Below are 129728 nucleotides of genomic sequence, written 5' to 3' on the forward strand. Positions count from 1 at the left end.
TTAAATGAGGTCATAGAACAAATGGACCTAACAGATATCTACAGAATATTTCATCCAAATGCTGCAGAATACACATTCTTCAGCAGCACATGGAATACTCCCTAAAATAGACCATATATTAGGACACAAAACAAATCTTAACAAATACAGGAAAACTGAAATAATTTCTTGCACTCTATCTCATCACAATGGGATCAAACTACAAATCAATAGCAAGAAAAGCTATACAGCATACACAAAATCATGGAAACTAATAAACAATAAAAGGCTCAATGATGAATGAGTCAATGAGGATATCAAAATATTCATAGACTCAAATGATAATGATAGCACAACATACCAATACCTTTGGGACACACTAAAAAGGGAAATTTATAGCTTTAAGTGCCTATATTAAAAAATTAGAACTGTGTGTGGTGGTGCACACCTTTAATCTTAGTACTTGGGAGGCAGAGGTTGGGGGATCACTGTGAGTTCAAGGCCACTCTGAGACTACATAGTGAATTCCAGGTCAACCTGGACTAGAGTGAGACCCTCCCTAGAAAAAACAAAAAACAAACAAACAAACAAAATTAGAATGTTCACAAGTACACAACTTATGCTTCTCCTTAAGTCCTTGAGAAAGAAGAAAAGGCAAACCAAAAATCAGTAAATGGGAAGAAATAATAAAGATTAGGGCAGAAATTAATGAAATAGAAACCAAAAAAAAAAAAAATCCAAAGAATCAATGCAACAGAGTTGGTTCTTTGAAAGAATAAACAAGACTTAGCAAATCTGACCAAAAGAAAGAGAGAAGAGGCACAAATTCATAAAATTAGAGATGAAAAAGGCACCATGGCAATAGATACCACAGAAATTCAAAAACTCACAGGGACATACTATAAGAACATATCCTCCACTTAGTTTGAAAATCTGAAAGAAATGGATGATTTCCTTGATGTATATGACTTACCAAAATTAAATCAAGATGAGATTAACCACTTAAATAAACTTAAATAGACAAGTACAGAGATCCAAGCAGATATAAAAAGTCTCCCAAGTAAAAAAAAGTCCAGGCCCAGATGGTGAATTTTACCAGACCTTCATGGAAAAACTAATACCAATGCTTCTCAAACTTTTCCATAAAATAGAAAAAGAGGTAATTCTACCAAACTCCTTCTACGAAGCCAGCATCACCCTAATACCAAAAGCAGACAAAGATAGAAACAAAGAAAAAAAAAGAAGAAAATTACAGCCCAACCTCCCTCATGAACATAGATGCAAAAATTCTCAACAAAACATTGTCAAACAAAATACAAGAATATATCAGAAAGATCACTCAAGCTGGGCATGGACATGGTGGGGCACACCTTTGATCCCAGCACTCAGGAGGCAAGGTAAGAGAGTTACTGTGAGTTGGAGGCCACCCTGAGATTACATAGTGATTTCCAGGTCATCCTGAGCTAGATAGAGTGAGACCCTACCTCAAAAAACCAAAGGAAAAAAAAGCCGGGTGTGGTGGCACAGGCCTTTAATCCCAGCACTCAGGAGGCAGAGGTAGGAGGATTGCCGTGAGTTTGAGGCCACCCTAAGACTCCATAGTAAATTCCAGGTCAGCCTGGGCTAAAGTGAGACCCTACATCAAAAAATAAAACAAACAAAAAAAAAAAGAAAGAAAGAAAGAAAAAAGAAAGATCATTCATCCTGACCAAGAAAGCTTATCCCAGAGATGGAGAGATGGTTCAAGATACCCAAAGGGGTGTGGCATTGGTGGTATAGTGGTGAGCATAGCTGCCTTCAAAAAAAAAAAAAAGATACACAAATGGATAAATGTAATATAAACAGACTTAAGGACAAAAATCACATGATCATTTCATTAGATGCAGAAAAAGCAATATCCAACATGCTTTATGATAAAACTCCTACAGAAACGGAATAAAAGGAACATAATAAAGGCTATTTATGACAACCCTACAGCTATCATAATACTAAATGGAGAAAAAACTTCAAGCTTTTCCACTAAAATCAGGAACAAGACAAGGGTGTCCACTGCTCCCACTTTTAGTTAATATAATACTGGAAGTCTTAGCCATAGCAATAAGGCAAAAGACACACATAAAAGGGATACAAATTGTAAAGGAGGAAATCAAATTATCATTATTTGCAGATGATATGATTCTGTACATAAAGAACCTTAAAGACTACCCACAAACTTTAAGATCTCATAAACACTTATAGCAATGTATCAGGATACAAAATAAACAAAAAAAAAATCAGTAGCCCTTCCATATGCCAATAATAAACACACAGAGGATGAAACCAGAGAATCACTCCCATTCATAATTGCATCAAAAAAAATAAATAAGTTCCTTGGAATATACCTAGCCAAGGAAGTGAAGGATCTCTACAATCAAAATTTTAAAACACTCAAGCGGGAAATTGCAGAATACAATAGAAAATGGAAAGATATCCCATGTTCTTGAATTGGAAGGATCAATATTCACCATATTGGTCTTGGCAAAGACTTTCTGAATATCACCCCGTTTGCTCAGGAAATAAAACCACTGATCAATCATCTGATCTTTGACAAAAATACCAAAAATACTCATTGGAGAAAAGACAGTTTCTTCAGCCAATGGTGCTGGGAAAACTGGATATGTATCTATAGAAGGATGAAAATAGATCCTTATCTCTCTCCATGCAGAAGAATTAAGTTTAAATGGATCAAAGACCTTAATATCAGACTCCAAACTCTGAAACTGCTAGAGAAAAAAGAGGGGGAAACCTTTCAACATATTGGTATTGGCAAAGACTTTCTGAATATAACCCCAGTTGCTCAGAAAATAAAACCACTGATCAATCACTGGGACCTCCTGAAACTACAAAGCTTTAGTACAGCAGAGGACACTGTGAATAGAGCACAGGCAACCTACAGAAAGGGAGAAAATCTTTACAAACTATATATCTGACAGAGGATTAATATCCAGGATATACAAAGAACTCAAAAAGTTAAATAATATGAAATAAAATGACCTAATTAAAAAATGGACTATGGTATTAAATAGAGAGTTCTCAAAAGAAGAAATACAGATGGCATATAAACATCTAAAAAAATTTGTACATCCACCTCACTCCTGTCACAATGGCTATCACCAAGAAAACAAATCACAGGCTGGAGGAATGGCTTAGTGGTTAAGGTGTTTGTCTACGATTTCCCAGGACCCACACTAGCCAGATACACAAGGGGGTGCACGCGTCTGGAGTTCGTTTGCAGTGGTTGGAGGACCTGGCGTGCTCTCTCTCTCTCTCTCCTCTCTCTCTCTCTCATTCACTCACTCACTTTCTCTGTCAAATAAGTAAATAAATAAATAATATTGAAAAAAGTTTTAATAAAAGGAAAAGAAAACAAATCACAATAAATGTTGGTGAGGATGTGGAAAAAGAAGAATCCTTCTACACTGTTGGTGGGAATGCAATCTGGTATATTCATTGTGGAAATCAGTGTGGAGTTTCCTAAGACAGCTAAAAATATATTTACCACATGACCCAGCTGTACCACTCCTAGGCATATATCCTAATGCCTCATCTCACTATCTTAGAGATACTTGCTCAACCATATTTATTGCTGCTCCATTCACAATAGCTTGGAACTGGAACTAGCCTAGATGTCCTTTAACTGATAAGTGAATAATAAAGGTGTGGCACATTTACATGATGGGATTCTACTCAGTGGTAAAGAAAAATGAAATTATGAAATTTGCAGGAAAATAGATGGAACTGCAAAGGATTATACTTAGTGAGGTAACCCAGGCTCAGGAAGCCAAATGTCACATGTTCTCTCTCATATGCGCATCCTAGCTACAAAGGATTAGACTACTATGCTCAGTAGTAGAGGCTAATAAGCTAGAAAGGGAATAGAAAGAGAGGGAGGGGGACTTAATAGGATAGTACTGTGTATATGTTAGTAGAAGAACAGATTAATGGGGTTGGAAAGGCCTAAGTGAGGTCAGGGGAAGAAATTGAGTAAAGGAAAGGTGAGGAGAGGGCTAATCAAAATCTAAGAGGGTATTAATAAGTCATATGGAAACCTACTTTTTGGACAATGGAACACCCAGAAGCCATAGATTGTTAGTAGAAAATTTTTAGTGCCAGGGATGGGATACCTTCCAGTGAGTTGTTGGCCAGGGAGGTAACTTATTCCCCCAAAACATTACAGGTATTACTGAGGCCCTTGGTTTCCCTCCAGGAATAGATGGTAAGACCCTATTGCTGAAGACTCCACATACTTGGGCTATAAGGTGACTGAGAAATCCTGTTGGAGCTGAGCTGAAAACCTCCTCCATGTAGACCAGCTGACAGAAAGCTGGAAAAAGCTACACTGCATACAGTTCAACGGGAAAGAGAGAAATCACCAGTGGAGATACTCAACAGTGGACACTGCAAGCCTTAAATTTGGCCAACGAGGCCAAATGAGCCAAAGGTGCAATAGTGGCATGTCTGCTATGATAGAGACCTGCTCCGTGGGAGGGAATACATGCCTGATATTGAAAACCTATGACAGGGTAGTCATGAGCCCTAGGGTTGTAATTTCTACTGTTGTCTGGCTAAATGTATATACTATGTTCACCAGACTACTGGGAAGCACTTCTCCTAATGTTCCTACCCATATATTAATGCTACTTTCACTGTCAGCTGGAGAAGCTTCTCTTTTCATATGGTGCTGACTTTGGGATGACTCAGTACACACCATAGTGCTGAGAAGATATGACAGAGGAGTGCTCAGCACTGAAATATCTCTATCACACCTTCCAAGGCTCAGAATCCATTGCGGAAGAGGTGGCAGAAGAATGTAAGAGCCAAAGGAAGGGTAGGACTCCATACAACACACTCCTCCAAACACAAAATGCTCTGGATATCCATGACCTCACAGTGCTTGACACTACCTACAGAAGACTATCATAATAGGAGGAAAAGATGATGACATCAAAATATAGGGAGATTGAGAGGGAGAAGGGGTATGTTGGACAGTAGAGTTGCAAAGAGGAAAGTGGAGGTAGGGAGGGAATTATCATGGTTTATTGTCTATAATTATGAAAGTTGTCAATAAAAAAATAAATTAAGCCGGGCGTGGTGGCGCACGCCTTTAATCCCAGCACTCGGGAGGCAGAGGTAGGAGGATCGCCATGAGTTCAAGGCCACCCTGAGATGACAGAGTTAATTCCAGGTCAGCCTGGACCAGAGTGAGACCCTACCTCGAAAAACCAAAAAAATAAATAAATAAATAAATTAAGAAATTAAGAAATTATATGAAATAAGATTGCTGCCAAGCATTGTAGCACATGTATATAATTCCAGCACTTGGGAGGCAGAGGTAAAAGGATCATTGTGAGTTCAAGGCCAGTGTGGGCTAGAGTAAGACCCTCAGAAAAAAATCAAAATTTAAAAAAAAGAAGAAAAAACTCTGAAGACCACAGAGACAGCTGAGAAGGTCCAAAACAACCTCAGGCACTCTCCACAGCCTTCCCTCCTCTCCCCCAACAACTAACATCTGGAACCATTAGATAATTCTGACCATCAAGAGATCTGAGCTACTCCTCAGCCACACATCCAGCACAGCTGATCTGAAGATGAGATCTACTGACCTAACTAGCCTAGCTGAACCCACAGTGCAACAAAGAGGAAACCAGTAGGACACTCAGCATATGTGAGATTTGAAGCTACTCCAAAAGGTATCAAGGCCATTTTACACTAGGGCAAACCTGCCCCAAAAGCCAGGTACATAGTCCTGCACTGGAAGTGTTAATTGAACCTTCCATAGCAGGGTAGAGTATTAAACACAAATCCCAGGGAGGAAAAGAATTCAACCCTAGCTCATTTAAACAAAAATGCTGATGCATTAGAATTGACTGATGTACTTTTGGTCAGCTTTTCCATCCTTAAGTAAGTTGTGTTTTGGAGTGGACTTTGTTACTTTTGATATTTCTTGATTTAATAGAATGCCTTTTTGTCTCTTTTCCTTCTGTCTTTCTTGGGGGCAGGCTCTTACTCTGACCCAGGTTGACCTGGAACCCCCTACAGCCCAGAAATCTCAGCCTCCAAATTGACAGGATTGAGGGTGTAAGTCAACATACCCAGCCAGATTAGGAAATTTGGCTTTGGTAGTTTACCTGTTTGTTTTAATCTCCATTCATGCATAACTACTCCATAATGGCTTTGTTTGTGTGTGTATATACCTAATTTGGATTTTAGAATTGTTCTGTATTTTTCTCCACCCGGCCTACTATTGGAAACTTTCTACAACTTTTCCTACCCACAACTTGTTTACTTTCCCTCTTTTCTCAACCTCTTTTCACATCCGGTCATCCTTTTTGCCTTCTTACTCTCCATAACTACAACCTTCCATAGACTCAACAACTTCCAATGTCTGTGGAAATTTAGAGTACCCAAATTCCCTTGCCCAGATAGCTAAGTGACCTCCATCTTTTTTTAAAGTTAATACTAACCCTCACCATAATCCACCTTACAATGTTCACACAATTAAGTAACCCAAACCCTAGTATCTTACAACCAACATTCTTTTTATTTTATTCACCAGCAATTATTGAAATCAAAAGAAATATTGGTGTCAATTTGATACTAGAATATTTGAATAGCAATCATATTCTAAATCTTGGGCCACTCCTGCTATTACTCTGGTTGTAATTGGCTCCTCCCCTGAAGATATAATGTCTGATTTACACACCTAAGAATTCAGCAGATAATCATAAAACTCAAGCGTTGAATTAAATCAACATGCAAACATCTCTGTATTATAGTATAAGAAACACAAAAGGTCAAGACAATATAATTCCACCAAAAATTATAAATCCAACAAAAATGACCTCCAGTAAGACTGATTTAGATAAAATCCCAGGCAAAGAATGAGTATAAGTGTGTTCAGCTTGGCGTGGTGGCGCATGCCTTTAATCCCAGCACTTGGGAGGCAGAAGTAGGAGGATCGCTGTGATTCGAGGCCACCCTGAGACTCCATAGTGAATTCCAGGTTAGTCTGGGCCAGAGTGAGACCCTACCTTCGAAAACAAAACAAAGTGTGTTCAATGACAAAGGAATCAAAGAAAAAACCATCTCCTGAAGGAATCCCAAGAGAACACATGAAGCTAACATAATGAAAAAATGAGAGTGATACAAGATATGAGTAAGAAAATAGAAACACGAAAGAAGGGCTGGACACCTTGGTTTCCCAAGAGTAACAGATGGTAAGACCCTGTTGTTGAAAACTTCACGTGTGGGCAGCAAGATCACTGAAAAATCAAGTTGGTGCTGAGCTGCAAACCTTCTCCTTATAGACCAGCCCACTGTAAGCTGGAAAAAGCTGCATGGCTTGCAGTCCTGTGAGAGACAGAATCCATCAGTAAGGAAAACAGTGGTCACTGGAAGCCTCAAGTTTGTCCAGACAGGACTAATGACAGAACGGGTGCAATAGTGGCACATCTCCCCTGGGGGAAATCAACTGCTGTCTAATTGGACTGGAGGCCTTCTCTATGGGAGGAAATACATATCTGGTACTAAAACCTAATCAAAAGCCTATAGCAGGGGAGGTCATGAGCCGTAGGGGTATAAAGCCTGCTCTTATCTGGCTAAATGCATACATTATTCTCACCAAACTGCCCTTAATGTTCATATTCATATATTAATGCTACTCTTCCTTTTGGCTAGAGAAGCTTCTCTTTCAGATGACAGTGACCACTGGGATGACTCAAAAGGCAACATAGTGCTGAGAAGAAGGGATAGAGGAATGTTCAGCACTGAAACATCTCTATCACACCCTCCAAGGCTCAGGGTCCATTGCAGAAGATGTGGCAGAAAGAATGTAAGAGCCAAATAAAGGGCACCACTCCTTACAATGCAGTTGCCCAGATAGAAATTGGCCTTGATATTCATGACCTTACAGTGCCTAACAACACCTTCAAAAGACCCTCATTATAGGAGAAAAAGATGATGACATCAAAATAAAAGAGAGACTAATGAGACGGAGGGGATATGATGGAGAGCAGAGTTGTGAAGGGGAATATGAAGAAGGGGAGGGAAATTTCATGGTTTATTGTCTGTAAGTATAGAAGTTGTCAATAAAAAATAAGATGGAAAAAGAAGAAGAGCTGGACAGATGGCTCAGTGGCTAAGATGATTATCTGCAAAGCCTAACAACCTGGGTTTGATTCCCCAGTACCTATTTAAGTACAGTAGCACCATGTGTCTGTAGTTTGTTTGCAGTGGCTGGAGGCCCTTGTGTGCCCATTTTCTCCCCCTTCTATCTCCTGGCAAAAAATTTAAAAAAAAATTTTTAAATACTGAAGAAATACCAATCAGAAATACTAGAAATGAAGAAATACAGTAAGTCAAGTAAAAAACTGTAGAACGTTTCACAAATAGAATGGATCAAGGAGAGGACAGAATATCTAAACTAGAACATTCTAACAAACAGCCAGGCATCATGGTGCACACCTTTAATCCCAGCTGTCAGGAGGCAGGGGTAGGAGGATTGTCATGAGTTTGATGCCAGCCTCAGACTATACAGTAAATTCCAGGCTAGCTTGGGCTAGAGTGAGACACTACCTAGAAAAGCAAAAAGATTGTTGGGGGGGGGGGGGAGGGTATTACCATGGGATATTTTTTATAATCATGGAAAATGTTAATAAAAATTGAGAAAAAAAGAAAGAAAGAAAGAGGGAAAGATGAAACAAAGAGAAAGACAAACTAATAGGAATGTATGGATGGGAATTTCAAGCCATTCAGGACACTATGAGGAGATAAAACTTAAGAAGTCAGGATAGGGCTGCAGAGATGTCTTATGTGTTAAGGAGCTTGCCTGTAAAGCCAAAGGACTCAAGTTTGATTCCCCAGGACCTACATAGCCCATGTGCACAAGGTGGCACATGTGTCTGTAGTTCATCTGCAGTGGCTGGAGGCCCTGGTGTGCCCATTCTATTTCCCCCCCTCCCTCTCTCTCTCTCTCTCTCTCTCTCTCCCTTCCTCCTCCCTCCCTCCCTCCCTCCTTCCCACCCTTTGTTGCTGTCAGGGTCGCATTGCTGGCAGAAATCACCCAAGCAAGAGCAGCTTTTGGGGGAAAAGGGTTTATTTTGGCTTACAGACTCAAGGGGCAGCTTCGTGATTGCAGAGGAAAACGATGGCATGAGCAAAGGGTGGGCATCACCTCCTGGCCCACATAAGGTGGACCATAGCAACAGGAGAGTGTGCCCAACACTAGAAAGAGGACACTGGCTACAATACCCACAAACCCACCCCCAACAATACACTGCTTCCAGGAGACATTAACTCCCAAATCTCCATCAGCTGAAAACCTAGCACCCAAAACACCCAAGTTTATGGGGGACACCTGAATCAAACCACCACAGCCATGCAAGCATAAGGGTCTTATGTGCCCTGAATTTGAATCCCAGCACCCATATAAACATCCTGTAACCCCAATCCTGCAGGAAGCAGAGATGGGAGAGTCACTGAGGCTCATTGGTCAACCAGTCAGACTGGAAAGGACAACTGCAGGTTTAGTGAGTATCTGAAGGAAACATACAGATGTATGATAGAGGAGGACACAAAGCATTCGTCTCTGGCTTGTATACATGAGTGCATGGGGCATGTGCATATGGCACACAGCATATACCACAGCTCATGGTCACATGATAAAAAACAAGTCATTATGAATGAAAGCTTAAAAGTTTTTTTAATTTAATTTATTTTATTTTCCTTTTTACTGACAGCTTCCATAAGCATAGACAATAAAACCATGCTAATTTCCTCCCTCTACTCCCATTCCTTGCTCTCAAATACTCCCTCTATCAAATATCCTCTCCCCCCTACCAATTATTTCTCTTTTATGTTGATGTCATCACTTTCCACCTATTATGAAGTCTTATGTAGGTAGTTTCAGGCACTCTGAGGACATGAATATTAAGGTCATTTTGTGTCTGAAAGATTGTATTGCAAGCAGTCCTACACTTCCTTTGGCTCTTACATTCTTTCATCACCTCTTCTGCAATGGACCATGAGTCTTGGAGGGTATGATAGAGATGTCTCACTCAGTACTGAAACTCCACTATCACTTCCCAGCACTATAGTGAGTTTGAGTAACTCCAGTACTCAGCATCATCTGAAAAGAGATGTTTATCTGACCAAAAGTGAGAGTAGCATCAATATTTGGGTATAAATGTTTTTTAAAAGTGCTTACAGGGCAGTTTGGTGGGCATAATATATGCATTTGGCCAGACAGTAGCAGGTGTTACTTCCCTAGGCCTCATGACCTTTCCAGCCATAGAGTTTGACTAGGTTTTCAGTACCAGGCATGTAGTCCCTCCCATTAAGCAGACATCTAGTCCACTAAGAGTGGTTGTTTTCCCCATAGCGGCCATGCCACTATTGGAACATTTGCCTGGCTGGCCAGTCTTAGGGCTTGCAGGGTCCACTACTATTTAACAATGTTGATGACTTCTCTCTCCCATAGAGCTGTGTTCAGGATAGCTCTTTCCAGCTGACAGCCAATCAACAGGGTGGAGGTTTCTAGCTCAGCTCCAGCTTGATTTCTCAGTGATCTGCAACCCAAGCATGTGGAGTCTTCAGCAGTACAGTCTTACCAAAAAGTCCTGGTGGGCAAGCAAGAGCCTTATCAATGGTTTGTATTTTGAGGGGGAGGTATCAGGGACCTCCTGGCCAACAACTCACTGGAAGATATCCCACCCCTGGCACTGAAATTTTTTTAATAACAATCTATTGTTTCTGAGTACAACATTATCCAAAGAAGTAGGTTTCCATAGGGCTTATTTGTTAACAATTTAAAACCTTTGAGTTTGGGCCAGCTGACCTATACTGGGGCAACAGGAAGAAGGTAGACTCTTTTGAAGGGTCCTGAGTGCTCAAGGAGTGTCCTGTTCTTCAAAGTCTCCTTTATTTCCCCCTGAATTTAAAAATTGGCACCCTACTTGGCATTGTGGAAGATAAGAAATGCAAGAGGGATGGCTTAATGATTAAGGCGTTTGCCTGCATAGCCAAAGGACACAGGTTCGATTCCCTAGGACCCACATTAGCCAGTTGTTCAAGGGGGCACACGTGTCTGGAGTTCGTTTGCAGTGGCTGAAGGCCCTAGAGTGTCCATTCATTCTCTCTCTCCCTCTCTCTCTCTTTCTCCCTCTTTCTCTGTCTAATAAATAAATAAACATAAAATATTTAAGGCTTAGAGAGACTTTATTTAAAAAAAAAGAAAAAGGAAAAGGGGGCTGGAGAGATGGCTTAGCGGTTAAGACACGAGCCTGTGAAGCTCCAGGACCCTGGTTCGAGGCTGGATTCCCCAGGACCCAAGTTAACCAGATGCACAAAGGGGGCACACACATCTGGAGTTCATTTGCAGTGGCTGTAGGCCCTGGCATGCCCATTCTCTCTCTCTCTCTGTCTGCCTTTTCTCTTTCTCTCTGTCACTCTCAAATAAGTAAGTAAATAAAAACGAACATTAATAAAAAAGGAAAAAAGAGCTGGGTGTGGTGGCACATGCCTTTAATCCCAGCACTAGGGAAGACAGAGGTAGGAGAATCACCATGAGTTCGAGGCCACCCTGAGACTACATAGTTAAATCCAGGTCAGCCTGAGCTAGAGTGAAACCTTACCTCAAAAAAAAAAAAAAATGCAGGAAATAGAGGGTCATTAACTTTGCAACACAGTCTTGTGTTTTGGAGACAGCCATGGGCGGTGTGAAGCAGGTTTCCTGGATGCCTGGGTGGAGACCCAATGGAGCTGTGATGATGGACCATAGGTTGCAGTGGAGACCCAGTAGAGATGCCGGGGCCACTGAGTGGCTGCTGAGGAGAGCTGCTGGCCCTGGATGAAGTTTTCCAGGACTGTGACTAGTCCAGCTGGAGGGACAGAATTGGAACACTTGTTGTTACAGAGACTTGTCAGACTTGGAGGCTTGTTACTGGCTAAAGATGTTGGACTTGGAGCTACAGAGTTTGATGTTTGCCCTATTTAAATCTTGTATTGGTTGAATATTTTTTGCCATGCCCAGTGCCATCTTTTGTAGTATGAGTGTCAATTTTGTGCCATTATGTGTTTCTTGGGGATTTTTTGGTATTATGGCTCAGTTGAAAGACCTTGGATTATGGGATGGAGAGATGGCTTAGTGGTTAAGCACTTGCCTGTGAAGCCTAAGGACTCTAGGATTGATTCCCCAGGTACCACGTTAGCCAGATGCACAAGGGGGCACACGCGTCTGGAGTTCATTTGCAGTGGTGGGAGGCCCTGACACGCCCATTCTCTCTCTCAATCTCTCTCTCTCTCTCTCTCTACCTGTTTCTCTTTCTGTCTGTCACTCTCAAATAAATAAATAAAAATAAACAACAACAACAAAAAGACCTTGGATTATGAGGATATTTGAACATCATTAGGATTGATTTTTTAAAATATGGGGACTTTTAAAGCTGAACCGAATGCATTGCATTTTACATCTTGGAGGGTTGTCAGTTTGTGGGGGCCAGGGGCAGAATGTGGTGGCTTGATTCAAGTGTCCCCCATAAACTTGGGTGTTCTGGGTGCTGGGTTCCCAGCTGATGGAGATTTGGGAGTTAGTGCCTCCTGGAGGCAGTGTATTGTTGGGGGTGGGCTTGTGGGTATTGTAGCCAGTGTCCCATTGCTAGTGTTTGGCACACTCTCCTTTTGCTATTGTCCACCTTCTGTTGGCCAGGGGGTGATGACCACCCTTTGCTCATGCAATCGTTTTCTTCTGCCATCAGAGAGTTTCCCCTTGAGTCTGTAAGCCAAAATAAACCCAATTCCCCCAAAAGCTGCTCTTGATTGGGTGATTTCTGCCAGCAATGCAAACCTAACTGTAGCAATAGCTATCTTCCCAGACCCTCATAAGTAGTTCTTTTCCTTTCTGTTTTGTCTTTTGATTTTGTCTGATTAATCCCATCATAAGAAATTCATAGTTGGGGCTGGAGAGATGGATTAGCGGTTAAGGCATTTGCCTGCAAAGCCAAAGGATCCTGGTTTGATTCTCCAGGGCTCACATAAGCCAGATGCACAAGGGGGTGCATGCATCTGGAGTTCATTTGCAGTGGCTGGACGCCCTGGCGTGCCCATTCTCTCTTTCTCTTTGCCTTTTTTTCTCTCTCTCAAATAAATAAATAAATAAAATATATAAAAAAAAGTAATTCGTACTTGTAGACCAAAAGAACAAGAAAGTTGGGGAGGTAATATGATGGAGAATGGAATTTCAAATGGGAAAGTGCGGGAGGAGGGGCTATTATCATGGGATTTTTTTATAATCATGGAAAATGTTAATAAAAATTGTGAAAAGATAAATAAAATAAAATAAAATAAAAAAGAACAAGAAAGTTGTATTCATGACCTCAATTATTTTCATACTGGCAGTAAAGTAAAAGGACAATGGCTTACAGATGACACACTGGGATTTATTTTTCCTTGTTTTGAAGCAGGATCTCACTCTGTAGCCCAGAATGACCTACAACTCAAGACAATCCTCCTACCTCAGCCTCCCAAGAATTAGAATTAAAGATGTGGCCCACCATATCTGGCTTCATAAAGAAGTTTTTACTGGTTTGTGGGAAGATTTAATGTTTTAAAACTTGGACTCAGCCAGGTGTGGTGGTGCATACCTTTAATCCCAGCACTTGGGAGCCAGAGGTAGGAGGATCACAGTGAGTTCAAGACTACCCTGAGACTACATAGTGAATGATCAGCCTGGGCCAGAGTGAGACCGTACCATGAAAATTAAAAAACAAAAACAAAAAACTATCTTTTACTGACTTTCTTTAGTGCCATAGAGTTACTGGTTTAACATCAATATAAGTTGTTTGGTGCTCCCATGTGGGATAAAGGATAGGATAAATACAGAAAGGATCTCAAAATTCTAAAAACAGTGGCTAGAGAGATGGCTCAGAGCCAAAGACACTTGCTTGCCACCCTGGGCTCAATTCCCTAGTCACCCACTTGATAAGCATTTGTTTGCAGTAGCAGGAGATCCTGGAATGGCCATACACACAGACAATTTTTTAATGCTGCAAGCAAAATCAAGTAAAGAAAATGAAGGATGAAGTGTAGTAATAAGAAACAAGGAAGCCAGGTGTGGTGGCACATGCCTTTAATCTCAGCACTTGGAAGGCAGAAGTAGGAAGATTGCCATGAGTTCAAGGCCACACTGAGACTACATAGTGAATTCCAGGTCAGCCTGGGCTAGAGTGAGACCCTACCTCAAAAAAAAAAAAAAAAAGAAAAAAGGAGAAAGAAAGAAAAATGAAAAAAGAAATAATGACCTGCCAGGCCTAGTGACACACACCTTTAATCCCAGCTATCAGGAGGCAGAAGTAGGAGGATTGTTGTGAGTTCAAGGCTGAACTCACCTGGGACCACAAAGTGAGTTTTGGGTCAGCCTGAGTTATACCCTATTTTGAACCCCCCTAAAAAAGGGGGGAAGGGAGAGATAGCCCAGAAGTTAAGGTGCTTGTCTGCAAAGCCTAACAACCTGGGTTCAATTCCCAAGTACTGATCTAAAGTCAGATGCAAAGTGGCACATGTAAGGTTTGGGAGTGACCAAGACCATGCAAATCAATCTGAGGCAAAGATGAAAGCTTTTATTTGGGAAAAGCATGAGTTGCCAGGATTGACTAACAAGAGAGGAGCACAGCTGACCTGAATTTTCAGATAATGGGCTTTATAGTGCTTCTTCAGTTGGGGGAAGGTGAGGAAGGGAAAAGTTGAACAAAAAAAGGTTGTTTTTTTTTTTTTTTTTTTTTGAGGTAGGGTCTAACTCTTGTCCAGGCTGACCTGGAATTAACTATGTAGTCTCACGATGGCCTCGAACTCACAGCAATCCTCCTACCTCTGCCTCCCGAGTGCTGGGATTAAAGGTGTGCGCCACCACTTTAGGGGTGATCTAAGATAGCCAGGGTGTGACATCAGAACAGTGACCAGGTAACTTACAAGATGAGGGGGAAGGAAATCATGACCTGGGGACATTGTTAGGCAAGGAAAGGATAAAAGCTTGGCAGTTTCTTGTGTAATGTGGATAATTCACTTCCTTATGTCTCCATCCTACTGTCCTTAGTGACTCCATTTTGGGAGCCCATCCTGACCTAACATTCCAGCCTTTTGTTAATGATAAAGAGATGGAGGTTAATTTTTACATGTTGACTATAGGGGTGGATGAGTTCTTATCAGAGAGGCTGGATAATGCAGTTGATGGATCTCCCTTCAGGGCAGGTGATGAGGAGGCAGTTCCATGATTGCTAGAAGTGGAAGAGTGGTGAGATCAATGCACCAGTGTAGCATGCTGTTATGACTTGGTCCTGAATGAAACAGAGACTTCTCTTCTCTTGTACCATTGAGCTGTATTGAGCTGGCTTCAGGGTAGTCGCTGGCAACATCTGTTATAGAGAAAGTGAGGGAAATAGGCTCTGTGCACCCCATGAGAGGAAAGAAGGAAGAATTAATTTGTTTGTTACCCTGGTCAACAGCTACAACATCAAAATGCCCAGGCACAAAGGGAGGATGAGCACTCAGAGGTGAGGGATAAGAGGGCTTGGGGCAAAAGACAGGGGGCAGATGGGCATCAGTATATTCAAGAGGAACATTTTGGGATCAAGGAAAGAGTAGGGACATGAGAGAGTTTAGGTTTGAGAGTGCCCCTTGTGGTGGCAGTGTACTTATCCCTGGATGAAGTTGGGTAAGGGCTAAGGAAGGAGAGGCCCAAGGAATAGTTCTGATTCTGGCTAAGGCAAGTGGGAGGAGCTGGGGCCAGAGTAGGTGACATTCAGAAGTAATCAGCGACAGGTGGAGGCAGAAGGCATGAGTTAATGTTCGAGTTTAGTATTGTAAGCCAGCATCAGAGAGGGAAGCATATTAGTCTGAATCTTTGTTTATATCATAGTTATATTTTTCTTACTGGGTGATTAAGACCATGTAGGTTGCCAGAATTAACTATATATTTTGGAGGTCGATAATGGTGCTGTAGGAGAGATTTTAAGGGATCTGTGAGTTCTATGACTCTCAGCATTGTCATTTGCTAGGATAAGTCAAGGCCATGCTGACCAAGTGGTCCTCCCTCTTTTGGGAAGCCTGGAGGACTGATTTATCTCTGATGTGACTCTTCTGTTGCATATATACTGGCTTGGAATTCATTTCTGGGTCTCCACATCCTCTCTGATCAAGAAGACAGGTAACTTACCAGAGGCTACAAGTTAGCAAGTGTCCCATCATCTCCTGTGGCCTTTTGACCTGGGAGCAGGAACCAAAATACTGGTTATTCTTTTAATTCCAATGTTTCCAGTTGATTTTGGCTTTTCCATATGATTATCAATCACTCAGAGACTATACATATCTGATTAGCAAAGCAGATTAGTTAAAAGGGTACAGAACATATCTGGTTAGCAAAGCAGGTCTGGTTTAAAATCATTCTGATTAATATTTAAATTTAGTTGTCAGGTGACAATCTAAGCTATATCTGGGACATAGAAAGCATACACATTCTATCTTTTAAGTATCTGTCAGTTATAAGTATAGACAGAACATTTTAGTAGCCCTGAAAACAATATTTTACCAATTTAAGTCAGTTGATTTAATCTAGAAATTGTATGCCAGGAAAAAGACAAGACAGTAGAAAAACTTGGCATGTATGTTTGAAAACTTCTTTGGCTAGTCCGTATACCAATGTAAGTACCAATTACCCCCCCCCCTCAAATGGAAGCAAAACAGCTATTTAAAAGATTATTTTTTAGGGCAGAAAACATGTCTTAAGCATCAATATCTCTAAAAGCAATGAACTTAAGATACCAGAAATCAGACAATTGATTAAGTGAAACCTTGACAGAGACTGATTATACATATCTCATGAATAAAATAAAAGTGGTCATTGCTGAGTTAAGCAAGCCTGACTTTAACATACATTAGAGACAATATGACAGACACAAAGTAATTTCTTAAATATGTACCTCTTACCATAGAACAATTATAAGGCTTAACTAAATAAAATTTTAAGACTGTTATAGGAAGCTCAGACAAACTATATTAACATTGTGGATTTCCCTAAATACAATGGATTTCCCTAAAACATGGGGAGCTTCCTCAGTTTTCCTAAGAACAAGGTAACAATAAGTCACTTTTTATAAGACTTATATTACAACACCAGTAATAATCATTCAGCAAAACTAGCATGAATAAGACATAACCATCTTAAAATTATAGAGTTTTAGCAAGGCATGGTGATGTATGCTTATTGACAGCCAAACATCCTGGACTTTGTATAAACCAAATTACAATATTCTGATATCTGGAAAAGTCTGATATTAACAAAAAGTAGAGTTTACCTATTTAAGGCGCATGAGGCTACAAAGAAAAAACTATGAACAAAAGATCTGTTAACAGAATTGAAAATAAGCAAGAAATCTATATTATGTAGTAACATTGTTGGCTTAAATATGAAGACATAAAAAATTTTACAATTTTTAAAGCTTATCATAATTGGGATATTTTATATAATATTCGTGTATATATATATGTGTGTGTGTGTGTGTGTGTGTGTGTGTGTGTGTATTATTTTTTAAATGAGGAGATTTATCACTTTTTAAAGCTAAATAAGAGGACTTCTGGTCAAGATGGCGGCATAGGAACCACACCAAAGCAGCCTAGGGAAGAAAAAACCAAAACAAAACCCAACAAATACACTCTTCTAGATGGCTTAGCGGTTAAGGTGTTTGCCTGCAAAGCCAAAGGACCTTGGTTCAATTCCCCAGGACCCACGTAAGCCAGATGCGCAAAAGGGTGCACGCATCTGGAGTTCGTTTGCAGTGGCTGGAGGCCTTGGAGCGCCCGTTCTCTCTCTCTCTCTCGTTCTCTCTCTCTCAAATAAATAAATATATTTTTTTAAAAATACACTCTTATACTAAAAAGGGAAGGTGTATCATAAATTATCAACCACAGCAGATAAATAGGAGAGACTCAGAGTGTCTAGAGCCCACAGAAGCAGGCAGAAGTGGCTCCAGTGACTGCGGCACTGGGTCTATGTGGCCATAGCTGCCAGGCTCAGCCTGAACTGCAAGAAAAGCCAGGTAAAATTTTCTACTCACACTGGCCTCCTCACAAACTCAAGAAACGTGGAAGGGATGACAGCAGGGACCAACAGAGAGGCTCATGAGGAAGAGGATCTAGAGGACCAACAGAACTTCAGACACCATCCACAGCCTCCCCTCCCTTACTGCTAGCACAAGCAGCAGCAAGCACCAGAGACCTGGGGAAGGGAGCTCACCTACACAGCACTGTGCACAGGTGATCAGAGCAGTGACCCAGCCAGCCAACCTGAGCCCACAGCACAGCAAAGAGAGACCCAAGCAGGCATGCAGCATAATTGAGACCAAAGCCATCCCAAAAGGCAACTGGGATTTCACCAGTTCAGTACCTGCCAAATAAGCCTGGTATATGGGCTTCCATTGGAAATGTTGATTGGACCTTCCATGTCAGGGTAAAATATATGTTAAATCTGATGGATGAGCTGAAAACCTCCTCCATGTAGACCAGCTGACAGAAAGCTGAAAAAACCTATACTGCATGCAGTTCAATGGGAGAGAGAGAGAAATCACCAGTGGAGATACTCAACAGTGGACACTGCAAGCCTTAAATTTGGCCAGCATGACCAAATGGAGCCAATGGGTGAAATAGTGGCATGTCTGTTATGGGGAAATCAGCTGCTCTCTAATTGGACTGGAGGCCCTCTCCATGGGAAGGAATACATCCCTGATACTGAAAACCTACAACAGGGGTAGTCATGAGCCCTAGGGGTGTAATGTCTGCTACTGTCTGGCTAAATCTATATACTATGTTCATCAAACTGCCCAGTAAGCACTTCTGTTAATGTTTATACCCATATATTAATGCTATTCTCACTTTTGGTCAGAGAAGCTTCTGTTTTCAGATGGCAATGACCTTGGAATGACTCAGAAGGCACCATGGGGCTGAGAAGTGACAGAGGAGTGCTCAGTACTAAAATATCTCTACCACACCTTCCAAGGCTCAGGGTCCATTGCAGAATAGGTGGCAGAAAGAATGTAAGAGCCAAAGGAAGGGTAGGACTCCTTACAACATCCTCCAGACACCAAATGGCCTGGATATTGTTTACAATTATGGACATTGCCGATTAAAACATTAAATTCAAAAAAGCTAAATAAGATGATGCCTACCCAGTTTACAAATCAGTATCTGAAATTAATTCAACTATATCTCACATACCCAAAAAATAGATGAACTGAACTAAACTGCTATAATCTAATGAAAAAAGGAGACAAGTCCCATGGAAAAAAGAGGGAATGGGTATGCCAGAGCCATTTGCCACTGCAAACAATTTCCAAATACATGTTCCACTATGTGCATCTGGCTTTGTAAACAAGCACCTTTAACTTCTGAGCCTAAAGGGAATATTTTTAAGCCCCTCCAAATCAATTTTATAGAACTATATTGAATTCCAAGTATACGCAAAATTTCATGACACAATCTGTAACTATTTGAACCTTAACTGACTCTATTATTCTGCCTGTGGTACTTAGGTAAACCTGTTCAGTAGTGACGTAAATTAAATTTAAAGTTTTAAGACTGATTGTTGGAGAAATTGAGGAATTACATCTTAAATCACAATATAACTTCATTTAGATTTATTTTTTTACTGCTCACCATGAAGTAAATAGTTTTCAAGTGTAAGATAGATAAATACTATTCAGTGTCTCCAACTGTGGTTTATTTACCTTATAAAATAGGGAGGAAAAGAGTTAATAATTCCTCTGTGAGATTTTTTTTGATGCAGGGTTTTAGATATAATAACCTTAGGAGATAATTAAATATTAATGAGTGAATTTTAACCTTAAGATTTAGTTAAAAGGTTGACAAATAGAGGAACTTAGCTAACTTGGTTGGGTACTCTAAATTCAGTCTTTCATAACCATTATCATGACCAGATTAACATCAATAAATTTAAGTTTGCAGCCTGAATACCATAATAACCTGTTACCAAGCAGAGCCTTCCTTTGTTAGTCTGATGTAAGTCCTAGGCTAATAGCCATTTTATATCTCAATAGGTCCATAATCTCATCAAGTACTTTTGTCTTTAAACTTCTGTTTAAGCTTACTCATACCTTCATCTATATACTTTACTTATACCTTTATCTACATACTTTTACTCCACAATCTATGTTACCACTCTATAACAATCATGTTCATCACTTAACAACTTTTCTCTGCAGCTTTATCTTCTTGAGTCAGTTCATCTTGTAACTACCAACAAAAACTTTTATTGTCCTTACCATAAGACTTTTAATTAAAAGGCTTTTTGAAATAACCTTTTTATAAAAGAGTAGATCTGATTTGACTTATACTATTTATCCAGAATAAACACATAGATTTTATCATTTATTGATTTTGGAACTTTGTCTTTTTATAACTTTCCTGAAACGCATTTTTAAAAAAACATATGAAAGTACATTTGAGTGTTATCAGAAATTTTAGAAATATTTTTTTACAAATTCAGCATTAAGTACGTCTAAATTTAAACATTCCTGACTCTGCAAGGCAGGGAAGCTAAGAAAGCCATTTTTTTTCTTCCTAAATTCCAAGGGGAGTTTTGGACTTTCCTCAGGACTACAAAGCAGTTTTCTGATCTTGTCATTTTACAACTTTTTTTTTTTGTTTGTTTAGTTTTTTGAGGTAGGGTCTCACTCTAGCCCAGGCTGACCTGGAATTCACTATGGAATCTCAGGGTGGTCTTGAACTCACGGTGATCCTCCTACCTCTGCCTCCCGAGTGCTGGGATTAAAGGTGTGTGCCACCATGCCCGGCTCATTTTACAACTTTTTAAAAAAAATTTATTAACATTTTCCATGATTATAAAAAAATATCCCATGGTAATTCCCTCCCCCCACACACACTTTCCCCTTTGAAATTCCATTCTCCATCATATTACCTCCCCATCTCAATCATTGTACTTACATACATGCAATATCAACCTATTAAGTACCCTCCTCCCTTCCCTTGTCTTCCCTTTATATCTCCTTTTTAACTTACTGACCTCTGCTACTAAGTATTTTCCTTCTCACGCAGAACATTTTACAACTTTTTAAGTGTAGGAGAACTGTGTAATTTTTCTTGTCTATGATCTTAATTACTTTCAGTGTTCCTTTTGGGGGATACTCAACAGTAAAAGTTGGTCATGCCGTGTAGTACAGTGGGATGGGCGATTTCTTGAGGAATGTGAATAATTCACTTCCTTATGTCATGTCGCTATCCTGCTGTCCTTGGTGACACCATTTTGGGAGCCCATCCCAACCCAACAGCACTTCCATCTGGAGTTCGTTTACAGTGGTTAGAGGCACTGATGTGCCCACTCTCTCTCTCTCCTTTCTCTCTCTCTCTCTCCCTCTCCCTCTTTCTCTCTCTCTCTGATTGCAAATAAACAGAATAAAGTAAACAACAAAATCCCACCCCACCACCCCCCCAAAAAAGCCAGGCATGATGGCACATGCCTTCAATTCCAGCATTCAGGAGGCAGAGGTAGGAGGATTACTGTGAGTTCAAGGCCAGTCTGAGACTACATAAGTGAATTCCAGGTCAGCCTGGACTGGCATGAGACCTTACCTTGAAAATCTGAAAGGAAAAATAAGAAAGGGAAGAAAGGAAGAAAGGGAGAAATGGAGGAAGGAAGGAAGGAAGGAGAAAAGAGGTGGGCATGTGGCACATGCCTTTAATCCCAGCACTTGAGAGGCAGAGGTAGGAGGATCACTGTTTGAGGCCACATAATGAATTCCAGGTCAGCCTGGGCTAGAGTGAAATCCTATCTTGAAAAACTATAAAAAGCAAGCAAGGAAGGAAGAAAGACAGAAAGAGAGAAAATATTAGGGGAAGCAGTTAAAGGTGCTTGTAGCCAGGTGTGGTTTCACACACCTTTAGTTCTAGCACTTAAGAGGCTGAGGTAGGAGAATCACCATGAGTTCAAGGGCAGTTCGGGGTCAGGTCAGAATGAGATAGAGTGAGATGAGACTCTCTCTCAAAAAGACAAAAAGGTGCTTGCTAGCCCAGGTTCAACTCCTCAACATGTATATAAAACCAGATAGATGAAAAATGACACATGCATGTAGCATATGTTTATGTTTTCTTTTCTTCTTTCTTTTTCTTTTCTTTTCTTTTCTTTTTTTTTTTTCTTTTGTAGGGTCTCACTCTAGCCCAAGCTGACCTGGAATTCACTATGTAATCTCAGGGTGGCCTTGAACTCACAGCAATCCTCCTACCTCTACCTCCTGAGTGCTGGGATTAAAGGTGTGTGCCACCATGCCAGGCTGTAGCATATGTTTTCAATGGCAAGAGACCTTGGTACACACACAGACCATATATGCAATGTTGTCATGTTTTGTTTTTCAAGGCAGGGTCTCGCTGGAGCCCAGGATTGTGGAGAGCTGCGATGTGCCGTGCCCTAAAGGTGGCATCGGCTTCCGCCTTCCGCTAGCCCAATAGCGAGCGCTCTCTGGAATAAACAAGTCCTTATTTGGCTGAGGCTGCTTAACTAATTCTGCTTCCTTAATCGTGGACCTATCTGCATGGGCCACATGGCTCACTAGGATTGGCTAGCGCAAGACTACTTAGCTTGTAGGTCGGCTATCCCCGGGGTCAGAAGATTGTTCAAGGTTCCTGAATAAACTGCTTAAAGAAGAGCTCTCGGGTCGCGTCATTCTTGCTGGTCGAGGTGGTCGCGACACAGGATGACCTGGAATTCACTATATGGTCTCAGGCTAGCCTCAAACTCACAGCAATCCTCCTACCTCTGCCTACAAAGTGCTGGGATTAAAAGTGTGTGCCACCATGCCCAGCTCAAAATGTGAGTGTGTGTGTGTGTGTGTGTGTGTGTGTGTGTGTGTGTGTTAACAAAACAATTTTAGAGACGGGGGAGATGGCTCAGCCATTATAGATATTTGCTTGCAAGCCTGCAGAACCAAGTTCAATCCTCAGCATCCATGGGAATCTGATATAAAGTGGTGTACTTGTCTGTAATCCCAACTCAAAGAATCCAGAAACTCACCAGCAGAAGAAGCAAGAGAGACCCTGCCTCAAAAGAAAGTGGAAGTAGGTGAAAAACACCCCAGTGTTGTTTGCTGACCTCCCCACATTTACTGTAGTGTGTCCATACCCATATACACACATATCTATATATATATATATATACACAAAACAGAAATAACAAAAACAGAAAAAGCTGGGCACGATGGTGCCTTTCATTCCAACATTGAAGAGACAGAAGTAGGAGGATCATTGTGAGTTCAAAGCCAGCCTGATACTACAGTTAATTCCAGGTCAGCCTGGGCTAGAGCAAGACTCTACCTTGAAAAACAAGCAAAACAAAACAAAACAAAAAACAGGTGGAGAACAGTTGAAAGACACCTGACACAAACCTTTGGCCTCCACTTGCAAGGACACACATGTGCACATGCATCCACACATATAACAAATAAGCATATGAACACCACACACACAAAAAGGAAAAGAACACTTTTAGGGACTGGGAATGTAAGTCAATTGGTAGAATGTTTGCCTAGCAAGTACAAAGTCCTGGATTTGATCGCAATATTGTATTGTTTAGGTATGATGGTACAACACTCAGGGAGTGTATAGGCAGGAAAATCAGAAGTTCATGGTCATTTTTGGCTAAATAGTGAGTGTGAGACAAGCCTGGACTACACGAGAACTTGCCTTAAAGAAAAGCATTTTTCTTCCTTCCTTCCTTTCTCCCTTTCTTTCTTTCCTTTTTGAGGTAGGGTCTCACTTCACTATGGAGTCTCAGGATGGCCTCAAACTCACAGCGATCCTCCTACCTCTGCCTCCCAAGTGCTGGGAATAAAGGCGTGCACCACCACTCCCAGCTAGCAGCTGCTGCTGCTTCTTCTTCTTTTTAATGTTGTTGTTTGTTTGTTTGTTTGTTTGTTTCACTTTCAATAAATCATGATAATTCTCTCCCCTCTGTCACTTTCCTCTTCACAAATCCACTCTCTATCATATCCCCTCCCCACTTTCCCCTTACAACTACACTCTCTGTTATACCCCTACCCCCCTCAATCAGTTTATCTTTTATTTTGATGTCATCATCTTTTCCTCCTATTATGAGGATCCTGTGTAGGTAGTACCAGGCACTGAGAGACCATGGATATCCAGGCCATTTTGTGTCTGGAAGATTGCATCATAAGTGGTTCTACTCTTCCTTTGGCTCTTATGTTCTTTCTACCACCTCTTCCACAATGGACCCTGAGCCTTGGCAGGTGTGATAGAGATGTTTCAGTGCTAAGCACTCCTCTGTCACTTCTCAGCACTATTGTGCCCCCCCTGTTTTTTTTTTTTTGTTGTTGTTGTTTTTGGTTTTCTGAGGTAGGGTCTCCCTCTAACCCAGGCTGACCTGGAATTTACTAGGTAGTCTCAGGGTGGCCTCAAACTCATGCTGATCCTCCTATTCCTGCCTCCAAAATTCTGGGATTAAAGCCGTGGGCACCATGCCCAGCTATGGTGCCTTTTGAGTCATCTCAGAGGTCACTGCCATCTGAAAAGAGAAGCTTCTCTAACCAAAAGTGAGAGCAGCATTAACATATGGGTATGACTGCTAAGTAAAGTAAGCATAATATATGCATTTAGCCAGACAACAGCACGCATTACTCCCCTAGGTCTCATGACCTCCCCTGCCATAGGCTTTTGACTAGGTTTTCAGTACCAGATATGAATTTCCTCCTGTGCAGTGGGTCTTCAGTCTAATTAGACAGCGGTTGGTTTCTCCCATAACAGACATGCCACTATTGCACCCATTGGGTCCTTTGGCTTGGCTGGCCAGACTTAAGGCTTGCAGTGTCCACTGTTGTTTAGCACTGCTAGTGACTTCTCTCTCCAATAGGGCTGCATGTAGTGTACCTTTTTCCAGATTTCCGTCAGCTGGTCTACATGGAGGAGGTTTTCAGTCCAAGCTTCTTTTTTAAATATTTCATTTATTTATTTGAGAGAGAGAATGGGTATGCCAGGGTCTTTGGCCACTGCAAACAAACTCCAGACACATGCGCCACCTTGTGCATTTGGCTCATGTGGGTCTGGGAATTGAACCTGGAACCTTTAGCTTCGCAAGGAAGCACCATAAACACTAAGTCATCTCTCCAGTCCAAGCTTTTTTTTTTGTTTGTTTTTGTTTTTGTTTTTGTTTTTTCAAGGTAGGGTCTCACTCTAGCCCAGGCTAACTTGGAATTCACTATGTACTCAGAGGTTGGCCTTGAACTCACTGTAACTCTCCTACCTCTACCCCCTGAGTGCTGGGATTAAAGGCATGCACCACCACACCCAGCCCCATGCTTTTTATTTATTTTATCTTATTTTATTTTATTTTATTTTATTTTATTTTATTTTTGAGGCAGGATTTCACTCTATCTCAGGCTGGCCTCCAACTAATGTTGATCCTTCTGCTTTACCCTCCTCAGGTGTTGGGATTAACCATATAAATCATCATGCCCAGGAGGAGACATTTTTATAATAAAACTTCAGGAAAACAGGCATGGCTATAGATAAAGAAGCTTAATAAAAAGGGGCAATGCAAGTTGAGAAGTTCGGTGTAGTGGTGCATGTCTGCAATCATAGTTCTCAGTTGGCTGAGGCATGAGGATTAGGAGTTTGAGGCCAACTTGGAGCATATAGCCTATCAAGAAAGAAAAGAAAGCCGGGTGTGGTGTGGCATGCCTTTAATCTCAGCACTCAGGAGGCAAAGGTAGGTTCCCACTTCTGGAACTCAGAGGGCTTCCTAAATATGATTTGGCTAGAAACCTGAAGTTGAGTTTTCATAATTCAAGAGTTGTAACCAGCTACACATGGTGACACATGTCTGTAATTCCATCTTGGAAGGCTGAGGCAGCAGGATTACCAGGAATTTGGAGCTAGCCAGGGATATACAATTATTCCAGGCCAGGGCTAGAAAGATGGCTTAGCAATTAAGGTCCTTTCTTGCAAAGCCTGGTGGCTTGGGTTCAAGTCCCCAGTGCCCATGCAAAGCCAGATGCACAAAGTGACATATGCATCTGGAGTTCATTTGTAGTGGCAAGAAGCTTGGCATGCCCATATTCATTCTCTCTCCCTCCTTCTCTTCCCCCTGCTTGCAAATAAATAAATATTTTAAAAAATGACATCTGAGGAAATGGCTCAGTGGATAAAATACTTGTAAAAGCATAAAAACCTGAATTTGGATCCCCAGCAGCCACATAGAAGCTGGACATTGCCACAAGTACATGTAACCCAGTGCTGGGGAAGCAGGGACAGGAGCATCCCTTGGGCTTTCTGGCTAGTTATTCTAGTTGAATTGGTAAGCTGTAGGTTCACTGAGAGGTCATATCTCAGAAATAAGGTGGAGGGCTGGACAGATGGCTTAACAGTTGAGGTGCTTGCCTGAGAAGCTTAAAGACCCAGGTTCAATTCCCCAGTACCCATGTAAGCCAAATGCACATGGTGGCACAGGTGTCTGAAGTTCATTTGTAGTGGCTAGAGGTCCTAGTGCATCCATTCTCTCTTTCTCTCTCTCATAAATAAATAAAAACACAAGAAAGGTAAAAGGCTGGGGATTATGGCCCATGCATTTAATCCCAGCACTTGGGAAGCAAAGATAGGAAGATCATTTTGAGTTCAAATCCAGCCTAAGATTAGAGTGAGTTCCAGGTCAGCCTGGGCTAGAATGAGACCCTAACACACACACACACACACACACACACACACACACACACACACACACAACACAACACATCTACACAGTGGAGTTCTACTCAGTAGTAAAGAAAAATCAAATTATAAAATTTGCAGGAAAATAGTGAGGTAACCCAGGCCCAGAAAGCCAAATGTCACATGTTCTCTCTCATATGTGGGTTCTAACTACAAATGATTGGACTTCTATGTGAGTAGGAATAAAACACAGTAGCGGAGGCCAGTAAGCTAGAAAGAGGGTATAAAGGGAATAGAAATGGAGAGTGAGGAGGACCTAATAGGATAATATTGTATACATGTAAATAGAAGAACAGATTAATGGGGGTGAAAAGGCCTAAGTGAGGTCAGGGGAAGAGATTGAATAAAGGAAAAGTGGATGGAGGGCTAATCAAAATTTAAGAGGATGTAAATAAGTTATATGGAAACCTACATTTTTGGACAATGGAACACTCAGAAGCCATAGACTGTTACTAGAAAAATTTTAGTACCAGGTATGGGATACCTTCCAGTGAGTTGTTGGCCAGGGAAGTCACAATACACCCAAAATATTATAGCTCATTGCCAAGGCTCTTGGTTTCCCACCAGGAATAGATGGTAGGACCCTATTGCTGAAGACTCCACATACTTGGGCTGCAAGGTAACTGAGAAGTCCTGCTGGAGCTGAGCTGAAAACCTCCTCCAGCTGACAGAAAGCTGGAAAAAGCTACACTGCATGCAGTTCGAAGGGAGAGAGAAATCACCAGTGGAGATACGCAACAGTGGACACTGCAAGCCTTAAATTTGGCCAGCCAGGCCAAATAAGCCAATGGGTGCAATAGTGGCATGTCTGTTTTGAGGGAAACCAACCACTCTCTAATTGGACTAGAGGGCCTCTCCATTGGAGGGAATACATCCCTGATACTGAAAACCTACAATGGGGTAGTCATGAGCCCTAGGATTGTAGCATATGCTGGTGTCTGGCTAAATGTATATGCTGTGTCTCACCAAACTGCCCAGTAAGCACTTTTCTTAATGTTCATATCCATATATTAATGCTACTCTCACTTTTGGTTAGAGAAGCTTCTCTTAGCTGGGCGTGGTGGTGCACACCTTTAATCCCAGCACTTGGGAGGCAGAGGTAGGAGGATTGCCATGAGTTCGAGGCCACCCTGAGACTCCATAGTGAATTCCAGGTCAGCCTGGGCTAGAGTGAGACCCTGCCTCAAAAAAAAAAAAAAAAAAAGAGAGAGAGAAAGAGAGAGAGAAGCTTCTCTTTTCAGATGGCAGTGACCTTGGGATGACTCAGAAGGCACCATGATGCTGAGAAGAAGTCACAGAGGAGTGCTCAGCACTGAAATATCTTTATCACATTTTCCAAGGCTCAGGGTCCATTGAGGAAGAGGTGCTAGAAAGAATGTAAGAGCCAAAGGAATGGCAGGACTCCTTACAACGTGCTCCTCCAGGCACAATATGGCCTGGATATCCATGACTTCACAGTGCCTGATACTACCTACACAAGACCATCATAAAAGGAGGAAAAGGTCATGACAGCAAAACAAAAGAGAGCTGGGGAGATGGCTTACCTGTTAAGGCTCTTGTCTACAAAACCAAAGGACCAAGATTTGATTTCCCAGGACGCACGTTAGCCAGATGTACAAAGTGGCACTTGCATCTGGACTTTGCAGTCACTGGAGGCCCTGGCACACCCATTCTCTAAATAAAAACTAACTAAATAAAAGAGAGACTTGAGCCGGGCATGGTGGCGCACGCCTTTAATCCCAGCACTCGGGAGGCAGAGGTAGGAGGATCGCCTTGAGTTCAAGGCCACCCTGAGACTACAGAGTTAATTCCAGGTCAGCCTGGACCAGAGTGAGACCCTACCTCGAAAAACCAAAAAAAAAAAAAGAGAGACTGATGGAGAGTGGCGCTGTGAAGAGTAATGTGGGAGGGGAGGGAATTACCATGCTTTATTGTCTATAATTATGGAAGTTGTCAAGAAAAATAAAATAAATATAAAAACACATAATAAATAAGGTGGCGAGTAACTGAGGAAGACATCCAATATTGACCTCTAGCCTACAAACGCACACACACACACACACACACACACACATGCACACACACGCACACACAAACATATATGCAGGCACATAAAAGATGAATGTAGTGGCACATGCCTATCTAATCCCAGTGCTGAAGAAGGTGGAAGCAGGAGAATCCCTGGGACTAATATAGCTCATCTAGCTGAACCAGTGATCTCTAAGTTCAATGAGAGTCTCAAAAATATTCTTGTCTGCCAGGAGTGCTGGCACACGTCTTTAATCCAAGTACTTAGGAGGTAGAGGTAGGAAGATTTCTATGAGTTCAAAGCCACCCTAAGACTACATAGTGAATTCCAGGTCAGCCTGGGTGGGAGACTCTACCTCAAAAAAAAAAAGTCATGTTATATTTCTTATATGTGAAAGTTGTCAATAAAAATTTTGAAAACTGAACAAATAAACCAGCTGGGCATGGTGGCACATGTCTTTAATCCCAGCACTTAGGAGGCAGAAGTAGGAGGATCACCATGAGTTTAAGGTCACCCTGAGACTACATAGTGAATTCCTGGTCAGCCTGGGCTAGAGAGAGACCCTATCTCAAAAAACAAACAATATTGCTGAAGACTCCACATACTTGGGCTGCAAGGCCACTGAGAAATCCTGCTGGAACTGAACTGATAACCTCCTCCATGTAGACCAGCTGACAGAAAGCTGGAAGAAGCCATTCTGCATGCACTTCAATGGGAGAAAGAGAAATCACCAATGAAGATACTCAACAGTGGACACTGCAAGCCTTATATTTGGCCAGCCAAGCCAAATGAGCCAATGGATGCAATAGTGGCATGTCTGTTATGGGGGAAAACAACTGCCCTCTAATTGGACTGGAGGCCCGCTCCATGGAAGGGAATACATCCCTGATACTGAAAACTTGAAACAGGGGTAGTCATGAGCCCTAGGGGTATAACATCTGCTGTTGTCTGGCTAAATGTATATACTATGCTTATCAAACTGCCCAATAAACACTTCTGTTAATGTTCATACCCTTATATTAATGCTACTCTCACTTTTGGCAGAGAGTCTTCTCTTTCAGATGGCAGTGACCTTGGGACAACTCAGAAGGTATCATGGTGATGGAAAGAAATGACCACAGTGCTCAGTACTGCAATATCTCTATCACACCTTCCAAGGCTCAGGGTCTAATGTGGAAGAGGTGGCGGAAAGAATGTAAGAGCCAAAGGAAGGGTAGGACTACATACAACATGCTCCCTCCAGACACAAAATGGCCTGGATATCCATGGCCTCACAGTGCCTGACATTACCTGTACAAGACCATCATGAGAGGAGGAAAAGATCGTGACATCAAAATTAAAAGAGAGACTGATTGAAATGGGGGGCGGGTATGATGGAGAATTCAAAGGGAAAAGTGGGGGAAGGGAGGGTATATCCATGGAGTATTTTCTATAATCATGGAAGTTGTTAATAAAAATCTGGAAGAAGGGCTGGAGAGATGGCTTAGCAGTTAAACACTTGCCTGTGAAACCTAAGGACCCTGGTTCGAGGCTCTGTTCTCCAGGATCCACGTTAGCCAGATGCACAAGGCGGCGCACGTGTCTGGAGTTCGTTTGCAGTGGCTGGAAGCCCTGGTGTGCCCATTCTCTCTCTCTCTTTCTCTCTCTCTCTCTGCCTCTTTCTCTGTCACTCTCAAATAAATAGAAATGAACAAAAAAAATTTAAAAATTTGGAAGAAAACAAACAAACAAATAAACCCTATGCCCATCTGACTTATCTGAGGTTCTAGACATGGAAGACAGAAAAATGGCAACTTCAGAACCCAATACCCTGCTTTAGCCTCCTGATTGGATCATTCTGGACCTCACTTTCTCTCCTGATTTATCAATTACCATCTGTATGAGTCCTTGATTGCCCTGTGACTTGCTCATCAAACCACTCACAATGCTTCTTTTTGTGTTACATCCACCTGTCCAGAGTCCTGGCTTCCCACCTTCTACTTATGGTGGAAAGGACTTTACAAGGTATGTTGAATCCACCCTGTATTTAATTGGGATTTGGATTCTGTCTCCAAATGCACATCAGCCATGAGATGAAGCCAAGGGTGATGGTGTGTACCTGTAATCAAAGAGACTTTGCAGGAGATAGCAAGGCAACACAGCAAGTTTCTGGCTTTAAAATGGGGGAGGGATGTCGAGCGTGGTGGAATACACCTTTAATCCCAGCACTTGCAAGGCAGAGGTAGGAGGATTACTGTGAGTTCAGGGTCATCTTGAAACTACATAGGGAATTCCAGGTCAGTCTGGGCTAGAGTGAGACCCTACCTCGAAAAATCAAAAAAGAAAGAAAGAAAGAAAGAGAGAGAGAGAGAGAGAGAGAGAGAAAGAAAGAAAGAAAAGGGGGGAAAAGGGGGAGGGACTAGGGGGGACTAGGGATGTAGCTCAGTTGGTAGAGTGCTTACATACGTGAAGCCCTGGGTTTGATCCCCAGCACTGCATAAACCAGGCATGATGGCACACATCTGTAGTCCCTGCACTGAGAAGGTAGAGCCAGGAGGATCAGAAGTTTAAGGCCAGTCCCTGGGGCTGTTGGCGCCGCGAGCCATGGAGCAGACGCTGCCCCCGCTGCCAGGCCCCAGCAAGCCGCATCTGGAGAAGCTGACCCTGGGCGTCACCCGCATCCTAGAGTCTTCCCCAGGTGTGACAGAGGGGACCATTACAGAAAAGCTGCCTGCTGAACGTCATATGATTTCTTCATGGGAACAAAAGAACAACTGTGTGATGCCTGACGATGTGAAGAACTTTTACATGATGACCAATGGCTTCCACATGACATGGAGTGTGAAACTAGATGACAGTGATGACCAACCAGAGAAGCCTCACTTTGACTCTCGCAGTGTGATATTTGAGTTGGATTCCTGCAGTGGGAATGGGAAGGTTTGCCTTGTCTACAAAAGTGGAAAACCAGGACTCCCGCATGACACTGAGATCTGGTTCCTGGACAGAGCATTATACTGGCATTTTCTTACAGATACTTTTACTGCCTATTACCATTTGCTCATAACCCACCTGGACCTGCCTCAGTGGCAGTATGCGTTCACCAGCTATGGCATTAGCCCACAGGCCAAGCAATGGTTCAGTATGTACAAGCCTATCACCTACAATACAAACCTGCTCACTGAAGAGACCGACTCCTTTGTGAACAAGCTGAATCCAAACAAGGTGTTTAAGAACCAAAACAAAACTCCAGACCCCAAAAAGAAAGGACCTGTACAACCTTTAGGTGGTCAGAAAGGGCCTGGATCCTCAGGTCCCTCTACCCCTAAACCTTCCTCGGGCTATGGAAACCCTTTCCATAAATGAGCATTCCTCTGCCCAGCTCTCAGCTAGCCCCACAGCAGTGATTTCCATGCACAAGCGGGCTAAGAAGTGGCCCAACCTCAGATTCTCTATGTGACTCAGCATCTTCCTGAATGACTGACATCATAGGCCTTTACTCTACTCATAGTGAGGAGTTGGAAGGGCATGGTGTGTTCTCTCTAGGAGTCTTTATCTCATGGTGGGTCGTTGCAGTGGAGAAGTTCAGATCGTAAGTGTCCATGTGAGTATATGGAGAATCGTCCTCTTCCTACACCCAGCCCTCAATTCCTCAGCAATAATTAGAGAAAGCCCCCGGAGAAACCCACACTCTAACCCATGAAACCTTAGTGGCTGCTTCATGTATGAAAAATTCATTTCCTCAGTTGCAGTGAGCACACATCAAGCATTGTCATGGCTAGTGGATTCTGGATTGGTGGGCAGGGATGGAGTTACTTCCAAACGTGTCATACTTCAGATGAGTTTATTTGCTGTTAAATCATATTGATGCGTTAACTTCATGTTTCCTGAAAACTCTTAAAGATGCAGTTTTATGTTCTTTACATCCCAGACCACAAACATTTCTTACTTGAGTCATTCATGTTTTTAATGTATTATAAAGTTCACATTCCTGATCAGTTTAAAAAAAAAAAAAAAGAAGTTTAAGGCCAGCCTAGGCTATATAGTGAATTCAGGGCCAGCTTGGGCTACATGAAACAGTGTCAAGAAGAAAAAAAGCTGGGCATGGTGGCGCACGCCTTTAATCCCAGCACTCAGGAGGCAGAGGTGGGAGGATCGCTGTGAGTTTGAGGGCACCCTGACTCTATGCAGTTAAATTCAGGTCAGCCTGAGACAGAGTGAGACCCTACCTCGAAAAACCAAAAAAAAAAAAAAAAAAAAAAACCCAAAAATAAACCCCCCCCCCCCAAAAAAACTGGCTCTTTTTCTCTTCCCTATCTCACTTTTTCATACTCCTAGTTGTGCATCCTGGAGTTACCTTGCCAGATAAATTATTTGTATCTAATTCCTCATCTTTGGGTCTGGGTTTAGAGGAGCCCAAACCATGACAACACCAGGATAGCTCATCCATCCATTATTTATTGAATTCCAACTGTTATTCCAGGCACCATTCCAAGTGCTAGGGATACATCACAGAGCAAAAGACAGAGATGATATAGGCCTTGTACTCTAGTGAACTTAGATTCTGATTTTTTGTTGTTTGTTTTGATATAGGGTCTCATGTATTCCAGTCTGGCCTTGAACTAACTATGTAAGCAAGGGTGACCTTGAATTTCTAACCCTCCTACCTTTACCTCTACCTCCCTAGTGCTGGGATACAGGCATATACCAACCTACCCAGTTTCTGAAATGCTGGGGCTAGAACCCAGGGCTTCAGGTTTTCTGGCCAAGCACTCTGCCAACTGAGCTACAGCCCCAGCCCTGAAGTCAGACTCTTGCACAAGCATAAAAGTGATGTGTATCAGGATGGTTGCTGAGCATATAGTTGTCTACAACCTCCCAGGATATAACATGGAGCTTGTCAGAGAGAGGCAGAAAGACAGCCATTCTCAAATGTTTCCAATCCCCAAGGTCCTCAGGAAACCTGTTTTGCTCCATTTATTATATCCACAGTGCCTGTCCCAAACTAATATTATTTTCTATTTGTTCTTGTGCTTTTTAATTTGTTTTTAATTATTGTGTGTGTGTTGCTGCAAACAAATGCTACTCTGGCTTTGTTGGGCCTTGAGAGGCCTGGGCGTGAGGCCTAGTGGAACTTCCTGAGCCTAGCTAAAGTTTGGTGATCTGCCTCGGACTCAGCAAGATGCCTAATGGCTTCTGGCCTGCTACTTCTGCGCAGGATTTGGAATTATCATTTCAATAATCACAGTTTACTATTGGCCCTTACCTTCCCCCCATCCGAGAATCCCCACCTTCGTTCCCAACATTATATAGGCAACTGCTTGTAACAATAAAGCAAGTTCCTGCTTCGACAAGACTCCTAACTCAGTGTGGGTTTTCTCTGGTGACTAGGAGAGGTTGAGTCGTCTGACGCTCATCCTTCTCCTCAACCCCTTGGGAGGAACCAGAGGGCCTGGTCCCTCCTCAGCACTGCCTACCCACCAGGGCAGAGCCTGGCATGGCTTTTCATGGGTGCCTGTGGAATTGAACCCAGGCTGACAGCTTTTGCAAGCCTTTAATGTTGAGCCATCTTTCTAACCCTGTGCTTTTATAACATTTTTATTTATTTTAAAATTATTTTCACCATACTTATTTAATTAATTTATTTATTTCAGAGAGAGAGAAAGAGGCAGATAGAGAGAGAATGAACATGCCAGGGCCTCCAGCCACTGCAAACAAACTCCAGATGCATGCCCACCTTGTGCATCTGCTTATGTGGATCCTGGGGAATTGAATCTGAGTCCTTTGGCCTTGCAGGCAAGTGCCTTAACCACTAAGCAATCTCTCCAACCCCTGTGTTTTTTTTAATAAGAAGTTTTATATGTGTGTTTGTGTGCAGTATGCATGTATGTATATGTGTATGCATATTTGTGTTGTGTGTGCTTGTGGAGGCGGTAGGTTGATGTTGCTGCCTACATTAGTTTTTTAAAAATTTTTGTTTATTTTTATTTATTTGAGAGCAACAGAAAGAGACAGAAAGAGGCAGAGAGAGAGGATGGGCACACCAGGGCCTCCAGCCACTGCAAACGAACTCCAGATGCCTGTGCCCCCTTGTGCATCTGGCTTACATGGATCCTGGGGAATTGAGCCTCAAGGCTTCACAGGCAAGCACTTAACCGCTAAGCCATTTCTCTAGCTCTATGTTTTGTTTTCTTTTAACATATTTATTACTGAACTGCAGGCCCACTCCACAGGAGGGAATACATGCCTGATACTGAAAATCTATAATGGGAGAAGTCATGAGCTTTAGGAGTGTAACATCTGCTGGTATCTGACTAAATGTATATATTATGCTCACCAAACTGCCTGGTAAGCACTTCTCTTTTTAAAAAACTTTTGTTTGTTTGTTTGTTTTTTGAGGTAGAGTCTCACTCTAGCCCAGGCTGGACATGGAATTCACTATGTAGTCACAGTGTGGCCTTGAACTCACAGTGATCCTCCTCCTACCTCTGCTTCCCAAGTGCTGAGATTAAAGGCATGTACCACCATGCCCTGCAGCATGTCACTTAATGTTCATACCCATATATTAATGCTATACTCACTCACTTTTGGTTAGAGAAGCTTCTATTTTCAGATGGCAGTGAACTTGGAATGACTCCGAAGGCACCATAGTGCTGAGAAGACGTGACAGAAGAGTGCTCAGCACTGAAATACCTCTATTACACCTTCCAAGGCTCAGGGTTCATTGCAGAAGAGGTGGCGGAAAGAATGTAAGAGCCAAAGGAAGGGTAGGTCTCCTTATAATGCACTCTTCCAGACACCAAATGGCCTGGATATCCATGACTTCGCAGTGCCTGACACTACCTACACATGACCATAATAATAGGAAGAAAAGATAATGGCATCAAAATAAAAAAAGGGAAGGAGTATTATGGAGAGTAGAGTTGCAAGGGGAAAATAGAGGGGTGCCTCAGCCTTTTAATTACTGGGATTACAGGTCTTTTTCACCATATTTTATTGTCTATAATTATGGAAGTGGTCAATTAAAAAAAAAGAAAAAGTACATGAAAAAAAGTAATATTTTGTTTGTGAGAGAGAGAGAATATGCCAGGGTCACTTTGCACTTCTGGCTTTAAATGGGTACTAGGGAACTAAACCCCAGACTGGGAGGCTTTGTAATAAGGAAGTGCCTTTAACCGCTATCTCTGTAGACCTTCACCTTATTTTTTGAGACAATTTTTTTCACTGCTTCCCCTCTCCTGCTTTTTTTTTAAATGTATAACTTTTTATTGACAACTTCTATACTTACAGACAATAAACCATGATAATTCCTTCCCCTACCCTACTTTCCCCTTCATAACTCTACTCTTCATTGTATCTCATTAGTCTCTCTTTTATTTTGATGTCATCTTTTATTCCTATTATGAGGGTCTTGTGAAGGTTTTGCTAGGCACTGTGAGGTCATGAATATGGAAGCTAATTTCTGTCTGGACAGTTGCATTGTAAGGAGTGGTACTCTTCCTTTTGTTCTTCTGCCACCTCTTCTGCAATGGACCCAGAGCCTTGGAGGGTGTAATAGAGATGTTTCAGTGCTGGACACTCCTCCATCACTTCTTCTCAGCACTATGGTGCCTGCTGAGTCATCCCAAGGTTACTGCCACCTGAAAAGAGAAGTTTCTCTAACCAAAAGTGAGAGTAGTCTTAATATATGAATATGAACACTAAGTATAGTGCTTACAGGGCAGTTTGGTGAGCATAATATATGCATTTAGCCAGACAAGAGCAGGCTTTACACCCCTAAGGCTCATGACCTCCCCTGCCATATGCTTTTGATTAGGTTTTTAGTAACAGGCATGTATTCCCTCCCATAGAGCAGGCCTCCAATCCAATTAGACAGCAGTTGGTTTCCCCCAAAACAGACATGCCACTATTACACCAATTCAGTCATTTGGCCTGTATGGCCAAACTTGAGGCTTCCAGTGTCCACTATTTTCACCACTGATGACTTCTGTCTCCCATAGGGCTACATGCAGTGCAGTTTTTTCCAGCTTTCAGTTGGCTGGTCTACAGGGAGAAAGTTTTTAGCTCAGCACCAGCCTGATTTCTCAGTGACCTTGCTTCCCAGGCATGTGAATTCTTCAGCAATAGGGTCTTACCATCTATTCTTGGTGGAAAACCTAGGGCCTTGGCAACAGGGACCTCCCTGGCCAACCGCTCACTGGAAGGTATCCCATCCCTGGCACTGAAAATTTTCTAGTAATAATCTATGGCTTCTGGATGTGCCATGTGGTGGTTTGATTCAGGTGTTCCCCATAAACTTAGGTGTTCTGAATGATATATTCCCAGCTGATGGAGATTTGGGAATTAATGCCTCCTGGAAGCAGTGCATTGTTGGGGGCAGGTTTATGGTGTTATAGCCAGTTTCCCCTTGCCAGTGTTTGGCACACTCTCCTGTTGCTGTTGTCCACCTTATGTTGGCCAGGGGGTGATGTCCACCCTCTTCTCATGCCATCGTTTTTCCAGCCATCATGCAGCTTTCCCCTTGAGCCTGTAAGCCAAAATAAACTACTTTTTTCCCACAAGCTGCTCTTGGTTGGGTGATTTCTACCAGCAATGTGACCCTGAGTATAACATGCCATTATCCATAAAAGTAGGCTTTTATATATCTTATTCAGAATATCTTGAATTTCGATTGGCCCTTCCCCTACCCCCATTCTATTGCTCAATTTCTTCCCCTGGCCTCACTTAGGCCATTCTACTCCCTGTAAATCTGTTCTTCTACTCACATATATACAATACCATCCCCTTAAGTCCTTCCCTCTCCTCCCTCCCTTATAGCCTTTTTCTATCTTACTGGCTTCTTACTGATTTTTGGCTCCAGCTCATATACAAGTCTAAACTTTTATAGTTAGGATCCACATGTGAGAGAGAACATACAATGTTTGGCTTTCTGGGTCTGGGTTACCTCACTTAATATAATCCTTCCCAAATCCATTTCCCTGCAAATTTCATTTTTCTCTACTGCTGAATAGAATTCCATTGTGTAGATGTACCACATCTATATTATCCATTCATCTGTGGAGGGACATCTAGGCTGGTTCCATTTTTTATCTATTGTGAATAGAATGGCAATAAACATGGCTGTGCAAGTTTCTCTAAGGTAGTGAGAAAAGTCCTTAGGATATATGCCTAGGAGTGCTTTAGCTGGATCATATAATAAATCTATTTTTAGGTGTTTTGAGACAATTTTTGAGACATGGTCTCTCACTGTATCCAGGGTTCACTGATTTAACTAGATTAGCTACCTCTTCAGTACTGGGATTATAGGTGCATACCACTATACATGGCTTTTACATGGGCCCTGGAGCTCCAAACTAAGGTTCTCATGCTTGTACCACAAATATTTTACCCACTCAACCATCTCTCCAGCCCCATTAGGTTTATTTTTTTTTAGTAAGTTTTATATATATATATATGCTTTTTGAGACATGGTATCACTATGTAGCCCAGGCTAGCTTTAAACCCACTATGTAGTATAGGCTCAAATTTGTAATCCTCTTGCCTCAGCCTTTTAAGTACTGGGATTACAGGTGTTTGTCACCATGTCTGGGTCTCTCTGTGTGCTTAATGTCTGATTAGAAAAGGAAGTCTATGGTTAGAATACTTGTCTAACATGCAGGAAGCCCTGGGTTTGATCCCCAGCACCACATAAACATATAAAACCAGCTGTGGTGGCTCATACCTGTAATCTCAATGCTCAGAAAGTGGAGGTAGGAGGATCATAAATTCCAGGTCATCTTTGCCTACACAGGGAAAGTTTGATGCCAGCCTGAGACGCATGATCCCCTGCCTCCAAGAAAGAAAGAAAAGGTGAGAAAGAATGAAAAAAAGAAAGGCTAGGGATTTACAGGAAATGTATGAATCCTGCACTGTAAAGAGATAAGGAGGGAAAGGCTAAAGCCAGGTAGCACATTCCAGTAATTTAGTACTCAGGAAGGTTGAAGCCAGAGGATTCCACGTTTGAGTCCAGCAGGAGCTACATAGCAAAACTTTGTCTAAAAAAAAAAAAAAAGCAGAGAGGAGAAAGAGAGAGAGGTAGGCTTCTTTCTAGAAGAAGCCAGCAATCCCAGCACCTGAGAAGAGGAAACAAGATGAAGAAGTCAAGGTCATCTTCAGCTACTAGTGAGTTTGAGGTAAACCTGAGATACTTATAGATCATGTTTCAAAACAAGGACCAGGCATGTCTTTAATCCCAGCATTTGGTAGACAGACATGGGGGTGGGGCGTTTCTCTATGAGTTCAAGGCCATCCTGAGACTACATAGTGAATTCCAGGTCAGCCTGAGCTACAGGGAGACCCTACCTCGAAAAACAAAAACAAAAACAAAAAGACAAAAAAGTGAGGCTAGCAACCCGGCTTCTGAAGACTCCGGCCACCTGAGTCTTGGTTGGCCTTGTTTGCCAGGTGGTGATCCCTTAGCGCTCAGGGGTTGAAGGAAGCCCTTCCACACGCTCCTGACCCCCCGCTCAGCAGAAAAGCAGCCACATAACCCCAAGGCATTGTAGGATCCCTTTCCGGACTGCCATCCCTTAGTGCTTCAGGAGTGAGGTCGACTGGGGAACGTCTGAACGAGGCGGAGCCAAGCAATCCCAAGGCGAGGCTAGGCTAGGTTAGGCGGGGCTGGGCGGCACCCAAGCTTCAGGCCCGCCCGCCCTGACTCACTCTCCTTGCTGACCGGGAAACTCTGTAGGAGTCCGGGTCGCTCCACTCTCGGAGACCTAGGAGTTTGGGTCCAGGAGTCCATTTCGGAGCGGTGAGTAGGGGGACCTTAGTAGGTGGAACGGGATGGCTGGGTGGACATGAACGTGGAACAAGGGAATGGCCTGGAGGAGGACCGCTCAGGTGTGGCCTGGGCTGGCCGTCCATACATGCCAGGTGCTGGGGGTGGGGTGGGGAGAGGGGTGTGCAAACAGTAACATGATCCAAAGACGTCTGTCTAGCGAGACAGTCCTGAGCCATGTAAGGGAATGCAGATTAACACACAGGCGCAGTTTACCTTGGGGTCTTGACCTCCATAGCTTAGGTTGGGGGAGGTGATAATTGGAAAATGAACAAGTCATCCCATCGAAACCCCTCAAACCTCGACAGCCCCACCATTTGGGGTTCACAACAACCTGCCTCCTGAAGTTCTTAAACTTCAAGATTTTCCAAACTTGGAAAAGTGTTAGTCTTAGAGTCCACAGGCTAACCTCAAGTTCTAAGGAGTGATTCTCCCCCAACCCTAAACCTCAGTGTCCCCCTTATGAAAATGTAGGGACTTTGTGCTTTTTTTTAGACAGGATGTCATGTAGTCCAGGTAGACCTTGAACTCCATATAGATGTACCGATTGAGGTTAGCTTGAACTTCTGATTCTCTTGCCTCCACCTGCCTAGTGCTGGAATACAGGTGTGTGCTCAAACCTGCCAGGGTTTCATGCATTCATTCCTCCACTGAGCTACATCCCTACACTCAACTTTTTTCTCTTCAATGCTGAAAAATTCCGCTCTTTCTTCCTGGCCCCTTAATATGTGGGCAGTGGGTAGGAAGGTGTACTTGACTGGAAACACCCACTACCTCCACACCTTCATTCTAGACCTCAGGTCTAGCATCAGGAGCTTGAATACATATATAAATTTTATATAGAAAGTTTCTAAACTGGGTGTGGTGGTGCACACCTGTAATCCCAGCACTCAGGAGGCAGAGGCAGGAGGATCGCCATGAGTTCAAGGCCACCCTGAGACTACATAGTGAATTCCAGGCCAGCCTGGGCTAGAGTGAAACCCTACCTCGAAACAAAACATAACAAAAAGTTTCTAGATATATTAGATATATAGATATCTCTCTATTACCTATATAGGTAGATAGAGATAGAGATATATATTAGAAAGTTTCTATGGACATATCATGTGTTGGTACCATCATTTTCTCCTCCTGTCCTCATTCCAGTGAGGGCTCTCCGTAGTGAGATTTCTGGTATTCGCCATAGGATTGTGGGTTATGAGTTGTGAGAGCAGCAGTCAGTCATTGTGGTGGTGGGCAATGCCTCCAGATATTCCTTACCACCCTGTAGCTCTCAAAATCTTTCCGTTCCCTTTTCCACAGAATTCCCTGAGCCTTAGTGAGTTTTTTATTTTTCGTTAATAATTGCAAGCAAGGGGGTAGGGTACACAGAGAATGGGCATTCCAGAGCCTCTAGCCACTGCAAAAGAGCTCCAGCTGCATGTGCCAATCTGTGCATCTGGTTTTACTTGGGACTAGGGAATAGAACCCGAGCTGTTAGGCTTTGCAAGCAAGCACTTTAACCTCTGAACCATCTCTTCAACCCAGTGGGTCTGTTTTAAGTCAACTTTAGTGTTGAGCTCTCAGCTGCTTCTAGATTTCTGCTTTTGTACAATTTGAGTGTTTGTCTCCATCACCTGGGGGCAGGTTGTCAGGCTTGTCATGGTAGAAGTGCTCTTGCTCACCTGAGCTCTAGCTGATGTGTGAGAGTGGTTCATCTCCTGACAGGGAGTCAGCTATCCTTGTCTTGGTAATAGATTTTTGGTTGTCCTCAGTTCTCACTGCCTTCTGATTTCATTCCTGGAGCTCTAGCATGGTTACGAGTCTGCCATCTTGACTGGAAACCACTATTTTGAGAGAATGGACATGGACCTGAGAGGGAAAGCAAGGATGAAGCATAGATGCGGGAGGGTTGTTATAAGATCCCCCTCTCAAGCCTGGCCTTCTAGAGTTCCTCTAAAGTTTTTTGTTTTTATTTTTTCCTTCGCAGTAGGATCTCACTCTAGTCTAGGCTGACTGGGAACTCAATCTGTAGTCCCAGGCTGTCCTTGAACTCACAACAGTCCTGCTGCCTCTGCCTCACAAGTGCTGGGATTAAAAATGTGTGCTACCATGCAGGCCCCACTAGTGATATTTTTTATATGTAGACATTGTGTCTCAGTAGAGAGGTGCTTTCACTCAATGAAGCAGAGTACCATCAAACAGACAGTGGATGGGCCAGGCTCAAATGCTACTTGTAACAGTGAAGTCTTGAACAAGTTAAGTCTGTTCTCCAACTTTGGAAAACAAGAGCCCCTATGCCCATGCTCCCAAAGTTGGTATAAAATTTGGCATTGAGAGGCTCATTGTGGTGGCTGGTACATGCTTTCATCCCAGTACTGGAGAGGCTGAGCTAGGAGAATTACCATAAGTTTGAGGCCAGCTTGGGCTAGAGTCCGACTTTGCATCAAAAAAAATTAGCATTCAGGGTTAGAGAGATGGCTTAGCAGTTGAGGAACTTGCTTGCAAAGCCTAAGGACCCATGTTTGATTCCCCAGTGCCCACATAAGCCAGATGCACAGGGGGTGCATGCATCTGGACTTTTCAGTTTGGAGGCCATGGCGTGCCCACCCTCTCTCTGTCTCTCTCTTTCTCTTTCTATGTCTTTCTCTCACAAATAAATAAATAAAATATTATAAAAGTTACCATTGAGCTGGGTACAGCAGTGTATCCCTGTAATAACAGCCCTCAGCAGACTGAGGCAGCAGGATTGTAAATTTAAAGACAGCCTGGGCTACATAGCAAGACTCTGTCTTAAAAAAAAAAAAAAACTAACTAAATCCAAGCATGGTGGTTTATACCTATAGTTCTAGCACTTGGAAGGCTGAAAGGTAAGAGGCTGAGAGTTCAAGGCCAGCCTGGGGCTACGGAGTGAATTTCAGGTCATCCTGGGCTAGAGAGTAAGACCCTGCCTCTAAAAACCTCACACACAGAGAGACACATACACAAAAACATCACATCAAAATCATGAAATAAAGTACTTTGGGAGAACACCAGTGGCACAACTGGTTAGTGTGTGGTACTTATATATATGAAGTGTAGTATTTTAAGTTTGCTCTCCATTGTAATTTCTCTACTCCTCCCCTGGTTTTGTGATCCCCTCCTCCTGGGCCATCACACCAGCTCTGCTCAGACATGGGGAGGAGGGGGGTTAGGGGGAGGGGTTCAGCCTTGCAGCTGCCTGCCAATATTTAATGGCAGGTTCTGGAAGATCAAGTTTGAGTCATAGAGATAATGATAATCCCCTGCATCCTCCTCCAATTCTGTAAATGTATACACCTCGTCCCCTGGGAGCCACTGGTCTGTCCTTGTGGGACCCTGAGGGCATCCGTCTTCTGACCCATGATTGTACACTCAGAAGGACAGGTAGGTGGGTAGGGTGGTGGAGCTTATACCATTATGAGATGCTTCCTGAAAGCTGCAGACATCCACCAGCTCGCTGAGCTGGAACTTAAGCTGTATGCTACTGCTCACAGGTTCTTCTCAGTATGAATATTTGCATTTTGTGCTATCATGAACAAATGGACATGCTTTGAAATGCACAGGTGTTTCTCTTGGTGACTACCTCATGTCATTATCACTATGTAGTCTCAGGGTGGCTTTAAACTAATCATAGCATTCCTCCTACCTCTGCCTCTCAAGTGTGGGCATGCAGTGCACCACCTTACCAACATCCCAGGGGTCTTTTTGCCTCTCCCTTCCCAACGTTGGGATTACAAACATGCACTTTTACACCTAGCATTTTTACATGGGTTCTGGGAATCAAACTCAGGTCCTCATGCTTGCTAGACAAGCACTTTATTGACTAAGCTATCTTCTGAGTTCTGTTTTGTTGTCTTATATATCCTTGGCTGGCCTCACATTCACAATCCTGTCTTAGCCTCAGTACTGGGATTACAGGGCTGGGCCACATGGCTTGGCTTCCTGAGAACCTGTTTAAGACAGGAGGTGCAAATAAGAAAAGCTTGGATACTGACAAGGTTAGATTTCCCAAAGACCTCCCAACCTTTTCCTTTCGCCTTCAACCTAAGCAAGTGGCTGTCAGTTTAGAAAAATGAAGTCCCAGCTTGTGTCCTACACCTCAGTGTGACTTGGGCCTGGCCTGTCTGCCTCTGCAATAATGATACCTTAATTGAAAAGGAAACCAGAGATAGACAGAGTGGGCTGGCTGCCCTGAAGCATGGCAGCCCTGCCCCATGCAGGTCATTGGTCTCTATTCCTCAACTGTAGATATCACCCTGAGTTTTCCAGTTGGTGGATCCTCCACTCTTCTGACATTCTGATGCTCTCCCTCTCTCTCAGGACTCAGGTTCCCTGTTTCTATGTGGAATTCTGGGCTCTAGTCCCTCTAAACACTCAGGGGTTCTGGCACACCTCCTCCCCCCAGTAGCCTTCAGAGTGGCCACTCCCTAACCCCTGGGGCTGGGTAACCAGAGCAGAGCCACACACTAGCTGGCTTTTCCTGTTGGAGGTGGACGGGTGGAGGTGAGAGCCAGCCCAGCTAGAGTTGGAGGAGCATTGGAATGGGTTGGAGGGAATGTCTAGGGCTGGGCAGAAGACCACATAAGAATCCTGAGCGACAGCTGCTCTGGGTTCCTCCCTTCCTGAACTCCAAGAGGGCAGACAGATTCGGATCAAACTTTGGAGAGCAGAAGAAGCTATGAGATGGGAACAGAGGTGAGCTCTGGGAAAAGGGACAAAGCTCAGAGGGAAGGGGGCAAGTCAGCTTGTGGATCTAGAAAGTTCTAGCAGGGCTAAAAGCAAATCAGGAACATAGGTCTAGGTCTGGCTTTCCTGGGGTTCTTCCTAATAAGAGTCCCTTCCTCATAATTTCTTTTTTTTTTCATTTTTATTTATTTATTTGAGAGTGACAGAGAGAGAAGAGAAAGAGGCAGATGGATAAATGGGCACGCCAGGGCCTCCAGCCACTGCAAATGAACTCCAGACGTGTGCGCCCCCTTGTGAATCTGGCTAACATGGGTCCTGGGGAATCGACCCTTGAACCGGGGTCTTTAGGCTTCACAGGCAAGCGCTTAATCGCTAAGCCATCTCTCCAGCCCCCTCATAATTTCTTAACACCTTCTGTCTTCCCCTTACAGGCAAGATGATCCCAGTAGCCGAATTCAAGCAGTTCACAGAACAGCAGCCTGCATTCAAGGTGCTCAAACCCTGGTGGGATGTGTTAGCTGAGTACCTTACAGTGGCAATGCTCATGATTGGAGTCTTTGGCTGCACCCTCCAGGTGAGTAGGACCATAAAGGGAGGGCCCTGCCCTTGAAGTCCGAAAGTCTTTAGGTCGCCCAAGAGGAGCAGAAGATGGGAGGTAATGGGTGCATGCCTGTAACCTTAGCTACTCTCCAGGTTGAGACAGGATAATCACAAGTTTGAGGCTAGTCTGTGCATCTTAGCAAGATCTTATCTCAAAACTCAAGTCTGGATGAAGTTAAGGCAGGAGGATCATGAGTTACAGGCAGTTGGGCTATATAATGAGACTTTGTCTATAAAATAAAATAAGCCTATGAACTAAAATAAATGGAGATGTAACACAATGGTAGAGTGCTTGCCTGGCATACATGAGGCCCAAGGTTAAATTAGAAAGATCACAAAATAAAAAGGAAAAAGAGGAAGAATGGAGGGAGGAAGGGAGAAAAAAAAAAGCCAAAACCAGAAGCCAGGCATAGACCAGTTCTGACCACTTACCTTCCTCTCCTGCCACCACCATCCCCATGGGCAATGACATTACAGTCCTCAGCAATACTATGACACTCTCTATTTGTTGGGTGCCAGGTACTGGCACACCTTCTAGACCTTCACTGTTCTGCTGAGCCACACACCCTACTCCTTATTGGTAGAATCTAGGCAGGTGCTCTACCACTGAGCCACGTTCCCCAGCCCCTCAGTGGAGAATTCTGGTCCTTTTTATTGAGGCAGTATCTCACTAAGTTGCCCATGCTGGCCTTGCAGTCACTGTATAGTCCATGAGGCCAGTGGACACGAAGATGTCATGAACAAGATGGGCACTTTTTTAAGCCTTTTTTTAAATTGACAACTTCCATAATTAATAGACAATAAGCCATGATAATTCCCTCCCCACCCCCACTTTCCCCTTCACAAATCCACTCTCCATCATAACCCCTCTCCCTCTCAAATAGTTTACCTTTTATTTTGATGTCATCATTTTTTCTTCCTATTATGAGGGTCTTCTGTAGGCAGTGCCAGGCACTGCGAGGTCATGGATTTCAAGGCCAATTTCTGTCTGGAAGGTTGCGTTGTAAGCCATTCTACCCTTCCTTTAGTTCATTCTTTCCACCACCTCTTCCACAATGGACCCTTAGCCTTGGAAGGTGTGATGGAGATATTTCAGTGCTGAATGCTCCTCTGTCACTTCTTAGCACTATGGTGCCTTTTGAGTCATCCCAGTGATCACCACCATCTGAAAAGATAAGCTTCTGTAACCAAAAATAAGAATCACATTGATATATGGCTGTTAATGTTAAGAAAAGTACTTATAGGGAAGTTTGGTGAGCATAATATATGCATTTTCCCAGATAACAGAAGGCATTACTCCCTTAAGGCTCATGACCTCCCCTGTCACAGGTGTGTGTGTGTGTGTGTGTGTGTGTGTGTGTGTGTGTGTGTAGTATTTTGTTTTCGAGGTAGGGCTTCACTCTAGCCCAGGCTGACCTGGAATTCATTATGTAGTCTCAGAGTGGCCTCGAACTCATGGTGATCCTCCTACCTCTGCCTCCCGAGTGCTAGGATTAAAGGCATGCACCACCGTGCCTGGCTCCTGTCATAGATTTTTTGACTAGGTTTTCAGTGCCAGGCATGTATTCCTTCCCCTGGAGCAGGCCTCCAAACCAATTAGACAGCGGTTAGTTTTCCCCATAACAGACATGCCACTATTGTACCTGTTTGGTCATTTGGCCTGACTGACCAAACTTAAGGCTTGCAGTGTCCACTGTTGTTTATCACTGCTGATAACTTCTCTCTCCCATAGGGCTCCAGCTTGATTACTTAGTGACCTTGCAGCTCAAGCATGTGGAGTCTTCAGTATTAGGGACTCACCATCTATTCCTGGAAGGAAACCAAGAGCCTTGGCAAAGGCCTGTAATGTTTTGGGGGCATCAGGGTCCTCCCTAGCCAACAACTTGCCAAAAGATATCCCAGGTGGGCACCTTTGAAGGTCATCAGGAGCTAATACTGCTGCCTTGGCCTCCCAAGTACAGGCCAGCAACCCCAGGCCCAACTGTTTGTTTTGCTTTCTGTTTTTTGTCTTGTTGAGACAGGGTTTCGTGTAGCCTGGGCTGCCCTTGAAGGATGACGTTCAACCCCCAATCCTTCTATCTACACCTACTGAGTAAATGCTGGGACAAGAGGCTTGTGCCATGTGACACAACACTTGGTTTAAGCAGTTCTGGTAATCAAATGCAGAGGATTTTTTATTGTTTATTTTAATATTTTTATTTAGCTGGGCATGGTGGTGCATGCCTTTAACCCCAGCACTTGGGAGGCAGAAATAGGAGGATCGCTGTGAGTTTGAGGCCACCCTGAGACTACATAGTGAATTCTAGGTCAGCCTGAGCTAGTGAGACCCTACCTCAAAAAACAAACAAAGAAACTATATGCATATATGTGTGTGTGTGTGTGTATGCATGTATGTATGTATGTATGTATGTATATATGAGAGAGAGGAGCAGAGAGAGAGAGAAAGAAGCAAATAGAGAATGGGCACACTAGGGCCTCCACCCACTGCAAATGAACTCCAGACATATGCGCCACCTTGTGCATATGGCTTACATGAGTCCTGGGGAATTGAATCTAGGTCCTTTGGCTTTGCCAGCAAGCACCTTATGAGCTAAGCCATTTCTCTAGTCTAAACCCTGAGTTTTGTGCAAGCAAGGCATACATTCTAGTATTGAGCTACATCCCAGCAATACATGTCTCATTCTATAAGGACACATTCCTATGGGATGAATAAAGGTCTCATCTTGATTACCTAAGACCCTATTTCCAAATAAGGAGGATTGGGGGTTGGGAGTTTAACATCATTTTGTGGGGGCATATACATGTGTTCATATGCATGTGGGTGCGTATGTTGGGTGGATGTAGATGCCAGAGGTCAACACTGGGAGTCTTCCTTGGTCACATTTTTTTACTGAAGCAGTGTTTCTGCTGGAGCTCACTGATTTGGATAGCAAGCTAGCCCAGCGGATCTGCTGTCTCTGACTTCTGAGCTTTGACATTATAGGCCAGCTTCTATGCCATACCCACCTGGCATTTTACATGGATGTTAGGTTTCAAACTCCAGTCTTCACACTTGCAAGGCAAGAAGAGCTTTAAACACTGACCTGTCTCCTCGGCTCTCCCTCTCTTTTGTTGAAACATGAAATCATGTAACCCTGAACTCACTAAGTAGCCAAGGATGACCTTGAACTCCTGATTCTCCTGCCTTCACCTCCCAAGTGCCAAGATTGCTGGGATTGCAGGTGTGCACATCATGCCCACCTCCTTGACATCTTTTTTTTTAATTAAATTTCTTTTTTCAAGGCAGGATCTCACTGTAGCCCAGGCTGACCTAGAATTCACTCTGTAGTCTCTGGTGGCCTTGAACTCACAGCAATCCTCCTACCTCTGCCTCCCAAGTGCTGGGACTAAAGGCGTGAACCACCATGCCTGTCTTAAATTTTATTTTTATTTATTTGAGAGAGAGACAGGGAAAGAGAAAGAGAGCGCGTGTGTGTGCAAGCACGCCAGGGGCTGTAGCAAACTCCAGATGCATGAGTCCTGGGGAATCATAACTGGGTCCTTTGGCTTTGCAGGCAAACACCTTAACCATTAAGCCATCACTGCGGCCCATCTGCCTATAAATCTTCAGGCTCTCATGAGCCCTTAGTCCCTAGTACCAGTTATATAACTGCCTGAATATCCTCAGAAGTTTTCAGTTCTTTTTTTTTTTTAATTTATTTGAGAGAGAAAAAGAAAGAGGCAGAGAGACAGACAATGAGAGAGAGAGAATGAGTGCTCCAGGGCCTTTAGCCACTGCAAACAAACTCCAGATAATGCACTGCCTTGTGCATCTGGCTTATGTGGGTCCTGGAGAGTTGAACCGGGCTCCTTTGGCTTTGCAGGTAAACTCCTTAACTGCTAAGAAACACTGTTCAACCCAAATCTTTATTTGTATGCATGGGCACATGTGTTTCCACCTGGTTGGAGACAGTTTCTGATGTTTGCCAGTATGCACACCAGGTTAGCTGGCCCATGAGCTTCTGGATTCTTCTGACTCTGCCTCCCATTGCCATACACACACTGAGATTATAGGTACTCCTTGAATCTGGCTTTATGTGGATGCTGGGGATCTGAACTCTAGTTGTCAGGCTTGCACAACCAGTGCTTTTAACCACTCTACAACCCTCAAATCTTTTGCTTTTTATTTTCATTTAAATAGGGGTAACAATCTGGGGTCAAGGACTCCTACCTCAGCCTATTTCCCTCATAATGCCCCAGCTTCCCTCACTGTCTCTCATTGTCTCCATACCACCAGGTGACACAGGACAAGATCATCTGCCTGCCTAGTCATGAACCCCGGGAGAACTTATCTGATGCCCCCTGCCAACAGCTGTTGCCACGAGGGGTCTCTGAACATATGGGGGACCTCCGAGGGTTAAGTGGCCTCAAGAACAATTTGGACCTGCAGCAGTATAGCTTTATTAACCAGCTGTGCTATGAGACAGCCCTCCACTGGTATGCCAAGTACTTCCCCTACCTTGTTGTCATTCACACACTCATCTTCATGGTGTGCACCAGCTTCTGGTTCAAGTTCCCAGGCACCAGCTCCAAGATTGAGCACTTCATCTCCATCCTAGGCAAGTGTTTCGATTCCCCATGGACCACAAGGGCATTGTCTGAGGTATCTGGAGAGAACCATAAGGGCCCAGCTACTGGACGAGCCACGGCAATTGTGGTGGCCACTGCTGGGACCGGGTCAGGAAAGGCCAGTGAAAGTGAGAAAGAGAAGGTGCTGGTAGAAGCAGAGAAGGTGGTGACTGAGCCTCCAGCTGTCACACTGCTGGACAAGAAGGAGGGTGAGCAGGCTAAAGCCCTATTTGAGAAGGTCAAGAAGTTCCGTGTGCATGTAGAAGAGGGTGACATCCTGTATTCCATGTACATCCGACAGATGGTGCTCAAAGTATGTAAGTTCTTTGCCATCCTGGTTTACAACTTAGTCTACGTGGAGAAGATCAACTTCCTGGTGGCCTGCAGGGTAGAGACTTCAGAGGTCACTGGGTATGCCAGTTTCTGCTGCAACCATACAAAAGCCCACCTTTTCTCCAAGTTGGCCTTTTGCTACATCTCCTTTGTGTGTGTTTATGGCATCACATGCCTGTATACGCTCTACTGGCTTTTCCACCGGCCCCTCAAAGAGTATTCCTTCCGTTCTGTGCGCGAGGAGACTGGCATGAATGACATTCCTGATGTCAAGAATGACTTCGCCTTTATGTTGCACCTCATTGACCAGTATGATTCACTCTACTCTAAGCGCTTTGCTGTCTTCCTCTCTGAGGTCAGCGAAAGCCGCCTGAAGCAACTCAACCTCAACCATGAATGGACCCCTGAGAAGCTGAGGCAAAAGTTGCAGCGAAATGCAAGGGGCAGACTGGAACTGGCCCTCTGCATGCTCCCTGGGCTTCCTGATACTGTCTTTGAGCTCAGTGAGATGGAGGCACTCCGGCTGGAGGCCATTTGTGATATCTCCTTTCCCCCAGGGCTCTCACAGCTGGTAAATCTTCAGGAGCTAAGTCTGCTTCACTCACCAGCCAGACTCCCCTTCTCCTTACAGATCTTCCTGAGGGATCGCCTGAAGGTGATCTGTGTCAAATTTGAGGAACTCCGAGAAGTGCCCCTCTGGGTGTTTGGTTTGCGTGGCTTGGAGGAGCTATACCTGGAAGGACTCTTTCCCCCAGAGCTGGCTCGGGCTGCCACCCTTGAGAGCCTCAGAGAGCTGAAGCAGCTCAAGGTGCTGTCCCTGCGTAGCAATGCTGGGAAGGTGCCAGCCAGTGTGACTGATGTAGCTGGACATCTGCAGAGACTCAGCCTGCACAATGATGGGGCCCGCTTGCTCGCCCTGAACAGCCTCAAAAAACTAGTGGTACTGAGGGAGCTGGAGCTGGTGGCCTGTGGGCTGGAACGCATCCCCCATGCGATCTTCAGCCTGGGCGCTCTGCAGGAACTTGACCTCAAAGACAACCACCTGCGGTCCATTGAGGAGATTCTCAGCTTCCAGCACTGTCGAAAGCTGGTCACACTCAGATTGTGGCATAACCAAATTGCATATGTACCAGAGCATGTGCGGAAGCTGAGGGGCCTTGAGCAACTCTATCTTAGCCACAATAAGCTAGAGACCCTGCCCACCCAGCTGGGCTTGTGTTCTGGTCTCCGTTTGTTAGACGTATCCCACAATGGACTTCGTTCCCTGCCCCCAGAAGTGGGCCTCCTTCAGAACCTTCAGCACCTAGCTCTTTCTTACAATGCTCTGGAGACCTTACCTGATGAGTTGTTTTTCTGCCGCAAGCTTCGGACCTTGCTTCTGGGCTATAACCATCTGAGTCACCTCTCACCCCATGTGGCAGTCCTCCGGGCCCTCAGCCGCCTGGAGCTTAAAGGCAATCAATTGGAGGTACTGCCTGAAGAACTTGGCGATTGCACAGGACTGAAAAAGTCAGGGCTTCTTGTGGAGGACACCCTTTATGAGGGGCTGCCTGCAGAGGTTCGAGAGAAGATGGAAGAGGAATGAAGTCCAGGGGAAGGGAGAGGTGGATACAAAGTCCTTTATGCCAGCATTGTCTTCCATAGGAGAGGAGGAAACAGATGTGTCAGTTTTGTGTGGCCCAGGCAAAATCCTAGGACTGGTCTGTCTGGGGTGGAGGTGGGGGACAGGAGATTGTGTATTTGGGGTGGAGCCCCATAGGGAAGGATTTTCAGACCAAAACCACACCTGTATCTTTGGCAGGCTTTCCTGTCCTTCCTCTGAACATTCCAGTTCAATTAGTATCACCTATGGGAGTGAAGACACATCCCAATGGAATTTTCAACCTAAATCTGGGGTTCTCTCCCAGGGAGGGGACACAGACACAAGGACCCAGCTCCTGATGCCCCTTATTCCAACTTTGATGCCACAGAGACAGGTAGTTTTTAGACAGTGGTTCTTGGGTTTGGTTATGTATCAGAACCAACTGGGAGCTAGGACAAAACAAAACACCCATGTCCCACCCCTAAAAAATGGACCCAGGATTATTGGGTGGGAGGCAGGAACCTGCTCATAAGTAAGTATGCCAACTGATTCTGATGCAAGTGGTGCTGGGGCTGTATCATGTTGACCTGTAATAGATTATTGAGCCATGAATGGTGGTGTATATCTATAATCCCAGCACTCAGAAGGTGGAGGTGGTATGACCACGAGTTTGAAGACAGCTTGGGTGACATAGAGAAGCTTGTGTTGAAAACAAAATGAATGGAAAAGGAACATATATCCAAATGTCTAGACTCTTGAGTTCCTTTTAGGTCCTAAACCCTTTGAAAATTCCATGAAGCTGAGTACCTCCTCCCTCAGGAAATGCTTATATAACATACACATGAAACTGCAAATAAGGTCAGGCAGTCACAGATTCCCCCAAAGAACTATTTTTTCTTAAGTTTTTCATAAGGTTGATAGACTCTAAGTTAGAAACACCTGTTGTGGATTTAAGGAAAGTGTAAGAGAAAAGTAAAAGAAAATACTGGTGGACTTGATCTCTACAGACTGTTTATTTAGAGAAAACAGCGAGGGGCAGCAGTTTTTGCTTGGGAAGGAGGCTGTAGCACTGAGCCAGGCTAGTGTGTAAGTTTATAAGGAAAATCATAAGAAAAACAGACTGTACTAGGTGCAGTTGATAAGAAAAGTGTAGCTGTTTGTGTCCTTGTTAAGCATAGGCTTCTTCAGCCAGGAATGTCTAAGGGAGGATACTCAGATGGTCTCTGGTCCCTCAAGGCCATATAGGCTATAATAAGGGGAGTACCTCAATAAGGGAAGGGTGCCATACTTGATGAGGTCAAATGCCTCTTTGCCTTCTATTGCCCACAAGCTTTAGGGATAGTTATTAACCTTTAGTTCCCTTTAGTTTTCAGGGAAGGCTATAAACCCTTCAGTGGGAACTACATTTTTAAAAAATTTATAATCACAAAGGGGGTCAGGGAATAAATGGGCACAAAAGGGCCTCCTACCACTGCAAATGAACTCCAGATACATGCACCGCTTTATCTGATTTTACTTTGATATTGGGGAATCAAATGGAATCAAACCGGGCCATCAGGGTTTACAAGTGCCTTTAACTCCTGAGCCCTCTCTCCAGCCCTGCTTCCCCCCACCCCCAGCACACATAGAGACTTTCTTTTCGATGTTCCCTATGTAAGGGAACATATACCAGTGAGTACTTAATAAATGAGAAGTATGATTCTGACTTTTCTGTGCATATGGCGGTGTAAGCTTTCTATTTCTGGAACAAGTAGTGATACCTGCTTGCCAGAATCAGGATGTCAAGAAGACACTGAAAGCAACCCCCAAATTAGCAAGGTAGGGAGACTTCACCTCATCAGGAGTAATTGAGTGGTTTTCTGCTTGGCTTTTCTTCTAAAGAAAATTCCATTTTCTGACCAGGCATGGTGGTACATGCCTTTAATCCCAGCACTTGAGAAGTAGAGGTAGAAGGAGCATTGTGATTTCAAGGTCACCCTGAGACTACATAGTGAATTCCCAACCTGGGCTAGAGACCACCCTCGAAAGAAGAAGAAAAAAATACAAGAATTCCATTTTCTGTTCCTCCCCCCTTTTCCTTTTAACTCCACACTTGCGTGTCTGCCAGGAGTCCTGTAAGCCCTTCAACGCCCTTCCCAAGGTGTTCAGACAAGACAGCTTGACATTAGTTTTGTCAGCTGCTGAGTATCTGGCACCAACGAGCAGAGGCAAGCTGCTCTTTAGGGACCCATTGTTCCAGATGATAGACGCCGTTGTCTTTAGACCTGGGGACAGAACAGATGCAGGGAGCGTGTTAAGGCCTCAGGCAGGTCTGGCGAGAAAAATTGGCCTTGACCTTATCGCTATGGAGGTGAGGAATCAAGCCTCTAGATTTCCCAAGCCCTCTCCGGTCCTGCTTCTTTCAACTCTGAGCTTGCTGGGCCTGACTGAAAAAGAAAGGGAACCCCACTCATGCCTTGAATGAGGAGGCGGTGTTGAGCTGTAGCGATAGGTCGGGCAGCAATTAAGCCTAACAGATCCTACTCAACACCTATCTGAGGGGAGGAAGGCAGTTCTGAGAGCGCGGCTGCCAGGGAGAACCGGGTGGGGAAGAAGTCTGAGGACGCACATCTAGACGACTGCAAAAACCCGCCAAGGAACGCTGGGCCAGTAGTGCGCGCGCCCCGAGGAAGCCCAGGGAGGATGGAGAGCTCGTCTCCCCAGCTGTAAGCAAGCGAGCCTTTTCCTCCCTCCGCTCTAAAGAATTGGGTCTTCACACAGTGCCTCAGGAGGGCTGGGGGATTCAGATATGCGTAACAAACGGTAGGCGGTGGATAGGAGTGTTGCACGTTGCTAACTCTAGGTGGCGTAACCCCACGACTGGGACGAAGTACGCACGCGCGAAAGTTTGCACAGGGGCAGGGCGGGTGTGAACTAGGGCATGCGCGGTGTTGGGCACGATGGCGGCTCGGTGGGGTCATTCAAGCGCATGCGCAGTGCGGTGTTTGTCTGCCGGACTGACGGGCAGTCCGGCGGTGAGCGGCGGCGGCGGGGAAGATGGCGGCGTCCTCCTTGGAGCAAAAGCTGTCCCGCCTAGAAGCTAAGCTGAAACAGGAGAACCGCGAAGCCCGGAGGAGGATCGACCTCAACCTGGATATCAGCCCGCAGCGGCCCAGGCCCAGTAAGCCCGGCAGCGTGGGGGAGGGGGCGGGCGGGGCAAGGCGCGCGCCGCAGGAGGCCCCGCCCCCTCCAGGCCCCGCCCTCGCTTCCGGGGTGCTCTAGCTCCTTCCCTTTTCCCCTCCTTGCCGTCGGATTGCGGGAAGAGGGTCACGGTGACCCGGTGTGGGAGGATACATGGGGCTGTCGCACCCCGGGAAGGCCGACGTCTCCCGAGGCGAGGGAGACGCGCTTTCCCACCTTTGGGGCCGAGAGCCTAATTACTGGGTTCACAAGCGAGGCCCTCTGCATCCGATGGCCTGTCCTCATCTCAGTGATCTCAGAACCTTCTCACTTGCACAGAGCCGGCTCCTGGACCCCCTGCATCCGTGACTTCATCCAAGTTACTGTCTACAAACATAATCAAATGTCTTTCGACTCAGTGATTTCACTTCTGCTTGTTAAGTCATCTAGCCTCCCCTGATCTGAGTCACATGTGTATGCACACACCTGCCCTGAGTACATCAGAGATTGCCTAGTGACACATGGAACAATGATCTACATCTAATTTGACCCCTGTGATGACATGATGGTTCCTTTTCCCTACTCAGTAACACCTTGTTATGGGGCTCCGCAGACCATACGCTAGGCCCTTCATATACCTATCTACCTATCTACCTCTCCCCAAAACATACCCATCTCCCAGTCTGTCAACTCCACACCCTCTCAACACCTACCTCAAGGACACCTGAGGACTGTATATATATATGGAGAGAAAGAGAGAGAGAGATATCTACTCTCATCCAGCAAACATAATCACTTTCTGATCCTACCGTCTCTGCTTGTCTCCTTGACATTGTGCAGTCCTGGATCAACAGCCATGCTGCTGCTTCCCTCCACACATACCTTACCTGGTACCACTATAACCATATGTAACCTTACTAAGTCCCACAAACCTATGTGCCCAAGTCTTTTCTTGTTAGAAGGAATTGAATTTTCTCCTTTGCCACTGACCTTGTGACCAGTGGTTCCCCTGGTAACCCTATGCTTATCTCTTTTGACTTAACAGAATGCTTTCTTATGTTCCTGTGATATAATCCTTGGAGTATATGTAGTTTCCTGTGGGATGACCCTAACAAGGGGAAAAGGCTCCCCTCTAGCTAAGAAGTCTATCTATTCCCTGGTCATGGTCACCTAGCCTGACATCCACCCGTCCCTATGTGGATTCATCCATCCCTTCCTCTTCTGGCTTGGAGTCTGCCTGGGTTCCTCCCTGGGGAGTCTTTTGGGGAACCAGAGAAATATCGCAGACTCAGGTGGAAATGCTGTTGCTGCTTGGGACCGGAAATCTAGCCAAGACTTGGAGAGTCCCTGCTGGGCTTTGCAAGGCTATCCTCCCCAGCCTCCGTGGATGAGAACAGGGTTGGGTACGGGTATGTCATAAGGGGTGGCTTTTTCTCAGTGCAGAGCAAGGCCTGGTGAGGCCCATGGCAGGCAGGCCCCAAGGAGCCCCCTGCAGGTGTCTGTGTCTGTCGACTTCATCCCTTCCTCCCATCCTCCCATCTCTCTCAGTTTCCATCCATCTCTGCAATTTGGTGCCCTGTGCCTCTCCCTCCTCTTCATTACAATTTGATTTCTTTTCTGTTGGACAAATCAGTTATTTCTGTTGTGATTTATGGTGGTGTTTTTTTTTTCTTCCTTTTCCCCATCCAGTTATTGTGATCACTCTAAGCCCTGCTCCTGCCCCGTCCCAGCGAGCAGGTACCAGCCTTTTTATCATCACTGCTTGCACGTCTGCAAATTGATCTAACCGCTGCCCTGGCCGCAGAATGCCTTTCCTATCTATGATATGTGTGTGTGTGTGTGTGTGTGTGTGTGTGTGTGTGTGTGTAGTCTCCTTACTCTCCTTCCACTAGAGCAGTATGAGCTTGGCCCAGTGTTTTCTGTCCTCTTACCTCCCCACCACTTCTTTGGCTCAGTTTGGACCCCTTAGAAGAGGAAATAAGCTCCTGCAATGAGCAATACACAATAATGTGTGTGCTTGTGTGTGTGTAAAACAGAGAGGGAGCTAGGGAGATGGCTCCGTGGGAACATGTAATCACAGCACACCTATATTGAGATGGGAAGTGGAGACATGAGAATCCCTGGAAGCTTGCAGGTCAGCCAATCTGGCATACTCAACAGGAAAAAAAAAAAAAAAAAGACCCTGGCTCAAGGTAGAAGGCAAAGACTGAAACGTGAAGTTGTCTTCTGACAACTTGACACTTGTGCTATGGCATGCATATATATGCCTGTACTCACATATCAACACACACAAAGAGTTTTGAGGTTTTTTGTTTTGATTTTTGAGGTAGGGTCTCTCTCTAACCAGGCTGATCTGGAATTCACTATGTAGCCTTAAGGTGGTCTTGAACTCACAATGATCCTCCTACCTCAGCCTCCTGAGTGCTGGGATTAAAGGCATGCACCGCCATGCCCTGCATAAAGATTGATTTTTATTTTGCTCTTTTGAGGTAGGGGCTCTAGCCCAGTCTGACCTGGCACTCACTCTAGTCCTGTGCTGGCCTCAAATTCACTGTGATCCTTCTACCTCTGCTTCTTGAGTGCTGGGATTAAAGGCATGGGCCACCTCAGCCAGCTAATGATTTATTTATTTATTTGCAAGCAGAGAGAGAATGGGCACACCAGGACCTCCAGCCACTGCAAGCAAACTCCAGATACATGTGCCACTTTGTGCATCTGGCTTTACATGGGTTCTGGGAAATAGAACCTGGGTTGTTAGGCTTTACAGGCAAACACCTTAACAGCTGAGCCATCTTTCAAGCCCCAGATTGATCTATCTATCTCCCTCTGTTTCCTTCTTTCTTTCTTTGCTTCTTTATTTCCTTCCTTCCTTCCTTCCTTTTTTCTTTTCTTTCTAGAATATAGTGCCAGGCTAGTGTGTGTAGCTGAGAAGGTCTGGGCTGGTCCACCTTGTGTATTCAATTCATCTCAACTATGGAGTGAATGAGTGGTATCCTTCTGTTTGTACTGTGCCTTTCTTGGCACCAGGGAGATAGCAGTGAGCAGAATAGGCCTAGCTTCTGTCCTGTGGGGCTAAAGCTGAAGTAGGGGCCACCAGTGGACCTTAACCTCATTCTTGGTCTACAAGAACATTCTGATAGAGTGAAGCACTCTGTAGGAAGTCACTTAAGGAGAACCTCTAGAGCAAAGAATTTGAGTGGAGTGTTCTAGGGAGTTTAGCCTCCTACCAGCACACACATAAAGATGCTGCTAGGCATTTAAGCCATGCTGACTCCAAGGTGTGCAGCATCCTGTGTGTGTAGGGAGAGAACATCTATATTGGCACAAGAGGCAAGCTGCTGTCTGGATAAACTGTGTGTTCCCAACCTGTGTGTGTGTGTGTGTGTGTGTGTGTGTGTGTGTGTGTGTGTGTAAGATAGTAGCTCTATCCATGTTACATCAATTGTATGCTTGCCCTGTGTGTTCTTAGTGTGTATGTGTGCTTGCATGTGAGTGTACATGCATATTGGACTGGTAGCCTACACATCCAAGGCTCCTGTCAGTGGTCATGTGTCCCTATGATCTCCATTCATTCATTCATTCTCATCCTCTTCCTTTTTCACACTCTTTATTTTCACTCCTCCTGACCTGTATGACTGTCATACCCTGCTGCCCCTGTAATCTCTGTTCTTAAGACAAGTGTGTATCTTCCTCCATTTTCCACTCTAGCCCCCCTTAGATCCCCGCTGTGTTCCAGAGTCTGGGCCCAGTAGCCTTTTTCCTGGGGGGTTCTGAGACAGCTCAGGAGGGCTTGGTGGACGGTGCAGGGAAGGGGGACCAGTAGGGTGAAGGTGTGGAGGAGGCTTGGGTTATGGTCCTTACCCCAGAGAGAGGAAGGTGCCAGGTATAGGGGTTCAGATACCTCCTTGGGGATGATCCCTGAGCAATTCCTAGAGTTTTGGATGCAAAGACGTTAAGAGCTGGGGAAGAAAGCTAGCATGGGCTCAGGACTGTAATTGGGGCCATGATCAGGGCTGAGGCACAGGAATGGCAACATCATGATACTATTGCTTGGCCAAGAGCTGCAGGAGAGGGTATGAGGAAGTAAGTCCTCTGGACTGGTGGTGAGCACTGTGCCCACTTATATCCACCAAGCTCTTCGTTTGCTTCTGCCAGACTCTGGAAAGACCTGCCCTCATCTTGAGTGTGAGTCAGGATCCTCTGCCTATCTACTCTTGCTGGCTGAGGTCAGGATGCCACCCACCAGGGCTAGGAAAGGGCCTGGATGCCAGCAACTCATGAGCCCATTTGTATTTACCCATTGGCCATGGATCCAAGTCACTGGAAGCCAGCAAGCCATGGGAAGAAGAGGTAGTGAGGCAGGGCGTATGGACAGGAGATATGCTAATGGCTATTAGAGAGTGATCTTTGGAGGGCCCTTGTTAAGGCCCTGAGCTGAGGAAACTATTGCCCTTCCCAGGCATCACAGCCAGGGCCTAGGATCATGGTGGGCAAGGAGTCTGTAGAGGACAAGCATCCCAAAGAGCCACACAGGAGTCCTAGCCCCTGCAGCTAGGCCAAGGAGATCCCTAGCTCTTGAAGAAACTACCTGTTCTGTCTCCCATTCTTTCTGATCTGTTTTTTCAGTGCCTCTTCCAGATAGCTGAGTCTTAAGTCTACACTCTTTTCTGTATGTCTCCTGGCCCTCCTACCACTTTCTAACACTGCCTGCCCATTCTATGGTGCCCGCTGCCTGCCCACTTCCTACCTGTAGCATGCCTGGGCTGTCCGCATGCAGGTTACTGGGAAGTACTGAACTCCCTGCCTGGCCCAGCACCTGCCTCTTCTTACCTAGCCTAGCAACCTCCTAGCTGAGCTATGACATATAGATTCCTGTCAACCATCAAAGAATGCAGGCCTAACCTGGGGGTCCTGCCCCCTCCCCTCCTTTGGCCCCAGCTCTGCAGGCTTGGGTGGGAGGTGCACAAATTAGCCAGCTGGCCAACTGGGGACATTTCTCCTGGCTTAGGAGCAGAATGTGGGGTGAGGTAGCCACAAGTTCAATGCTGGTGGCAAGGCCAGGGCCCATGCTGATCATGTTGGACATTATATCCTTACATGGTCCCATGTGAGTGCTGTGGCCCTAGGTAGGTCTGCTTCCTGGAAGAAGTGGGGACAAAAGAGACATGCCAGGGAGGCCACCCCACTTTATTATTCCACAAGCATATACTTGTGGACAAACCATCAGCCTCTGGGAACCATCCCTGTCTATGCCATTCCATGTCAGGACAGAAGAAGGTATCCTGAGAATAGCTCAGGGAGTGGGGAGGAAGGCCTCAGCCACTGGAGCTGGGAACTATGCCAGTCTGATTCAGGGATATCAGGGAGGGGAAGATGAGGGTTCAACCAGCTTGGTACTAACCCCGTCCCTGCCCCTGGTTCTCAACCCCCTAGCCTTGCAACTCCCACTGGCCAATGATGGGGGCAGCCGCTCACCGTCCTCAGAGAGCTCCCCACAGCACCCTACACCCCCTGCCCGGCCCCGTCACATGCTGGGGCTCCCATCAACCTTGTTCACACCCCGCAGCATGGAGAGGTAAGTTGTTGGATTAGGGCCAGCACAAAGCCCTCTTATGCTGGTCCCAGGGAGGTGGGTGGTGAAGGTTATAGGACTTCTTTCCCCTAACTCCTTTTCTCTGTTCCCCAGCATTGAGATTGACCAGAAGCTTCAGGAGATCATGAAACAAACAGGCTACCTGACCATCGGGGGCCAGGTACTACTCTTTCCTTAGCACCCACAGGGCAGTGACAGGACACAGCCAGGCCTGGGGGAATGGGAACAGAGGCCCTGGGCACCCTCCAGCCCCCTTGCTCTCCTCACAGCGCTACCAGGCAGAAATCAATGACCTGGAGAACCTGGGCGAGATGGGCAGCGGCACCTGTGGTCAGGTGTGGAAGATGCGCTTCCGAAAGACAGGCCATGTCATTGCTGTCAAGGTAAGCCATCACCCCTACTCACTAGGCTGGATTCTAGGCCAGCAGGCTACTTAGTATAAAGATCCCTCCTTTTACATGTATATATATATATTTTTTTTCCTTTTTATTGACAGCTTCCATAGTTACAATAAACCATGATAATTCCTTCCCCTTTCCTCTTTCCCCTTCACAAATCCACTCTATCATATCCCCTTCTTCTCTCCATTAGACTCTCTTTTATTTTGATGTCATCATCTTTTCCTCCTATTATGAGGTTCTTGTGAAGATAGTACTAGGTACTGTGAGGTCATGGATATCAAGGCCAATTTCTGTGTGGTCAGTTGCATTGTAACCAGTACTACCCTTCCTTTGGCCTCTTACATTCTTTCTGCCACCTCTTCCACAATGGACCCTGAACCTTGGAAGGTGTGATAGAGATGTTTCAGTGCTGAACATTCCTCCATCACATCTTCTCAGCATTATGTCACCTTTGGGGTCATTCCAGTGGTCACTGCTATCTGAAGTGAGAAGCTTCTCTTACCAAAAGTGAGAATAGCATTAATGGGTATGAGCATTAAGAAAAGTGCTTACTGAGCAGTTTGGTGAGCATAATACATGCATTAAGCCAGATACCAGCAGGTGTTACACCCCTAGGACTCATGACTTCCCCCATCATAGGACTTCAGTATTCAGGCATGTATTCCCTCCTGTGTAGTGGGCTTCCAGTCCAATTGGAGAGCAGTTGGTTTCCCCCATAACAGACATGCCACTGTTGCACCTATTGGCTCATTTGGCTTGGCTGGCCAAACTTGAGGCTTGCAGTGTCCACTGTTTTCACCACTAATGGCTTCTATCTCCCATAAGGCTGCATGCAGTTTAGCTTTTTCCAGCTTTCTGTTGCTGGTCTACCAGGAGAAGGTTTTCAGCTCAGCCCCAGTTTGATTTCTCGGGGACCTTGCAGCTTAGGCATGTGGAGTCTTCAGCAATAGGGTCTTACCATCTATTCCTGGTGGGAAACCAAGAGACTTGGCAATAGCCTATAATGTTTGGGGGGCATCAGGGACCTCCCTGACCAACAACTCACTGGATGGTATCCTATCCCTGGCACTGAAATTTTTCTAGTTAACAGTCTGTGGCTTATGGCTATGCCTCAGCAAGTCATGGCCTACGCCAATATGTTGAAGGGTTTCTCCTACTTTTTCCTCTAGCAGTTTCAGAGTTTCAGGTCTGATAGTAAGGTCCCTGATTCATTTGGACTTGATTCTTTTTTTTTTTTTTTTTTTTTTTTTTTTTTTTTTGAGGTAGGGTTTCACTCTAGCCCAGGCTGACCTGGAATTCACTATGGAGTCTCAGGGCAGCCTCGAACTCACAGCAATCCTCCTACCTTTGCCTCCTGAGTGCTGGGATTAAAGGTGTGCACCACTATGCCTGGCTGGACTTGATTCTTGTGCCTGGAGAGAGACATGATCTATTTTCATCCTTCTACATACACATGTCCAGTTTTCCCAGCACCACTTGTTGAAGAGGCTGTCTTTTCTCCACTGAATTTTTTTTTTTTTTTTGGCATTTTTGTCAAAAATCAGATGGTTGTAACAGTCTGGATTTACATCTGGACCCTCTGTTCTGTTCCATTGATCTATATGTCTGTCTTTGTGCCACTATACCATGCTGTTTTGTTACTATGGCATTGTAGTATAGCTTAAAATCGAATATGATGATAACACAAGCCGCCGCCTTGTTGCTCAAAATTGTTTTGGATAATCGAGGGGTTTTTGTATTTTTAAATGAATTTTAGGGTTGTTTTTTCTATTTCAATGAAAAATGCCATTGGAAGTTCAATGGGGATTGCATTAAATGTTATAGATTGCTTTTGGTAAGATTGACATTTTCACAATATTGGTTTTACAATCCAGTAACATAGGATATCTTTCTACTTCCTAATGTCTTATGCAGTATCTCCCTTGAGTGTTTTAAAGTTTTCATTGTAGCAATCCTTTACTTCCTTGGTTAGATTTATTCCTAGGTACTTTATTTATTTATTCTGAGGCAATTGTGAATGGGAGTAATTCCCTGATTTCATCCTCTGCATGTTTGTTGTTAGTATATAAAAAAGCTACTGATTTCTGGGCTGGGGAGATGGCTTAGAGGTTAAGGCACATGCCTACAAAGCCTAAGGACCCCGGTTTGATTCTCCGGGTTACACTTAAGCCAGATGCACATGGTGGCATCTGTGTCTGGAGTTCGTTTGCAGTGGCTGGAGGCCCTGGCATGCCCATTTTCCCTCTCTTTCTCTCCCCTCTCTCTGTTTCTAATAAATAATAAAAGTAAAATCTTTTAAGAAAAAAAAGCTACTGATTTCTGCTGTTCCTATTTGCAGCAAATGCGGCGCTCGGGCAACAAGGAGGAGAACAAGCGCATCCTCATGGACCTGGATGTGGTGCTGAAGAGTCATGACTGCCCCTACATTGTCCAGTGCTTTGGCACCTTTATCACTAATGTGAGTGACCTGAGTTGGCACTCACATTAGTCATGGGCTAGGTCCCTCAAGGAAAGGGAGCCTACATGCTACCAGGATGCGACTGGAGTGCACCTGGGCTGGGTGGGAAGACATGGCAAGCCCAAGCTCCATGTGCCACCCTCCTTCCTTTGCAGACTGATGTCTTCATTGCCATGGAGCTCATGGGCACATGTGCAGAGAAGCTGAAGAAGCGGATGCAGGGTCCCATACCTGAGCGGATCCTGGGCAAGATGACTGTGGCGGTGAGGAGCTAAGAGGGGCTTATGCAGCCAGGGGAGCAGCCTTGGTCCCTGTATCCCTCCCATCATAAGTGCCTTCCCCTCTGTACGTACGTAGATTGTGAAGGCGCTCTACTACCTGAAGGAGAAGCATGGTGTCATCCACCGGGATGTCAAGCCCTCCAACATCCTGCTGGACGATCGGGGCCAGATAAAGCTCTGTGACTTTGGCATTAGTGGTCGCCTCGTTGACTCCAAGGCCAAAACACGGAGTGCTGGCTGTGCTGCCTATATGGCTGTGAGTGGGGCCCAGCTGGGCCTGACTGGGGTGGTGGGGGCTGGTCTTACTCTTGGGGTACATCCTCTCTCTCATCCCCTGTAGCCTGAACGCATTGATCCACCGGATCCCACAAAACCTGACTATGACATCCGGGCTGATGTGTGGAGTCTGGGCATCTCATTGGTGAGTTAGGACCCTACTTACGTATTGGGGGTGGGACCTTCTAGGGCAAAGAAGGAAGACAGGGACCCCCTCCTCTGCCATCTCAGCCCTACCTGTCTGCGTCCTAGGTGGAGTTGGCGACTGGACAGTTTCCCTATAAGAATTGCAAGACAGACTTTGAGGTCCTCACCAAAGTCCTCCAGGAAGAGCCCCCACTGCTGCCCAGTCACATGGGCTTCTCAGGGGACTTCCAGTCATTTGTCAAAGACTGGTGAGCACCCTTACCCTGCCCTGCCCCTCCACTCCAGGGTGACTTGGGAAGTCAGGTGTGTCTGCCCAGAGCTGCTTTGGGGCGGAGGGGGGGTTATAGAGGGCTTCAGGTGGGCTACTGGCCAGGGGCTGCACAAAAGAGCCTTGGGAATCACTAGCTGGGGTTTGGACCTAGCCTAAGAAGACAGCTGGCCTTACTGGTACTTGACATAGTAGCCCTAGGGTTTTGCTATGGGAGGTTGTACAGGAAGTCCATGCCTGAGTCTTCCTGGGGAAGCCCCACTCTTCTCTTAGTTGTGAAGTACACATTCTATTTCCAGCTCCCCAAGCCAGGTCCCTCATCATGTCAAATGGCCAGGAGGCTTTGGGGAGGGCCTGGCTGTCAGCAAGTTGTCCTGAGGACATCAGTAGCTGCTTCCCACTGATTTGGAAGACTCTTGGCACTCTGGGGAGGGTTGAGCACAGGAGTGCAACTAAGCCCCTCCTCCTTTGCTCTCACTTCTCTTTCCTCCCTACTCTTCTTCTAGCCTTACTAAAGATCACAGGAAGAGACCAAAGTATAATAAGTTACTTGTGAGTACCTATGCCCAACCCGAACATGTGGGAAGTTCTCCTGGGCCTGGTATGAGGCCAGGACCCTATGTCCTAAACCACCCCTTGGGCCCACAGGAACACAACTTTATCAAGCACTACGAGACACTTGAGGTAGATGTGGCATCCTGGTTCAAGGACGTCATGGCCAAGACCGAGTCACCGAGGACTAGTGGGGTCCTGAGCCAGCACCACCTGCCCTTCTTCAGGTAGCCTCATGGTGGCAGCCAGCCCCAGAGGGGCCCAGGGGCATGGCCACAGGCCCTCCCTTTCCATCTGGCCACCTAGCTGCCACCAGGGGAGACCAGGGACCTGGATGGCCTTTGAGGGCTGAGGACAGAAAGTAGGTGGTGCCCATCCACCTCCACCTCCACCTCCCTGCCCACCAGCTGTGGACAGATGGGCCTGCCTGGCTGTAGCCTTTCCTACCCTGGGGTCAGCTGGCTATGTGCATCCTCCCCGACAGACACTGTGAACAGAAGACAGCCATGAGCAGACCCGCTATTTATTCAGTCATAACCTCTGGGCTGCAGTGGTTCCCAGGGGCCAGGAGAGAGCCCCCATCCTGTACCCCTAAGCTCTGAGCTTCTATCCCTTCCACCCCTTTCCTACACATGCTTGCTTTCTGTCCCCTCCCTCTACTTCTTTCCCTGTTCATCTTTCCCTGTCTCCCTCCTATCCTCTGCTTCTCTCCTGGCCCAGACTTGGGCCAAGCTACCCCTACTTCTCAGTGGAAGCCCCAGGTCCACTAAGGCCTCCTCAAGTCCTTGCCCCAGTATGGCCGCCATGTGGGTATTGTGACTGCAGCCATATGGGGCTGCTCCTTCCCTCCGTCGCTCTATCTCTCTTTGATCTCAGGGGGTCCTTTTTGGAGTTTATTGTATTTTATTGTACTTGGTGGGGTGTTTGGGGGGAGTGGGGAGGAGAGCTTGTTCTCATGGGGAGTGCCAGTACCTTCAGAAACTTTTACCAAAGTCATGTTTAGCTGCTTGTGGTGCCCCCCCTCAGACACTGGGGGCCTGGACCGCTGCTCCTTGTCAGCCTTGGCCTAGGAGATGCCCTAGGCCCAGGAGAGACAAGGCACAAACTTGGGCTCTGGGGGCTCCTTTTCCCTTGGGTCTGGGGACTGGCTACAGCTTGGGGGTAAGTTGAAGAGCTCAGGTGGCACAGAGGGAGCTCAAGGAGCCTTAGCCAAACAGATGGCCTTCAGGGACGGTGGAAAAGGGGGACCATACGGAGGTGACCCTAGGGGATCTATAACAGAGTAGGGCCAGGTGGCCAAGGGAAAGGTATTGTCTGAAGAGTGATTGAAGGTGAAGGGAGTGGATTGGAAGGTTGGAGCATGTGTGACAGGGATAGGCATGAATGCAAGAGGAGGCCAGACTGGGGCACAATAGTGTGAGGTGACTACCCCTACCGTTCCCGAGTTATCCCCTCAGCTCACCCAGAGCTGGCCAAACCCAGCCCTCCTTGAGGCTTGGGACTGGGAAGGACCAGGTGTCCATTCCAGGCCCCAGGCTCTGGTGCCCCACTGGAACCTCCTCATCCACCAGAGTAGGATGGGGTGTTTCCTTTTTGTTGGTCATGCATGCAAATCAAGTGGACAAGAGAACAATATAATGAAAAAAGAAAAAAAAAAAGCAAACAAAACCCAACCAACACCAAAGGTGTGAGGAGCCTCGCTGGATGTAGCTGAAGCAGCATAGGCTTAGGTGTCACTATGGCCTCTTAACTGTCATAGTGACTCAATATATTCATAAATGCCGCATGTTTAAAATGTAATAGAAGTCGTCATCTTTGCCCCCCACCCAAGAGTGGGCAGCCACCCTCTTTTGCCCCTCTTCTCCTGTTGGAGGTGTTAGGAATGGGGCAGGGAGGCTAACAGACCAGGCCCCCACCCAGCCACCAGCATAGGAGGTGGCCTTTGTGAGTAGCTGGAAAGTCACTTGGCTGGTTCCCAGAGCCAGCACAGGCCCAAAGGCCAGGCTGCCTGGTTTTATTTTTATTTAACTTTATTTCTGTTTTGAGTGTGTCCTCTTACCCCCTCCTCTTCAGTGTTAAGCAAGAGCCCCAGGGGAGCTTCCTTACATCCCCAACCTCTTCCCAAGATCTCTCTGCCACCAGCCATCCCTCTGGCCTAAGCAGAGGGGTCCGGGCAGGCAGGGGCCCTGGGGTGGCCTGGTTCAGCCCACCAGCCAGCCCATGGCCTCCTTAGGCTGCCAGTGTTGCCCTGTTCCTTTTTAAAACAAAATGCCCTTGTTTGTAAATCCTTAGATGCTTGAGAATAAAACCTCTCCTTTTTCTTCTGAGTTTGTGGTGTTTCCCAAGTCTTGTAGTATGGAGATGTGGGAAGGGATTTGGGATACTATATGGTGGATGAGGAGTGAATACTGAGGGGAAACAGACTGGGCTTGGGGCTGGGTGGGAGGTGTTTAGAGTGACTTGCTCGGTATCAAGCAGCTTGTGTTAGGGACCCTTTCTCTCTAGTAAACTCGGGTGGAGCAGGAGAGGAAACTTTAATCTATGCAGGCCTTGAACACATGCTGTGATGTCAGCACCTCATTTCCCCACCCCTGCTCCCAGCTTTCCTCTGATGGCTGCCCCACTTAAGGCCAGGGTCTGGGTGCAGCTTAACCAGGTGTGTCTGCTGCTGACCCAAAGTACTCCAGCCTTAGCCTTGGCATTATGCTGGGCATCACAGCTCCTACTGGCCCTGCTCACTGGGACTTCCACCTTGCCCAGTGCATCATTTGGTATGTACAGGCTGGGCTAATACACTCCAATCTGCTATTCTTAACCAGCTTCGCCTTTTGCTGTACCTGGGAGTAGGTGGGGGAAGGGTCTTTTCATTCCTGTCACTGGACTGGCTCCTATTCAAACTTCCTCAGAGTCCCCAGCATCCAAGTGAGGACAAGGGCTGTGGGAGTGGGGCCAGCTATGCAGGTTCTGCTTGACAAGAACCTCAGTTGAACACTTGTTGGAGGTGGTCTTAAACCTGTAGTCTGTGTGCTCTTGCCTTGGAGCTCCATGAGGGGAGAACAGAGACCCTTTCACACTCCTGCCACTGTCCTTCATCTTAGAGTGTGAAACTCGCTAAATTTCAGACCCTAGTGGCTTGGATAGACTAAGACTGTGCCCTCCATGTTCCCGTTCACCACTGATAACAGCACCTACCTTCCCTCAGAAAGCAGATAGCTCTACTCAGTCTCTTAAGTAGACTTCTCAGGACAAAGACTTCCGACTTCTTCAATCTGACCCTCCATCATCCGGTTCTCTCAACCACTTCTGTCACAGGATTCTCTACTATGCAAGAGGAAAAAGCCAGGAAAGGGAAAGACACCCCCGTGGCCCCACATAGGGAGAACGATGGCCTATCAGAAGTGTAGTCGTTTACTAGAGGGCCTAGGGGAGCACATCCTCCTTCCTCTGTGCTCCTTTATAGTGCCCAGGTTCCCCAGTGCACTTGGCCCCTGGCTGAGTAGACCCCTTTTTAATCTGGAGCTGTCAAACACAGAAGATGCTTTTACGTGCCACGCGGGGCCGCTTGGAAGTCCCTGAAGACAGTCGTGTCTTTGTGCTGGGAGCACCAATGGTGGGTGGGGGACCTGTGGGGAACAGGATGATCCTGGTGGCACCTCCGTTCCCTAGGTGGCTCTGTCCCGTCTATCCTCGCCCTAGTTCCTGGCCCTGCATCTCTGCTCAGTAACACAGTCCACACCCGACCCTGGGGCTGCTGCGCGGGGGCTGCCCAGCTCACACTTGGGTCACCTTCCCGCCATCACTGCACCCGGATGCTGCTCACCCAGCACATGCCAGCTTCCGTCTGCATCCAGTCTTCAACGCCTCCGTGCAGTTTTTGCACTGCCAATTGAGCTGCTGCCACCGCCACAGCCACCATCACCGGCACCACGGGTGCGCTTGTGCAGAGACGGAAATCTGGTCGCTGAAGACTTCTCTGTACAGCTGGACACAAGCTGGGGGAGGGCTGCTTTGGTATCTGGGTCTCAGGCTGAGATCTGGGTGTAGGGATGCACCAGGGGACTCTTGGGGCTCTGAGCAAGGATTCCTTCAAAGACTGGACATGGACACCAGATTTCCTCTACCACAAGGCTCTGAGGCCCTTTAAGTGGATATCAGATTTCCCCAGGGTCTGAAGACAGGATGCCAAAGCCTGTAATGGCCACACTTTATTTTGGGCTTCCCAGGCTAGGTGCAAAGAGCAGAGCCATGTGATATAAAGGGATTATTCAGAGTCTTCTAGGGCTGGGCTCTCAGGGCCCCTTTAGTGGTCCAATTTCCAGGAGGCCTATTGGAGGCTTCCTAGTTGAGATGCAAAGCTGGGCCTTCAGGTTTATCTTAGGAATCCTGGTGATCAGACCCGGAATCGCCAGACTCTGACGTCTCCATCTCTTCCCCTCAGTGCCTGCCTCAGGATGAGGCACGGGCTGGCCCCAGTGGCGGGAGCGACGAGAGCCCCCACCTGCACACCTTGACACAGCCTATTGTGGTTACAGTACCGAGGCCGCTCCGGCGTAAGATCGCATCTTTGGGCTAGGGTGGAAAGGATAACTTGGTCTTGGGCCCAGTCTCAGCGTTGCACACCCCACAGGGCCATCCAAGAGCGTCGCCGTTGGAGCTGTACGACCCGAGCCTGCTGCTCAGCTGCGCTAGAGCCTGCGCCAGTAGTGGCGCTAGTATTGCCGCCTTCGTGCTGGGCGCTGCTTTGGCAGCCGGGCTCGGCTTAGTCTGCGCACACTCAGGTACCGACCTCTGCTCTGCTGGACCAGCATCCTACTCCAACGCATCCAGGCCCGGGCTCATCAGGATCCCAAGCCTGCAAGGGGCCTGACATCCCTAGACCAAGGTCTGCTACAACTGCAGCCGCTTCAGCCAGGGGGCGCGCTACCGTGGCCAGCGTGCAGCAACCCCTACTCCAGCCAGCTTTTTCTACCAGCGCTTTCGCACCACCGTCAATCCTATAGAGCATCGCCCAACAGCCTTGGGCTCCGGAGGCCCCAGTGAGGCAGGGAAGTACGGGAGGGGAGATCAGAAGCAAGAGCTGGACAAGGAAGGTAATGATAGCGATCCTTCATAGTGCTTATTTGTGCATGGACATAGTTCCAAATGTTTTACATATTTCATCCTAACAACCTTCACGTAGATACTATTATAATCCCCATTAGAGACGAGAAAAACGAGGCACTCTGAGTTCAGTAACTTGTCAGAGATTGTATCATTTGGGATCGAACTCAGTTGTAGCTGGGATTGAACTCAGGGAATGGGGGCACCTGCGGCGGATTGTGGACGCTAAATAGTGAGAGGTCCTTAAACTTTGGGCAGCCTGGACAGGCACTAGGCGAGGAGAATTGGCATTTAAACTGATGGAAGGTGCCAATACCTACCCACAAGAACAGATTGGCCCGTCTACTGTTCCTTCTCTCAGCTTGTGCCACCCCTCCACAGGGATGGTATGACCCAGCGAGCTCCTGAGATGCACCTAGACTTGGTTTCAGGAGGGACCGAGACCTACCAACTTGGACACGATCCTTTGGGGCTACGACTTCTGCGCTTCTTCCCTCCTCTTTGCTCACCCCCCCCCCCAAAAAAAAAACCTGGTCTCAAGCTCTGCTGACTTGCTGAGTTCTGGAGGATGCAGTGTATACGCAAGGTACGCGGGAGAGGGGCGAGGGACAAGGGGCAGGCGGTACAGGGAACCAGAATTTAGTGAGATTCTGGACAGGTGATCCAGACTGGAGGGGTGGGACTCGAGTGTGGTACTCCAATGCCTATGTACAAGTATGCCAAGAGAGACTCAAACAAAGTGACAACCGACTTTGCCAGATTCCATTTCAACACCAGCCCCACCCGCCTCCTTTTATCTTCCCCAGGCCAAGCCTTCTCTGATCGCCACTCCCAGGGCCCAGACCCTGCCATGGCTCAGGTCTCTTCTTGCTGGTCAAGACTGCATCGCATATTTTGTCACCTCAGTCTTGAGCTCTTTAAATCCCTGTTACCCAGCTCCTTCCTCCATGCATAGGCACAATGAAACTACTAGGCAGTTTGCAGACAAGGAAACAGGCTCAGCAAAAGATGAATCACTTGTCCAAGGTCTTCAGGGTTCCCAAAGATTTGGATTAGAGGCGTTCACCAGCCTGGAAAGCCAAGGCTTTTGAAAGGACAGCTGTCCACCTTTGAGAAAAGCAAAGCACATAGTTGGGGTTTCATGAGTTTGTTCAAGGATGTAGGGAGGGCACATGACGTGTTGGCTCTAGCTCATGAGTAAGGTGAAACGCAAACATTAAAAAAAATCGTTCAGAAAACAAAAATCATTTGGGGGCTGGAGACATGGCTCATGGTTAAGCGCTTGCCTGTGAAGCCTAAGGACCCCCGTTGGAGCCTCAATTCCCCAGAATCCAGGTAGGCCAGATACACAAGGTGACACATGCATCTGGAGTTTGTTTGCAGTGGCTGGAGGCCCTGGCGCTCCTATTTTCTCTCTCCCCCTCTCTCTCTCTTTCTCTCTCTCTCTGTCGCTCTCAAATAAATAAATAAAAATAAAATGTTCGGGGCTGGAGAGATTGCTCAGTGGTTAAGGCACTTGTCTGCAAAGCCTAATAACCCAAGTTCAATTCCTCAGCCACATAAAGCCAGATGCACAAGGTGACACATGCATCGAATTTGTTTGCAGTGGCTGGAGGCCCTTGTCTGCCCATTCTCTCTGTCTCTTTCACTCTCTTTCTCGAAGAAGTAAAATATATAGTTTTAAAAATATAGGAAGCAGGGCTGGAGCGATGGCTTAGTGGTTAAGCGCTTGCCTAGACTGGAGGCACCGGGCTGGTGGTGCACACCTTTAATCCCAGCACTGGTGAGGCAGAGGTTGGAGGACTGACGAGAATTCAAGGCCACCCTGAGACTACCGAGTGAATTCCAGGTCAGCCAGGGCTACAGTGAAACCCTTCCTCAAACAAACAACAAAAAAGACAGGAAGGAAACCGGGCGTGGTGGCGCACGTCTTTAATCCCAGCACTCGGGAGGCAGAGGTAGGAAGATTGCTGGGAGACTCCATAGTGAATTCCAGGTCAGCCTGGGCTACAGTGAAAACCTACCTCAAACAAACAACAAAAAGATAGGAAGGAAACCGGGCATGGTGGCGCACACCTTTAATCCCAGCACTCGGGAGGCAGAGGTAGGAAGATTGCCGGGAGACTCCATAGTGAATTCCAGGTCAGCCTGGGCTACAATGAAACCCTACCTCAAACAAACAACAAAAAGACAGGAAGGAAACCGGGCGTGGTGGTGCACGTCTTTAATCTCAGCACTCGGGAGGCAGAGGTAGGAAGATTGCCATTGAGTTCGAGGCCATCCTGAGACTCCATAACGAATTCCAGGTCAGCCTGGGCTATAGTGAGACCCTACCTCGGAAAAAAAAAAAAAAAAGACAGGAAGGAAAGGGAACAAAAAAGAGAAAGTTTGAAGCTAACCTGGGCTTCTGTACAAGACTCTGTCTCAAGTTTTCTTTTTCTGTAATAAAAACATGGAATCTGGGCTGGAGAGATGGCTTAGTGGTTAAGCGCTTGCCTGTGAAGCCTAAGGACCGAAGATCAAGGCTCGATTCCCCAGTACCCATGTAAGCGAGATGCACAAGGGGGCGCACGCGTCTGGAGTTCGTTTGCAGTGGCTGGAGGCTCTGGCGCCCCCATTCTCTATCTGCCTCTTTCTCTCTCTCTCGCTTTCAAATAAATAAATAAAAATAAACGGAAAAAAAAAGAGGCTCGATCCTGCCACAATAGCGCTACCATTTCTACCAAAGCGGTTTTCTCAGAACTGCAAATACGAGCCACGGCCCCTCTTCAGTTTTTTGGTGGTTTCAGGCCTCTGCGGCCACCGTAGCCACGCCCACAAGGAAGCGGCCTTTAGAGTGCCAGTTCCTCTCTGACGCACAACATGAAGCCACCGCAGCGACGGCGTACGGTCCCGGCACGTTACCTGGGTGAGGTGACTGGCCCTGCAGCTTGGAGTCCCCGCGAGAAGCGGCAGCTACTGAGACTACTTCAAAGCCGGCGTGGCCAGCCGGAGCCAGACGCCGCGGAGCTGGCCACCGAGCTGCAGGGCCGCAGTGAAGCTGAGGTCAGGGGCTGTTAACCCCTGCGAGACTGAGGGCGGGGCGTACTCGTGTGTGGGTGGGACGAGAGAGGAACCACCAGTGAGTCCTCTGGTAAACTTAGGGGTGGAGCCGCGTTGATATTTGTGGGCGGGGCCGCTGGTAGACCGGAGGGCTGGGCCGGGTAGAATGCTCCGGAGCTGTGGTGTAAGTGGAGTAAAAGTGAGCAGAAACGGACTTAACAAAAAGTGAAGTTGGAAGTAAGGATGAAGCGAGAGGAAGTGAGGTGGAGTGGACATGAATTGGGTAGTTCACAGCATAGGTGCCTCTGGAAGAAGGTGGAGCAGGCCTGGGCTTTACATCTTCATTAGATATCTGGTCACACATACTGAGGCCTTGCGTGAGTATCAAATCTTGACAGTTTCTGGGATTCATGACACCAGGTTAGCCCAGCATAGGGAACAGTTGGTGTCCATGGAGCAAGCAAAGCAGTTGACTTTTGCCTATTCAGCCTCCCCATCTCTCCACCTCAGGTCCGGCATTTCATTCAGCAGCTCAAAGGCCGAGTGGTTCGGGAGGCCATTCGGAAAGTGCATCCAGGTCCAAGGCACTGCGAAGCACAACTTCCAGCCCCCATAGAGGTGAGGCAGATAGACAAAGCAAGGATGCTCTGGACTGGCACTTGAAAGGGTCATAACCTTGTCAGGGAAACCCCGGGAGAGGCAGGGCTTGGCAGAGCCAGGGTGCTGATCTTAGGATTGACCATGTGCCTTCTGACTCCACCTAGGTATGGACAGATTTAGCTGAGAAACTAACAGGCCCACTGGAGGAAGCCCTGACTACAGCTTTCTCCCAGGTATACCTATCACCTAGACGAATCATTGGTCCCCAGGGGACAGGGTCCAAAGAAAATAGGACTGGGGTGGGTATGACTCAGTGGTAAAGAGCCTCATATATACAGTGTTCTAGGTCTAGTCAAATATGGGAGCACTTGTGGGGCAAGAGGCAGGAAGATTGCCAGGGCACATGGTGAGTTCTAGTGAGACACTGTCTCAAAGAGGATCTGGTGGCTGGGGCAATGGCTCAGTCTGTATAGCATTGGCCATGCAAGTGTTAGTCCCTGAATTCAGACCTCCACACCCACATAAATACTGGGTGGGTGTGGTGGCCCACCTGTGACCTCAGTGCTTGGAAGGTGGAGATAGGGTTCCTGGGGGCAAGCTGGTCAGCTAGACTACTGGAATCAAGTGAGCTCTGGGCTCAAGTGAGAGACCCTGTTTCACTAAATAAGGTGGAAAGTGATAGAGGAAGACACTTGAGGTTAACATCTGGCCTCCACTTGCATGCATGCCCACTTACGTGCATTTTTATAAATACAAATATACATACACATGCACACCACACAGGAAGGGAGCTAGGAAGGGAAGAGGAAGAAGTTGTTGTCTCTGAAGCCATCATTTATGTGTACTACCTTCCTCAGCATGGTGGCAGGGAGGATTTGGGAAATGGGGAGAGGTGGAGGACACAGCCTAAGCCCAACAGGGCAGTCAGTGAAAGATGAAACACTTTCTGTTTCCATGATGGCTCTTGCCTTTTAGGTGCTCACTATTGCTGCAGCGGAACCCATCAGCCTCTTGCACTCTAAACCCCCCAAACCCACAAAGGCCTGTGGAAAGCCACTGCTGTTCATCACCCACTCAGGGTGGGACCCCAGTGCCCCTAAGACCTCTAGCCAGTCTCCTGAGGCCTCTTGCCACACCCCAGAGTCATCTGACCCTGCCCCAGATGCCCCAGTGGAATCACTGGATGGAACCTCAGCAGAGGGATATTTCAGCGTGGACTTTGAAAAGATCTACAAGTACCTGTCCCTCTCTTCCAGAAGTGGCCATGGCCTTGAGCTCTCAGCAGCTGGTGAGAGGAGTTGAGAACAGGGGCTATACTGTGGAGGAGGTGGGGGTAAGGAGATGCTCAGGCCCTGGCCCCACCCTTGTCCCTCCCTCTTCTCTCCAACATCAGAGTCAGCCGTGGTTCTTGATCTACTCATGTCACTTCCTGAGGAGCTGTCTCTACTGCCATGCACAGCTCTGGTGGAACATATGAACAAAACATATGCTCACTTGATGACTCCTCAACCCAATGCCCCTGGTAGACGAAGCCCAAGGCTCGGGGCTGAAGATGGTGAGACTGGCTCCAATGAGCCAGAAGAGCATAACCAGGCAAATCCTCAAGCTCCTGAGTCTAGAGAATTGAGACTGGCCTGGCAAGCATCTGGGATCTGCCCCCTAAACCCATTCCTGGTGCCCCTGGAGCTCCTGGGCCGGGCAACTACTCCTGCAAGGTGAGGAGTTTTGCAAGCAGTGGACACACTGACTTCCCCTGGGATCCCAGGCTTGTGCCCCTGGTGTTGGGTTGTCATGAGGATTGTTCAGGAAGGTTCCTGCCATGGTACTCAGGGTCTCAGAAGTGGAAGCACAGTTGCCATGGAGAGTGGAGACAGGACTGTACACACAGGCAATATAAATACCTGAACAGGAAAATGGGGCTGGCTTCTACAGCTCAGCTATATCTGGTTCTGTGCTAGGGGTACCAGTGTCACTCACACTGTAACCCATTTCACTCACGTGCCCTTTGTTTAGGAGTCCATTTGTAGTCTTTCAGTCTGGAGTCCAACACTTTCCCAGGCCTTACCTGACACTGTCCTTGCTCCTTCCTGGGGTGGTTTGTGACCTCCAATAAAGTGCTCATCTACCCACTTTGCTTTATTTTTCCTATGACTTAAAGAAAGATGAGAATGAAAGGCTGGAGAGATGGCTCAGTCAGTAAAGTGCTTGCCAGGTAAGCATGAGGACTTGAGTTCAATTTCCAGAACCCACGTAAAAATGCTGGGTATGCCAGGTGTGGTGGTGCATGCCTTTAATCCCATCACTGGGGAGGCAGAGGTAGGAGGATCCCTGTAAATTTGAGACTATCCTGAGACTGTATAGTAAATTGCAGGTCAGCCTGAGCTACAGTGAAACCTCACCTCAAAAAAATTAAAAAATTTAAAAAAAGAAAGAAAAACATGAGATGATATTTAAAGGGCCAGGCATGGTGTCAGATGTCTTTATTCCCAGCACTTGAGAGGCAGAGGTGGTAGGTTCACTGTGAGCTCCAGACCACCGTAAGACTACATAGTGAATTCCAGGTCAGCCTGGGCTAGAGTGAAACCCTATCTTGAAAAAAAAAAAAAAAAAATGCTGGGTATAAACTGGATGTGATGGCACATGCCTTTAGTTCTAGCACTTAGGGGGCTGAAGTAGGAGGTTCACCATGAGTTTGAGGCAAGTCTGAGGCTACAGAGTGAGTTCCAGGTCATCCTGGGCTAGAGTGAGACCCTACCTTGAAAAAAAAAAAAAAATCTATCATCTACCTATCCAATCTATCTATAACATAATGCTGGATATATATGCTTGTAATTCCAAAGATTGGGGAGGTGGCGACAAGTTAATTCCTTGGGGCCAGATCAGCCTGGGCTAGAGTAAAACTCTACCTCTTTAAAAAAAAAAAAAAAGAGCAGTGCCTGAGGAACACCATCAAAAGTTGTTCTCTGGCTTCCATATGCATTCATTCACATACCTACACACGCAAAGGTGAAATTGGCTGGAGTCGTGGCTGATCCCTAAGACCTCACTCCTGGGAGTGCTGCTGGGAGGACTAGGGAACTTCTTGGGGAGGCAGGTGTTCCCCCACAGCAGCACTTCCCCCAAGCCATCATCTGAGAGTGGGTACATTTTCAGTTTGCAGGGCAGTACTTCACACGATTTTCCTTTTATAGAAAGGCTTAATTCTCCCCACACACATTGCACACGGCTCCCCGGGGGCTCACAACACATCTCTTCCAGGCAAACTATGGAGCTGAGCCAGCCCACTTCATATTCACAGTCCCACAAAGCCAGACGCACTGGTTCCAAGGTTCACAAAATGATGCACAGGAGGGAGCAAGCTCAGGAGATTTAGAGCTGCAGGTATGGTTGAATACAATCTCCAGTGCTAGTTCATGGTCTCCAGCACCTCCTTGGGTCAAAGGAAAAGTAGTGCATGTGTGCGTGTGGTGGGGGTGGAGATGGTTATGTCAGCTACACAAAGGTAGGGAAAATGTGTGTGGATTTGAGTGTCTGTAGGACAGGGCAGCAGTTAGAAGAATACAAATGTCAGAACTGGGTTCCACTTTCAGCCCAATTGAACACTAGGCACGTAGCTAGTCGTTCTAGCAGCTTGGAGCTCAGTTATTTGTTCTGGAGAATGAAGATGCTAAGGTTCCTAGCTCTTCACCATTCCCAAGGGCAAACCGTCTAAGAACGGAAGGGGCTAATTCAGTCAGCTGCTTGGCATGCTGTAAGCCTCAACAATAGCTTTTATTATCTTCATCACTCAGAAGCAGGGAAGAGTCAAATGTATGGGGGAGAGGGTGAGGGGATGAGGAACAAGAAATGGGGAGGAGGAAGGACACGCTGACCTGGGCTGGAGAGGGGATGAGCCAGGCTTGTGCTCTTCCTCCATGGAAAGCTCCACGCATCCTCGACACAGCCGCCATGGTGGGTTTCCTGGTTTATGTCTGGGACTGGCTGTGCAGTGCATTATTGGTATGCAGCTTCCACTGTGGGCTGGAGCGAGCTTGCCTTGCAGGGCCCAAGTTCAAGGAGAGGATCAACATTCAATCATGGCAAAATTGGGATCATTAGGAGGGGAGTAGAGGACAAAGGCGTCTGCACCCCCAGGAAAGATTGTGACACTCATACCTGACAGCAGGACAGTAGCAGAGCCACATACATTGGGGAAAGACGGGGTTATTGGTAAGGGACTCCTCCCACTTTAGATTGTAGGGGACTAGCTGAGTAGCAGAGAGGAAGGGACTGGGTAGACAAAGGCACAAGTAGGGGCTCTTGCTGGATTAAGAGGGGAAATGAGTGGGGCCTAAGGGGAGATGGCCTGGACTTCTCTTAAACACCCTCAACCCCGGGCCTAGGGACGAGCAATTCTGAGCGCAGTTCATGCGGGTGTAGCCCCACCGGGCTGGCCCTTGGAGACTAGCCGAGAGCCTGCCCTGGACGCCAGCCTCCTCACACCAACGCGTAGTCGAACTGCCCGCGTTCAAGCGCCTCCTTGTGGTCGGTCCAGGATGAGGCGGGCATGCGGCTGTAGGGGTCGAGCAGTATGCGCACGCAGCGCACCATCAGCAGCACCAACACCAGGAGCAAGCAGAGCACGAAGGCGAACACCGTACGCTGCTCCGCGTCTAGACCTGCGCCCACCGGGGGCCCAGTCGACGGCGGCAGCGGCTCGGGTGACAGCGTCCACGTCGCGCTCATGGCTCACATCGCCGCGCGCCCTGCGAAAAAGGGGCCCGAACGAGGCGCGGGGATGAGGCTACGCACTCCTGTACCTCCACGTCGCCCCTTCTGTCATCGCCCCTTGGTCGCGCCCCGCAGGGTTCCCAGTCCGCGCCGCTGTCCCGGGCTACGCCCATGTCCTGCCTTCAAGCTCGCCGCTACCACCACGAGGAGACCCAACTCCGGTCTTGAGCACAGGTGGGGGCGCTGGCAGCGGAGACAGGCAGCCCCAGCCCGGTCCCGCCCGCGCACAACAGGTGCGAACCCGTGGTCCGCGACCCGGACAACGAGACTACTACGAGTCCCCACTCCCTCTCCTCTCTCCCTTTGTTCTCGGCCTCCCGGGGACGCCTTCCCCACCACTGCCCCCATCCTGGAGCGCCCCTCACCCTTGGCCTTGACCCAGACGGGGACGGGCAGCCTGGCGTCCTTGCTCTTTTCCGGGACGCACGCGCCGACCCTGTTCTTGGTCTCTCCCAGGCGGCGGCAGCAACACGCGCAGCCCCTGGCTCAGCTCAGCCCACCCCACCCGCCCCTGAAGCGGTGCAGAGACCAAGGAAGGAAAGCCGCGCGCCAGCCAACAGTAGCGGCTGTTCCCATGGTGACGGGGGCGGGGCCACCACGGGAGGCGGAGCGACGAGGGCGGAGGCTGCACAAGGTGCCTTGCGCAGGCCTACGACCCCGCCCCAGCTGGACCCCTATCCCTGACAGCTGCGGAGGATCCGAGAGTTGTGAAGCTCCAGGACTACCCAGGATCTGGACAGGGAGTGGGTAGCTGCCACACTTCACCCACAGCATCACAGACACTCCTGCCCGGCCTAGTGCCTGCATCCCCATTCTTAGACCCCTTACTCCTGACTCCATTTAAGGAGGCCTTAATAGCCCTTAACGTTACTCATGGGCCTTTGACACTTCTATCCTGGGGACCCAACTCCAGAGACCCCAGGCAGCTGTGGTGGAGTTTTGTTTTGTTTTGTTTTGTTTTTTTCTTACTAGTCTCCCCACAAGTAGGAAGGGCCCTGACCAGACAAGGAGGTCCCCTTTAGGGCTGCAGCTTTCACTGACCTTGACTGCCTGTGCATGACCATCTGGCCAGCTCCCACTGCCTGCCTCCCCTTTGCCCCAGAGACTCACACCTTAGACCATGCAAGCTGCTCTTACATACTTTGGTGTTTATTATTACCAATTCTCAGGCTTATGTATAGGAAGAAAGAGCAGTGATAAAATTAAAAAACAGACTTAATGTAACCTGACTGGAATGTCCATTAGGCCACTTGGAGAAGCAGGCTGGGCCTCACCTTTCTTCCCCCTTCACACTGTGTGGCTGGCATGCACCAGCCAGCAACAGCCCCACATCTCATTCTGGGGAGTGTTCCCCTAAAGACAGTGGGCCCTTTCTTATATAGCTGGTTTTGCAACTGCCATGGAGTCTTGTCTCTGAGTGCCAAGTTGCCTGGTGCTGCCTGTATGTCTGACGCATGATGTCCAGCCCTGAGGCTCCCTGGTCGCTGGTGCACCCTCAGAGGATCTGCTCTGTGCTAGAGGCAGAGATATCCAGGAGGCGCCAAGCTGCGTAGGGGTTGAGCTCGTCCTGGTCTCGGCAGAGTGCCCACACGTACAGCATTCGCAGCACCTTATCCTGAAGAGATCAGCAAGAATGAGGGGCCTGGACCATATGTGCACAATGAAGAAGGCTATTGAGGGAGACAGGGAAGGCTCTAGAAGGGACCAGGAAGAGGTACCACAAGCCAGAGTCACTACTCAGACAGGATGGTGGGTGGCTCCCCTGACCTCTACCAGGCCCCAACTCCCCACCAGGTCATAGAACCTCCTGGCTCCAAGCTAGTGTGTGTCAGGCAGAAACACCCCAGGCCCTGATTAGGGAAGTTTGTCCCCCTTGCCCACTCCCTTGCTCTTCCACTCACCGGGTCACCCTCGACCACCTCGCCTTTGGGGTTCCTGATGATCATTACCAGCTGGGCCTGAAAGGTGATGATCAGCACTGGGCCCTGCTCCATCATCTTGCCCATGGCCAGCTACCAAAAGCAGAGAGGGGATATAGACCTCAGAACAGCAAAGTCCCACTCCTGCTCCTTAGAGGTGACAAGCCCCTTGTGCTTTGTCCTACCAGGAGGCTGGACATCTTGTCCTGCTGAGGGTACCCTGCTGCCTCATCCTGAGGCTCTGCATCTCACACTAGGGCTGTCTCACTTTGGAGATGGGTAGTTTCCCATTTCATGGGACCTTTCCTGTGGCCAAGTCCAGGCTTTCTTTTTTATTTTTTTAATTTTTTTTAATTTTTATTTATTTGAGAGTGGCAAACAGAAAGAGAAAGAGGCAGTTGCAGAGAGAGAAAGAGAATGAGTGCACCAGGGCTCCAGCCACTGCACATGAACTCCAGATGCATATGGCCCCTTGTGCATCTAGCTTATGTGGGTCCCGGGGAATCAAGCCTCAAACCAGGGTTCTTAGACTTTACAAGCAAGCGCTTAACCACTAAGCCATCTCTCCAGCCCCAGGCTTGCTTTATTTTGTGGGGTTTCTCTATCCTCAGGTTGGGGGTCACAGAGGTACATACAGGCTGTTGGAGAAGAGGGGACAGGAAACTGACTCTTGCCTCCCCATAAATCCCCTCAGGGAAGGATACTAAAGTATTGGGGCTGAGCTACCCACTGGGGACCCACACCGTCATAACGAAGTCCTTGTCCTTGCCTGCAAAGATACAGAAGCACTAGCGCCTATGTGCTCATGGATAGTGGAGGCTGGGGCCATGCCCACCATCTGCTCAACACAGGAACTCCTGTGTTTATGATGAGTTGTATTTTGATATACCCAGCTGGAAATGTTATTGAAAATGTATCAAGGAGCTGGGGAGATGGATCAGTAGTTAAAGGTGTTTGCTTGCAAAGCCTGCCTGGGTCCAATTCCCTAGCACTCATAAAGCTGGATGCAAAGTGGCAAATGCATCTGTTATCCAAAAGCCTGGAGATTGAACCTAGGGTTGTCACACATACTAGGCAAGGGCTCACTAAGAGCTATAACCGTAGCCCTCTTTTCACTTTTATTTATTTATTTATTTTGGTTTTTTGAGGTAGGATCCCACTCTAGTCCAGGCTGACCTGGAATTTACTACGTAGTCTCAGGGTGGCCTTGAACTCATGGCGCCGCTCCTACCTCTGTCTCTCAAGTGTTGGGACTAAAGGCATGCACCACCACTGTCCGGCTTTCACATTTTATTTTGAAGTCTGGCCTTGAACTCACTCTGCAGACCAGGCAGGCAGGTAAGCCTTCCTCATCTTACAGTGTAGCAGGGATTATAGGCCTGCCCCAGGAGGCCTAGTTTCATTTAATCTTATGTGCAGCTGGTGCTAAGCTGACTGTCCCCCTCCCCCGCTCCCCCCCCCCCCGGCCCCTTGGGGTTGATCCTTACAGGCACTTACATCGACATTGTTGATGTCCAGGATGCGAGAGTGGAATTGGAGGCCCAGAGCCTTGGCCTGCTGAATAGGGTGGGCCAGCTGGCTATAGGTCTGCAACAAAAGGCCAACAGACTCATGAGGATAGCTACTGGGGGCAGATCACACCTCCAGCTTCACTTGGAGCTGATGTGCACTCACCTAAATGCCTGGGTATGTGTCAACTGACACCAAGAGTGGCAGAAGCTGGTGAAAGCACAGATCCAGGCAGGAGGCAGGTGCCACTCTTTGCTGGTCTGAACCACAAGCTTGCCTCTCATTATGGAAAGAGGCAGGCTCCCAAATGAAAGCAGTGTTAATCAGTAAATTGGGTAGGTAATTCTGGAACATCATCCCAAGTATATTCTCAGGATAAGTGGATGGATCCTTGGCTGATCTTTAACATTCTTCATATCCACCTCCACTTACAATATTGGTCTGGAACCAAATTTCTTTTCTAGGATTTATCCTAAACCTGTGCGCTGCTTTGGAACCTGTTGCCCAGCTAGCCTCTCTCATCAACTAGCCCCTCATGCCACCCTCCACTGCCCTGAGTCTAATCCAAAAGGCAGCTCCTGAGACATGCAGCTACAAATATATTGCTAGCAGCTTCTATGGGCTTTGGCAGGCACCTAGAATGGAAGATGCTTTGAAGGCATCTACTTTTTATGGACACAAACCATCTGCTGAGAAAAGACGAAATAGTGCCAACCTTGCTTGGTGGGTTCCCTTTTTTGTTTTTGTTTTGAGACAGATTGTCTTGTAACTAAGGCTAGCTTCAACCACTGAGTGAGCTAAGGATGACTTTGAACTCCTGATCCTCCTGCTTCCACCTCCTCAGTGCTGGGATGACAAGTATACATCTCCATGCTCACTTGGTGTATGCAACACTGTGAATGGAACCCAAGGCTTCATGCATGTCAGGCAAATGCTCTATCCACTGAGCTATATCCAGTTTCATGCGTTACACCTCATAGGAACAGCTGGAGACTTCCACTGTCTCCAGGGGTGCTAGCTGCTCTCTGGCAGAAGATAGGCCACAGCTTCATGGTTTCAAAGTTAAGGAAAAAAAAAAAAACCTCACAAATGCCTGCTGGATTAGTCACCATGCAGGGGAGTATTATTTAAAAAGAAAATCTGACAGAATCCTTTCCTCTGCTTTTTCCAAGTTGTTTGTGAGCAGGGTGCAGAACAGTACAAGCAAAAAAAAAAAAAAAAATCTGGATTGCTTCATACAAAGAAGCTGGTAGGGGTAGGGGGATAAAATGCTTGAAAAGGCAGAGTTGGGAGCCAGCAGGGTGAGGTGAGGTGGCCTGATCAGACAGATGCCAGGAGTCCCACAGGGACAGAGAGGCTGCCAGGAGTGGAGTAGACAGTGTGTACTTTTGGGGACACTGTTGGTCTCTCCACTGCCTGCTCTGACAGTGGCCCCAGGACCCTAAGGTACTCCTGGAAGTAGTGAGGAGCCTTATCAGGACAAGTTGCTCCTCCAGGAACGGCAAGTCTATCGACACTTTGTTTTGATTTGTATTTTGGCATCTTGTGAGGGTAACCACTAACAGACCTGCTGGGCACTTGGCTCCTATATTCACAATTTAACTTCATAACCTTCACATAAGGTGGGTCAAGGGACAGAGAGTAGGGGTGGGGCACCCATAATTACCAATGCATAGGACTTAGAAGGGCCAAGGTAATCAGACATTCAGTGACCTTTTCTACCCTCTCTCCCTGACCCCTGTGGCCCTAGCCTAAATGCATCCCAGGCATTTCACCACAGGGTTCTATTCATGGCCACCTGAACTGGGGTGGTCATAATCAGTTTATGGGGGCTGAGGATATAAGAATCAGTGGGTTAATCATGGGTTAAGCACCCATGTTAAAGCTGGGTATGGTCACAGAAGCATGTAACCCTTATGTTAAGGACATAGTGGGGTAGAAACAGGAGAATCACTGGGTTCTCTGGTCAGCTAGGAGAAAAACAGCTTCAGGTTCGGTGACAGACTGTTTCAGGAAAATAAGGTGAAAGAGCAATAGAGGACACCCAATGTTCTCTCTGATCTCGGTATACTTGTGCACATGGTGTGGGCTCATCTGCATACTTCTGGTAAAGGACTGAGTGACCACAAATGTGTCACAAGATGAGGAAGGGAGAGCCGGGAGTGGTGGCACATGCTTTTAATCCCAGCACTCAGGAGGCAGAGGTAGGAGGATCACCATGAGTATTCCAGGTCAGCCTGGGCTGGACTGAAACCCTACCTTGAAAAACCAAAAAAACGACAAGGAAGGGACACATGGATAGACTCTCTGGGTCTCTGTGGGAACCAAATATATCAGACACAAAGACTTGTCTCCCCCCTGTCCTGCCTCTTTCTATAAAGCCACCCAAGCAGACCTTCTCCATATGTTATTTATTTCTGCACTGCTAGGGATAGAACCCAGGATTCTGTGCATGCTAGGCAAACACTCTACCCTCTACTCTGAGACACACTCCAGCCCTTCTGTGATTTTTCTGTTTTCTTTTTAGTTGGTCTGGCTGAAAGAGGTGGGGGAAAAGTACTCACAGCTTCATAGCACCAGTCTTTGAGAATATCAAGCTCTCCAGAAATCATGGCCTAAAAAAGGAAAGGAGAAAAATAAGTACAAGAAGGTGAGTGGGCTCTTGCAACAGAACTATGAGAACATTCTTTGGTGGAACCTTTCCAAGACCCCTAGCTGGCTGGTGGGCTTAGGTCTGAGGAATGGAGGGCTGACTATGGGTGTCCAACACATGTCTGAGGACCTGTGGAAAGGAAAGGAAGGTGGCTGTGTGTCTGACTCTGATCTATGAGGAGTTGCCTTCCAGTTCTGCCTCCCAGACAGCCAGGATCACCCCTAGGATGGTTGGCTCCTAAAGGTAGGAACAGCTAGAAGTGGGACAGGCTGCAGGAGGGGGAAGCTCCTGAGGTGGAACATATAACAACAGGAACCTGAGGACAGATCTGGCAAGGAGGAAAGTGCTCCAAGAGGAGAGAAGTGCAGGAAGTAGTCAGCTGTTCAGGAGTAAAACTGTGGCCTCTGTGACCCAGGAGAAGCTACCTTGGTTCCAGCTATTGTTCTTGGCCATTGCCCCTTTCCCATCTCCTTCTAGCCCTACTCAGAGGCAGAAGGATGTAATAAGCTGAAGATAAGGACCCCACGGAGGAGGTATATAAGGATATAGGTGGCAAGAGGAAGGCCCATGGAGGGGCTCTTTTTGGTTCTATGAAGGGTCTGAGGGTGACCTGGCCTAACTAGGGGGCTGCTGAGGGTTTCAGAGAGGAAGAGACTGGCAACAGCCTCCAGGCAGTCAGACTGCAATACATCTTGAGCAAGATATTTCAAACCAAAGGGACAAGAGGATTTGAATATGGATGCTGAGATGGCCTAATACAGTGGCCCAAACCTCCTTGGCCATGGTCTGTCCAGGGCACCCTGGGTCTGAATGAGTGTAGAGATTGCCTGCTTCTCCCTGATGCATAAAAAGGCTTTGACCCCTGAGAGACAAACACCAGGACACCAGCAGCAGATGCTCCCAGCAATGGACTCAGAGAAACTGTACCAGGAGACAAGAAGGAAGGGTGAATGACTGACTGCAAAGAGGAAGAGAAACCCATTCTGGGAACCATCATGACCATGAGCAAGGCAAGAACCCTCCACAGTCACCTTCTGCTGAAACCTGTCTGGATGGGGGAGCTCCAGGAGCCTGGAAGGTGATATATTTGTGCTCAGAAAACAGTCTTAGCATCCAGATTCTTTCAAGATAATTCTGGACTTGGACTTGGGCTTGCAAGGATGGAGGAGGAGGTATGGCAGGTCAGGGCACCACCCTGAACCAGAACAACTGTTGCACTGAGGCTGACTGAGGATCCTGCTAGGGCTTGTACCTCTAGGATGTTAGGGATGATGTCATTCTCGCACTGCTGCAGAAAGCGGTCCTTGTCAAAGGCAGGGTCCACCCGTAAGATCTCTGTAAGCACCTCTGACATTTCTGTCTTTGAGAACAGGCCCCCTGCAGGATGTGGAGGAGCCCTGAGTGAGTTCAGGGTCAAGATTCCATGCTCACTGTCCAGGAAGGTAAATAAGATGGTCCTGGGGATAAATACTCACCCAGCATATCCGTGACTTTGTCTGTCAGAGCACGGGATGCCCGGATGAGCACATTGTCACTCTCATCATACTTCATCTTCATCTCAAAGAACCCTGCAGGAGATGGTGATAGGAGCTGGAGGGAGAGCCCCTTTTGATAAGACACTCCTACTCCACAGTTCCATGGAGGCACTCCCTATGAGCCCCATCCTCAATACCAGTTAGGTCTGGGAGAGGGGTCTACAATCTGCTTCTTCATCTCAGCATAAAGAGGATTCTATTCATCCACCTACCTATGAGGCTGCGCAGACCCTCAGCTGTACCCCAGAGGGATAGCACCATAAATGGGGTGCCACCCACACTGGCTGGGGCCTCCAATACAAAGAAAATAAGGGTCTCAAGTGGTCCTCACAGGAGAAGGGACAGGAACATGCAGTTGATGGCTCCTGCTCAGCCCCTGGAAAATCCTATGCCCAGATGAAAGTGATTACCATCCCCAGAACCTTGACACAGCCTTCATCAACCCCAGGGTTCTGGGGTTCCTACCCCTCTAAGGGAGCCATTATCTAGTGTCTGAGTAACAGAACCTATCACCAGAAGAGCACGTGGACCTTAAGAGAGGAGTGGCCCTCACCCACGGTCTGCCCAGGATCTGGCAGGCTGGTCACACTCACGGTTAAACACTATGTTGTTATCTTTGAAGTCCTTCCACTGCTGGTACCATTTTGAGTCCTTATGCAACACAACCCCCAGTGCTTCCCTGAGGAAGAAGACAATAGATGGCATGAACTGTATAGCCCCAGGGCCATTATCCCAAGGCCCTACACCCTCCCACCAACCATGGAAAAGGCAACAGGAGAAGATGGTTCCAATGACCTGCTCTCACCTTCAGCCTTTCCCCCTCCTTTTTTCCCTACTCTGCTCATGTCCCTCAGGTCCAAAGCAGGAGCCAGAAATAGCATGACTTGAGAAGCCACCCATGGGTCCCAAGAACAGACACCAGGGAAGTAGTGAGGGCCAGCCAGGGTACAGATTGGTACCTACTCATTAGGTTCAAACACTTTGTCTTCCTTGAACTGCTCTCCAGCAAACTCCGTCCTTTTCCGAAGCCTCTCGGGCCGGCGGTAGGGCCCTCTTTGCCCCAGTACACTCTCATCAATTTCCTTCTTCACTGTCTCCACGCCCTGCAGGTTAATAGCCGGCCCATGAGTACTGACCAGCACCTTTTGGGGCCCCTATTCCCATCTTCCCTTGTCTGGCTCAGTCTGGTCTCACCTGGGAGATGGCTTTAAAGGCTGCAGTTCTGCCCAGCTTCTCTCCGCCCTTGGACACCGACTCTGCCGACTGCTTGGCTGTTCTGGCAGCCTCTTCCATACCCTCCTTGATTTTGCGACCAAGGTCACTCTTGCTAACTTCATCAAGACTCTACTGAGACAGAGACAGAGGAGGGGCTCTCATTCAGTTCGGCTCCAGGTTAAGGAGCCAAGAGAGGCCTGTGGCAAACTCTTGGGATATTGAACACCAGCTCCAGGCCAAACAATGCCATTAGCTGGCATCTTCCTGGAATTCCCAGCCATGGGATTCCAAGAGAGCTGTGGGCAGGGGTAAGAAGAGTAAGGAGGAGGCATCCAACCTTGCATAGACTGCTGTCCCTCTGAGGGTTCTGTACCCACCTCCAACACTTCCTGAAGTGGGGCATCCCTTCCTCTTCTATTTTTTCAGCCAGGAAGAACAAAAATCCTCACTTTACCCTTTATTTATTTATTTATTTGGGGGGTGGGATTGAGGTAGGATTTTACTCTAGCTCTAGCTCAGGCTGACCTGCAATTCACTATGTAGTCTCAGGGTGGCCTCAAACTCATGGTGATCCTCCTTCCTCTGCCTCCTGAGTGCTGGGATTAAAGGTGTGTGCCACCACGCCCAGCTACCCTTTTATTTTTGTTGTCACATGAAGCTGATTTAAAGGGTCATTGACCTAAGAGACAGCCAACATGGTTTTGCTGCCTGTATACCAGGGACACTTCCTGTGGGGTTCCAGAGATCCTACTCATTACCTCTTTCACTGTCCCAGTTAACTCTCCCAACTTCTTCTTTATTGCCTCACTGGTGCGCACTGTCTCCGACTCGATGGTTTTCTAGGGACAAGAACATTGTCTCTTTGTATTTTGATACAACGGTGAGCTTGATCTTACCACCAAAGGTCCCCAGAAGCATTTTCTCCACAGCTCAAACCTCACGGTCTGTACCCAATACCACCCTGAGGTGACTTCCTCCTGTCAGTCCACATGGCAGAAGACTAGCAACTTCAAGCTCTTTGGCAGTCACCACCAGAACACCTGGTCCCCTGACTCTGGGTCTTTCTCTGCCACCCATTCATCAGCAATGCCATCTCGAGAGGAGGGAGGGCAGCTCTCGACATGATCCTAATCTTGCTCTGTTATCCATCCAGCCTCAATCTTGGGCTCCAGATAACTCCTTCCTTAATGACAAAGCAAGGCCATCCTCCATTTGGAGTGTCATCCAAGTGGCATAGGAATACACAGAAGACAAAGGCCTTTGTTATAACGTGGTGGTGACCTACAGAACAAAATGCTGAGGGACCCAGGGCACTCAGTGGTAAAGGGGGATGATGCTGGCTTCCCTGCAGGGCCCTTCCGTGGTATAAAGACACCAAGCCCAGGCCCATGATCACTGAGATCAGGAGTGACACCAGCACCATGACCAATTCCCTACTACCACAATCAAGAGCACTCAGGAGCAGTGTGGCTCCAAGCTTTTCTGCTGTGGTCATTAGTATAGATGCCCACACAGCTGGTGGGGTGGTGCATGTCTGTAGTTAGATCCTTAGAAGACTGAAGCAGGAGGATCACTTGAGTCCAGGAGTTCCGGGCTATAGTGTGTTACGCTGATTGGATGTCTGTAATAAGTTTGGCATCGATATGGTGACCTCTGGGTGGGGCATAGGAGGGTACCAAACTTCCTAAGGAGGGGTGAACTGGCCCAGGTCAGAAATGGAGCAGTCAAAACTCCTATGCTGATCAGATGCCCACCCAATAGGATAGGACTCTGCCTAGTACACATGCAGAGGCAGAAAGCTTCACAACCCTATTCTGTCCTTTCTTTCCCATTAGGTAGGGATCTTGCCTTGCTCTGAGAATAAAGGTATGGGACAAAGACACTCACATATTTCCTTCTGGCTTCCTGGAGTGCATCTGACTCTTCCAGCTTCTTTGCCTCATCTCGAAACTTTTTTATACTTTCTTTCATTTCTTTGTTTTTGGCTAATTCTTGTTTGATGTTATCTAGCAAGCCAGATAAAAAACCTTTTCTGCTCCCAGAGGAATATGATTTGGACTAAATGTTAAGAGAAAAAAAAAAACGTTAAAGACTGTAAGAGTATATAGGGAAGTATCTGGTTACCACTGAGCCTATAGGGGAATCTAAAACTTTCTCTACAGAAACAACTACTAATAAACTGATACAGTAAGCTCTACATATCTATACTACTGACATTAATAAAATACAGTTCAAAAATTTAAAAATAGCCGGGCATTGTGGCACACGCCTTTAATCCCAGCCCTCGGGAGGCAGAGGTAGGAGGATCTTTGAGAGTTCGAGGCCACCCTGAGACTACATAGTGAATTCCAGGTCAACCTGAGCCAGAGTGAGACCCTACCTCGAAAAACCAAAAAAAAAAAAAAAAAAAAAAAATTAAAAATAGGCCAGCGAAGTGCTCCCCCAGACAGTGCTTGACACGAGACCATCATACTTACATGAGACCATCATAATAGGAGGAAAAGATCATGATATCAAAATAAGAGACAGACTGATTGAGAGGGGGAGGGGATATGATAGAGAATACAGTTTCAAAGGGGAAAATGGGGAGAGGGAGGGCATTACCATGGGATATTGTTTATAATCATGGATGCTGTTAATAAGTCCAAATGGATTAAAGACCTTAACATCAGACCTGAAACTATGAAACTGCTAGAGGAAAAAGTAGAGGAAACCCTTCAACATATTGGTCTTGGCAAAGACTTTCTGAATGTAACCCCAATTGCTCAGGCAATAAAACTACAGATTAACCACTGGAAACTCATGAAATTATAAAGATTTTGTACGGCAAATGACACTGTGAAATAAAGCAAAGAGGCAATGAACAGAATGGGAAAAAAATCTTTGCCAGCTATACATCTGATAGAGGATTAATATCTAGGATATACAAAGAACTCAAAATATTAAATAATAAATCAAACAAGCCAATTAAAAAATGGGCTATGAAACTAAATAGAGAGTTCTCAAAAGAAGAAATACAGATGACATATAAACATCTAAAAAAAAAGTTCTACATCCCTAGTCATCAGGGAAATGCAAATTAAAACTACAATGAGAGTCCATCTCCTGTCAGATTGGCTACCATCATGAAAACAAATGAACATAAATGCTGGCAAAGCTGTGGAAAAAGAGGAACCCTTCTACACTGTTGGTGGGAATGCAATCTGGTCCAGCCATTGTGGAAATCAGTGTGGAGGTTCCTAAAACAGCTAAAGATTGATCTGCCATATAACCCAGCTATAGCACTCCTAGGCATATATCCTAAGGACTCATCTCACTACCTTAGAAATACTTGCTCAACCATGTTTATTATCCGTTTAATTCACAATAGCTGGGAAATGGAACCAGCCTAGATGTCCCTCAACTGATAAATGGATAATGAAGATATGGCACATTTATACAATGGAGTTCTACTCAGCGGTAAAGAAAAATGAAGTTATAAAATTTGTAGGAAAATGGATGGATCTGGAAAGGATTATGCTAAGTGAGGTAACCCAGGCCCAGAAAGCCAAGTGTCGAATGTTCTCCCTCATATGTGGATCCTAGCTACAGATGATTGGACTTCCATGTGAGTAGGAAGAAAACTCAGTAGCAAAGGCCAGTAAACTAGAAAAGAGATATAAAAGAGAAAGGAAGGGAGGGAGCACTTAATAGGATGGTATTGCATATATGTAAGTAGAAGAGTAGATTAATGAGGGTGAAAAGGCCCAAAATGAGGTCAGAGGAAGAGATTGAGTAAAGGAAAGGTAAAGAGAGGGAGGGCTAATTAAAATCTAAGAAGATATAAATAAATCATATGGAAACCTACTTTTTTGGACAATGGAACACCCAGGAGCCGTAAATTGTTGCTAGAAAATATTCAGTGCCAGGGATGGGATACCTTCCAGTGAGTTGTTGGCCAGGGGTCCCTGATGCCCCCAAAACATTATAGGCCATTGCCGAGGCTCTTGGTTTCCCACCAGGAATATATGGTAAGACTCTATTGCTGAAGACTCCACATACTTGGGCTGCAAGGCCACTGAGAAATCCTGCTAGAACTGAGCTGATAACCTCCTCCATGTAGACCACCTGACAGAAAGCTAGAAGAAGCCATTCTGCATGCAGTTCAATGGAAGAGAAAGAAATCACCAATGAAGATACTCCACAGTAGACACTGCAAGCCTTGTATTTGGCCAGCCAAGCCAAATGAGCCAATGTGCAATAGTGGCACATCTGTCATGGTGGAAACCAAATGCCCTCTAACTGGACTGGAGGCCCGTTCCATGGAAGGGAATACATCCCTGATACTGAAAACTTAAAACAGAGGTAGTCATGAGCCCTAGGCGTGTAACATCTGCTGCTGTCTGGCTAAATGTATATACTATACTTATCAAACTGCCCAGTAAGTACTTCTCTTAATGCTCATACCCTTATAGTAATGCTACTTTCACTTTTGGTAGAGAATCTTCTCTTTTCAGAAGGCAGTGACCTTGGGATAACTCAGAAGGCATCATGGTGCTGGAAAGAAGTGACCGGAGTGCTCAATACTGTAATATCTCTATCACACCTTCCAAGGCTCAGGGTCTAATGCAGAAAGAATGTAAAAGCCAAAGGAAGGGTAGGACTCCTTACAATGTGCTCCCCCCAGACACAAAATGGCCTGGATATCCATGACCTCACAGTGCCTGACACTACCTACACAAGACCATCATAAGAAGAAAAAGATCATGACATCAAAATAAAAGACTGATTGAAATGGGGAGATGATATGATAGAAAATGGAGTTTCAAAGGGGAAAGTGGGGGGAGGGAGGGTATTATCATGGGGTATTTTTTATATCATGGAAGTTGTTAATGAAAATTTGGAAAAAAAAAAATAGGCCAGGCGTGGTGGCGCATGCCTTTAATCTCGTTTTTTGGGAGGCCGAGGCAAGAGGATCACCATGAGTTCAAGGCCAGCCTGAGTTTACATAGTAAGTTTTAAGTCAGCCTGGGCTACAGTGAGGACCTACCATGAAAAGCAAAAGCAAACAATAAATAAATAAATGAAATAACCCGGGAGACAGAGGTAGGAGGATCATGGTGAGTTCAAGGCTACCCTGAGACTACACAGTGAATTCCAGGTCAGCCTGGGATAGGGTGAAACCCTACCTCAAAAATCAAAACAAAACAAAAAAGTTAGGCATGCCCATGAACACCCATAATCCTAGCGCCAAAGGGGACAGAGACAGGAAGACTGCTGGAGCTTGTTGGTCAGCCAGTCTAACTAAAAAGCAGTGTGAGCGCTAAGTTCAGTGAGAGACTCAGTCTCAAGGAAGTAAGATGGAAGAGGACAGGACACCTGACATCTCTGTCTTCTACACATGTATATGCATACACGTGCATGCATACACACACACACACACACACAGAAAAAAGTCGGGGGAGGCTGGGTAGATGGCTCAGTGGGTAAAGTGCTTACCACACAAGCACGAGGACCTGGGTTCAGATCCCTAACACCCATGTAAATTTGGTGTTTGTGGCACATGCCTGCAATCTCAAGACTGGGGAAGCAGAAGTCAGGAGGCTCCCCTGTGATTTGTTGGCTTGTCTATCCAAATCAGTGAGGTCTGGGTTCAGTGGGAGACCCTGCACAAAGGTAGCTGGAGAATGACTAAGAAAGATACCCAACACTGACCTCTGGCCTGCACACCCACATACATGCATGCACATCTACACACACATAAATATGCACACAACAAACAAACAAAAAAACCCTTAACATGCATTTTTTTATTTTTTTTTTTTTTTTTTTTTTTTTACATCCAGGTTCTATGCAAACACTACTCCACTATGAAGAAGGGACTTGAGCATCCTAGACCCCTGGAACCAACCCCTCAAAGATATTAAAAGATACTTCATTCAGACCATGGAATATTCAGCATAAAGAGAAATGGAGCCCTCAAGAGATGGTGGTGACATTTTAAATACAACTAATTGACAGATGCCAAATGAAAAAGCCACATATTGCACAAGCCCAATGACATGACATTCTGGAAAAGGTGAAACAATGAAGACAGTAAAAAAGGCCAGTGATTGTCAGTGGTCTGGGGAAGGGAGGAAGGGATAAATAGGCAGAGCCCATGAGTTTTAGAGCAGTGAAACTTTTTTTTTTTTTTTTAAAGACAGGGTCTAAACTCAGACTGGCTGCAGACTTGCTATGTATCCAAAGATGATCTTGTGCTTCTGATCTTCTTCCTCTACCTAGCAAGTGCTGGGATGCAAGAGATATGCCATCATGTCTGGCTAGTAACACTACTGTATGAATCTGGAATGACAGACACAAGTACTTACCTACTTGTCAGAACCCACAGAACTAGAACACAGAAATGAACCCAAAAGGAACCATAAATTTCAGTACTTAACACAATATATCCACACTGATGAATTCACTGTAACAAATGTCCACTACAATGGGAGATATGACTAAGAAGGGACATGTAAATCATGAAGGAAAAGAAAAAAGCAATGGGATCCTTCTGTACTTTTGGATCAGGCTTTCTTTTTAAACCTACAACTGCTCTAAAAAGATCAAGTCTATCAAAAGTAAAATACTGATCTGGGTGTGGTGGCACACACCTTTAATCCCAGCAGGGGTAAGAGGATCACTGTGAGTTTGAGGCCACCCTGAGACTACACAGTGAAATCCAGGTCAGCCTGGGCTAGAGTGAGATCCTACCTTAAAAAAGCCAAGAAATAAAATAAATAAATAGAAAGAATAAAATGCTAATACTGTGAGGGAATGGTGGTGTACACATTAATTTCAGTATATGGGAGGCTGAAGTAAGAGGGTGAGTTTTAGGCCAGCCTGCACTATAGCATGAGTTCCAGGTTGGACTAGGTTTCAGTGAGAACCTGCTTCAAAAAAAAAAAGAAGCTGAGCCGGGCGTGATGGCGCACGCCTTTAATCCCAGCACTCGGGAGGCAGAGGTAGGAGGATCACCGTGAGTTCGCGGCCACCCTGAGACTCCATAGTGAATTCCAGGTCAGCCTGGGCTACAGGGAGACTCTACCTCAGAAAACCAAAAAAAAAAAAAAAAAGAAGCTGGAGAGATAGCTCAGTGGTTAAGATCACTTGTTTGCAAAGCCTTATGGCCTGAATTCAATTCCCCAGTACGCACATATGGTGTTTGATTCAGGTGTTCCCCTATAAACGTAGGTATTCTGAATGCTAGGTTCCCAGCTGATGGAGATTTGGGAATTAACTCCACCTAGAGGCAGTGTATTGTTGGGGGTGGGCTGATGGGTATTACAGCAGTTTCCTCTTGCCAGTGTTTGGCATAGTCTCCTATTGCTGCTGTCCATCTGACGTTGGCCAGGAGGTGATGTCCACACTCTGCTCATGTCATCATTTTCCCGTGTCATCACGGAGTTTCCCCTTAAGCCTGTAAGCCAACATGAACCTTTTTTTCCCAAGCTGCTCTTGGTTGGGTGATTTCTACCAGCAATGTGAACCTGACTGCAACAGTAAATTGGTACTGAGAAGTAGGATCATTTCTGCTAGAAACCTGACTGTGTGGATTTTAGCCTTTTGGGGCTGATTTTCAAGAGGAATGTGGAGGGATTAGAAACCTTGGCCTAAGAGAGGCTTTGCAGTGCTCTAAGTACAGTTTGATGGACTATTCTGATCACTTGAAAGACATGAATGCAGTAGGAATTACAGACTGAGGTTTGACTTATGAGGGTGAGAAACAGCTTTGCCTGGACTGGGCTAGAAGCCGTTTGTGAGAGAGGCTTGCTGTTATGCCTGTGTCCTGAGAACTTGTGCAGGGTTGCATTGCATAGAAATGGACTGAACAGAGGAATATGGCACAGAAAAAATGACATCTGAGGGCCAAATCTGCTGCCCATTCAGCTGCAATGGTTTGAGAGATTACACCATTGAGTTTGAGCCATCTGGCTTGCATAGGTCAATAGTAAGAATGCAGTCTTTTGAAGGGGACTGAATGTTGAAGGAATGGCCCATTCTTCAAAGTTGGCTTTATTCCCCACTGGATTAACAAGCTGGTAGCCTACCTGGTATTATGAAGTATAACAAATGGAGGAAAGAGAAGATCATTGAATCTATAATGCAGTCTTGTGTTTTGGAAACAGCCATGGGCAGTGTAAAGCAGGCTTGCTGGACTGCCTGCATGGAGACCCGATAGAGCTGTGAGGATGGATTGCAGTAGAGATGCCAGGACTATGGATGACTGCCAAGGAGAGCTGCCAGCACTGGATGAAGTTTTCTGGGAGTTTGAGTGGCCTTGCTGGAGAGGCAAAAATGGAACTCCAGAGATTTGTCACCAGTTAGAATAATTGGACTTGGAGACTCATCACTGATTACAGTTGTCACTGATTAGAGTTGTTGAAGCTAGAGTTGGATATTTGCCCTGTTTAAATCTTGTACTGGTTGAATATTTCTTTGCTATGCCCAGTGTCAGCTTTTGCAGTGTGAATGTTTATTCTGTGCCATTATGGGTTTTTTTTGGGGGGTATCATGGCTCAGTTAAAAGATCTTAAGGAGCCGGGCATGGTGGTGCACGCCTTTAATCCCAGCACTCGGGAGGCAGAGGTAGGAGGATTGCCATGAGTTCAAGGCCACCCTGAGATGACAGAGTTAATTCCAGGTCAGCCTGGACCAGAGTGAGACCCTACCTCGAAAAACCAAAAAAAAAAAAAAAAAAAGATCTTAAGGAATGTTTGAGTATCATTGGGATTGATTAAAAACTACAGAAATTTTTATTTACTTTTATTTATTTGACAGAGAAAGAGAGAGAGAGAGAATGGGCATGCCAGGGCCTCCAGCCGCTGCATATGAACTCCAGATGCATGCACCTCCTTGTGTATCTGGCTAATGTGGGTCCTGGGGAATTGAACCTGTGTCCTTTGGCTTTGCAGGCAAATGCCTTAACCACTAAGCCATTCCTCCAGCTCTATGGAGACTTTTAAAGTTGTATGAATGCATTGCATTTTATATCACATATGGTTATCAGTTTGTGGGGACCAAGGGGAGAATGTGGTGGTTTGATTCAGATGTCCCCCATAAACTTAGGTATTCTGAATGCTAGGTTCCCAGCTGATGGAGATTTGGGAATTAGCCCACCTAGAGGCAGTGTTTTCTTGGGGGTGGGCTTATGGGTGTTTTAGCCAGCTTCCTCTGGCCAGTGTTTGGCACACTCTCCTGTTGCTATTGTCCATCTGATATTGGCCAGGAGGTGATATCCACCCTCTGCTCATATCATCATTTTTTCCTGCCATCATGGAGCTTTCCCTTGAGTCTATAAGCCAAAATAAACCTTTTTTTTCCCCACAAGCTGCTCTTGGTTGGGTGTTTTCTGCCAGCAATGTGAACCTGTCTGCAACAGCATGTAACATCACATGCACAAAATAGTGCATGTGCCTGGGGTATGTTTGCAGCAGCACTAGGCCCTGGCACATGCATTCTCTCTCTCTCCCCTCTCTCTGCTTCCAAATAACCAAACACCCCTCCCCCCAAAAAGTAAAATACTAAAGTAGGGTGCTATAGTCAGCTCCACTTTGTTGGGACCAACATCTAACCAGACATAGTTTATGGGAGGAAGGGATTTATTTCAGGCTTGCAGAGTCCAGGGGAAACACTATCAATGACAGAAGAAGCTGGCCCTCTTCCATAGATCTAAGCACTATCAGTAAGAATGAACCACCATAGTTCAAACTACTCTACCCTGCTTTCTCCACACCTTAGGGCTGAAATTCAGGGCTGGGCTTTAGGATCTATTCCTCCCCAGTGACACCTTCTCTGTAGCCAGGATCTGTCTGCCAGGGGTTCAAGTAGGAAGTTTAATCAAAAATGCCTGAGTCATTGCTAGAGAGATGGTTCAGCAGTTAAGGAGCTTGCCTGTAAAGCCTAACTACCACACAGGGCAGGGGGGTGCATACCTGCAATTCCATCACTTGGGAAGCAGAGGCAAGAGGCTCAGAAGTTCAAGATTCATCTTCAGCTACCTAGTGAGTTCAATGCCAGCCTGCCTCAAAAAACCAAAAAGGGGGGGGGCTGGTGAGATTGCTCATTGGTTAAAGGAACTTGCTTGCAAAGCCTGCTGGCCTGGGGTTCAATTCCCCAGTGCCTACATAAAGCCAGATGCACAAAGTGATGCATGTACCTGGAGTTCAGTTGCAGAGGCAAGAAGCCTTGGTGTGCATATGTACACACTCTCTCTCTGGAAAATATAAAATATAGAAAAACATACAACGTATAAAATATGGGGGAAGGGAACTTGTGAAATGGCTCAGTCTAGTAAAATGCTTGCCATGTGAGCATGAGGACCGAATTTCAAATTTCCAGGAACCTATGGGTATCATGTTCCCAGAGGTCTAGAGGTGGAGCTCAATGGTGGAGCATTTCCCTACCATGTGCAAGGTCCTTGAGTTAGATACCTAGCACCAAGTAAAAAAATATGTTACAAAAAACCCCAGCTTCAGGATCAGATCAGGTCAGGGTTAGATGTGTATAGCTGATAGTAGTGGACTGAAAAAGATATAACTTAGGGAACAACAGTCATTGGGAATGACCAAGTCTGTTCAGTACATGTTGGGCCTGTCAAAATAGCTAAGGGGCCACTTTGCACCAAGGCTGGCTACCTCCCTGGCCCCTTAAGGGCCAGGTTAAGGGAGAGTGACAATAGGAAAAGACTCATTAGAACCTATTCTACTCCTAGGGTATGCTCAGAACAGGATCTAATTAATTAGCTACCTATGAGGAAGGAGATGAGTGGGCTCTAACTGTAAGCAAGGAGGTTGTGGATGGACTTCCCTAGCGTGCAAATGTGTGACTTCCTGCCTCACTCATGACACCAACAGAAGCATGGTTGAAGAGGAGTGATCAGAAGAAAGAAGGTGAGACCCAGGGAGCAAAGAGTCATTGATTCTACTACCTACACAGCCATTGTAGCAATTTCCTCAGAACTGAAGCTTGGATCCGAGAGGAAGATTCATTAAAATTCAGGAAGTAGGAGCTAGGAAAACAGCTTGGCAGGTAAGAGAACTCACTACACAAGCATAAGAACTTCAGGTTGATCCCAATCACCCATGTAAAAAGCCAGGTGTGACATGCTGAGAACCTCCAGCACCGAGGGGGACAAAGACAGTAGGATTGTTGGAGTGCATTGGCTAACTGACAAACATGAAGCTCCAGGTTCAGAGAGAAACAAAAATAAAGTGGAAGTACAGCAGATGACACTGATACCTTCCAATTGCTCACACACATGCATACATCCTACATACATAACACCACACATGCATAGATCATAAAACAAAGTAAACAAAACTCACAAAATTTCAGGAAGCTCCTGAAATTTCTAAGATTTATAAGGCCTGTCCCAAAATTATGTAAGCAGTAACTGGGCAGAAAAGACTTGGACCTTTGAGCTGCCTGCATGCAATTGTCTTTGAGTTATTCACACTCCTATAAGTAACCCCAATAAACTCAATGGTTGTACCTTGGTATAATCCTTACTTTGGTCTGTTGTCAATGCCCTACCTGGGATAAGCAGACATCTGCTCACATGTCCCCAGGAAAAGTTAACATAATAGTCATGCATAGTGACGGACCCATGGACACAAGCCACAGGGAGGACGAAGGTAGCTCAATTATAGAGATGTTCTTCCTTCCTTCCTTCCCTCTCTTCCTCCCTCCTTTTTTTTTTCTCAAGGTAGGTTCTTACTCTAGCCCAGGTTGACCTGGAATTCACTATGTAGTCTCAGGGAGGCCTTGAACTTACAGTGATCCTCCTGCCTCTGCCTCCCAAATGCTAGGAATAAAGGTATGTGCCACCACACCTGGCTTAGGATGCCTTCTCTAACCATCAAAGATGACCTGATGTGCTATTAGTCTGTGAAGTAGAAGCACCCTGCTTTGACAATATTGAACAGGAAGCTGACCAAAAACTTCTTGGAACACCCAAAAGACAAGATTCACTGGGCTCTGGATCTATAAAGGCCATGAATACAGAGTACCCACCCTCAAAATCCCCATGGCAGCATGACTTTTTAGATGTCTCCTACATCTGAGAGTTGGCATCCTCAGTTACTCACCAGTGGCAGCTCTCTGCCTGGCCGACATATCTGGTATGTTGAGCCATGGGGTAGGTTGTGGCTGGAGAGAAATTGGATCCCACTGCCAAGGTATCTCTAATTGGTTGAGAAAAGAGAAAGATCCATTTAAATGAGGTGACTAGGAAGTGAGCAGGCCGTTGGTGCACACCTTTAATCCCAGGCAGAGGTAGGAGGATCGCTGAGTTTGAGGCCACACTGAGACTACACAGTGAATTCCAGGTCAGTCTGGACTAGAGGAAAACCCTACCTCAAAAAAAAAAAGTATATGTAGGGGTTCCCTGTGAGTCATTTGCTGATTTCAATTGCTAAACAATCTTCAATCTCTTAAAAATTAAATTATTGCCAGGCATGGTGGCGCATGCCTTTAATCCCAGCACTCGGGAGGCAGAGGTAGGAGGACTGCTGTGAGTTTGAGGCCACCCTGAGACTCCATAGTGAATTCCAGGTCAGCCTGGGCTAGAGTGAGACCCTACCTCAAAAACCAAATATAAATAAATACATAAATAAATAAATTTAAATTATTATATTTATTGAGGGAAGTACAGCCAAGGAAAGGCACCCATGTGGCTAGAGATCCCACCTGGAGGGTCTGGGGGGGAAAAACCGTGGAAAGAAAAGAGAAAAGAAAGTTCAAGGAGCTCCTTCCATGTGGGGAGCTGGAGGGGATAAAGAACCATGCAGAGAGTAAGGACTATGGGGGCCTCCGAGCTGGGCCTGGGCCTGGGCCTGGGCCTGGGCCAAGGCAGCCCAGGCCCAGCCTAGGGAAAAAAAAACCCCAGAGCTGGAAGTTCCCAAATGACCAAAGGGACAGAGAGCAACAATCTTCAATCTTTGTGAAGTCCGAGAAGCCAGAGGCATTTGATGGAAAAAGAAAATGCCACATCTGCATTTCCATGACCTATTCCTGCCTATGAAACTGTGTGCATTGGGGGAAGGGGGAGTGGATGAAGAGATGAGTTCCAAGAAATGCCTACCTACAGGGGAAGAGGGCTAAAGTAGCAATAAAAATTAACCCCAGTCAAACCCACTCTACTTCTGACAGTGTCCAAAGACTACAGACCTGGACTTTCAGAGACAAGCCAATATTAATGCTGCAGAGAAACCCCAGGAATAAACCTAAAATGTCTCAACTGAAGATTTTGCAAGCAGAGCAATGCAAGGGAGTCCCTCTGGGCCAAGACCCAGCTAGTCTCATGAGAAAGGACCTTCTACCAAATGATGTGCATGCAGATGCATTTAGCATGACAACCTGGTACAGTGAAATCAAATGACCAATCAGAACCACTTTGCATTTTCTAGGTTTTTCCTCTTCCTGTTCCCCACCTCTCCTTTCAGCAACCACAGAGGCATCCCAAATTTATACAGGTACCCATTATGCTTATGGTTACTAGGCAGTAACTCTTGGTGTAAATATCTTGTTTTATTTCTGTGATCCTACACTCACTGACTCCAGAAAAACATAAGAAATCATCTCAAGTTCTAGTGAATAGTTGTTTTGTCTGAGAAAAACCTCAGAGCACTTTTAAATTTGGCTAGCTCTTCACTAATCTTGTGTCTAAAACCCACATGAAGTGGCTGTTGCACTCATGACCTTATAACAACTGTCAGGACCTGTACAGTATTGGGCCCATCAGCATTCCATCATGGACAGTGGAAGATATCAAAGTAGAAGAGAGACTAAGGGTTCAGTAGGGGGTAGAGGGGGAACAAGGTAATGCGAGGGGATTATGACCAAAATGTATTTATATGCATGCACAAACTGTCAATGTAAACAAATATGAAACAACAAAAAAATCCCAACCCTTAAACCCTGACTCGAAAGACAAAGAGGAGCACCACCCATGTTAGTCTCCATTCAAAAATACCTTCCATCGCCTAACATTCAGTTTCTATCACTTATTTTCCTTAACAATTTGGCTCTAGAATCTGACTGATCTGGGCTTTGGCAAACTCTGGAACTAAGGAATACTTAAACGCGTGCCAGGAATGCCCCCCTTACACACACACACCTTTTTGAAGTAGGGTCTCACAGCCCAGGCTGATCTGGAATTCACTATGTAGCCTCAGGGTGTCCTTGAACTCACGAGGATCCTCCTACCTCTGCCTCCCAAATGCTGGGATTAAAAGCGTGGGCCACCACGCCTGGCTGGTTTGTTTGGTTTTTTTAACCTTCACCTGACTACATTTTCTTCCACGGAGCACCACCACCCTGGCCAACATTCATTGCCCTGTGCACAACACACAACTGACCCGCGCATGGCGGCCAACAGGCGCACTCGGGTCTTTTCCTTCAAGGCCTGGCTACATGCTCCCGGCCCCGGCCTCAGCTAACCCAATGACCAAAACCCTGGTGGAGCTCATAGGAAAGGCTAGGAGAACCAAAAACTTGAGGACACCTTGAAGGTTGAGCGCCCAAAGCCCCTTAAATCTGCCCATCAATTCTGCTCTTCTGCTCACCCGCCGACAGCGGGACCAGCCGCCCAGCAGCGCCGCCGCCGCCATGTTGGAAGCCCGTGTGATCTTTTGGCGTCCCGGCTCGATGGCGTCATAACTGTGCGTCGGCTTCTAGAGCCAGTCGGCCCAAGAGTAGGTGTGGTTAAAGATAGGGGGAAACTTTTTAAAATTATATTCATTTGCAAGGAAAGAGAGAGAAAAGAGAAAATGGGCATGCCAGGACCTCCATCCTCTGCAAACGAATTCCAGACACATACACCTCTTTGGGTATCCCGCTTTACGTGGGTACTGGGTAATCGAACCCAGGCGTTCAGGCCCAGCAAGCAAGTGCCTTTAATCGCTGAGCCTTTTTACCTGATAGGGGCGGGGCTTGATGGACGATGAATTCTTAGATAGTTTTGTTTCAATAGGTCAGGGCTTTGATTGGATGTGGCTCTGAAAGGCGGGCATTTCGGTGAGATTCAGATCTGTGCTTGGGTTAAGCACGAAAGGGCTGGGGGATTCTTTTAGATAACTGCGTGGTGTAAGGGATAGAGGAAGCGACTTTCGCGCAAAGATAGATTCAGTTGGATTCTAGCTAGTCGACCGATTGTGCTTGACAGTGACAGTGACTGATTGACAAGTGAATGACAGACCGGCGAGCGAGTTGCTCCACGAACAAGAGGGATCCGCTTCTTTAAGTGCCTTAGAATGATGCTTGTTGGTTATGGCCAGAACAGGAAAGTTCAGATCAGGCTGCGGGTGGGGCCAGTCCTCCATCAGTTCAACGTGAATTGACAAGTCTTGCCAGGAAAAAGCCCAGACTCATTATTTCAGCGCCACATGCTATTTTTTTCCATCTGGAGAATGCCGCCATCAAGTGGCAGTACGATGACATGGCCATGCTGTTTGCCCTCCTGAAGCTGTGATTGGCGGTTATTGAAAAAGAGGCAGCTTACTGCAGAAGATTGGCGACACAATGTTTTTCCCCCAGAGGATGGTCAGTCCCAAAGATGCCAACCCCTCAAATTTTGGGACACAAACGTTCACCTTGTGTATCATATCAGACCGTTGTTCTCGATGGAGCTAAGAGATGTATCAAAACACTATTATAAGCGAAGGGCTAAAGACTTGGCTCAGTGGTAGAACATTTTTCTAGAATCCACCAGTAAGGATATGGCACTTTGAATGAAATGTCCCTCATATGCTCATGTGTTTCAAATACTTGATCCCTAGCTGGTAGAAATTTGGGAAGTTGTGGAGCCTTTGGGAGATGGAATCTTACTGGAGGAGGTATGCCACTGGGGATGGACCTTGAGGTTCATTATACCAGCTCATTGGGTGTTCAGAGCTAGCTCATCCAGACTACTTCCTTCCAAACTTTATGCTGAAATAAACCCTTTCCTCCCATGAGTGATTTCTGGTCAGGTGTTTTCTTCTAGCAATGAGAAAGAGTTGGAGGCATGGATCAGGAATAGAGTGCTTGCCTAGAATCTGCCAGTGAGAGGTTTGGGGTATGGCTCAGTGGTTGAACACTTTTCTAGAACCTATTAGTGAAAAGCTGGGGCCATGGCTTAATGGTGAGCACTCGCCTAGCATGGCCAGAAGCCCTAGGTTCCATTCTCAGTGCTGCTGTCATCAGTCAATTGAAGAGTAACTTTTTAAAATTTCTTGACAATTTTCATACATGTTGGAATGTGTATTGATCATAATCCCTTCCCATTATTTTCTTTTGTCCCATCCCCTTTCCACAGAACCCCTTCTTCTTTCCAGCTAGCACCCCTTTTATTTTGATGTTATTACTTTGATACTTTTTTGTGGTTTTAAAATGAAAAAGTTGTGATTATTTCTACAGTAGCCCTAGAAAAGTATGTCTTCAATGATCTCCATCTTACAAAATCTTGACACACTTGCCACCCCTCGCTCACTTTGCAGCAGTATTTAGCTGTGTTAAAACATCTCACAGTACTGGCATCCAGGCAAACACTTTTCTGTGAGATCTGCTTTCTCTGTAAATACTTCATTTTCAAATTTCTTTCCGGTTTCAGCTTCTCCCAGGATCTGAATGTCTGCTGTCATTCAGTAAATTTTCAAGGAATCATTACACTCCCTTCCCAAATGAATGGCTCCAGATTTGAGGGAGATCTAGTTGCAACATCTGTCACCCTATTGATTAATATGATCTGGCCAGCTAGGCAGTAGTCCCCTTCTTCCCTCACCACTCCATGTGGATCCCTCCTGAAGCTGTGTGCTCAAAGATGACAACCTTCTTCAAATTAGTGGAGGACTGTCTTTGGTCAAGGGTGTACAAGTGGCTGTGCTTCCCTGATAGAACCTACAATCAAGCTCCCAAGTGAATGGCTCCAAATGAGACCTGCTGACAGCCTCAATCCAGTGAATCTCACACCATGTTACATGGTAGCTCATCTCTTATATAGCAATCTTTTTAAACCTATATCGACAACTTCTATAAATATAAACAACATACTATGACCATAATATCCTCCCAATACTCACCTTTTCCCCCCTCCCAAGTTCTCCCTCCATTGAATCCCTTCTTCTCTCCAACTAGTCTCTCTTGTACTTTTATGCCATTATTTTTCCCTCCTATTATGAAGGTCTTGTGTAGGTAGCATCAGCCACTGTGAGATCATGAATATTAAGACCACTATATGTCTGGATGGCAGCTGGTAAGCAGTCCTCCATTTCCTTTGGCTCTTACATTCTTTCTGCCTCTTTTTCCAGAATGGTCTCTGAGCCTTGGAGAGTACTCCACTGTCACTTCTCAGTATTTTGATGAGTTTTGAATCACCCCAGTGGTCACTGCCATCTGACCAAAAGTGAGAGTAACATTAATATATGGGCATAAACTTAAGTATTTAGGGGGCAGTTTGGTGGCCATTGTATATCCATTTAACCTGACAGTAGTAGTAGTTCCCTCCTTAGGGCTTATGACCTCCTTAGCCATAGGTTTATTGTATTTATTTATTTATTTATTTATTTATTTATTTATTTATTTATTGGTTTTTCAAGGTAGGGTCTCACTCTAGCCCAGACTGACCTGGAATTAACTATGTAGTATGGAGTCTCAGAGTGGCCTCAAACTCATAACAATCCTTCTACCTCTGCCTCCTGAGTTCCAGGACTAAAGGTGTGTACTACCACACCTGGCACTATAGGCTTTTGATTAGGTTTTCAGTTCCAGACATAATTCTCCATCATGGAACAGCTTCTAATCCAATCAGAGAATAGTTGGCTTCCCCATAACAGATATTGTATTAGTTACATTATTTACAGGTACATTTGGTCAGCCATAAAGCTTGCAGGGGCCACTGCTAGTTAGCACTGTTGATGACTTCTCCTCCAACAAGCTGCATAGGTCTCTCCAGCTATCTGACAGCTAATCAACAAAGAGAAAGCTTCCAGCTAAGTTCCAGTTTGATTTCTCAGTGTCCTGCAGTCCAAGTATATGGTGTCATCAGCAATAGGGTCTTACCATCTAGTTCTAGTGGACAACCAAGAACATTGGCAATAGTCTGTAATGTCCCACAGGCTGCTCGGAAAAGCCATCTTTGCATTGTTCCTGGTCTCCGTCTCTCCGCTCGCCGCAGACTCCACCGTCGCCTGCCTTCCCTCCCTCTCTCCGGCCGCGGACTCCGGCAGCATTTTCGCCAGAGTCTTCGAACTCTCGCTTTCTCTTTCGCCCGCTGCACCGGCTCACCGGCGTGCCCCACCATGTCAGACGCGGCTGTGGACACCAGCTCCGAGATCACTACCAAGGATTTGAAGGAAAAGAAGGAAGTTGTGGAGGAGGCAGAGAATGGAAGAGAAGCCCCTGCCAATGGGAATGCTAATGAGGAAAATGGAGAACAGGAGGGTGACAATGAGGTAGATGAAGAAGAAGAAGAAGGTGGGGAGGAAGAGGAGGAGGAGGAAGAAGATGATGGTGAGGAAGAGGATGGAGATGAAGATGAGGAGGCGGAGGCAGCTACGGGCAAGCGGGCAGCTGAAGATGATGAGGATGATGATGTTGATACCAAGAAGCAGAAGACTGATGAGGATGACTAGACAGCAAAAAAGGAAAAGTTATTGAAAAAAGGCCACCGTGACCTATTCACCCGCCACTTCCCGTCTCAGAATCTAAACGTGGTCACCTTCGAGTAGAGAGGCCGCCCGCCCGCCACCCACGGGCAGCGCCACCCGCAGATGACACACGCTCTTCACCACCCCACCAAAACCACAATGAGAATTTGCAACAGGGGAGGAGAAAACCAAAACTTCCGAGGCCCTGCTTTTTTTCTTAAAAGTACTTTAAAAGGAAAATTTGTTTGTATTTTTTATTTACATTTTATATTTTTGTACATATTGTTAGGGGTCAGCCATTTTTAATGATAACGGATGACCAGACCAGCCTTCAGAGCGTTCTCTGTCCTACTTCTGACTTTACTTGTGGTGTGACCATGTTCATTATAATCTCAAAGGAGAAAAAAAAAAAAAAAAAAAAAAAAAAAAAAAAAAAAAAAAAAAAAAACCAATCTTATTCCGAGCATTCCAGTAACTTTTTTTGTGTATGTACCTAGCTGTACTATAAGTAGTTGGTTTGTATGAGATGGTTAAAAAGGCCAAAGATAAAAGGTTTCTTTTTTTCCTTTTTTGTCTGTGAAGTTGCTGTTTATTTTTTTGGCCTGTTTGATGTATGTGTGAAACAATGTCCAACAATAAACCGGAATTTTATTTTGCTGAGTTGTTCTAAAAAAAAAAAATAGTCTGTAATGTTTTAGGGGTATTAGTGGCCTCCCTAACAACTCACTGAGAGGTATCTCACCCCTGGTTCTGAATTTTTCCTGTAATTTTCTATGGCTTCTGGGCACATTACACATTCTCATAGAATACTTCTGTGTAAACTCTCTTTTGTAACTCTCTTTTTAAAAACATATGTTATTTATCTAGTGAAGCTGTAGGTTTCCACATGGCTTATTGATAACATCTTTACTTTTTATTAGCCCTCCTCCCCCCACCCTCCTTTTCTTCATCACCTCCACTGATTCAACTTAGACCATTCCAGCCCAAGGATTGTGCCCCTCTACTAATGTATCTATAATCTCTTCATCCTTCACTCATAGCCCCTTTATAGCTTCCTGGCCTCTAATACTGACTTTTATTCCAACTCAAATATTAATCTAAACATTTGAAGTTAGGATCCACATATGAGAGAGAACATGCAACATAATCTTTTCCAGCTCCATTCATTTCCCTGCCAATTTCATAATTTTATTTTTCTTTGCAGCTGAATTCATGTGCCATATCTTCTTTATAAATTGAAGGGCATCTAGGCTGGTTCCATTTCCTAGCTATTGTGAATAGAATAGCTAAATATGGATGAACAAGTATCTCTTTAGTAATGTTTGGAGTCCTTACAGTATATGTCAAGGAGTTGTATGGGTGGGTTATATGGTAAATCTATTTGTAGTTGTCTAAGGAACCTCCACATTGATTTCCACAATGGCTATACCAGTTTACATTCCCACTAACAACGGAGAAGGGTTTCTTTCCTCACATCATTGGCACCATTTACTGTCATTTGACTTTTGTTTGTTTGTTTGTTTTGTGAGGTAAGATTTCACTCTTAGCTCAGGCTGAACTGGAATTCCCTAAGTAATCTCAGGGTGGCCTTGAACATGGTTATCCTCCTACCTCTGCCTCCCAAGTGCTGGGATTAAAGGTATGTGTCACCTTGCCCAGCTTTTTAATTTTTTTTAAATTATTTATTTATTTATTTATTTATTTATTTATTTATTTATTTATTTATTTGAGAGCGACAGACACAGAGAAAAAGACAGATAGAGGGAGAGAGAGAGAATGGGCGCGCCAGGGCTTCCAGCCTCTGCAAACGAACTCCAGACGCTTGCCCCCCCTTGTGCATCTGGCTAACGTGGGACCTGGGGAACCGAGCCTCGAACCGGGGTCCTTAGGCTTCACAGGCAGGCGCTTAACCGCTAAGCCATCTCTCCAGCCCCCAGCTTTTTTAATTTTATGAGATTCCAATGGTTGATGAGTGGTCATACTACCTGAGTAACTGTTATTGAGAAAGTTCTTTCCTATGTCTATATCTTCAATGACTTAACCTATCTTTAACTCTAGCAGTTTCAGTGTTTCAGGTCTGATATTAAGCTCTTTGATCCATATGGACTTGATTCCTGTGCATAGAGAGGAATAAGGATCTTTTTTTCATTCAGTTTTCCCAGTACCATTTATTAGGCTGTCTTTTCTCCAGTGAATATTTTTGGCTGTTTTTTTTTTTTTTTTTTTTTGGTCAGAAATCAGGTGGCTATAGTTGCCAGGGTATCCTCTATTCTTTTCCATTGATTCCCCTAGTGCCAGTGCCATGCTGCTTAATTTTTTTTCTTTTTTGAGGTAGGGTCTCAATCTAACTCAGGCTGACCTAGGTTTCACTATGTAGTCTCAAAGTGGCCTCAAACTCACAGCAATCCTCCTTCTTCTGAGGTGTGTGCCACCATGCCTGGCTCTATGCTGCTTTTGTTACTATGGCTCTGTAAAAGATCTTAAAAATGGTGGTACCACCAGCCTTATTTTGTTGCTGAGAATCACTTTGGCTTGGGCTGGACAGATGGCTTAGCGGTTAAGCGCTTGCCTGTAAAGCCTAAGGCTCCCAGTTCCAGGCTAGGTTCCCCAGGACCCACATCAGCCAGATGCACAAGGGGCCCCACACATCTGGAGTTCGTTTACAGTGGCTGGAAGCCTTGGCAGGCCCATTCTCTCTCTTTCTCTCTGTCACTCTCAAATAAATAAATAAGAATGAACAAAAAATTTTTAAAAAAATTACTTGGGCTACTGGAGGGTTTGTTTCTTTTTTTGGAGGGGGGCAGCTTACAAATGAATTCATGAATGGATATATTTCCATTTCTTTAATTTTAATTTTATTTTTATTTATTTGAGAGCAACAGACACAGAGAGAAAGACAGATAGAGGGAGAGAGAGAGAATGGACGCACCAGGGCTTCCAGCCTCTGCAAACGAACTCCAGACGTGTGCGCCCCCTTGTGCATCTGGCTAACGTGGGACCTGGGGAACCGAGCCTCGAACCGGGGTCCTTAGGCTTCACAGGCAAGCGCTTAACCACTAAGCCATCTCTCCAGCCCATATTTCCATTTCTTACTGTCTTCTGCAATTTCTATTTTTTAAAAATAGTATTTATTTGAGAGGTAGAAAGACAGAGAGAGAGAGGGAGAGAGAGAGAATGGGTGCATCAGGGCATCCAGCTACTGCAAACGAACTCCAGCTGCATGAGCCCCCTTGTGCATTTGGCTTACGTGGGTCCTGCAGAATTGAAATGGATCCTCTGGCTTTGCAGGCAAGTGCCTTAACCGCTAAGCCATCTGTCCAGCCCAATTTTTCTTTCTTTTTTTTTTTAATTAAAAAAAAATATTTGCGGGGCTGGAGAGATGGCTTAGCGGTTAAGCGCTTACCTGTGAAGCCTAAAGACCCTGGTTCGAGGCTCGGTTCCCCAGGTCCCATGTTAGCCAGATGCACAAGGGGGGGCAAGCGTCTGGAGTTCGTTTGCAGAGGCTGGAAGCCCTGGCGCGCCCATTCTCTTTCTCTCCCTCTATATGTATTTCTCTCTGTGTCTGTCGCTCTCAAATAAATAAATAAATAAATAAATAAATAAATAAATAAATAAATAAATAAATAATATATTTGTAATCAGAGAGAGAGAGAAAGAGAGAATGGGCACACCAGGATCTCTAGCCACTGCAAATGAACTCCAGATGCATGTGCTACTGTGCATTTGGCTTTATGTGGATACTGGGGAATCAAACCCAGGTTATTAAGGCTTCTCAGGCAAGCGCCTTAACTGTGGAACTCTCTCTCCATTCTGTAATTTCTCTTTTGAGTGTTTTAAAGTTTTCATTGTAGAGATCCTTCCTTCCTTGGTTAGGTTTTTTTTTTTTTTTTTCCAAGGTTCTTTCTTTCTTTCTTTCTTTGAGGCAATTGTGAATGGGAGTGTTTTCCTTATTTCAACTTCAGCATGTTTGTTGTTGGCCTTTAGGAAGCTATATTTTTATGATTTCTATGTGCTAATTTTGTATCCTTTGACTTTGCTTAAAGTACTTATCAGCTCTATCATTTTGCTAATGAATCACCTCATCTGCAAATAATGATAATTTGACTTCTTCCTTTCTTATATGTATTTTTTAAAATATTATTTTTCTTTACTTGTTTGAGAGTGACAGACAAAGAGAGAAAGAGGCAAATAGAGAGAGAGAGAATGGGTGTGCCATGGCCTCCAGCCGCTGCAAATGAACTCCAGATGCATGTGCCCCTTGTACATCTAGCTCACGTGGGTCCTGGGGAACAGAGCCTCGAACCGAGGTCCTTAGGCTTCATAGGCAAGAGCTTAACCGCTAAGCCATCTCTCCAGCCCTGTATCTTTTTTTTTGTAAGTTTTTATTAGCAATTTCCATGATTATAAAAAAAAATCCCATGGTAATTCCCTCCCTCCCCACCCCCCACACTTTCCCCTTTGAAATTCCATTCTCCATCATATTACCTCCCCATCGCAATCATTGTACTTACATATATACAATATCAACCTATTGAGTACCCTGCTCCCTTCCTTTCTCTTCCCTTTATGTCTCCTTTTTAACTTACTGGCCACTGCTCCTAAGTATTTTCATTCTCACGCAGAAGCCCAGTCATCTGTAGCTAGTATCCACATATGAGACAAAACATGTGGCGCTTGGCTTTCTGGGCCTGGGTTACCTCACTTAGTATAATCCTTTCCAGGTCCATCCATTTTTCTGCAAATTTCATAACTTCATTTTTCTTTACCACTGAGTAGAACTCCATTGTATAAATGTGCCACATCTTCATTATCCACTCATCAGTTGAGGGATATTTAGGCTGGTTCCATTTCCCAGCTATTATAAATTGAGCAGCAATAAACATGGTTGAGCACGTACTTCTAAGGAAATGAGATGAGTCCTTTGGATATATGCCTAGGAGTGCTATAGCTGGGTCATATGGTAGATCAATCTTTAGCTGTTTTAAGAACCTCCACACTGATTTCCACAATGGCTGGATCAGATTGCATTCCCACCAGCAGTGTAGAAGGGTTCCTGTTTTTCCACATCCCCGCCAACATTTATGATCATTTGTATTCCTGATGGTGGCCAATCTGACAGGAGTGAGATGGTATCTCAATGTAGTTTTAATCTGCATTTCCCTGATGGCTAGTGACGTGGAACATTTTTTTAGATGTTTATATGCCATTCGTATTTCTTCCTTTGAGAATGCTCTATTTAGCTCCATAGCCCATTTTTTGATTGGCTTGTGTGATTCCTTATTATTTAACTTTTTGAGTTCTTTGTATATCTTAGATATTAATCCTTTATCAGATATATAGCTGGCGAAGATTTTTTCCCATTCTGTAGGTGGCCTCTTTGCTTTATTCACTGTGTCCTTTGCAGTGCAAAATCTTTGTAATTTCATGAGGTCCCAGTGATTAATCTGTGGTTTTATTGCCTGAGCAATTGGAGTTCTATGCAGAAAGTCTTTGCCAAAACCAACATGTTGAAGGGTTTCCCCTACTTTTTCCTCTAGCAGTTTCAGAGTTTCAGGTCTGATGTTAAGGTCTTTAATCTATTTGGACTTAATTCTTGTGCATGGAGAGAGAGAATAATCTATTTTCATCCTTCTACAGATATATATCCAGTTTTCCCAACACCATTTGCTGAAGAGACTGCCTTTTCTCCAATGAGTATTTTTGGCATTTTTATCGAATATCAGGTGGCTATAGCTACTTGGGCTTACATCTGGGTCCTCTATTCTGTTCCACTGATCTACATGTCTGTTTTTGTGCCAGTACCACACTGTTTTTGTTACTATGGCTCTGTAGTATAGGTTAAAATCAGGTATGGTGATACCACCAGCCTTATTTTTGTTGCTCAGTAATATTTTAGATATTCGAGGTTTTTTGTGATTCCAAATGAATTTTTGGATTTTTTTTTCTATTTCCATGAAGAATGCTTTTGGAATTTTGATAGGGATTGCATTAAATGTGTAGATTGCTTTAGGTAAGATTGCCATTTTCACAATATTGATTCTTCCAATCCAGGAACAGGGGATGTTTTCCCACTTTCTAGTGTCTTCTGCAATTTCTCGCATGAGTGTTTTAAAATTCTCATTGTAGAGATTCTTTACTTCCTTGGTTAGGTTTATTCCAAGGTACTTTATTTTTTTGTATGCAATTGTGAATGGGAGTGATTCTCTGATTTCATCCTCTGTGTGTTTGTTGTTAGCATATATGAAGGCTACTGATTTCTGTGTGTTTATTTTGTATCCTGCTACATGGCTGTAGATTTTGATCAGCTCTAACAGTTTGCTAGCAGAGTTTTTAGAGTCCTTTATGTATAGAATCATGTCATCTGCAAATAATGATAACTTGATCTCTTCCTTTCCAATTTGTATCCCTTTTATGTGTGTCTCTTGCCTTATTGCTATGGCTAAGACTTCCAGAACTATATTAAATAAAAGTGGGGACAGTGGACACCCTTGTCTTGTTCCTGACTTTAGTGGAAAAGCTTCCAGTTTTTCCCCGTTTAGTAATAGGTTGGCTGTAGGCTTGTCATAAATAGCTTTTATTATGTTGAGATATGTTCCTTCTATTCCCAGTCTCTGTAGGACTTTTATCATGTAGGGATGTTGGATTTTGTCAAATGCTTTCTCTGCATCCAATGAGATTATCAAGTGATTTGTGTCCTTCAACCCCTTTATATAATGTATTACATTTATAGATTTACATATATTGAACCATCCCTGCATCTCTGGGATAAAGCCTACTTGGTCAGGGTGAATGATCTTTTTGATATACTCTTGTATTCTGTTTGCCAATATTTTATTGAGAATTTTTGCATTTATGTTCATGAGGGTGATTGGTCTGTAATTTTCTTTTTTTGTTCTATCTTTGCCTGGTTTTGGTATCAGGGTGATGCTGGCCTCATAGAAGGAGTTTGGTAAAATTCCTTCCTTTTCTATTTCCTGGTAAAGCTTCAGAAGCAATGGTGTTAGCTCTTCCTTAAAGGTCTGGTAAAATCCAGCAGTGAATCCATCTGGGCCTGGGCTTTTTTTAGTTGGGAGATTATTGATAACTGTTCGGATCTCCATGTTTGTTATAGGTCAATTTAAGTGATTAATCTCATTTTTTTTAAGCTAAAAACCTGTATTTTTAAGTCTAATGTAATGTTTAACAACCTGCGGTTAATCAAACATTAAATTAGGTAGCTTATCCAAATGGATCTCGCAGATGTACTGGTGATGGAAACCCATCAGGGCATCACTCGACCACTGAGCACATGGTCAGCCTTTCCCCTCCTTTTCCATCAGGGTCCCCACAAACTGCCTGCCAAGGGTGGTTAATTACAGACCCGAGTCACTGCCCATACACTTGGTTTCAAGTTATGTTTGGGCTGAGGTGGCTTAACGGTTAAGGCGCTTGCAAAAGTCAAGGAGCCTAGGTTCGATTCCCCAGTACCCTAGGTGGCAAATGCATCTGGAGTGAGTTTGTAGACCAAAGGACTTGGCGCGTCCATTCTCCATGTGCCTTTCTCTTTCAAGTAAGTATAAAGCTCCTGTCCAATCCAACTTCCAACCTGATCACACATCCCAGTTGGGTTGGAAATCACCCAGGGCAGCGGACATGTTGTGGAAGGGAAAAGCGTGCGAATACGTGTGCCCTGGGCACTTTAGCCTTGAGTGAACACCGCCTGCCCCCTCCAGGGCCCGGAAAGGCAATGTGGCTCCCGGTTAAAGGGGCCGCCCACAGTGGGCCAAGCAGCCCCAGTTATGCGCCAGCGCGAACTGTGGCGCAGCAGCTAGACCCCCAAGGCCACGTGCAGGCGCCGCTGGGGCTCAAAGGCAGCGCGAGATTAATCTCATTTTGATTTAATTTAGGTAGGTCATATAAATCAAGGAAATCATCCATTTCTTTCAGATTTTCATGCTTTGTGGAGTATATGCTTTTATAGTATGACCCTATGATTTTTTGAATTTCTCTGGAATCTGTTGTGATGTTACCTTGTTCATCTCTGATTTTATTAATTTGTGTCTCTTCTCTCTTTCTTTTGGTCACATTTGCTAAGGGTTTATCAATCTTGTTTATCCTTTCAAAGAACCAACTCTTTGTTTCATTAATTCTTTGGATTGTTTTTTGTTTCTATTTCATTAATTTTTTTTTTTAATTTATTTATTTGGAACGACAGAGACAGAGAAAAAGACAGATAGAGGGAGAGAAAGAGAATGGGCGCGCCAGGGCTTCCAGCCTCTGCAAACGAACTCCAGACGCGTGCGCCCCCTTGTGCATCTGGCTAACGTGGGACCTGGGGAACTGAGCCTCGAACCGGGGTCCTTAGGCTTCACAGGCAAGCGCTTAAACGCTAAGCCATCTCTCCAGCCCTATTTCATTAATTTCTGCCCTAATCTTTATTATTTCTTCCCGTCTACTGATTTTTGGTTTGCCTTGTTCTTCTTTTTCCAAGGCTATAAGGTGAAGCATTAGGTCGTTTACCTGTGACCTTTCTAATTTCTTAATATAGGCACTTAAGGCTATAAATTTACCTCTTAGAACCGCCTCATTGTGTCCCAGAGATTTTGATATGTTGTGTTCTCATTATCATTTGACTCTGAATTTTTTGATTTCCTTCTTGATTTCTTCATTGACCCATTCATCATTTAGTAGTGTATTGTTTAGTTTCCATGCTTTTGTGTATGCTCTATAGCCTTTCTTGGTACTGATTTGTAGTTTAATTCCATTGTGGTCAGATAGAATGCAAGGAATTATTTCAATTTTCCTGAATTTGTTAAGATTTGCTTTGTGTCCTAATATATGGTTTATTTTAGAGAATGTTCCATGTGCTACTGAAAAGAATGTATATTCTGCAGGCTTTGGATGAAATGTCCTGTGTATATATGTTAGGTCCATTCCTTCTATGACCTCATTTAGTCCAGATGCCTCTCTGTTTATTTTTTCCTGGGATGACCTGTCAGTTGATGAGAGTGGGGTCTTAAAGTCACCCACTTCCACTGTATTTGGTGTTATCTGTGACCTTAGTTCCAATAGTGTTTGTTTGATGAATTTTGGAGCCCCCCATGTTAGGTGCATATATGTTTAGGATTGTAATGTCCTCCTGTTGGAGTGTGCCCTTAATCAATATAAAGTGACCTTCCTTATCTTTCTTTTTATTTATTATTGTTTTTAATTTTTATTTATTTGAGAGCGACAGACACAGAGAGAAAGACAGAGGGAGAGAGAGAATGGGCGCGCCAGGGCTTCCAGCCTCTGCAAACGAACTCCAGACGCATGCGCCCCCTTGTGCATCTGGCTAATGTGGGACCTGGGGAACTGAGCCTCGAACCAGGGTCCTTAGGCTTCACAGACAAGGGCTTAACCACTAAGCCATCTCGCCAGCCCCCTTATCTTTCTTGACTAATGTTGGACTGAAGTCTACCTTGTCAGATATTAGGATAGCAACCCCTGCTTGTTTTCTAGGCCTATTTGCTTGAAACACCATCTTCCAACCTTTCACCCTAAGATAATGTCTATCCTTTGTAGAAAGATGAGTTTCTTGGAGACAAAAAATTGTAGGATCCTGCTTTTTAACCCAGTCTGCAAACCTATGTCTTTTCATTGGGGCATTGAGGCCGTTGATATTAAGAGATATTATTGAAAGGTGTGTATTTATATTTGCCAGTTTTTTTCTGTGGTTCCGGTTCTACCTGTGCTCTTTTAACAAGTATTTGAGTATTGCTTCTTTTTTTGAGGTTCCTTATATGTGTGCTCTTCCTTTTCTTCAGCATGGAGGATTCTATCAAGTATTTTCTGTAGAGCTGGTTTTGTCTTCAAATACTCCTTTAACCTGCTTTTGTCATGGAATGTCCTTATTTCTCCGTCTATTTGAATGGATAACTTTGCAGGATAAAATAACCTTGGTTGACAGTTGTTATCTTTCAGAACTTGGAGTATATCACTCCAAGCCCTTCTGGCTTTAAAAGTTTGTGTTGAATAATCTGCTGTAATCCTGATGGGCTTACTTTTGTAGGTAACTTGATTTTTCTCTCTAACTGCTTTCAATATTTTTTCTTTGGTGTGTATGTTTGGAAGTTTGATTATAATATGGTGAGGAGAGGTTCTTTCCAGGTTTTGTCTGGCTGGGGTTCTAAAGGCTTCCTGTATCTGTATTGGCACGTCTTTACCAATTTGGGGGAAATTTTCTTCTATGATTTTGTTGAGGACACCTATTATGCCTTTGGAGTCGAATTCTTCTCCCTCTCCTATGCCCTGAATTCTTATATTGGATCTTTTCATAGTGTCCCAGATATCTTGAAATTCCCACTCATACTTTTCTTTAAGTTTGTCTTTCTCTTTGTTGGCCTGTATTAGATCTGCCACCTGGTCTTCTAGCTTAGATATTCTGTCCTCTCCTTCATCCATTCTACTGGTGAGATTTCCTACAGAGTTTTTTAGTTCATTAACTGTGTTCTTCATTGCTAGTAATTCTGACTGGTTTTTCTTTATTATTTCTATTTCCTTATTTATGTCTTGTATTGCCTTCTTTATTTCATGAAATTGGTGTCCTGCATCTTCTTTGATTCCTTTGATTTCCTCTTTAAGTTCCTCTTTGACTCCTTTGATTTGTTCTCTGACTTCTTTGAGCATATTTACAATCATTCTTTTGAAATCTTTCTCAGGCATTTCCTCTAACTCATTCTCACTGGAGGTCATTTCTGATGCATTAATACTTTTAGGTGGATTTATATCGTCTTGCTTTTTAGTGTTTCTTGTGTTATAATGTATATATTTTTGCATCTTGGATTAAGTTAATGCTTGGATTTTCTAGCTAGCTGTGTATTCTTAGCTGTATCAATTGGTTTGATGTTATATATTTTCAGGGTTGGAGCTTAAGGTGTTAGATGTGGCTCTTAAGACTCTGAGAGTATCTACAAAGGTGCTCCTAGGGGTTGAGTTTCCCTGCTATGGGGGTATTCAAGTAGGCTGAGTGGAATAAAATACAGGTAGATTCTAAAAGTTAACTAAACACTGTACCCATTCAGTCAAAAACAGCCCCAAGTATGTATGCCAGAGTAGTTATTATAACAACCAGATCCTCTATCAACATAGAGGTTAAGATTTCTGGTCTGTTGAGGGATCCAAGTCAGCTTGTGACCAAGTGAGACCCTTCCCTGGTGCAAACCCAGTTACCTTGGATGAGTTTGCTCTCAGTCAAGTTGTTGCCTGGGTTGTCGGGCTGCTGTTGTGATTTCTGGAGCTGGGCACTGGCTTTTCCTGCGGGGCAAGCCAAGCCTGGCAACTGTGGCCCTGCAGATCAGCACCCCCGCTGCTGCAACTGCTGCTGCGAAAGCTGCCTCTGCTGGGTCTGTCAGCAGCTGAAGCTTCTGCTGCTGGGTTGGCTGTTGTTTCCGTTCCTGGGTCTGCTGCTGCTTGGGCCGCTGTTACAGTTGCCAGAGCCACTGATGTTGCTGCCGAACTCTGCTCCTGCTTGGGTCCCGCTGTCGGCTCAGGTTGGTGTGGCCAGGTCCCGGGACGCTGCTCTCTCTCTCTCTTTTTTAACCTGTGTCTCTGTCTTATTACTGTAGCTAAGACTTTCAGTTCTATATTGAATAAGAGTAAAGAAAGTGGATGTCCTTGTCTTGTTCCTGATTTTAATGGAAATGTTTGGAGTTTTCCCCTATTTAGTATAATATTGGCTATAGGTTTGTCATAAACAGACTTTATTATGGTGAAATATGTTCCATCTATTCCCATTTTAGTGCTTCTTAATTTTTTTTTATTTTTTTATTTATTTATTTGAGAGTGACAGACACAGAGAGAAAGACAGATAGAGGGAAAGAGAGAGAATGGGTGCGCCAAGGCTTCCAGCCTCTGCAAACGAACTCCAGATGTGTGTGCCCCCTTGTGCATCTGGCTAACGTGGGACCTGGGGAACCGAGCCTTGAACCGGGGTCCTTAGGCTTCACAGGCAAGCGCTTAACCGCTAAGCCATCTCACCAGCCCAAAGAGGCAGATAGAGAGAGAAAGAGAGAGAATGGGCTCGCCAGGGCCTCCAGCTACTGCAAATGAACTCCAAACACATGTGCCACCTTGTGCATCTGGCTTATGTGGGTTCTGGGGAATTGAACCTGGGTCTTTTGGCTTTGCAGCAAGCACTTTAACCTCTAAGTCATCTCTGCAGCCCTAGTTAGTGCTTTTATCATGAAAGGATATTGGATTTTGTCAAGTGCCTGTCCTGCATCTATTGAGATAATCATGTGATTTTTGACCTTGAGTCTATTTATAGGGCATGTTACATTTATTGATTTCTATATGTTGAACCATCTGTGCATCTCTGAAATAAAATTTACTTGATGGGGTGAATATCTTTTTAATGTGTTCCTCTATTTTGTTTGCCAGTATTTTGTTGAGATCTTTTGCATTTATGTTCATGAGGGAAATTAGTGTGCAATCTTATTTTTAAAAACAATATATATTATTTATTTATTTATTTCAGAGAGAGAAAGAGGCAGAGAGAGAGAGAGCGAGAAAGAGAGAGAGAGAGAATTGGCATGCCAGGGCCTTCAGCCACTGCAAACAAACTCCAGGTACATGTGCCCCCTTGTGCATCTGGCTTACGTGGGTCCTAGAGAGTTGAAATGGGATCCTCTGGCTTTGCAGGCAAATGCCTTAATCGCTAAGTCATCTCTCCAGCCCCTTAGTGTGTAATTTTATTATTTTGTTGTGTCTTTCATTTTTTTGGTGTGTATCAAGGTTATGTTGGTTCATAGAAAGTTTGTAATGTTCCTTCCAGTTCTATTTCATGAAATAATTTGAGAAGCATTGGTGATATTTGTTCTGTGAATATATGACAAAATTCACCAGTGAGTCTATCTGGGCCTGGAATTTTTTCAGTCAACGTTAAAAAAATATTTATTTATTTACTTAAGAGAGAGTTGGTCACACCAGGATCTCCAGCTGCTGCAAACAAGCATCTGGCTTATGTGGGTCTTGGGGAATCAAACCTGGGTCCTTTGGCTTTTAAAGCAAGAGCCTAAACTTCTAAGCAATCCCTCAAGTCCTCAACCCATTTTTTTTTTTTTTTTGAGGTAGAACCTTACTCTAGCCAAGGCTGACCTGGAATTCACTATTTAGTCTCAGGCTGGCCTACTTCTCACTGTAATCCTACCTCTGCCTCCTCAGTGCTGGGATTAAAGGCATGACCACCACACCCAGCTAGTTGAGACATTTTTTTTATACCTGCTTTGATACCACTGCTTGTGGTATGTCTGTTTTAATGTTTCATCTTGATTTAATTTTTACTTATTTGAGACAGGTGGAGAGAAAGAGAGAGAGAGAGGGAGAGAATGGGTACACCAGAGCTTCTAGCCATAGCAAATGAACTCCAAAAGCATGTGCCATGTGTGCTCACGTGGGACATGGAGAATCAAACCTGGATCCTTAAGCTTTGCAGGCAAGCACCTTAACCGCTAAGCCATCTCTGCAGCCCTTGATTTAATTTTTTAAATTTATTTTTTTATTGACAACTTCCATGATTGTAAACAATATCACATGGTAATTTCCCATCTCCCTCCATTTTCCCCTTTGAAACTTCACTCTCCATCATATGCCCTCCCCCTCTCAATCAGTCTCTCTTTTATTTTGCTGTCATGATCTTTTCTTCCTATTATAATAGTCTCGAGTAGGTAGTGTCAAGCACTGTGAGGTCATGGATATCCAGGCCATTTTGTGTCTGGAGGAGCACGTTGTAAGGAGTCCTACCCTTACTTTGGTTCTTACATTCTTTCCATCACCTCTTCTGCAACAGACCCTGAGCCATGGAAGGTGTTATTGAGATGTTTCAGTGCTGAGCACTCCTCTTTCATTTCTTCTCAGCCTTCTGAGTCATCCCAAGGTCACTGCCATCTCTAAAGAGAAGGTTCTCTAACCGAAAGTGAGAGTAGCATTAATATATGGGTATGAACATTATGAGGAGTGCTTACTGGGCAGTTTAGTGAGCATAGTATATATATTTAGCCAGACAGCAGCAGACTTTATACCCTTAGGGCTCATGACTACCCCTGTTGTAGGTTTTCAGTATCAGGAATGTATTTCCACCCGTGGATTGGGCCTCCAGTCCAATTAGAGGGCAGTTGGTTTCCCCCATAACAGACATGCCACTGTTGCATCAGTTGGCTCATTTGGCCTAGCTGGCCAAATATAAGGCTTGCAGTGTCCACCGTAAGGAATCTTCACTGATGATTTCTCTCTCACCCATTGAACTGCATACAGTGTGGCTTCTTCCAGCTTTCTGTCAGCTGGTCTACATCGAGGAGGTTTTCAGCTCAGCTCCAGCAGGGTTTCTCAGTGACCTTGCAGCCCAAGTATGTGGAGTCTTTAGCAATAGGGTCTTATCATCTATTCCTAGTGGGAAATCAAGGGCTGCAGCAATGGCCTGTAATGTCTTGGGGGAACCAGGGACCTCCCTGGCCAACAACACACTAGAAGATATCCCATCCCTGGCACTAAAAATTTTCTAGTAAAACTGTATGGCTCCTGTGTGTTCCATTGTTCAAGAAAGTAGATTTCTGTATGATTTATTTATGTCCTCTTAGATTTTGATTAGCCCTCCCTCCACCTGTCCTTTACTCAGTCTCTACCCCTGACCTCACCTAGGCCTTTTCACCCCCATTAATCTGTTCTTCTACTTACATATATACAATACCATTCTATTAAGTACCCCCTCCCTTCCTTTCTATTCCTTTATATCTCATTTGTAGCTAACTGGCCTCTGCTACTTAGTTTTCTTCCTACTCACACAGAAGTCCAATCATTTTGTAGCTAGGATCCACAAGTGAGAGAGAACATGTGATGTTTGGGTTGCTGGGCCTGGGTTACCTCATTTAGTATAATCCTTTCCAGATGGATCCATTTTCCTGCAAATTTTTTCTTTACTGCTGAGTAGAACTCCATTGTGTAAATGTGCCTAATTTTTATTATCATCAGTTGAGGGACATCTAGGCTGGTTCCATTTCCTAGCTATTGTGAATAGAGCAGCCATAAACATGGTTGAGCAAGTATCTCTAAGGTAGTGAGGTGAGTCCTTAGGATATATGCCTAGGAGTACTATAGCTGGATCATATGGTAGATCTATTTTGAGCTGTCTCAGTAACCTCCACACTGATTTCCACAATGGCTGGACCAGATTGCATTCCCACCAACAGTGTAGAAGGGTTCTTCTTTTTCTGTATCCTCACCAGCATTTATGGTCATTTATTTTCATGATGGTAGCCAATCTGACAGGAATGAGAAGTTTTAATCTGTATTTCCCTGATGGCTAGGGATATAGAACAATTTTTTAGATGTTTATATGCCATCTTTATTTCTTCTTTTGAGAACTCTCAGTTCAGTTTCATAGTCCATTTTTCAATTGGGTTGATTTCTTACTATTTAGTTTTTTGAGTTCTTTGTATATCCTGGATATATCCTGTGTCAGATGTATAGCTAGCAAAGATTTTCTCCCATTCTATAAGTGGCCTCTTTGCTCTATTCAGTGTCTTTTGCTGTACAAAAGCTTTGTAATTTCATGAGTTCTCAGTGGTTAATCTGTGGTTTTGTTGCCTGAGCAATTGCAGTTATATTCAGAAAGTCTTTGCCAAGATCAATATGTTGAAGGGTTTCCCATACATTTTCCTCTATCAGTTTCAGAGTTTCAGGTCTGATATTAAGGTCTTTAATCCATTTGGACTTAATTATTGTGTGTGGAGAGAAATTAGGATCTATTTTCATCCTTCTACAGATAAATATCCAGTTTTCCCAGCACCATTTGCTGAAGAGGCTGTCTTTCTTCAATGAGTATCTTTGGCATTTTTGTCGAATATCAGGTGGCTATAGCTACCCATGTTGGGTTCCCCTGGCAGATAGTGCTAGGGGAGGACCAGACCCACTGGTTCCTCCAAAGGGGTTGAGGAGGAGGGTGGGTGTTCATGGCATGGAACAAAACCACCGAACCGGGTGTCTCGTCAAAGCAGGAACTCACTTTATTGTTATAGGCCGCTATTAAATATAATGTTGAGAACGAAGGCAGGATTTTAGGATGGGATGAGATGTAAGGGCCAATAGCATACCGTGACCTTTGAGATGATTTGTTCTAAGCACCCACAGGTGGAGACTCTAACTTCCTGTGCGGAAGTAGCAGGCCAGAGGCCATTTGGCCCCCTGCTGAGTCATAGTTGGGTGGAGGCAGTTCGCCAAACTTTAGCTAGGCTCAGAAAGTCCCACTAGGCCTCAAGTATGGGCCTCTCAAGGCCCAATATCTCCCCCTTTTGTTTTTGTAAGAGCATTAATCACCATGGACCCTGTCTTATGTTGTCCCCCTCTGGGGATCTTACCTGTCACTGGGTACCAGGTGTTTAGTTCGCTGATAACCCACTCCATGGCCTGTCTTAGGTTGTCTCAGTCAGTCTGAGATCTTACCCATTATCGGACACATGAAGGGCAGAGGAGGTGGCAGTGGGTCATCTGAGGAACTTAATTCCTGAGTTGCCAGACTTTGATAATGTATCTCAACCTGATGGATTTTTATTGCCTCTAGGCACTGGTGAATGAATTGCATAATTTTGTTAATTACACAAGGCCCAACAGTGAGGATAAGGGAACGGAGAAGAAGAGGTAGAGGAAGGAGGTAGGGTAAGAAGCCATACAGGCCCGTCCACCATGGGTTGTCCTGGAGGGCCTGCCATCTCTTCTCCAGGTCCTCTCAAAGTCTTTTGATCTTGTCTTGAATGATTCCCGATCTATTGGCATAGAAACAGCATTTTTTTCCTGTAAAAACAAGCATATGCCTCCCTTTTTGCCCATTAATAGGTTTAGTCCCCTTCTCTTTTGTAAGACTACCTCAGCCAGGGAATCTAGCTGTTGCTGGAGATCAAGGATAGTGTTGGACATGGCTTTTATGTCACTGATTAACTGGAGAGAGAGCTTTCTGTGGAGATGGACTGCCATACCCATCCCAGCTGTCCCAGTGGCGATGCCTGTGGTTATTGTATTATTGGTGTTTACTGCAGGCAGCTGGGGAGGCCCAGATCAGAGGTAAAGCCAGTAATCCTCGATAAGAGAGGGAATTGTTTGGTTTAGTAGGGTGAAGACCATTTTAGGAACAGTACTCGGTGCAACATTCCCTGGAGGGGTGATTATCAGTGTCCCTTGTTAGGGTAAATATTTTAGGTCCCTTGCTGGTATCCAAATGGGTCTTTTTTCATCTTAAGGGAAGACACATCTAAACCCTCTCCCTGCTGTGAGGAGTGGGTCTGGTCCTCTCCAGGCCCCAGTTAAAGGGTCTCTCCATTTGACCTTAATCGAGCTGTATGTGACAGAGGATGACCAATGTTTTTGAAATGGAGACATTTTTTTATTTCTAGAAAAATTTAAAATATTTAAGGTGAATAATGCTTTAGGCTTTTTTATGACAAAGACAGGAGAGTTCCAGGGAGTAGTGGAGGGGTGGATATGTCTGGCCTCCAACTGTTGATCAATAAGTATGTGGAGTTAGTGTAACTTAGAAGAAGGGAGAGGCCATTGATTAATGCATTTAGGATCCCCTGGTCTCTACTGGATTTTAAACAGGGAGGGGGGTCTGGGCAGTGTGGAGAGAAATTAGGATCTATTTTCATCCTTCTACAGATAAATATCCAGTTTTCCCAGCACCATTTGCTGAAGAGGCTGAATTGGGGGTGTTTATTGGAATACTTTTGTCTGAGTTGTTCAAGGTAAGGGTCATCTCTATAATTGGGATGACATTCCCTCCCTTCCTCAAACTGTTGTTGATATTCTTTTTTTATCTAACAAATCATTATAAAAGGCCTTATGGTCAGTAGTGATGAAAGCCTCAGCATCTCCAAGGATGTCTTGCCCCAGTAAGTTAGCAGTGAGCCCAGTCACCATGAGAGGGCAGACTTCTCTCCTGTCCCCACCTGGGTCAGTCCAAGGGAGCCATGTGGCAGTCTCCCAGGAGGAGGATTGCCCACCAACTCCCAGTAGGGGAGGGCTGGGCACAAGCTGCCAGGAAGGGGGCACTTCCACCTTTCTCAGGACTGTTCAGTCTGCTCCAATGTTGATGAGAAGTTTGAATCTTTTATTGCCAATATTTAAAATAATTTTGGGTCTAAGGCCGGGGACCAGAGGGGTGGTCCAATGGGCTTTGATGGTCTCTTTCCACTTATTTAATGGGGCGGGGGGTGAGCCCCGGGAGGAGTTTAAAGGCTTTCCCTGTATGTCAAACTTCAACTGACACTCCCTAGCCCAATGAAACCCCTTTTTGCATTTAGGGCAGCGGGTGCAAGGGGCGTTGGTCATACCCCCAGAGGGCGGGGGAGGTTTTGTCTTGTTGGGGCATTCCTTTTTTTTTTTTTTTAAATATTTTTTTTTGTTCATTTTTTATTTATTTATTTGAGAGTGACAGACAGAGAGAAAGACAGATAGAGGGAGAGAGAGAGAATGGGTGAGCCAGGGCTTCCAGCCACTGCAAACGAACTCCAGACACGTACGCCCCCTTGTGCATCTGGCTAACATGGGACCTGGGGAACCGAGCCTCGAACCGGGGTCCTTAGGCTTCACAGGCAAGTGCTTAACCGCTAAGCCATCTCTCCAGCCCGGGGCATTCCTTTTTAAAGTGGCCCTCATCCCCACACCCCAAACATGTTGATTTTTTAGGGCTTAATTGTAATGCGCAGATCATAGTGGCCAAATTTCTCTGTTTATTTTCCTGAAGGGCAGTAGCCACGGCCCTAGCCTGATGGGAGATAGTACGAACGTTCTTGGTGGCTACAATCCAGCTACTCATTGAGTTGTCCTTGAGACCTGCACAGGTGAGGTGGTGATTGGCTGTCATCCCTTCCCAGACCAACATTTTAGTAAACTGATCCCGTAATGCCCCTGGGGGAAATTTTCTTTGGAGACTTTTTTCCACCCTATCTATAGATGTAGCCAAGTCCTCAGATGGTTTTTGAGTAATACCCATAAGCGAGTGGGGTTTCAGAGGGTCCCTCATCAAGCCTTTTCCATGCCGCCAAGCCCAGTGCCCCAACATGGTCCCAATGCGGATCAGGTATAGCCGCCTGTTGAGTGCTTGTAGCATATTTATCAGAGGTACCGGAGAGCATCCCAAAAGTTATTGTCACAGGGGGCTGTTGGCTTTGGTTTCATTCTGCCTGTGTATGGCACTGATCTTTAAAAAAAAGGCACACCACTTAATGTATAGGGGACCTGATAAGACAGCCCTGACTAGATTTTTCCAATCTTGGGTTGTACAAGGTTGATGGGCAAGTCCCTGTAACAGGGTCTCAGCCCAAGGAGAGTTAGGTCCATCCTCCAAGACCATCTTTTTAAGCTCCTTAAGGTCCTGAGCTTCCCACAGATGCCAGGCAGCAGGGTGATTGCCCCCAGGATTTAGATTGATGGGAAATAAATAAGTAGCTTTATTTTCTGGCGGCTTGGTGGCTGAATATGAAGGAGGGGCCGAGGGGGTCCAGAAAGGGTTAGTGGATGGAGATGGTGGAGGAGGTCCCCAGGAAAGCCAGGGAGCACTCTCAAAGGGATCGAGTGAGGGGTATAAAGATGTACCCTTTTCTGGGGTTTTTAAAGCTGTATCCCCAGGAGGAGTAGCTGCGTCAATCTTTTTCCTCTGTCTTTTGTTTATGTTTGGTTGGCCTTGGAGGGAAGCAGCCCTTGAGGGCAGAGATCGTAGGGAGGACCCCTAAGGGGGGTATTTGACCCTTCTCCACATGTACCCAACAAACAAGGGCCTCTACCCTATCCCAAGTGTCCCAATATGTCATTCCAAGCCCTTCTGGTTTTTTAAATTTATGTTGAGTAATCTGCTATTCTCCTGATGGGATTGCCTTTGTTTATGACTTGATTTTTCTAACTGCTTTCAATATATTTTCTTTGGTTTGAATGTTTTGTATTTTAATTATAATGTGATGGTGAGAGGTTCTTTCCTGATTTTGTGGTGTTCTAAAGGCTTCCTCTATCTTCATTGGCATCACTTTCCTTATTTGGGGGAAATTTTCTGCTATGCTTTTCACATGAAATTCTCCTTCTACTATGCCCTGAATTTTTATGTTTGATCTCTTCATAGAGTCTCAAATGTCTTGAAATTCCCATTCATGCCTTCTCAGTATTTGTCTTTCTCTTTGTTGTATTGTATTAAATCTGCCACCTGGTCTTCTAGTTTAGATGTTCTGTCCACTCCTTGATCCATTCTACTGGTGTGACTTCCTCAGCGTTTTCTATTTGCCTTAGTTATTTAAAAAAAAAAACAACAAAAAAAACAACTTTTAGGCCGGGCGTGATGGCACACGCCTTTAATCCCAGCACTCGGGAGGCAGAGGTAGGAGGATTGCTGTGAGTTTGAGGCCACCCTGAGACTCCACAGTGAATTCCAGGTCAGCCTGGGCTAGAGTGAGACCCTACCTTGAAAAACCAAAAACAAACAAACAAAGAAACAAACAAAAAACAAACAAAAAAAAACAACCCACCAAAACTTAAAAAATGTATTGTATTTATTTATTTGAGAGACGGGGTAGGGGGGGGGGAGAATGGGCATGCCAGGACCTTTAGCCACCCGCAATTGAACTCCAGACTCATGCATCCCCTTGAGCATCTGTCTTATGTGGGTCCTGGGGAATTGAATCAGGGTCCTTTGGCTTTGTAGGCAAACACCCCTGGCTGTGTTTTTCATTTCTGATTTTTTTGAGGTAGGGTCTCCCTCTAGCCCAGGCTGGTGTGGAATTCACTCTGTAGTCTCAGGGCAGCCTCCAACTCATGGCCATCCTCTCCTACCTCTGCCTCCCAAGTGCTGGGATTCAAGGCATGTGCCACCACACCGGCCATTTTTAATATTTTTGAATGGCAGTTTTTCAATTCTTTCCATTTTCTTACTCATGTTTTGTATTGACCTCCTTATTTCATTGTTAGTTTTCTGTGTTCTCCTTCAGGTTTCTCCTTCTTTTTCCCCAGGTTTCTTCTTTGATTCTTTTGACTTCTTTAAGTACAGATATAATCATTTTTTAAAAACTTTGTTGGCATTTCACCAAAAACAGTCTCACTGGGGGTCATTTTTGATGGATTTATAAATTTTGGTGGGATTATATTGTGTTGATATTTTGTGTTTCTTGTATTATAATTTAGAGATTTTTCCATCTTGAGTTAATTTGATTTGTTTTCTAATTATCTACAGTGTAAATCCAATTTTACATATCTTTAGAGTAGGCATTTAAAGTGCCAAATATAGCTCTTATACTCCAAGAAAACAGCAGAAGTGACCCTAGGTGTTGAGTTTGCCTGCTATTCAAATATTCTAGTAGACCCTAGTGGAGCAACTTACTGGCAAATTGTAAAAATTCAACTGAGCAATATATACATTCATTCCAAACCAGCACAAAGTATTTATGCAGTAGTGGGGATTAAAACAAACAGATAATCTAATAAAGCCAAAGTCCCTAAAGGTGTGTGTTGCCCCACACCCTTAATCTTGTCAACTGGAAGGTTGAGATTTCTGGTCTGAAATGGGTTCCAGGTCAGCCTGGGGCCGAGTCAGACCTTGCCCCCAATAATGACAGAAGAAAAAGACAAAGGTCTTATGAATCAGGAAGCATCAAAAGAAACAATAATAAACCCCCAAATACAGCGTACTTGAGAATGCAAAAGTCAACCAACAATATATAACTCATAACCTGATCTGACATGGAAAGATTTTTGCACTTCCAGTGCAGGCCTGTATACTTGCCTTTGTGTAAGTAGACCCTGGTTTTATATGGCGGCGGGGGGCGGGGGGTATGGCTTCCAATCTCACCAGTGCTGAGTGTTCACCTCAATTCCTCTGTGATGTACTGTGAATCTGGTGTTCTGATCAGTTGTGCTGGATGCCCTGTGGCTGGCAGCTGAATGAGTTTCCTGGTGATTTGCCCGCGGCACTGGCAGTTGAGAGATAGGAGACTGTGCAGGATGCCTGAAGTTTTAATGGGACTGCCCAGCTGGTCCTGTTTGTATTTTCTTTCAGCAGTTGCTGAGCTGGTCCCTGTTGTCTTCCCCTTCATGTTTCTTGACTTTGCGAGGAGACTGGTGTGAATGGAAAAATCCCTCCACCTGGTTTCTGCTCCTGCAGCTCTGTACTGGCCAGGCTGGCGGGTGGGTGGCCATGCAGACTGGGGCCTCTAGTGTCTCAGTGAGATACTGGCCGGTTTCTTCCTTTCTGGAAGATCTTAGTCTTTCCTGCTTCTCTGCTGTGGTTGATAACTTATACAACCTCACTTTTTGGGAGAAGAGTGTATTTTGCTGTTTTTCTGCATACTTCCCTCCCTAGGCTGTTTTGGCATCTGACCTGGAAGTCCTTATTTTTGTTTTAGGTAGGTTTCAGGCCAACTTGGAATTTACTATGTTGTCTCAGGTTGGCCTCAAACTCTGATCTTCCTGAGTGCTGGGATTAAAGGTGTGCACCTTTGAGAAAGGGTCTCATGCAGTGGAAGCTTGCTTCAAACTTGTGATCATCCTTCCAAACACTGGGATTGTAGATGTGCGGGCTTGCCTCTGATACTTATTTTTTTGAGGCAGGGCCTTATTCTAGCTCATGCTGAGCTGGAACTCATTCTGTAGCCCCAGGCTAGTCTCAAATTTATGCCAATTCTACTATCTCAGTCTCCAGAGTGCAGGGATTAAAGGCACAAGCCACTATTCCTCTGCTTCTGAGACTTTTTTTTGGAGGTAGGGTCTCACTCTGGCTCAGGCTGACCTAGAATTCACTATGTAGCCTCAGGGTGGCCTCAAACTCACAGCAATCCTCCTACTTCTGCCTCCTAAGTGCTGGGATCATGCACCACCATGCCTGGCTTTTTTTTAAAAAAGATTTTTAAAAAACCTTTGGTGGTTGGGGATGTAGCTCAATTGGCAGAGTGCTTGCTTAACACACATGAAGCACTGGATTTGATTTCCAGAACCACATTTATAGGCTATGGTAGCACAAGCCTGTCATTCCAGAAACAGGGGTGGGGGTAGTGGTGTGGAGGCAGGAGGATCAGAAAAGGCCATCCTCAGCTACATAGTGAGGCCAGCCTGAAACACATGAGAACCAGCCTGAAAAAAAAAAAAAAAAAAAAAAAAAAAGAAAATCCTTGTGTGAGGTCTTCTGCATATGCAGTCCATATATTCTGGGCCCCCAATGTGTTGTCTGAAGGGCCTGATGTCAACTTCTGGGTTGCCATACATCCTGTATATTCAACCAGATGGTCGCCTTGTTTGTTGACATCTATCCAGCTGTCTTCCTATATGTAGTCATTTTACTATGGTGGGCAAAGAATGTTAATTTGTAAAAACAGCCACCATGCCTCTTGCCTGGATTCCATCTTTACATCCCTCCACCCTGTGTGGTTATGGCATTTTCCTTAGGGGCTTCAGATACCTAGTTCTCACATACCCTTCTATTCTGGCCTGTTGCTGGCCGTTTGGGCTAGGATTGGAGGGTATGCAGTTTACACTGCTGACCTATAAGGTCTTTCTCTACAGGTCTGGCGTAACAAGAGAAAATAAATGGCAGCGTGTGCACTCCACACAACCAGTGCCCCTTGTCAATTGCCCACTCCAATGTCTTTTTTTTTTTTTTTTTTTTTAAAGCTAGGGGAAGGCCCTTCAGCAGCCTGTCCTGAATCTCCCCCCCAGCTCTTTGAGCTGCTATTTCCTTTGCAAAACTCTTCAATCTTGGGAACTCACCTCTTTTTTTATTTATTTTCAAAAACAGAGTCTCATGTAACCCATGCTGGCCTCCAGCTTGCTGCATAGCAATGACTTTGAATTCCTGATCCCCTAACACCAGTGCTGGTATTACAGATATGTGCCACTGCCCAGTTTATTCAGTGTTGGGGATGAAACCCAGGGTTTCATGCACCCAAGGCAAAGCACTCTACCAATTAAGCTATATCCCCAACATTCTTCTTTCTCCTCATCCTTGGTTTCCTCTTAGGGCCCTGCAGCAGAAAAACTTCAAACAGCAAAATAATGGGAATAGATTCAACACTGTTCTTGGGATAAATGGTGAAAGGCAGATTCCAAAATCCCATAGTCCTAATCCCAGCACTCAGGAGGCAGAGGTAGGAGGATCGCCGTGAGTTCGAGGCCACCCTGAGGCTCCATAGT

The 129728-nt window shown here is 45.5% G+C and overlaps 8 protein-coding genes and 1 non-coding gene across 13 annotated transcripts; 6 read left to right on the plus strand and 3 right to left on the minus strand.

The window, feature by feature from the left end:
• The first annotated feature begins 31417 nt into the window (after nt 1-31417).
• On the plus strand, nt 31418-32803 carry LOC101595514 (tubulin polyglutamylase complex subunit 2-like). Its single transcript, XM_045150491.1, has one exon. It carries the CDS (start codon nt 31418-31420, stop codon nt 32174-32176), a length of 759 nt encoding a protein of 252 aa, XP_045006426.1. The 3' UTR covers nt 32177-32803.
• A 6692-nt stretch (nt 32804-39495) lies between these two features.
• On the plus strand, nt 39496-53155 carry Lrrc8e (leucine rich repeat containing 8 VRAC subunit E). The gene is made up of 3 exons (XM_004672186.2): nt 39496-39602; nt 44747-44889; nt 49192-53155. Exons 2-3 carry the CDS (start codon nt 44752-44754, stop codon nt 51439-51441), a joined length of 2388 nt encoding a protein of 795 aa, XP_004672243.1. The 5' UTR covers nt 39496-39602; nt 44747-44751; the 3' UTR covers nt 51442-53155.
• A 1265-nt stretch (nt 53156-54420) lies between these two features.
• On the plus strand, nt 54421-66900 carry Map2k7 (mitogen-activated protein kinase kinase 7). Of its 2 annotated transcripts, XM_004672187.2 has the most exons (12): nt 54421-54598; nt 56287-56334; nt 60031-60172; nt 60284-60350; nt 60460-60573; nt 62930-63049; nt 63205-63312; nt 63407-63586; nt 63671-63751; nt 63859-64001; nt 64528-64573; nt 64670-66900. In XM_004672187.2, exons 1-12 carry the CDS (start codon nt 54475-54477, stop codon nt 64802-64804), a joined length of 1308 nt encoding a protein of 435 aa, XP_004672244.1. In that variant the 5' UTR covers nt 54421-54474; the 3' UTR covers nt 64805-66900. The 2 variants fall into 2 exon arrangements, with proteins under 2 accessions (XP_004672244.1, XP_004672245.1); XM_004672188.3 differs by lacking the exon at nt 56287-56334.
• Nucleotides 66901-67957: 1057 nt separating this feature from the next.
• On the plus strand, nt 67958-70882 carry Tgfbr3l (transforming growth factor beta receptor 3 like). The gene is given in 8 exon segments (XM_045149163.1): nt 67958-68134; nt 68136-68708; nt 69012-69123; nt 69201-69248; nt 69251-69286; nt 69289-69663; nt 70055-70259; nt 70480-70882. Coding segments are annotated over 6 exon segments (1098 nt in total). The 3' UTR covers nt 69441-69663; nt 70055-70259; nt 70480-70882.
• Nucleotides 70883-72499: 1617 nt separating this feature from the next.
• On the plus strand, nt 72500-75444 carry Snapc2 (small nuclear RNA activating complex polypeptide 2). 2 transcript variants are annotated; one of them, XM_004672189.2, is made up of 5 exons: nt 72500-72718; nt 73226-73333; nt 73480-73548; nt 74291-74603; nt 74709-75444. In XM_004672189.2, the coding sequence occupies exons 1-5, from the start codon at nt 72536-72538 to the stop codon at nt 75032-75034; spliced, it is 999 nt and encodes a 332-aa protein (XP_004672246.1). In that variant the 5' UTR covers nt 72500-72535; the 3' UTR covers nt 75035-75444. The 2 variants fall into 2 exon arrangements, with proteins under 2 accessions (XP_004672246.1, XP_045006967.1); XM_045151032.1 differs by lacking the exon at nt 73480-73548.
• A 1623-nt stretch (nt 75445-77067) lies between these two features.
• On the minus strand, nt 77068-78588 carry Ctxn1 (cortexin 1). The gene is made up of 2 exons (XM_045150365.1): nt 78451-78588; nt 77068-78060 (listed from the first exon to the last, which is right to left on the minus strand). Exon 2 carries the CDS (start codon nt 78038-78040, stop codon nt 77792-77794), a length of 249 nt encoding a protein of 82 aa, XP_045006300.1. The 5' UTR covers nt 78041-78060; nt 78451-78588; the 3' UTR covers nt 77068-77791.
• A 625-nt stretch (nt 78589-79213) lies between these two features.
• Nucleotides 79214-101577, minus strand: Timm44 (translocase of inner mitochondrial membrane 44). Of its 3 annotated transcripts, XM_004672191.2 has the most exons (13): nt 101505-101577; nt 99027-99122; nt 88804-88974; nt 87675-87755; nt 86896-87045; nt 86665-86804; nt 86295-86380; nt 85642-85734; nt 85419-85543; nt 84078-84128; nt 81502-81591; nt 79987-80097; nt 79214-79700 (listed from the first exon to the last, which is right to left on the minus strand). In XM_004672191.2, exons 1-13 carry the CDS (start codon nt 101547-101549, stop codon nt 79581-79583), a joined length of 1359 nt encoding a protein of 452 aa, XP_004672248.1. In that variant the 5' UTR covers nt 101550-101577; the 3' UTR covers nt 79214-79580. The 3 variants fall into 3 exon arrangements, with proteins under 3 accessions (XP_004672248.1, XP_045007207.1, XP_045007208.1); XM_045151272.1 differs by lacking the exon at nt 88804-88974; XM_045151273.1 differs by lacking the exons at nt 87675-87755; nt 88804-88974.
• A 3456-nt stretch (nt 101578-105033) lies between these two features.
• Nucleotides 105034-106223, plus strand: LOC101597478 (prothymosin alpha-like). The gene has a single exon (XM_004672192.3). The coding sequence runs from the start codon at nt 105216-105218 to the stop codon at nt 105546-105548; it is 333 nt and encodes a 110-aa protein (XP_004672249.1). The 5' UTR covers nt 105034-105215; the 3' UTR covers nt 105549-106223.
• A 7064-nt stretch (nt 106224-113287) lies between these two features.
• On the minus strand, nt 113288-113420 carry LOC123461363. Its single transcript, XR_006637647.1, has one exon. It is a non-coding gene; the product is annotated as a small nucleolar RNA SNORA76 (small nucleolar RNA).
• Between the last annotated feature and the right edge of the window lie 16308 nt (nt 113421-129728).

This window comes from Jaculus jaculus, chromosome 5 (genome assembly GCF_020740685.1).
Source record: "Jaculus jaculus isolate mJacJac1 chromosome 5, mJacJac1.mat.Y.cur, whole genome shotgun sequence".
NCBI lineage: Eukaryota > Metazoa > Chordata > Mammalia > Rodentia > Dipodidae > Jaculus > Jaculus jaculus.

Bases quoted from the DNA above. Each gene is read 5' to 3' on its own strand.
- LOC101595514 (XM_045150491.1), top strand. From the start codon at position 31,418: ATGGAGCAGACGCTGCCCCCGCTGCCAGGCCCCAGCAAGCCGCATCTG.
- Lrrc8e (XM_004672186.2), top strand. From the start codon at position 44,752: ATGATCCCAGTAGCCGAATTCAAGCAGTTCACAGAACAGCAGCCTGCA. The intron at 44,890-49,191 runs GTGAGTAGGACC...CCATACCACCAG, and splicing joins TCTTTGGCTGCACCCTCCAG to GTGACACAGGACAAGATCAT.
- Map2k7 (XM_004672187.2), top strand. From the start codon at position 54,475: ATGGCGGCGTCCTCCTTGGAGCAAAAGCTGTCCCGCCTAGAAGCTAAG. The intron at 56,335-60,030 runs GTACCAGCCTTT...TCAACCCCCTAG, and splicing joins TGCCCCGTCCCAGCGAGCAG to CCTTGCAACTCCCACTGGCC. The intron at 63,050-63,204 runs GTGAGTGACCTG...CTTCCTTTGCAG, and splicing joins TTGGCACCTTTATCACTAAT to ACTGATGTCTTCATTGCCAT.
- Snapc2 (XM_004672189.2), top strand. From the start codon at position 72,536: ATGAAGCCACCGCAGCGACGGCGTACGGTCCCGGCACGTTACCTGGGT. The intron at 72,719-73,225 runs GTCAGGGGCTGT...TCTCCACCTCAG, and splicing joins AGGGCCGCAGTGAAGCTGAG to GTCCGGCATTTCATTCAGCA. The intron at 73,334-73,479 runs GTGAGGCAGATA...GACTCCACCTAG, and splicing joins AACTTCCAGCCCCCATAGAG to GTATGGACAGATTTAGCTGA.
- Ctxn1 (XM_045150365.1), bottom strand. From the start codon at position 78,040: ATGAGCGCGACGTGGACGCTGTCACCCGAGCCGCTGCCGCCGTCGACT.
- Timm44 (XM_004672191.2), bottom strand. From the start codon at position 101,549: ATGGCGGCGGCGGCGCTGCTGGGCGGCTGGTCCCGCTGTCGGCGG. The intron at 88,975-99,026 runs GTGAGTAACTGA...CTTAACATTTAG, and splicing joins CAGGCAGAGAGCTGCCACTG to TCCAAATCATATTCCTCTGG. The intron at 85,544-85,641 runs GTGAGTATTTAT...CACATCCTGCAG, and splicing joins CAAAGTCACGGATATGCTGG to GGGGCCTGTTCTCAAAGACA.
- LOC101597478 (XM_004672192.3), top strand. From the start codon at position 105,216: ATGTCAGACGCGGCTGTGGACACCAGCTCCGAGATCACTACCAAGGAT.